We start from the raw sequence: 144,179 nt of genomic DNA on the forward strand, positions 1-144,179 counted from the left end.
AGATTAATACTAGAAATACGTTCCTGTTTCCAAATATTATAACCTCCCACTATTTACAATTTATAAATACACACATAACAGTTGTTACATTATTTATTACACACTGCTATGTGACTAAGTGGATATTTGCATATTTTGTTAAAGCATTTGTCATCAATTATAATTCCTCCTATGAAGTATCTGTAAGTAGTGAATATTTAAAATGTTTGATAACACAGCTGTTATCATAATTGCTTATAATCACATACATGTACAAATCTGATTACAAATCAATTACAGTGTAATACAGAAAAACATTTCTATACAGACAACAAAACAAACAACAAAACTTCAAACATATGAAAACACATGGGTCTTACTAGATTTTATCCGGGGCTTTCAGCTGCCTTTTGTTTTTCTCACCACTAATGAAGATAATAAATACAGTATTCTGTACATGTACAATGGTCTTATATATGCATCTACAACATATCACAACCTATTACACTGTAATATGTTGTACATGTATAATGACAGTAAAGACTATTTTTCTTCTCCTTCTTATAAGCCATTTAAAATTTCAGATTCAGATTCATTCTTTATTGTCCCCAGGGGGAAATTTGTTGTCATATCCATACTCATAACATTCAAAAGGTCAACAAACATCATCAACAAAAAACGTGTAGACATTCAACAGGATACGAAAGATAAAACAAAAAGAAAACAGACCTTTGAACATGAATTGCACAAACAGGTGACAAATACTGCTACCTACTGGATATTATTTGGAATAGTGATGGCAGATGGAATGAAACTTTTACCAAAGTGGGTCTTCCTGTATGTTATTTGTCTGGATCTCATGCCAGAAGGTAGGGGAATGAAACATTAATGTAGAGGGTGACAGGGGTCATTTGCTATGGGCTGTGCTTTGCGTTTGATGGCAGTATCAACAAGTATGGAGAATGACTTAAATACTGCTTATCAATGTGAAATGTGGAACGGGGGATAAAATAAAATGAAACCCACAAAACTTAGGTGTACTGTACCTTTTCGTGAAGCTGGTACAGCTTAAAGTACATTAAAAATGACCTTGTGAAGTTTCTCCCTGAAGGTGCAGTCGGAGATCAAGAGGAAATGGCGCAGCTGGACGGTGAACCGGTACTTTGCTGTGGACCTGAAGCAGCAGAGGCACCCTTCATTGGCCAGCAGTGGAGTGAACGGTGGGACTCAGCTATCCATCCTCAGCAAGAGCAGCTCCCAGATACGCATGTCCAGCCCTCTGGCGGAGAACGCCAACATCAGCCTCCCCACCTGAGCGCCTGATCGGCCGGAGACGACTTCAAGGTGCCGTTCCTCTTAACTACATCCAGACCGACCAGAGCAGACCAAAGTGGCCCCTCACACACCTCTTATATTTTGTAGTTTGGTCTTTGGAAAATGTATTTCTGAAAGCATTTACTGAAGATAGTCCATTCATTAGAGGTGCATAGCTGTCTTTCATACTTTAGAAAGACCTTTGACTAATTTTGGAGTTTAATTTATTTGCCTATTTGAGTGCTATAATTGACCGTAGGTTGTGGCATTTGAATTATTTTCAGTGAAGCACTTACAGTTTTACAGACATCTCAAATCACGTTCATCAATTTAAATATTTTAAATAAGAGATATTACAGAATCTCTTTCTGCCAATGTTATTTATTTACCCAGTTTTCTTGTTTTATTTATGAGTAAGCTGCTATCAAACTATAGCAGTACTGAAGGTTGTAAAAATAAACTAAATCAGTAGTTAAACATCAATTGTAGGGGTTGTATTTGGCTGTAAAGTAAATGTGCTTCAAAGTGCCATACAGGTTGTCTGAATGGATCTGATCCCATAACAGTCCAGAGGTACATATCAACCAAACCTTCGCCTTGCTTGTATAATTCATCATTTAAATCATTGTTTAAATGTTTTATCTCAAAGCTGACATTTTTCTACAATCAGCCGTGAAGTACAGAGTATGTCAAAATATCTATTTAAAAGAAAAAAAAGCAACTCATGGACTTTGTAAATAGTTTTCAGTCTCTGGATCAGAATTTCTTTTTCATTTTTTAATTTATCATTTTGACATAACGCAGTATTGTAATGACCTTTTCAAAAAAAAAAAAAAAAAGGAACTGGAGCCCAAATCTGTAGACTTCTTCCCATAACCTGAAGACCCAGAATATCAGCACGATTTACTCTGAACTATTTATTTGTATTTCATTTTAAAAAAATAAAAAAATAAAACACATATAGAGTACTAAAGGGGATGTCACATCAGGATATACAGGAAGTCATTCAGATAAAAAAAAATGATTTCTCCTCACAAACAGTAGTTTCCTCCAGTTGGTTTTCCCTATACACACTTGTCAAATAGTTTTTTTACAGACTGTGATCAAACACAGCACATGTGCCATTCAGTGGATGCTTTTATGCCAAGCTCCTCACAGTGTTATGACTTCTTAGGTGAAGTATTTTACTGTAAGCAAACCCTCAACATGCTCTCAGACATAACAGGATTCTTTGTAGTGCCATATTGAATCTGCTTTTCATCTGAAGTTGGAAATTATGAAATAAACCATTTCCTACACTCACATCCCAAAGTGCCTAGTCAGTCACAAATAGCTATCATTTTTATTTACAATGAACAGATAAACATAAATAGGTAGTTTGAGTCATTTCCTGAGAAGAATGTACAGAATGGTGTGTTTTACTGTGGATATTAAGCTGCTTTTTCCATTGTGAACTAAAAAAAGAAAAAGAAACTATTTCTCTCATTTATTGTAGATTTATCAAAATGCTTTTTTTCTTGTTTTTTAATGTGAAAAGAGTCCTGCTAAGCATTTTTCTTGTGACAGGTTTGACCAGATTTGAGTAGTAGTTTCCCATAATTGCTGCTGTCTTTATTTAGACTTTTGGTTGCAACTATCGCCTGTTAAAGATAATAGTCCATTTCGATTCAATACGAACGTGAGACACGTCAATGACTGCAAAACAGATACAATACATGTTGTAACAGTTAACACAAAACGCTTTAATGTGACAGCTCTTGACAATCGCGGAGTGTTGCTCATTTTCTCTCTTTTTCTGTCTTTTTGTTTGTGCACAAGCAAGCTAACAAACAATAATGGTTTAATAAGATGTGAAATGATGTTTATAAGGGAGGACTTATCCACAATATTTTCTCCAGATATTTATTTTTTGTACTGTCATCTGAGTGGATTTAAAGAATGTAGTATCTCAACAATGAATGGATGATATTGCTAAACAGATAAGGATGTATATTTATTTTCCATAAACCAGTGCCATGTGAAATGATTCAATGTATACATGCGTTCCTGTTTGTATCATAGCTATATGACTGATTTGTGATTTCATATCATTGACTGATGTTGACTTCTAGGTCAAAGTGCCATAAACGTTGTGCCATGAGTTGTGACATTTCTGATTTTAAAGAAAACAAAGAGACACACATAGGAAATGACTGTCCAAAGCTGCTGCCCCTAAAGAATATTTAGTATAGTTAAAAAGTGTAGATATTGATACTGATAAGAAGATGCCCATAATTGATGCACCTACTTGGCTGCTAGTAATAAAAAGATGAAATAATTTAATTTTGAAAGTTTGGGGGGGGGAGGGGGGTGCAGGGGGTTTTGGAAGGTGCAACACCTGCGACAGATAAAACACAAAGTGTGTACGAGGGTGTGATAAAACCACTCTGATGCTGCTTACGTGTTCTATCACCAGCCATCACTCTGAGTCTGAATGGGCTCAGATGGAAACGACCATGTCTCAAAGCTGTTACTGTCTGTGAAAAAAAAAAAAAAACTAAACTAAAAAAACTAAAAAGGGTGTTGAGCACTCCTTACTTCACCATGTGTCTGCAGTATATTTGTCTACCACAAGGTGGCAGCCAAGTTTTTAGTTTGCTAGCTTTATAAAGAAGGGAAACTTTTACTGGCATTGATTTGTTCTTCTTTGAGCCTTGTATTTTGGATTTAGGAGGATTTACACATAGAGTGGGACATTGGTGCACTTCTATGCCAAATGGTTAACACTGTATAGTTCTATTTTTTGGTGACTTGTCTTCAAATGAATCAGCAAACAGGTCTAAAAGTTAGATTTTCCTATATAAGGCTTGATGGGCTACAAATCTTTAAAGTTAATGATTTTGTTATTGTCCTAAATGTCCTTCCTGAAAACTGTGAAATGTTGTAATGTAAGGGAGAACTGGGAGCACTTTTTAGCACTATGACAAAATCAGGAGGTGTAACATTTTGCTTCGTTCGGCTGACCACACTTCTGTTCTCACACACACAACTCGTCTTACAGTCCGTTCAGCATTATGGCAACACACTAATCTTTGTATATGTGTCAAAGAAAAGCCTTTGACATTAATTTTCCTAAAACAGTTGCTTGACATTTTTGGAAATATTCGCTCCCTTGCTGAGTAATAGATAAGAATATCGTTACCTCTCATGTCTGTACAGTAATACTAACAGCTAACAGGTTGCTGCTGTAGCTTCATATTTATTGGTTCTCTCATCTAACTCTCAGCTAGAAAGTGAACAACAGTGTTTTCCTAAAATGTCAAACTATTCTTTTAAGATGTAACTATTCTCTGTGTGTGTGGCAAATCTCTGTGTTTAGATGCCGCTCTTTTCTTTGGCGATTGTGTCTGTTGAGCCAGTTTTATCAAGTGTTGAGTGTGTGTGTGTGTGAGTTCTATTGATTGCCAATGAATTTTTGAATGTACCGTTGTTGCTCAGCTGCTTTTAAATGTCGCCTGCTATTACTTGCCATGGTGTACAAATGATGTCTTTTCTTGATCATATATACAGTATACTGTATATGTATATTTTTGGCACACAGGTGGACCTCTTGATGAAGACCTGTAATGTTTGTGACCGTGTTTTGTACCTTTATGTTTATGTACCTGTTTTTCAGAGTGTGAATGTGCATTTCTGTGGAGAGACGCACATCTGTACTGTGTGTGTGTGTGTGCGTGTGTGTGTGAGAGCGAGAGAGAGAGAGAGAGTATGTTTGAAAATTGGAGAGAGTGTATTCTGTGTGCATGTGTATGTAATGACAAGCATTCATGAGGATATAAGTAACTTAAATGTTGAAACAAATATCTATAAATCTTCATCCAGCTTATGTTCTACCTGTGATAGTGGGTCATGTGTTCTCGTGTCCAACATTCATGTCCAAGGTTGTGTAAATTTGACTGCAAAATAAATCTATCTGTGGTACGTTGTTGAACTTGTGAAGATTGTGATTCATTTTGCTCATCCATAAAAAAACACAGCAGTTATTACTTCTCAAACCACACATTTATTACTATGCTTTTCCTTGCCAACCTTCACTAGATCCAAAACAGCAACAACAATGGAAATACAGTATATTTTATGTAAAATAAAGGGCAACATTAAATTATGATGTGTACTGACATAGACAGTCAAAGTGCTTACAGGTACTGTACAGTGCATTATTCATGGTTTGTTAAAAAATAAATAAAATAGGGATGCACCAATCTGCCTTTAACAAATTCTGATCTAATACCAAGTCAAAGCATTTGTTGATACTGGTCAGCCTTTTTAGATTTTTCTAATATTTAAACTCTGAAAAAACTGGGGAACTAATTAAGATTACTTTTAACATCATAACTGCACCTAATTTCTTAAAGCCCTTGAAAATGAAGATTCATTTTGTTAGTATTTATCTGTAACAATATGTATTCAGCCCTAGCATCAATCAAGTTTCAGAAAAAAACCTAAATTATGAATTTATTGAGATTTTAACAAAAAAATGAATCAAGACTCTAATAACTAATTTGCTTCAATCAGGACACTGTAGGTGTACTTTGATCATGTTTGACTGCCACCAATGACAACATTAACAAACAAACCCACAGCTATCATCAGATTCTGATTCAGATGTTGCTAATCTGTAATTAGCGCGTTAGTGCATTGATGCATTGGTGCATGAAAATTTGTGACATCACCTTTTTTCCAAATAAGCCCTACCTTCTTCAAACAAAGAAATCTCTCTTGTGAAGTAATCAAAACTGTTCCCACCTCAGCAGAACATTGTGTTCTTGTTGGTCCCCGTCATTAATTTCATTGAGCTGATTATGAAAATGGGTTTTCAGGGCCTATAACTATAAATTGAGACATTTGTATACCTCGTACATCTTTTAATTATATTGTTTAGAGCAAAATAAGTGGCATAGTCTCAGCAGCAGCTTTAAAAACATTGGCTCACCACAGCAAATGAACGAAGCAGAACAGAAAGACAGTATTTGATGTGAATGTGTCAGCCTATATTGTACCTGATCTGCTGGATCAATATTTATCCAATACATATCAGATCAGTGCATCCCTATCAAAACTCTACTCTGTCTTGGCCATCACCATAACCAAAACATTTATTTAGACAGTACCTTCTTCAACACCATTTGATTTGAGGCACATTCATAAAAGTACATACTGTATAAATACCCCTCACAATAACATTTTACATTGGTCATAGTAGATTTTATTATGATAATTCAATATTTTAGAATGAGCAATGTGTAAAAGACAAATAAAAAGTAAAATAGAAAAACAGAAAGACTAGTATAGCTGTATTTTACATCACAAACCTGTTGAAGGGCTCCTCAACTTGTGTTCATACAGCTGAAATTATAAGACATAATTATTTTATGTTTTCCGCTATAAATTTGGGTCGTCATCAAAACGTGGGCATCTCTCATGTGCCAGAAGTAGTGAGCAATAAGCTAATAAATTGTGTATCATAAGACACTGCCATCATTGTGTCACTTGAAATGCTCAGTCTTGTTACATGGTACCATTTTGATGCCATTTTAATATGTAAATGCTTGTCACCATGCTTTTGTCAATGCAGTGTCTCCACTAGTGTAACAAGTATGCCAAAAAATGTGGATTACTACATCTGGCAACAGCATTGAAAAAAAATGACATGAAGAAAAACAAGGTTATAAATATTCACAAGTAGACTACTGTGCTTGGCTCATTCACGCAGACAGCTCCTCAAAACAAGAAGCCTTTTAAGAGGTGACGTACTGATGTATGGCAGCTTCACACACACACACACACAAAAACACACACACACACACACACACACACAAAAAAAAACCTTAAATACACTCTCTCAGGTCCCTCTGCAGCTTGATAATTGAAAATCTCTCTCTATATAGCAGCAGGTGAATTGCTGTTAAAAAAAAAGAAAATCAATTTGCACACTCAGGCCACATCAGTTCTGCACATGTTTCCGGCGTGAACACAACGATCCCAGAAGTGTTCCCTGCAGCACAGAATAATTTGACAAGTCGAGTTCAATCCACATAATTTATCTGAGTTCAAACATTCATTGTTTCCACAGCTGTTTCCATGGAATCCCTCAACATTTGCTAATTTTTTAACACAAACAGCCTCATGTAAATACAACCATGTGAAATCATCCTCCCACAGACACAGGGCCAGCTCTGCCTCGACTGTGATGTCCTCGTGAAATGAAGCACCAATGTTCCTCCATTCATTTATATTTTTTTTACAACCATGATAAGAGAGGGAGCACAGTGATTAAGCGCTTAAATGTTATGTTGTACCCTCTGTGGTCATAGTCCTAGCAGCAGCTGACACCGACTTAATGTTTCCTCACTCACCAATGTTCATTGAGTTCATTTGTTCTCAAGGAGGGGAGCTTAAATGACTGTTATTGTCTGTAAAATCATACTGAAGAGATGTTGCCAGAAGATGGAGGCCTTCGGAGTCCGCCACTGGTTCGAATTGTGATCTGAGTGATACTTCGCTTGGCTGGGGTGAGATGATTTTGATTGTGACACCTCCACAGCCATCTCCGCAGCTCTGTTTGGACCTGTTGACAGCATGAAAGAATGTCAGAGGTTTCATCTACAGATATTTCTGAGAGGGAGAGCTGGAATAGTCTTTCTGGATTCATTAAATTCACTATAGTATTTGAAAACTGTAGTAGTGGTATTAGAAAAACAAACACTAAACACTGAGCTTCTTTTATGACCCAAACATTCATGAATACATTAGTAAAAATAGTATATATCTTCCTTCAAAACAGGTCTGTCTATGATAAATTAAATGCATGTTTGATTTTTGAATCACCACACCTCCATTCACCTACCTCTCCATTCATGAAACAGTAAAGCAGTGCCACCACAAAGCCCTGCAAAACAAGAAACTGAGGTAACTTTTTGGCAATTATTACACAATCCTCTCTTCTGGGCACACTTCCCCAGAGAGCAGTAAGATAAAAATTGTGAAATCATATTCTATTAAAAGTAGCTCTTAGATATTTTTGTCTCTTTCTTGTTCCGTTTCTTGTTATTCCTGACCGTTGAATAATGAATCTGATGTTAAGCTTTAACAACTGTGTTAAGTTCATAAAGTGACTGACTGCATATAGCCCTTACAGTCAATATGTACAGTAGCAGACAAACAATGCTTTCCTTATACAAAAGTCATAAATACATGAATATCGTCAGCATAAAGACTTTTGCGAAATTATTTTAAAGGTAGAGATTTAGGTGCTCATCATTCTCTCCATTGTCAAATCTCTGATAAAGACATAAAAAGTTATTAGTAACAACTGTGACTTTCTTGCTATGACATGTCAACATGTCTGCTTTTAAAAAGGACTATTTCAAGAGGATCCTATAATTCATCGTAAGTAACCTCTCATGACCTATCTTAACAGAGTTTGTGGATATGCACTCTTTGTTCTGTGTCCTTTCCATTGTGTTGTACCTGAAAGGATCCAAGTCCCAGCTCAATATAGAGTCTGGCTGCTACTCCGGTGTTCTCGGGTAGGAAGGCAAATACAGTGTAGTGCATCCCGAATAGAGGAATGAGGAACAGAGTGGATTTAGCCAGCCTCCTGAGAGAAACAGAGGCATAAAAGAAAGACAAAAGGTTACATGAGATCAGTCTTCTTAACTTCAAATATTCACCTTTAATTTTGGTTTACCAGGTTAATCACTGTCATTGTTTCAAATGCCACAAGATACAACATATTATTCCTCCAAGTTTAATCAAAGTTAGACCAGTGTTAAACAAATTGACCTTTGGTAGAGCGCCATCATCAGGCCAATCAGTGTGATATATTTAAATGTCAAAGACCCAGATGCATTGTGCTCAAAGCTTACGTCATATCAGATCAGTGTCTAAATATCATGTAAATGTTGCCATTTAATTGTGGCGACATTACAATAAAATCATGTTGTTTGTCCATTTCCGTTCTGCTCTATGATTGCAATAACAACAGTGAACTAATTCTCTTAATCTTCTTTTCCTTGTGTTTATTCTTTTATGCCTTGTATAAACAAACTGGGTGCAGACATAATGCTCAAGCTCTATCACAGATCAATAAACAAAAGCTGATCAAACCCTAATAGGGATGTGTGCACATTTTCTTGTTGAATAGATTTAGAGCTTCTCACTAAAGCTGGCAGACTTAGAAGAACAACAACAAAGTCATCTGAATATTCTAAATAACAACAATAATCACCCATCAGAAAAAAAATATCATCACCTTGGCTGCTTAAAGATGAAAGATTTTTTTCTAAAAACGGCTTATAATAGGATTGTGGTCATCCTTTGTCACATCTAGGATTTGTGCCTTTGTGTTAACGTCACAGCTCTGTCTGAATCAGATTGAAGTTTGTAAGACAGAGATGAAGGCTTTCAAAGTGTGGAACAATCCTGTTATGGTGATGGAGGAGACTATCTATTTCTGGTATCTGTGCTATTTTTACACAAACTCATTCTGAATTAATTCAGCTGAGCAAGAATCTGAAGCAACTAAATGTAAAAAAAGAGTTGAGATGCATTTAGGTAAAGCAGAATTTCAGGGTTGGAGTAGAATTATATATGCAGCACTTTTTACCTTTCAAAATGTTAACATCAAGCTCTGCATTTTGTCAAGGGATTTCATCAGCTTACTTTAATTTCCTTCTTCATAACCTTTACCACTTCTGACTTATTAATGTCTCACTCAGCTGTTTTACCTTAATACTGAATGCTTGCTTCATATATTTTAAAAAGTATGTGCAAGACTTTTTTATGCAAATGTTTGGACTGCACACGACTGCAAATGTCATTTACCAAAAGTTGTATTATTAATACATGTGTGTGCATTCATCGGTTACTGTGATGGTGATTGGATAACTGACCGGGCCATGGCATTCAGATGTAGTTCGCCTATCAACCCAATTAGGCCAGCCTGAGCAGGTACAATGTGGATATAAGGTGATTCAAAGATGCTTTAATAGATGTACTCATGCCAGATCATGGTTGTGAGATGTTGTTGTGGAGCTTTAAATTGTTAGTTTTTTTACCATGATTGAAACCCTCCAAATCTAAAATATATTTTTAGCACATCAGGCCAGATGACACCTTACAATAAAGCTATGACATAGGCCCACCAGCCATTAATAGGTCTATGTGTGCAATAATTTTTAGGAAAGTCTATGGGGGAGACTGATTATGACGGGGGAGGGGGGGGGGGGGTTGCTATCCTGCTGTAGTTCAAATGTTGTTGTCAAATCAGTTGTTTTCCTAATGCTGTCTTTTTGTCAATAAAATTGTTTAAATAAAAAAAAGTGCGCTAGGTCAGAGAAAGTTTTTGTATAACTTTTCTGATATAAATATTTGTAACACTAGATGAGCGAGATAATAAGTAGGGATGATGGCTGCACAACGGAGTGCGCTGTGGCATTTAGATGATACGACCTATCAAGCCTGTTGGCCCATCCACAGCAGTTTATCCTAAGTAGATATAATGTAAATAGAAATCCGGGTTAAGCTGTCAAGTATCTGCTCCTTTGCTTGGATGAATAGTGTATGACTTTCCCCTTATTACTCTCACTACCTCTCACCAATGCATTTTGTTTGATAGTTTTAAGGTTTACAGGTTTCTTTACAGGTTTTATAGAGCACTATTGCATTTGTGGAAAAAGCTATAAGTCAAGTTTTTCAAGTAAACTTAAAATTCCAATGTGTTTCAGCCCTTCCTTTTGGTATCAGCTGCTGCCATTGTTGCCAGGTAGTAAATGCTAAAGTGCTGTACCAAAGACTTAAAAGTATCATATGTTGGGGAAAAACTGTCACATGCAAGTCATCCCTCACAATCAGCTGTTACAGATACCAGCTGAGTAGTAACATCCAATCATAATCAGGTGTGAAAGTCAGCCTTTTGTAATTACACTCTGCTGATACACACTCTTACAGTATGCTGTTTGCTGCTGCTTGGCTTCGAGAGCTCCCTCAGAGTCTAACTGTGTAACCATGTCCAATTCCTTTACATTAGTGTCTGTGACTAAATTTGGTCCATGAGTGAAAACCTAAGGCTGAAATTATGCTTATCCAAGGATGGACACACTGAAGCATAAACCAGTCGATTGGTTGATTCATTTTCCTTTCCACAGGTTGGTCTGAAACGGAAACAAAAACAAGCATCTCCTGCGCACACACTCGCCTACGTACATCCCGCAGAAGCATAATTCATGTTCCGGTTCTCTTTGTTGTGTAAGTTAAGTTGTGACTCACATAAAATGTCCAGTGTCATTGTTCCCAGCCATGGCTGAAGACTTCAGCTTTTGAACCAGAATCCGGATCACATTGATGAAGATGACTATGTTGACCTGGTGGAAATACATACACAACTATGCTCAACTACCCAAATGACCCAATTACACACAGAATCATGCACTAAAAAACAACTTTAATGTGTGTTAAATTAAAAGGCATTCATGTATAAAATATTATTCATTGCTCCACAGCATTACACTCACCAGCAGCGAGGCTGTTATTGGTCCTTTAATAATCCACCAAATACCAACATTGTCTGTGTCATCCCAGCAACTGCAATTAAAACCAGATTAAATTTAATTCAGAATTTAAATAATGTTACATTCAATTCAAATTACTACTACTACTACTATTAACACTTGAGAGACACGACTACTAATGTACATTATTTAAATCAGAACAGTGAAATTATGAGAAAATATAAGATGTCTTGCTGCATATCATGTAATATATCATACCCTCTGTTATCATAGAAGAATCTGGTCAAAACCCAAAGTATGATAACTGTTGTTGGCAGCCCTAAGACATAAGAACAGAGATTAATTATTCACACTGTGCTTATCTGTCAAGTAAATTAATATGAACGGCACTGAAGCCATACACTCGCATGTTGACTGCGTTTTTTAGGAAAATGTTAGGCACATAAAAACATTGTGTATACTCAGTGTGTCACATTTTTCTGTCTCCTACACTTACTTGCATCTCCAAGCCAACAGAAGAAACAGGCACAGGATAAAAGCAGGAGAGCGTGCAAGATAGCACAAACCCAAAAGAAACTGATAAGACACGTCAGAGCAACTCTATTTAGATACTGAGTGAGCACCACTTATATACACCACAGATATACACTCCTTTATTCTTGTCAGGTTGTAAAAACACAGATGCTGAGGACAGAGATATTTATATTCATTACTAGATTTTTCTTGGCAACAAGTGCGTTTTGTGTTTGTATTTTTCATATTACTATGGTGATGACTTCATATGGGTGATATAGTATGTGTTCAAAATGGCCATTGGCAATATTCAGCCATTTGGCATCCCTGGTCTTATTTGAAAGTATTAATGTTATGTCCTGCATCTGTGTGTTCTGTCGATCTGCCCTTTGTTTCAGGGAGCTGACACAATCATTGGCCCTGTCCAATCAGTGGCAGCCCAGCAACATACAAAAAAGCCCTTCCTTCACATCCTCAGGCTTTTTCCCCAGCCAGCCGATTCTGCAGCAGCAGAGTCTCATTCACACCACAGTATTTGTTTTTCATTTTTCTTTGTTTGCATATGAAATAAACAGATTTTTTTGTTATCCACTTCAGTTTTCCTTCATTCATGTTACTTCCCAGAGCCAAGTCATAACATATGGGCAGGGTTGGGAAGGTTATTTTGTGTGATGTAATAGGTTACAGATTTCTAGTTACCCTATTTAAAATGTAATATGTAATGTATAATTTAACTTATTACATTTGATTTTTTTTTTTTTTTTGCTTTTCTAATTTTCTAACAATTTTTTTTAGCTGTTAGGGTAAGTGTATGTGATTTAAGGGAGATCATTTCTTATAAAGCAAGATTCACCTCTCATTTGAAAATGCATTCATTAGTTCATGTAGATTTTAGAATATAAACATTACAGACATTTTATGAAAAAGGTCAAACGCTGTTACAGTACATATAACTACAGCAGTTACTCATCAACACTGCACATGGGGGCTCGTCCAGGATCGAATCAGGACTCAATTTGTCATTTAATTTGTGTGAGGTCTGTCCTACTGTAAGTGGTAGTTTGGTGTGGTAACTCTTCCTGTGGAGGCTCATCAACTCATTTTCCCCCCTAAGCTTTTGCTGTATATGGTTTCCTAGTGTGATGTGGTGGTAAGTACAGTGGTCCAATTTATATTTCGGTTTTGAAGTAAACCCTGGTAAGTTAGACACCGAGTGAACCAGTTGAACTGATTTCTTCCATCAGCTCACTACTTTATTATTCTGCTGTTTTTGTTTTGAGATAATCCTGAGAGAAGACTAGTCTGTTGGGGGAATACTGCATAGTGCCTCAAGCCTGGCACGCCTCAAAGAAGACAGTTGGGACTAAGGTAGTATTTTGGATTTTTAGTGAGGGACTTGGGTTTATAATTGAAAACTTTGCGGCTTTTGAAAACATGATGGCTTTGTTCCACTGTCATTTTTATGTTGTCAGGGGAGACAGGAGCTGGCTTTAGCTGTTGTGTTGGGTGTCCAAAACTTGACAGATTAAAAGCGGCTGTGCTTTGCTAACATGCTCACAATTACCATGTTCACATGCTGATGTATGTTTACCATGTTCACCATCGTGTTAGTGTTATCTCTTGTCAATAATGCGTGTAACATGATTGATGGAAAAGTCTTTTTATGTGTCATGGCTTATGGGCTACTTCTGTTTTGTGTGCCTTTGCCTATTAATTGTGCCTGGATTTGGTGATGCTTTGGTGATGCTCTCTGGCAGTATGTGTGCTCCTGTATCTTTCACTGCACAGACCTATCACTGTGTAATAGGAGCACTGTTGTTTAGTCATATTGGACACAGTTAAACTTAGCCATGATGACTGTACTAGATCATTAGGATTCATCCTCTGCCTACACTGGATACCAAATGTAATGGTGATCCATCTAATAGATATTTCAGTCTGGACCAAAGTGGTGGACTGATTACTGACAGATTGCTAGTAGAGTTAATAAAAAGGGGAAAACGACTAACCCCCTTCACGTCCTCCCAAACTATAACTACAATCTAATCTTCTTTATGTCAACTTTCTTCTTCTTCCTTTTCTTCTTTAAGTCAACCCATCTTACTGTGCAGTGTTGCTTGTCCAATAACTGTCTAACATGTCTTCCTGGATGCTGAGGATTCAACAGTTCCTAACGAGACTGCTGCCAACTGATACAGCATATAACTATACACCCCGAGAGCCTGCTGAGATGGTCATGGGGGGGCTTTGAACATCTGTCCTGCAGTCACACTTCTGCACATCCTGCCATAGTTTCCATCTACCTTGTTATTAGAGATATTACTGCCACTTGTCACTTGGTTTTTGCCAATCCTCACCAGCGAAAAGGTTTCAGGGAGTTAAAGATGTAGCCTCCTGTCTCCCCAACATCGTATAGCTGCTGTTTCTCACCTCCACTGTTAAACAAGACTGGTACAATAGGTGACAGCTCAGCTCATAATTGCTTGCTGGAGTGAACTGTAACATTATCCAAATGTCACAGGCAAAACCTGGAAGCACTAGAGAGTACAGGTTTGAACAGCAAAAACATGCAGCAAACAAAAACACAATAAAGACAGCGGGATGGTAATGAGAAGACAATGGAAATCAGTTGACTAAGCATCACAGGATAACAAAGAGAAAACACTTAAAACAACCGTAAAAAGCTCATGGAGACAAAAGACAATGGAGAAAACAAAGGGAGAGCAAGTGCAACTGCACGTGCTGCTGAAACAAAGCTATTGTGTAAATAAATTTGCTGTTCTCACGTGTGTCATGCAGTGACTGACTTACTGTCTTGGAAATACATTTCTAATCTACATGTGAGTTTAAATATCAACAAGGAGTAGGCAAAATAGCTGGAACATGCTGCAATATAATGAAACACCACAAAAAACCAAGTTTATAAAATAAGTTCACGTTCGGTCGTAGGCTTGACGTTCTCAGATGATTCCCTTCAGTCATCCTATACTCACCCCATCCAATCAGGATGTACCACCAGAAGTATTTCCTCTGAGAAACAAAGGTCAGGGCCAGCAGGGTCTGCAGATACATGCCCTCCACCAGCAACCAAAAGTAATTGGCCAGGATGCTGAACTGGAAGAAGGCCACGGCTGACTTGCACGCTGCCTAGAGAGAACACAACAAAGCAAAGTTCCAGTGGTTCAGATATTTATTAACTTCTGTACCGGATGAGTCATTATTTAACACTAGCCTATCATATAGCACGGTAGAAGACAGAACTTGCTCTCATGTGTCAAAAAGGGAAAATAAGAATTGACTATCAAAGTACATTTGATACCATTTTAAATTCTTTTTCTCCAGACATCAAAGGAATAAATCATATTGTCGAACACTTCCTTTTCATGTTTTATTCTGTTACGCATGCACGCATGCACGCATCACCATGACATGACTCGTCTTGTATTTTAAATTAAAAACATTCAGGGAACAAGTTGGTGCAAAAATGTGTTATTCTTGTTAAGAGAAAAGAAGAAAATCAACTCTTTAAAGACCGTGTAAAGTGAAAATATATTTGTGTTCTGAGTTAGTCACATCACAGACAGATGTGTTATTAACCATCCTTCCAAATTTGAATGCTAGAAAAATTGTCTAAGTATGTAAAATTATCTTTTAAAATCATGAAAAATCAAGCACTTCTCTGTGCTGCCAAACGCTGGGGGCGTGTCTGCTGAAGGCGCTGGAAACACACCCACGAGCGGAAGGGGGCTGCCTCCGTGTAACATAGCAACAGTAGCAATGGACGCTAGCGCTAACAACAGCATTGCAGTGACCCAGCCCTACATGTTTGAGCCAGCCCATCAGAGCCAGATACTGACTCGGAGTCAGACAATGAACATGCACAATCTCGTGCCTCACAGTCTGCAACAGAATGGTAATGTATTTCTCCTATTTATGCAAGTTAGCAATATGTATTACTGACTATGGGATACTGACGCCGAGCTAGCCGCCGAGGTACGCTCCCACTGACTAGCTAAAAACGTTAGGGTTTCATGTAATGAAGAATTGTGATTGTTTTGTCTGTTCACAGATTAAACACTTGATTTTTATTACTGTTTCGTTAATTTAATTACTCCTTTTGTTTATACCTAATAAAAGGTAGTACTAGTATTTGTTTTAGAGTGTAGTGGGTGGTAAACCCAAGTAAATTCAGTTTGTCCAGCTTTGAAAGGAGGCAGTTTACTCGTTTTTTCAGATCACATTATTCAACAAATGTGGGGAAACGCATTAGGTAACTAATTAGACTACAAAAAAGTAAAATATAACACTAACCAGTTTCACTTAGTCAGTTACTTACCTGTGTCTTCTGATTAATTTGTGGATTGCTGAATGTCATCATTATAACACACAGGCTGAATAAGACAATATGCTTCAACTGATTAGGTCATTTTGCTGAACCAGGCTTCATACTGAACTGACAACTGAAATGGTTAACATTCGTCACACTGTGATTAAAAATGTACTTGTGCAGGTGCACATGTGGAGAATGCAGAACAATGCCCACAGAGGTTGAACATGTCTGCTGCAAGGAGCTGAATGCTGTATGTAAATGAAAACTGTTTTTCACAATAATAATTCAAATAATGAATACATAAGCAGCAGCATACTAGATGTCTAGCACTAAAACACCTATTACACATATTCCTATAGGTTCAGAGTAGATGTGGAGAGCTGCCTGAAGAGCCACACTGCATGACTCTTCATCCAGGCTTGGAGCCGGTCTGCCTGAACCCCTACTCCCTGCAGAATGCCCTAAACATTTATCAGGCAGACCATGGACCACTGGCGGAAAAGGAAAGATCTGGGTAACGTAGACAATATAATAATTGTTTTACTGATTTCGGATATTTATAAGTTACACTTGTGTTGATCAAATGACATGCATTTCAAAGACAGGTAAGGTTTAGTACCCGGGAATAAACTTACATCATTTATACAATCATATTATAGTTGACTAATGTATACAGTGTATTTCATTTACACTCAAAGCACATGAGTGATGCTTGACTGTATCCATTTTAATCCTTCATCTTCCTGAGCTATATATAAACTCTCATGTTGGACAGATTGCAAACAATAAATACTGGTTCATTCTGTAGCTGTTTTTCACTACATAGTAAATCAACCAACATGTACATCACCTTGATATATAGATGTATAAACTGAATGCACATGATTGGACATTTATACAAGCAATCACTAGATTATTATTATTATTATTATTATTATTATTATTATTATTTCTGAAAATGTAGCTGTGTGCTCGTGGAAATTCCTTGGAAACTGCTGTCCATTTTCTTGTCCATCCATTTAGCCAATATGATGAGGTAGACTGCAGGTTGATGAATCAAACTCATCTTCCGAGGTCCCAATCTGTAAGACATGACAAAAATGTGGAGGGAAAGGCTTTTTGTTTATTACATCAATCAAACAAATAAGTTCAGTTTGGTTTCAGATAAGTTCTTCTAAAAGACAACACATGTCAATAATGTTTTGTGAAAGACAGCTCCAGTGTCAAATTTGATTACACAGAGGACAACATACCAAAAGTAAACATACATAAAAATATAAATCAAAGTATTTTTCTACATTTTTTATTACAGGCGTGCTCGCTATCTGGCCTACAGGAGTTTTGTGTCCTGGTGCTGGGGATACCTGGGAAAGGACAACCGGGTTGTCATCCCCTCCTGTGTTGTCCTCCGCATTCATCAGGAGTACCCTGATGAAGATGGGGAATACACAGGTTTTAAACCTCCCCTTTAGATTGATTTATTATTTATTGCTTACATATATTCAGGGCCGGCCCGTGGCATAGGCAGTATAGGCAAATGCTAAGGGCGCCGTCCATCCAGGGGGCGCCACAAAGAAAAAAAATGTAACTTCCACTATTCTTAAAACTACTTGGTATCATGTCTTAATATGAAGATAATAAGCCCACATTAATTTAACTGCATAGCAAAGCCTGTTAAATAGGAATACTAATAATAATGATGACACGTTACTTTCCTAAGACGCCCCCCCCCCCACTAATTAGACTGTACCTGCTACCTGGGGGAGGATGGTCGTTTTTTAACGTGACCCCAAGGCAAGCTCGACAACAATATGTCATAACGTCCCAAACTGTCTGGTGCCCAGGGGAGGAAAAAAAGAAAAGAAGAGGAGGAAAAACGAGACAAAGACAGAGGTAACGTTACAATAAAGATGATATCATGACATCATTTGTGTGTTGCAGAACGACGATAACGACGTTAAACATTAGCATAACATGGTTTGTTGTTAAACTGTTAGTTTTAACGCCAGTTAATGTTATGGAAGAGCCTAAGTTGTTATGGAAAATAGTAATGTAACTACTCCCACCTTACTTCCCAGCAAGCACATTTTGGTTGAAAAGACGTCTAAAAGACGTGTATCTATGGTAACCGGTGAAAAGACGTTGAAAATTGTTTTTTTTTACCGGCTATATGGAGACGTTTATTCAACTTTCACATAGAAAACATATTCACCGGGAATTGCTGTATAGAAAATTCCCAGCTTATTTAGTGTGCAGACATAGTCTATATATAGTTTCATATTTATGATATTTTATTCAACATTAAATGCTTTGAAATTACGTTTTGTTTAGACGTCATTTCACCTCCTCTCATTTATAGAAAAAACGTCCAAATAATCAATACAATCTCTGTAGAGAGCTACAACTGAGCTAATTATCAACCGACATCAAACAAATGTGTGTTTTGTGACACGTTGATGTTGTAACCGTTTTTAGACGATTGAAAAGACGTTCAGACCTCATATCAACCTGTTTTTAACCGGAAATCAAACGTTGAAATTACGGTTTGTGCTCGCTGGGTTTCCTCAGGGAAATGTGTAAATATTAGATCTATTCAGCATTTTTATTAACATCTGGTGCAAAATGCTATTCCTTTTCCCTTTTATTATAGTTGTAAGCCTAGCTGTATGTTGTGTTACAGTTATTGTCTAAAGTGTGTTTATAGTGTTAAACTTTACATCAGTGTTAAAGTGCACATCATTCATGTTATAGCATAATTTAGCATTCCCACATTCTATATTATACTGCAGTTTACTACTTCTTTGCATTCTGCTAATCAGCATTTTGTTGTAATGACAATAAAATTGAATCTTATATAGTTTGCATATCAGAAAAAGTACATTGTATATTATACATGTACAGTATAGTGAACATCATGCATGTATCTCTTAGATTTTTCATTTCTATTATTTCATTTCATTTTATTCTTGAAATCATATTATGTATCATATCATATTTATTATTAGACTGGTGTCACATACTCCTCTTCTCTCTTCAGATGCGCTGTTGAGGTTTCTCAGTCCCACCCCTGCAAATCTTGGGCCACCTACAGCATCAAGCGCTCCTCCTGTTGCCTCCACCTCAGCAGCACCACCCAGCAGTGATGCAGCAGCATGTCACTTGTTTACACTTTTTATTTTGTGGGTATTTAAATCTTATACTTTATGTAAGCTATTTATATTATATTTCATATATTAATTTCATATTTTTTTGTATTTCTTTCTAATTTGTTCTAAGTATTTTGATTGGGCAATTGCTTTCTTTAAATAAAAGAATGTCCAAGATAAAGCTATTCAGTTTCTTGTGAGTATGTACACCAGCAGTGGAATTTACTTCGATGCAAGGGGGGCGCCACCTAAAATCTTGCCTAGGGCGCCACATTGGTTAGGGCCGGGTCTGCATATATTGTTATTTGTTTATAAAATGTGTCCAATATAAAATAAATGTATTATTGAGTAATCTGTGTGTGTCACAACTTACTTCTTTTACAATGGAGGCTGGTGGAGCTCTGGTCCTGAGATTGGCTGAGGCAGGAGTAGGCTTGGGCGGTATAAAGGTGTTGCAGTATACTGAGGTTGATGTTTTATTGTTTTTATTATGATTTGTTGTTTTTATTACTAATATTATATGCAAACTTTGAGTGCCACTGGACGGCTGCCTGGATGAATACATGATTTATTTCCAGTGTTCAAAAGTCACCCTGATCATATTCTGGTTTTGATAATTGCACTAACACTAACTAAATAACCTTTACTTTTGCAGTATTCAGTTCATCTTAATAGTCAGTATCAAGTGTGACAGGAGATGTAAGCAGACAGACACACACAGAGCACAAGGCCGTACAACATGCACTACACTACAGCCCTTTACACACATACACTGTGCTAACACACACACACACACACACACACACACCTCTGCATGCATTTGAGCATTATAGTAAGAGTGTCAATATATTGTTGTTATATAAGTTGTAAGTTGTTATATTATTTTCATATAGCCTTGAACTGTTGCATTGTTTAATTTGCTGAGTAGCCTATACGGGAAATGACTGTGATGATTAAAGGGAACTATGTTGCACTAATTAATAAGGGTTTTTATAAGTGATAAGAAGTGAATGCTTGCATTGTCTTAGCCAGAGTCACACCACTGTACCAAAAGAAAAACACAAGGTAACTTGAAGTAGAAAAGTACAGGGAGTGAAAAGATGACCTTGAATGTGTTTTCAGCAAGTATGAGAAAGTAGGATGTTTGTCTCTTAACAGTTGTGTTTCAGGTTGGGCTCTAAGGCGTCACAACAACGGATGGAGTCAGATATTACGAGGCGAATGAATGACACGTCTTGAGCCAATCAGAAGAGGACGCCGCCTTGCGTTACACCTATTGCTCTGTACGCTTTAAAACACTGGGTCAGGGAAGAGATAGTTAGTCAGACTTCGTGAACTGATGAACATTCTGTTGCTTGTCAGGGATACTATAAGTCAGACCCAGAGCTCTGTAATATTGCACATTCTACTGGTGTTAAAATAAAACTGATTGTTTTGAACTAAAATGCTTCTCCTTATATTTCATTAAAAGAATACGCGAGGACAAACCGACATACTCCTCAACAATACCAAGGTGCTTTCTGAGTGCTTCATACTGTTATAGTGGTTTAATTTCAAATGTTTTAGTCACCATGGAAATTAGTCGCCAGAAATGTGTAATAAATACCATACACCAAGGTAAATGTCTGGAAGCTATGAAGGCTTGAAAAAAATATATACCGCCCAAGTCTAGGCACAAGGTAAGTCACAGGAACAGTGGCTGCCAGATATGCTGGAGGAAGACACTGAGACCTGTACATGGGAAAAGAAAACAGGAATAAGGAAAAGAGACATTAGGACACACACACACACACACACACACACACAGTGGGTACCTCGGAAGCCACTTTGACGCTCATTTTAGGTGTCCCTCGGTCCATGTTTTACATTACACACAAACGTAGAACCTCAGTCTACATATAATTCCTTGTCATAGCTATATTGGTGCACATAAAATATTACCTGTCGGTTATCATTGTGTTGTCAGATGGATGACGCTCAGGGAATAAGGCCAAATTATGTCACGATTACATGCATGCTAACATTACACGGGCATGACAGGGTGCATGATTTAAAATCACTTTCAGGATTTGCACATTCAGCAAAATGCATTTAATTGCCTAAATGTACAGTATTATAACTTATAAGCACATAACGTTACTTACACTCTCTGACGGGCACATAATGCCGGTGGCGGTGATGATGGCACCTGCTGTCGGCGGGATGGGAGGATGTAAACTGGTGGGGGAGATGGTCGGTGGCGGTGATATAGGCACCTGCTGTCGGCGGGGTGGGAGGACGTAAGCCGGGGAGGGAGACGGTCGGTGGCGGGCACGTAATGCCAGTAGCACCTGCTGCCGGCGGGACGAGAGGACGTAAGCCGTGGAGGGAGACGGTCGGTGGCGGGCACGAAGCCGGGGAGGGAGACGGTCGGTGGCGGGCACGTAATGCCAGTAGCACCGGCGGGACGAGAGGACGTAAGCCGGGGAGGGAGGCGGTCGGTACGGCACCTCTAACCAGACACAACGGACTGCTCAAAAATCCCGACTTCCAGTGAAGATGCACACACGAGGAGGAGTCATGACTAGTTAGCTAGCTGAGAGCGAGCTGGAAAACGACTGAGGCTAATGCGCTGAATGTATTTATACTGCAGCAGCAGCAGGGGCGGGTTTATGATAATTACCGCCGCGTTACGTAACGCGGCGGAGATTTCAGACCCGCCTACTAAATCCTGACACAGAAATCTGGAAAGACAGTGTGTGAAGCCTAGCTCCACAATTCAAATCTAAATGGTTGAAATGCTTTTTACACCTTTTTTAGAAATACATTTATGACCTATTTAATGTGTTTAGAAGAAAATGTCTGATTTCACTTTACACGGTCTTTAATTGATCATATAAAACAAGTAATACATTAAATAGCGTAAAAGTGAAACTGCAGCCCAAAATTAAAGATTATTATCTCACTGCAGCTGTCAGAGGTGGGACATTTCTTATGTAGTTTTATTTTTTGACTACTATTAGTCACTTTGATGTTTATGTTTTGAAAGTGTATCATTGTGCTGCTCTTTTCATATGCGTGTACAAATATGTTACAAAAATTTGATGTGAATTTTTGCGACGGTGTAGTCATTGATTACATCGCCAAAGTAAGTTTTTGTGAAACTTTGTGGGCAATTTTCTTCAAAAACTAATCTAATTATTGCACAAGAGTCCAAATTATTTGCTAAACTTTTGTGTGTGGTGTTGTATTCATCGATTGGCAACTTAAGTCTGCACATCTTGTGGACTTGTGCACAAAAAAGATATTTATTTAATGCTGCCATCTGGATCTCTGGTCCTTTTACGGATGTTTGATTCACTGCTTCTATTCCTGTGCCCTTCCACAACTTCAAAAAGCAATGCCTTAGACCTTAAATACGTAATTGAACTTTTCATTCTCACAAAATTACATTACTTTGCTAATATCCTTCAACAATGCAGTCCACTCTGAAGAAAGGAAGAAAACAGATATGCTGGAAGGATTGCTGGTTGTACAGAATGAATATAAAATGTCGTTTTTACGTAGTGTCACAAAAGCTGCAATTTTCAGCACATTGTGAGATTAAAAGTTTAGTTTTTTGATTATGTATCCCAAGTACAGTATTTGAGTTTTGATTATGTATCCCAATAATGCCAGCATTGTGCAATTGACAACCAATCCAGACAAAATATATTAGAGCATGACGTCAGGTATAATCTGTGTGATCACAGAGGGTTATGGCTGTGCAAAAACAATAATCGTATGAGTACAGTTTGCATACGTACAAGGATTAAAGGTTTAGCACAAAGATTAAAAATAGGTCTTAAAGGGTGAAAATCTAGTACCTTCCACCAAAACTATAGGCCAAGCTGCATGAATGCCCCTCCCTCTACAAAACAAAAACAACAAAAAATCATACAAAAGAATAGAAAAATCACTACAAAATGAACTACATGCTGTAAAAAAAATCAACAATAATTTTTATCATTTATAATTTGTCATGTCAGTTCATTCCATTTGGTTGAACTCACATCAAAGACCTGTTATACAAGTGAAATACTGTTTGTCATTTTTTTATAATAAGAGACAAAGACTTCATCTGCAACGTCACAAAAGAAACATACCTGCTGTATTTTCTTTGTGGTGTGTAAACCATGTTCTTGCTAAAGGAAAGAATCGATCTTGGGCTGACAACTGACAAATGCCGTTCATTGGTTTGCCACGTGTCTTCCCGTCTTTCATTTCTCTTTCCTGTCTTTATCCACTGTTAACTCAATCATCATCCACAGCAGATGTAAGAATCTGCTTTATGATGGAAACATTATTGACTAATTGAGTGCTCACCGTGGACATGGAGCAGTGGTCCAGGTTCTCATCAGCAAACAGTACAGCGTCTTTAATGAAAACGGCGCTGGCTCTCAGGACGAAGGAGGAGAACAGGTTGATGTGGATGTAGTTCCTGGTGCAGCGAAACTTCCTGAACAGAGTGAGGGAAGGACGTTAACACTCACACACACATTAATAGTAAAAAAAACACAAGTCTGATTTCAATTTAATGCTAACGCTTCCAAATATGTAGTTTTTACACTGGGTCATATTAAACAAATGAGATATAACATGTTAATTTGTGAGCTTTAGTTGGACCTTTATATACTTTTGTTAGCCTTGGACTGCTTTTAGTCTTCATGTTAAGCTAAATCAACAGGCTATATACTCCATTCATTTTAATTGGACAGCTGTGAGAGTGGTATCAATTTTCATGTTTTGTAGTGTGGGTTTAAATATGTTTTTATCCAATAAGACAATCAGAGGAAGACAGATGCCTGAATTTGCATATGTGTGATTCATAAACTCCTGCAGTAGACTATAAAGGTTTCATTGGAGCTCTGTTGATCAAACAGTCATTCTCAGATACTGTTTTTTATAATCACATTACACCTGAGATTCTCACCTCTTTTTAAATCTGGCTCATCACCACTTTCATTCAAACATTCCTGTCTTGGCTCATTTCAACGCAAATCTTTAGTGATTCTAGGATGATTAGGATTCTAATTGTGCACTGTCATGACAGTGCAGGCTGTGCTGGTCTTACCTGAAAGCTATGAACACCACTATGGCTGTTATGAGGGAGATGAGCGAGGTGGCGTACCCCACAGTATAAACCTGTCTGAATGTATATAGGTAACTTGTCTGGAGATAGAAAAAGAGAGAGAGTTAAAATTAGATTGTTTGGAAAGAGAGGTGGGGCAGGAAGCTGTTAAAATGTGATAATGTCAAAGGCACCGCTGGGAAATGGCTTGATAAGTGAAATGTCAAATAAAATGTCACATACAGACCGAAATTTTGAATCTGACTGTCATCTATACAGCTTATACTTATACTGTGTCTGAATCCTTGAATAGAACTTAGTAAATGATCATCTGTTAACCTTAACTGTGCAATAATTAGAGTTTCAATTTCTGTATCAAACAATATTTAAGACTCTTACGTCTCTAATGGTTAATAATTGTCCTAGAACAAAATCTGTGTTTGTCCTTTTTCTAAGCCTGCAAATAGGTCTGGACTGAAAAGGAGGCAGCGAGGGAGGAAGAGCAGAGAGGAAGCAGAAACAATATGACTGGCAACAACAACATGACACCAAGTCTTTACCTCTGATTCAGGCTCACTGTCGTCACTGAAAGCACAGGCCTCCGCATATGGGGGATAAATTTCTGACCAGCCTTCTATAGTGCAGTTCCTGTAAACAAACCCTGACAAGGAAGCAAACACAAGAGAGATGAGGAAAAATCCAAGTTATTTTTACATCCTAGCAGTGCAAAGATTTTCAGATCATTTTGTAAATAGGAAAATTAATCTGCTATCCCCCATTAATGTGTACATTTCGTCTCAGTTTTTTCCTGTTTACATATATTTTAATATAAAGGCTGGACAATATTAAAATTCTTAAAACATTCTGGGTTTTTGGCTTTATGTGAATAAAAAAACACAACAATGTTTGGGAACATTTTGTTCAGTCTCCTCTGTTGCTTCATTTTCTTTACATCTGAACAAAAAGCTTAGAAGCTCCCTTTGCCAATTTTTAATAATGGGGATTATAAAATGTGAGTGTTTGACCCTGATAGTTCCTTGAATATTGGAAAGCATTACGGGGATACAAGGACCTTTATTGCCGTCTCACCACAGTTGCCTTTATACTTTTCAGTTCAATGCTACATCTATATGAATGTTGTGCAATGTTTGACTGTAAGTACTCATCACTGTAAACTTATATATTCATATTTCTATGTTAATATATTCATGTATAAATGTTTTTGGGGGCAACCATAGAGTATAGAATAGAACCTCAATTTAGACCTTAGTTTATTATTCCTTAAAAGGTTCCTGGTTTCTTGAGAAGGTTCCTGCAGTGGATAACGGCTTCCCATGTAAATCTGTCTCTCTACTGCTCTAATAGCAAAAGCCTTGAAAACCATTCACATAACTTTATTAATTGTCCAGAATGGAAAAAAGAAGATATATTTTATCTTACAAAGTTTAAAAAGTACAACACAGATAAATGATTGTTTCCCTTTATCTCTGACATGGCTCATGAAATTGAACCATTGCTGCTTTTAGTTGGAATTTTGTATTTCTACTAGATTTCTTATACAATATAGCCAAGGTATGTTTTTTATTTTTATTTATTTATATAGCACCTTTCAAAAACAAAGTTCACAAAGTGCTTTGACAGACAAAGCAAGCAAAAGCATTATAATAAAAAACAAGACATACAACATAGAGAGAGGTAACAAGACTGGCATTGACAGGATGAGAGCAGAGGACAATGGAATACAGTGGCAGATACTAAGAATGTAAAAATATATAAAATAAATAAGACAAAGTAAAATAAGATTAAATAAAAGACAGTAGCAATAAGCAAAATGAACAGACAAGCAGATGACATCACATAAAAGCTAGTCTGTAAAAGTGAGTTTTGAGTAGTGATTTAAAAGAAGAAACTGAACATGCAAGCCTTAATTCCTCGGGCAGGTTGTTCCAAAGTTGAGGGGCCCTGATGGCAAAAGCACGATTCCCTCTACATTTCAGCCTTGACTTTGGAACAACCAGAAAGGCCCCACCCTAGGATCTAAGGCTGCGGGCCGGCTCATAGGTAGTCAACATGTTAGTTATTTGTACATCACATTTTAACAACAATGCAATTCAAAATGCTACCCATAAACCATAAAAGGCATCAAGACAAAATTTAAAAGCAACAAAAGTAAAAAAGTGTTAAATTTGAAATAAAAATAAGCTAAAATAGAATAAGACAAATAAAACAGGGGAGAAATGACCTGCAGTTTTCTGGGAGTTTGTTCCAGATATGTGGAGCATAGTTAGTTTTGACCCTGGGGACAGGAAGCAGACCAGTCCCAGACGATCTGAGAGGTCTGGATGGTTCATAACAGCAGAAGATCAGAAAAGTATTTTGGCCCTAAAAGATTGAGTGCTTTATAAACCAACAGCAGTATTTTGATAATCAATTATTTGCCAGGAAGCCAGTGTAAAGATCTGAGAACTGGAGTGATGTGATCCATTTTCTTGGTCTTAGTGAGGACTCAAGTGGCAGTGTTGTGAATCAGCTGCAGCTGTCTGATAAAACATAACACATTTAAGGAGTAGTTAAGTCTACTGAAGATAAATGCATAGACAAGTTTTTCCAAATCCTTTTAATTCTTAATATATTCTCCAGGTGACAGAAAGCTGACTTTGCAATTGTCTTAATGTGGCTGTTAATATTCGGGTCTGGGTCCATGACTACAACAAGATTGCTAGCTTGGTTTGTGGTTTATATAATATATAATATCATGTAGCAGCTTATCTGGGCCGGTATCCTAGAAAGACCATTTGAGAATTTGACACAGCCACTACCATTCATATATCATTTCTAATATTGAAAAGTGTACTTTTTTCACTTTATCTGAAGTGTCTCATATTCTATATATTGTAGCTACATTGTTATGGAAAGTTGTCATTCCAATGCGCTTGGATTTTAGCACATTTGCACCGCTGCGATGTCATTTCCTCTCTTGGACCATTTTACTCCATTAGTGCTTTCAGTCAGAAGAAATTGATGCTTTCATGTCCTTGTACTGACATTTAGTCCTGGTTAACATCCATTTGTAAACAGCAGGTGTCAGGAGAAGGTTGTCAGCTGGACCTGTCCCTTCAGACGTGAGAGTATGAGGAAGGGTGTAGACTTAAATGTGTGTGCCATAGATAGAGCATGCAGGAATTAGCTGGACTGTTGTGTGTCTATTTGAACAAAGGCCCACAGAAATGTGCAGTGGTGGGTTTTCTGTGTTTCCTTTGAGTTGAGCAAACAGGAGCCACCACAGTCCAAATGCTACAAACTGCACCACTGAGAGCAAAGACTGTGGTTTGTTTCAGTGATCTGCAATTCAGATCTTAATGAGACATGATTCCCATCAAGGTAAGTGGAAAACAACATGAATCCTCAATGGTCCTGATCTTACCCTCCCTTATGACCCATCAAGATGACAGAGCACAAACACACTGACGTTCTTAAACTTTACAATTACTTATTACTCAACAAACATTATTTGTCATAATGGAATTACTTGTTAAAGGATATGGCTGTTGATTTTCTATTTTTCTTCTTATTGTCAACAAATCAACCAAACCAACACTTTTAACTCATCCTACTTATAAGTGTGCGTGTGCATCCAAAGCCTGATACAGCTTACTCCTTTATACTGAAGATCTCAATTGTTGTCCAAAAACTATGAAAAAGATGTCAGTGAGCGACACCGTCCCTTTGGCACAAACATTACATGACAGTTTGTTTGGAAACAGCACCAAAGACTGACAACAGTGATCACATTTTCAGTCTCTGTAGTTCCGTGTACATGAGATACAGTGTCTAAATAAACTAACCTGACTGTAATCTTCATGGCAAAAGGAACATGTCACCCAGTACAGCGGTGTGACTCACTGATATGTTTTTAATACTAATACAAATATAAGAGGTATGTTAAGAATATATATGTTGAATTTAGTTATTTAATGCTCATGTTAAAGTCTGCGTAAAGTGAGATCACTAATTTACCTCTAAACACATTATACATGTTAGGAAATGGTTACAGAAAACATGTAAAAAAGATGATAACTATGTAATACTGAATTATGGAGGTAGAGCCCTAAACTGTTTTCCATGGTCTCATTTTTCCTGATCGTCAAAAAGGACACATTGTGACATTGTGCCGTGCCAAAACAAAAAAAAGGCCCCTCCCCCACTATATAAGACTGCAAGTTATTATTACTACATTTAACATCACTGCTGCTACTGTACAGCTTACGGTTTGCTAGCTAGCTATGCTTGGACCCTGAAAATGCATCTTCCCAGGAGCCACAATTTAAATAACAGCTTGTGTCCTTTAAATTTCTAAAAAATAAGAAAAATAAAATTTGATTCGATTTTGCGAAGAGCCACATTGATGGAGGATCACCAACAGCTACCTCTGCAGTCACCATCATCATCTTTCATCAGAAACAGCTGGTGAATAAGCCGCTGTTATTGGTGAATGAGGCTGAGCCAACTGTGTGTGTAAGTTGCGTTGTGTGCCTCTAACGTCATTTTACACAATTTAATATTGCAGTAGATAAAATGATGAAATGCTCCTTTAGTTAGGCTACTGATTACATAATTGCAAAAAGCTCTCAGTTATCAGACTGTTAAATCAGTCTGCGGGGCAACTTTTTCTTTGTTCTAAGGTTCAAAATGTCAAGCTTGTTGCCAATACACAGATTGCAACAGTAGTGGTGATGTGGATTATTGGACAGAGAGAAGATTGAGGGAGAGGTATAATGGAGCTCTACAGCACAGATATATCAGGCATTGGATGTACACTCAATACTTGTAAAGAAAATTGCCAGCCTTATCCTATAAAGAGTGATTAAACACAAAAATGTAAAATGTTTGGCAAGTAAACATTTGTTCATATTAGCTCGACATGTTAATCCTCTACACCAATTACAGTTTCCTGTCCTCTCCTATTAATGTCATCATCACAATCTTTCTTGAAAGTGAAATCGTACAAAAACACTTTTCATGCATGCAAAGTTTGAATCCTGCAGACAAGAAATCACGTCATTTCGTCTGCAAGAATATATTTCTGCCAACAAACATATATGAATAATTCAGACTGTGTTCGTTCATCAGAGTGACTTTGGCCTGCATTAGCGTGGTATATTATGCAGCACAGATAATTATCCTGAGTGGTGGAGTTGCAGTGCACTTTTACATTACCATCTGTTTTTTAATTATTCTAACGATTAGATGACTGGAAGATGTTCTTTTCTGCCTTCACTATAATTGAGGTTGACATAGGAACCAACCTTGATTGCTGGAGAAATGCTGGAAGACCTCGGAGCAGGACACGTTGACCACATGCCCGACTTCAGCTCGGAGCCAACATCCGATCTCATCCCACTCTGTTTTACATCCTACAAACCAACAGAGAGAGGAGCAGTAGGGTCAGTTATTCATCTACATTTCATCAATTGAGGATAATTTCCCCCTTATAACCAGCTTCGTAAAACCACATTAGGTGATTTCTGACCACCAGGGGACATAGCGACAAACTCAAAGATACATGGGATCAGTCGGTCTCACAGTCATCAATAGAGGCTATCCCTGTGATGTAACATATGCAGCAGTTACCACCCATCCCTCGCTTTCACAACTGCAGTCAGCATCTGTTACCAACCTCTCCACAGACAACCAAATATCCTTTGAAGTCCTCGTGATTTTGATCAGGCAGACAAATCTATCTTCAAAGTACCGTCTGGCATTTTCTTGTACTTCCCCAAGCTACATACTAATGTGTCAGGAATGTTGCAGGTCACATTTCTTTGTTACGAACCACCGTTACCTTTTATGGGTCAAATATCTTTCCCATGGCCTTTAGTTTTTCAGGATATTTGTGCATCATTTCCCCATGGCAGCTTTATTCATTCACAGCAAGTTTGTTTTGCAGGAAAAATGACATGAATGTATACCATCTCTGTACCTTCATTCCCTGCAACTTTCAAGCTTTCTGTCAGCCTCATGTCATCATATTATTAGTAGCTGATTACTTCTGTGTGCCTGACATGAGCTGTCACTCAAATCAAGAAAAGAAAAAGAAAAGATAGCACAGCAACATAAAAAACACAAGAAGTCTTCCAATTCTCACAGATCTTCTGGAACCACACTTCACTGTTTATGTAAAGCTTTGTCTTTTTGTCTGTTTTCTGAAATGCGGTTGAGTTTTTAAAAGTTTTTGTTTCCTGAAATGTCCTGTTTTGCATATTGGAGCCACCCCTCGATAATCCAAAGAATATTCTTTGTGTCCTATGGGGAGTAGCCAGCTTATGCAAGTCTTTTTATTTTACAGTATTTCTAACAGCAGTATTATTCTGCATCGGCAAATATACCAAGATATGACAAGAATCCAATACTATTTATTCATCATTCAAATCTCTTGGCAATGTTTCTGACAGGCTCTATGAATTTCAAATTGACCTGCACTCCAGCAAAACGAAAAAATGAGTTCCTCACAGGATGACACACTTCCTGCTGTTACATTTGGGATGGAAATATTTCGGCACACCTCAGGCCTTCATCAACATAAATCCAACCACACCAATCACAGAAACTACGGTATATACAGGTGACCTGATTACCTAGTCACACACTTCCCCTCTGATGACCAAAAAAGGATATTTCTATTAATCACAAATTAATCAATCTAATCTAATGCTTAAAACAGCTGACAAGCTCTATCCGCTGTCCAGCAGAACTGGACTTTGCCTCGTCTTGTTTCTGTAAATGGATTACTGTGAAAGCTTTTGCTTAACGTCACACTTCCCAAGTTTTTCCATCTACTGTCCTACCCTGGGTTACTTCACACAATTCACTTACCATTGAAGACTTTAGACAGGGTGGTGGGTTGTGAACAAATAGATGGATGGAGAAACATTACTGAAAACCTATTTATCATAGTGATGAATTTACAAAATGCGCAGGTGTTGTTGACATCCAGCTGTGAGTGACGCTATAAATATATACAACAGGTTTACCTCCACGTCAGGTAAATGTCAACAGTGTTTTTTTCATTCATCCTCAAGGCTGATATGAGACCAAAAGAAATGTGAGATACATTTTAGGCAGGAAATCTCCTTTTTGAAAAAAGTTGGAACTCCTCAGGCATTGTAAGTTCCCAAGAACTTAAACTTTCTTCAAAGGGCCAGGAGTGTTTTCTCACTATAACATAACCAAGGCCTGTCTGCATGTAAATTACTCAGGGGCGGTTTTTGCTATGGGCAATGTGGGCAACCGCCCAGGGCGCAATCTACTTGGGGGCGCACGAGCGCCCTCAAAAAAAAAAAGAAAAGAAAAAGTGCGAATGATTGCACTCAATTCAGATTATGTTAATTATTAGTAGTATTTTTTATTTATTTATTTTATTTTATTCATTTGTATGATGATGGATGTGTGTAATTTACTTTGGTGTTTACATACTATATTTCATTTATTTATCTTATTTTTTGTGTGATGAAGCATTTGAGCAATTTACACTGTAGTTTTTTACATACTATATTTCATTTATTCACCTTATTTTTGTGTGGTGAAGGATTTGTGCAATTTAGGGGGGGGCGCGCCGATGGTCAGTCCGCCCAGGGCGCAAAACTAGCCAGGACCGCCTCTGAAATTACTCCTCTCAGCAGGATGTTGGTGAACCACATTCTGTGCTGAAGCTGTCATTCATTTCATGGTGTTTATTCATTCATTAATATATATATACACGGTCACCCATAAAGTTGGAATAATTGTGTTGTCAGACACATTCCTCTTTTTATTTTGTATTTATACACATCAGTAATTACCTTTGACCAGGTGCAATGAGATTGATCAATATCATTTTGAGAATATTTACACTTTATCTATCAAGAATAAATCACATTGTCACAATCATTTCATGAGAAGAAGTAAAAAATATTTTATTCCAACTTTATGGGTGACTGTGTAAATACATACATATATATATATTTTTCTTTTTTATGTGTGACATAGGGAAGCATTGATGTGAAGGGACAGAAAATGTCACTTACTATAATTTATACTTGAGATGTAATGACTTATATGCTAGAAGGTAATTTGGCTGTTGTTAAGATTTCTGTTTTAATCAGATGAAGAGTCGACAGCCACGCTAGCGGCTCTGAGAGGCTGTAGCGCTCTTTCTAAATAAACCTGAACTGTCAGACAATTAAATGTAGGAGTTTGGAACTTAGTTTTCTGATATTTAGAAGTTGTAAAAAGTGACATTAATGCCCCCACTGGATGAATTGTACTAATTTTTGAGATTCCTTCACCTTTCTACATAGTAACTTTTCTAATGCTTTAGTTTATGACCTTAATACCTGCGAAACTCATGACAATGCCATCAGCCTCAGCTGTACTGTAAACATTATACCGTACCTGCTTAACATCAGCATGTTAACACTGTAAGCATGTTAGCATGCAGACATTAGCATTCAGCTTAATGCACTATATGACATGAGCATGGCTGTAGAGTTTGTTAGTTTGTTTCTAAACATTTATTCATTGAATATTTGTATAATATATAATATATATCGCTTTATTTGACACATATAGCAGAGAGAGACAAGAAGGAAGGGGTACAGAGAAAGGGGATGACATGAAGCAAAGGGTCTGAGCTGGAATCAATCGGTAAGGACTCAGCCTAATGTTGAATATGTGTTATTTTAATGTTAGCAGCTATCCAAGTAATTTTGTGCCTAAATCTAACCAGACTTTAACCACAGTGTCATCACATCGTAAAACATACTTGTTTTTTAACTGTGATTTAAAACGGTTTTCAAGCACCGATACAGGTGGCATATTAGAAAATGCTTTTATGGGTCGTTGTGGAGTTCATGGTACACTGAGGATGAGGATGTTTTAATCTAAAGCATTATTCACTCCTTCTGTATTCCCTTATCTTGAAAACCAGCCCCTTACAATCAAGTGGTCTGGCGAATGTGAATATTTATTTCTTTTTTAAATTTATGCGTGGCACAGGGAAGCTTTGATGTGACCAAAGGGACAGAAAATGTCACTAGCTATAATTTAAATTTGAGATGTAATGACTTATATGCTAGAAGGTCATTTGGCTGTTGTTGAGATTTCTGTTTTAATCAGACAAAGAGTACACAGCAACGCTAGCGGCTCTGTGAGGCTGTAGTGCTCTTTCTAAATAAACTGAGCTGTCAGATAATTAAAAGTATGAGTTCAGAACTTGATTTTCTGATATTTAGAAGTTGTAGTAAAGTTAATGTAATAAGTGGCCAGAGGGTCTCTGACAACAACATCAGACGGGTTATGATGTGAGTTTATTTGTGTGAGCAGGGGTGTAAAGCAGAAAGGTCAACATGTTATTATTTTATGAAATATCATGAAAATATCCGACTAATATAAGATATTCCTAATTACAGACATTGGATACATTTCCATTCAGTTTTTGATGGGATACCACAGCGTTGTCAGACCATGATACATAATTATTTTTTAACAGGGATTGTAATGGTTTTGGAGAACACTGAAAAAATTAGAAAACACTGTGTTGATCTAATGCAGTATCCACTCCTTCTCCTGTGTTTCCCTATCTTGAAAAACAACCATTTGCATCCAATCATGTGGTCCGACAAAAGTGATGTCACCTCCCATGTTACCCTGGGAAACGATAATGGGAGGGGGCAGGGGTGTTCAGCTATTCACGGAGGACCTGGGAGTTGGATGATTCACGTCAGTGTCTCCTCCGCTGCTGTCAGGCTGACTTAGACTGATATTCCTGAAGCCGAGGATCCAGGAGGGGCAGAGGGATTGTGTTGAAATGCACTTTCAGATCATCTGTCATCTCACTGAATTGTTGTCTAAGGGATAGCGCTATGAATTGTGGGGCTTTCACACAGCAGGTGACACAAACACACCTCAACCATATATTTTAGAACACATTGTCTCATTTACATGATTCATTGTTAATTATTCATTCATTGATATTTTTAGTGAAACAGTGAATGCTGCAGCAGCAAACTTCCCTGCATACTTCTAATTATTATTATTCTTAGACATATTTGCTGATTTGCGTCTCATAACTTTTTATACTATTGTACGAAGATCATTATATAAGCATCATTTTTTGTACTTTTTTTTATAAAATGGATAAACAGATCTCTTCCTACACTTTTAATGGTACCAATACATTATAAATAAAACGCTTGGGATCACCTTACTGTTCCTTTGCATTAAACTGTGTGTCAAAACTTTAGACTAGTACTGTATGTCATAATTAAACCTTTACAGATGGCTGGATTGATTTTTTTCTGATGGATAGCTTTTAGCATTGTCACCACACAGCAAGAGGTTTCTGGGTTCAGAGTGTGCATGTTCTCCCTGTGTTAGTTCTCTCAGGTACTTCAGCTTCTTCTCACAAAACCAGAAATATGCAGGTTAGGTTAATTTGTGACTCTATATTGCCAATATGTCGGTCTGTAGGTGTGAATTTGAGTGAGAATGGTTGTCTGTCTCTATATATGTCAACCCTGTGATTGACTGGCAACCTGTCCACACTCCTCGCTCTAAGTCAGCTGAGATTGGCTCCAGCTCTCCCGCAACCCTCGAGAGGATAAGCAGTAAAGAAAGAAATGAATAATTTTGCTTTCTATTCTGCACAACATTATTGCATGTCCTTTATCCTATACTCTTCATGAGGATACTTCCATTTTTTCTTATAAAACAGCTTGTCATTTTTTCTATTTGATAAACAATGAACAATTTTATTAGTATGGTAAATGGACTGTACTTATATAGCGCCTTTCTAGTTTTTTATAACCACTCAAAGCACTTATTACATCTCATTCACCCATTCACACACATTCATACACTGATGGCAGGAGCTACCACGCAGGGTGCCAACCTGCCCATCAGGGGGAAGCTAACAAGTCATTCTCATTCATACAACGGGAGCAATTTAGGGTTAAGTGTTTTGCCCAAGGACACATCGACAGACTGGAGGAGCCACTCTACCTCCTGAGCCACAGCCGTATTAACAATTTACTGATGTTAAACATATAAACACATGCTTAATTTAAAGTCTGGGGTTTGGCAATTATCCCTGCAGTGCTAATCAGTGCAATATGCTTTGTATTACCAGTTGTGGCTTGCCAAAGAACTGCCAAGCGATAACAATTTGGCTTCAGTCTGCACAAGAAAAAAAAAAACTTGACAAATTGTGTTTCTGTTTGTTCCACTTTGTTGCAGAAAACAACACAAATGCTACAACATATCTTTAAATAGAGGATTACTTGTTATGGAGAACCAGAGAAGTGTGAAATTGAAATATAAGATATTAATAAATAATAAATAAATGGTCATGGGAAGCTTGTTCTCATATAGATCTTTTTGACAGCAGACATGAATGCTGAAATCTATTGCAAGCCAGAAGTCGACAGTTCTGAGTCGGTATTCCCAACTTCCAATCTAAATGTGTCCCAATGCATCTGCTCGGGAAAACATGGACACCTGCAGCAAATTGGTGTTCATATAGCAAATCTCTGAACTTCACATCTAATGAGGACATAAGTAAATTGCTGCAGTACCATTAGTGAAGAGAAACGCTGATTTGACACATTTCACTTTAAAAGAGTTGAGAGGAGTAGGCTAGTACTGCATGCTCGCAAAGACTTCTGTCAAACACAAATCAACTGTATAGAAACATAAATGGCATCTACAAAGTTGTTACAACACAACATAAAGTAAAAATGAATGAAAAGCTCAATCTGCTTCCTGTTCACTATGTGTGCCACCATATTGTTATGACATCAGGTGTTGTAGAACCTGATAATGTAATAATATCCCGATAATGTAATGAAAACCGCTCATAACACAATAAATAATTTAGAAAAAACCTAATCATCCTAATAATATAATAAAGTGCATTTCCCCAATAATGTAACAATCTCTGTGCCTATGATGTAATAAATTATTACATTAACAGGAGGTTATTACATTATTGAGTCAACCTTATTTTTGCAGAACCTAATAATGTAATAATTTCCCAACATTGTAATAACATTATTACATTTTTTATTGAGTTATGAGGTTTTCTTTATTACAGTAGATGGATCTTGCCAGAGTTTCCAAATGATAATTCCAAGTTGAATGACAATTCAATGTTCAATTGCACATTTCCTTGTCAGAGGTCTTTTTTTTACAAGTTCAATGAGTGCAATGGATTGCAACATTAGACATGCCACCACAAGAAAACCACAGGTGTCATTAATATCATGGCTATAATGACTGATTTTCATGAAGACCAATCAGTTCCAGGCCCTTGCAATTATGCATATTGTCATCTTTAATAGGCTAAGTTGAAACGCTGCGTAGGTGACGAGTGTGTGCGTGAGCAAGGGTGGTCGTGTCCACACAATGGCGGCTAAAAATAAAGATGCATTTTGTCCTCTCTGTTTTGTGTTTTAATCCACATTAAGACAGAATTAATCACCAAAAAAAAAGAACAATGCTTTGCACAGCACTCTGTCAAGTGTATCTTGTTGTAATGAGTTGTGGATAAGGCGATTAAAAGTGGCAGGGAGGTACAGGCTTGAAAATAAAGGATGTGGTTACAAAGCTTGCTGTTAACCTTCTCTTGAGGTTTAGCTGGAAAAGAAAGAGATGGAGACTTAAGGTGCAGTATATTTTTATACAGTGCCTGAAAAGCTGTGTTGAGGTAATTGGTAGCAGGGATTAAGAGATTTTTTTCTCCAAGATTTTGGTTTCCTATTCCACTGTGGTTAATGCCAGAATTAAATGTTGGCCTCCAAATTTTCAATTTGGTGACACGTATGTGGGAGGATCGTTTTTTAGGTTTACACAGATGGATCTAATCCTAATAGGAAAAGAGAGGCATCTATTCAGGGAGGAAACCTAAATAGTATTTCAGTCATGGCAGAGACAGTGGCATGTTTATGGGCACCTTTGGGTGGAACAAACAAAACCAAACAGCACTGTTATTTGTACAGCCTCGGCTCGAGCATTAATGGCCCTCTATAACAGGAGCGCATAAGTTAGACCTGATTTAATTACTGAGCTTCAGGTGTTGCTTTACAAAAATGTATCTGGCAGCTTGTAGGTTTTGATTTAGCTCATGTTGGAGTAGAGGGCAAACTGTGAGCGAGTGAAATTGTAAAACTTTAAAAGACAGAAAAATATGATGTTAAGGTGGCAACACATACTAAAATGCAGTTTGCAGTTTCCCAGAGCACCAGGTGACATCTTAATTTGCTTGTTTCAATGAGATTCTCTATGTATAATGATATAAAACAAAGAAAAACTGCAAACTTTCTCTTTTGAGAAGCTGGAACCAGTGCATGTTTGACATTTTTGCTTGAAGAGTAACTCAAAGGAAAGACTATTATCCCAGTTGCCGATTAATTTTCTGTCAGCTAAGCAGTTAATTGTTTCAGCCTCTTATAGTAGCCTGGGGTGAATGTGACAGGGTGAGCAACTGTGATAACACTACCACTTTTCTGAGTTGAGTGGATGCACACTGACTAGAAAATTGGTGTTTCACTGTCTTGTGTCCTTTATGACTCTAAATGGACAGTTTTGCATTCTTCATTAACAGCAAATATAGTACAACTTGTACACTAATCTGGCCATGCTGCAAACAATACATAATAGTAATCCCATTATTACAGTTGACACATGCCAGTCTGTGATGACAGATGTGTCAAGATGTTGCCAGTATGTGGGCTTGCATAAAGAACAATGAATGTGGGCGTTTTGATGCTGCTAGTGTGTGTTACCCTTATGTTTACAAGACAAGGCTGCTTAGTTTTGTTTCTTTACATGGGAAATATCAAAATTATGAAAAAAGATTTTGTACCTTCTCCAATAAGCGAAAATAATGAAGAAGTAGCAGATGAAGAGGATTTCATTGTTTCATTGTGGACACAGAACTTTTCGAAAGTATTATCATCTCGTGTCTAAAGTGCTACTTTAGACACAAGATGATTTTACATGTAAACTGTGTTTTGAACAGGTCAGATATTTATATCTAGGTTGTTACCTCAACATGTTGGATTGCTTTAACATATTAGATTATATTTACAAGTGCAAATGAAAGTCTTACATCCTGTCAAGTGGAGGAATATTATTCCCATAATGGGAGTTCCCACCTTCAGATGCTTTAGTTCAGATCTCTGGATATGAATCATACAGATACTGAGAGTGATGTGACAACTGTGATGAAAATATTTTATTTTAGTTTGAGATTAGGGGCACCAAAAAAAGGGGCACAATATGATCTATGTTAATTGAAACAATTCTCCTCAACCACATAACAAAGGGCATAACAAGTGCAGAGAAAACCAGTGAATTATGGGAAGTTACAGTGTTTCCAAGGGATTGATATCTTTTTGTTTGGGCGTGATCACAGGCGGACTTCTATCCATGTAACGTCATATTCCCTGGTGTGTCGAAGAGTTCACAGTTAGCATTCATTTCAAGAGGTTACTGATTTCCTTTTAAATCAGCCAATTGGCTTTCTCACCTGTTAATATTATTATATTATATATATTATTATTATAATATATATGTTAATATTTACTTATTAGCTCATAATACAGCTGATACTGCATTTCAAAGATTAAATGATTGGTTAATTAATCTAAAACATAATCCCAGATTAATTGATTTGGTTAATAATCATTCATTTCAACCCTATATAAAACCAAATGCACTGTTTATTCTGATTTTGGCACCAGATTTAGCACCAGTGTGCAGCACATCAAGTTTACTCAGTTCGTTACCAGGAATCAGTCACTGATGACTGTTATTATTTCACAAAGGTGAAATTTCAACCCTGCATGACTCTCCAACTCTGCATGATTACGTGTCACCTACACGGTTGGCATCATACTGATGGACACACAAACACACCTTCTTTGACAGTAAAATTATTCAGTAGACATTTATCCTCGTAATGAGCAGCGGATGACAACTTTGCACCAACGTGTTGTGTTGCTCCACTGTTTAGAGTCATCACAGGTAATAAAGATCAAATTAGTCTTGAAATGTTAAAGTTCATCAGTCTCACAGAGGGGAGTTGCCGGAGTACTATTAGTTCGGGGCAGTTTCTGATGAAGTGGTGATGAGCTCTGCTTCAGTGACGAACTCCGCTATGGAGACACACAGCGTGGCCCACCAGGAGACGCCAGGCTTATTAGTATATAATGAAGTCAATGAGTCAGATCGGAATGACAAGCAGGTGAGGCCTCGCCAGGAGGAAGAATAGGTGTCAGTGTGATTACAAGATCAGTATGATGACGATATGATGTTTCATGTGACATCACACCCTGTTATTTTGCTACTATATGTGCAGCTTTTACCCAACACCTCATTTAATTTCTCAAGGGCAATTTTGTTTTTATTCTTGGTAACTTTTTTGGGGGGCCATTTGGGAAAAGGGGAAATGATATCCAACACTGGCATGTTCATCACCTTTAAAATGGCTATAATACATTTTAATCGATTGATGTATCAAATCGCAATGTGTAGTGCCAGAAGCCGGATTTGTAGTGATGAACTAAATGAATTCCCTGGTGTGAGTTCACAGTTAACTGTTATGTGAAGGGGTTAATGATTTCCTCTCAGGTCAACCAAATTACTTTCTCTTCCACTGAGCATGACTCTGTTCTTAGTTTTCTTTAAATAATACTGTGCAGGAATTGTCCGTTGGCCTTTGTAAACACACAGCATTGCCCAAGCATTGCCAAAGATTGCCCCTCTTCCCTGTCCAAACTAGCAAGACAGAGAGAGAGAGCGAAGCGGTGGTCGACCGAGCTAGAGAGTGAATGAAGAGAGGGAGTGACAGTAGCGAGAGCAAAGCTGTGAATCACATAAATAAAACAGTATTTTCTTTTTTGTTTCACAGTGTTTATGTTTTAGAGCACACAAAAAAACACGCCCACACCTTTGCACAACCCTGCGGGAAGGTGCTGTGTTACCAGATTTTGTGCGAATGCAGAGCGTTATCCTGTCCGCTGTGGTCTCTTAGCCTCCCCACTCCCCTTAATCAAGCTGACACACAGACCTGTAGCTCCTTAAAGATCCATGACACAGAGACAGAGAGCAGAGCTGAGCTGAGCAGAGCTGAGCAGAGCTGAGCAGAGGAGAAAGATGTAGACAGTGGCATAACCTGAATGCTAGATACAGTCATGACCTCACAGCCTGCATGCTGTTATAGGCTGCTGGATACACACCCACTGCCCACATGTTGATGCCCAGAAGCATCTTGAACACAGCAAAATAATAACAAATTAAGAAAACAGGAAAAGAGCAGGGTCTCTGCAGATAGATACATCACCACACACTTCTAGTGGTTCATAAGTGATGTTTGAGAGGGATTACTTTTGTATGAGTCTATACATCTTTTTTGGAAAATCGTGCACAGTATACCTTTAAGATAGGCCTTCATTAACAGAGGATGCTTTACTTTAGCATAGTGTCACCTCATTTAGGATTACATTTGAATCCTATCCCATCACTCACATACTGAGTGACGAGGGAGGAGCTAGATGATGCCTTAATTTATGCATTTTGTTGACAAAATGCTTGTCACTAGTTTTTTGTCACTATCTTGCCTGGGATCAGACAAAATGATCAACTCTTTACCCTCAACAGAATCAGTGGACCTGACACAGTGGAAATCAACACTGAGAGCAGCGAGGGTGAACCAGAACAATCATGTTGCTGCTGGCTGTAAAAGCAAAGCTAGCAGCAAGTTGCTTTCCAGCACTGTAGAGCTGAAGGAAAATGCAGAGTTGGGTGATAATTATCTGTGCGCTCATCAAAAGTGACCTTTTTGAAAGTATTCGTTATCCTTTGTTGATATTAAAATATTGATTATAGCAGTTTTAATTATCTCATTGATATTTATGATTATTTCTGTGTCAGTCTGTTTTGCATCAGTGTTGATACTTGCAATAAAGAGATTTTTAGGTTGCTTCTTTTAAATATTTTTTGGACTTTCTTGACAGCTGTGACAGTTTAATTAACATGTGAGGGATCAATAAAGGTTATCTTATCTTAAAATATGACCATACATTTAAAAATATGTATTGTATTATGTCTGTTCTATAAAATATAGTATCTTATTGTCTTTTTTAAAGTATACAGTATGCATTAAGTCTGCTCTGTTGCTATTTCATTTGCAGTTCAATAAGACAGTTTGTCTTTAACCACCCACTGTTCCAACCCCAGCACACCAGTAAAGTGTGAACTTCACTGGTCCTATACAGTGAATAAAAGTACCTAACAGACTATAAAATGATAGATTAGACTTGTTTTTGTGTTTCTGGTCATTGTTGTCATATTAAAACAGAAAGCTCTATTGTAGCACTGGTATAGTGAGTTGATTAATCATTTTTGATCAACAGAATATTAAAAAAGCTGCTCAGATGTTTGGATTTGCTGCTGTTCTTTGTTATATGTGAAATAACTGAATGTTTTCAGTAATCTGGACTGTTGGTCAGGCAAAACAGGAAATCTGAAGACATAACATTGAGCCCTGAGGAATTCTGATGGACAATTTTATAGACATATCAATTAATTAAGAAAATAATTAATCTATGATGGAAACAATCACTGCAGCAGTTGCAGCCCTGCTGTCTTTTAAAAGACATCCAGAAACAATGCAGATAAAATACAGATTATGTGGTTGAAATCTAAAAAAAATATGATGGAAAGTAAATTTGTTGGTATGTTCATTTAAGTACTAAACAGAAGCGGAAGCTTTCCTTCCTCCTGTCACTTTATCACGCCTTATTGCCTTATGCATGTGCTCTGGCAGTCATGAGGGTCATGAGAAGGTCATTTCATGATATGCAAACTGGGACTGCAACTAGCGATAATTATCATTATTGATTAATCTTATTTTTCTGATTATTTTATTATTATAATGAGTTTTTTGGTCTTTAATATGTCTTTAAATGATGAAAAATGTTGCTCACTGTTTATCAAAGCCCAAAGTGACGTCCTCAAATGTCCAGTTCTGTTCCGACTTACAGTCAACAACCCAAGGATATTCAGTTTATTGTCATATGGGACTACAGGAACCAGACAAAAATCACATTTAATAAAGAGAATTTAGAAAGTTTCTTCTTATAAATGGACTCAAAGTGATTAACTCATTACCAAAATAGTTGGTGATTCATTTAATAGTTTGCAACTATACCAATCGACCAATTGCTGCAGCTGTATATGATGTTACTGTACTATAAATTTTACTGCTCAAAATGCTGCAAATATAAACCACAAAGAACTAAAAAAAATTAAATATTCCTACAGAAATTTTAACTGTCCTGGATTTTCATGTGTTGTTTTACAGTAAGTTAATGTTGTTTTGCCTTTATGTTACTTCTCAACCATCTCACCACTCCTCTCTTCCCTTATTTTAGTTTTAGCCTACATTCCTTAATAAAAACCTCTTGTGCCAGCCAAGGTTTCTTCTCTCTCTCTCTCTCTCTCTCTCTCTCTCTCTCTCTCTCTCTCTCTCTCTCTCTCTCTCTCTCTCTTCTCCCTGTTGTGGAGACATACATTTGTTCACACAGTCATGTTGTGGGGACTTGCCTCCCTTATGATGACAAAACCATACATTCATACATCATTCATTTTAGGGTGAAGACTTAATTTAAAGTGAAGGTTATGTTAAGGTTAAGATAAGTCTCTATGAAATAAATGTTAGTCAATGTAATGTCGTCCAAAGTGATGGAAACACTACTCTCTCTCTCTCTCTCTCTCTCTCTCTGTCTCTCTCTCTGTGTGTGTGTGTGTGTGCGTGTGCGTGTGCGTGCGTGTATGGTCGCACATGAACCCACCGCTTTGGTCGGTCTGGTTTTGCTCCTCGCTCGACCTCGTCTGGCTACAAATCTCCCGAGCCCTCAGGTGCAGAGCGACGATGGCGCAGTCGGGATGCATCGCTTCAGTCTGAGAAGAAGAAACAACTTAGTTATCTACAGTGAAGCAGACGCGTGCAACACCAGCTTTTCGCTTGGAGGAGTGGATGCAGCGCACTAAACAGTATATTAAACAAACATCATCATCACACCTCTTTGGATGAAGAACTTTTTTTAGCATTCGTCGTCTTGATCTATTTATCAAGAATTTAGTTTTATATGCCCCCTTTATAATCGTCATATAATCATCTCAGAAGATGCCCTATAGTCTAAAATAATAATGTGCCTCTTTATGGTGACTCACGTTTATATGTGTGCCAAAAATATAATAACGATGAGAATGATGGTCCGTTTTTCATACGCAGATGCCACATGCAACATCTGGACCGGACCAATGACCCTCTTTTTTAAAAATACATTTCTCCCTTCAGATTTAGTCTTTGATTGATATCAGAGACGGATGATGGTGATGGATGCAGGTCTTGAGCTTTGATACCCGCTAATTAGTGCCAACGGCTTAATGGGAACATTTGCTGCCCAAGTGTGTTATGTGCTCAGAGCAGAGAGAAATCGAGGGTAATAATGGCAACGGCGTCGTTATAGATATGTCACTGGGTTATAATTAAGTAGATAGAAAAAATGAAATAGCAGAAGGGAGCAACTTTTTTTATGATGTGCACTTTGAGCTGCTTTAAATCAATTCATTGACAGTCAGGATATGAAGGCTACTATATTTTTGCACACAATAAAAGACGAAGTAATAAACATTCCACTCACCATAGGTCTGCAGCACAGATTAAGAAAGAAGATTAGTATGAATTTCTCATGTCGTCCTGGCAGCATTTTAAAATACATTTCCATTGTCTTATGTGTCTTCTTCATTACCCTCATCGGATGGTGATGAGAGCGCAAATCCAGGTTATTTCCTCCTCTGTGCCTGTTTAAAGACTGACTTCTTACAGCCTCGGTTACTCTGTCAACCTAAAATAGATGAGTCCCCATTCTCCCTGCGAGCTGCAAACTTACCAGAGTTGAGAGCTCTCTCTCTCTCTCTCTCTCTCGCTCTCTCTCTCTCTCTCTTTCTCTCTCTCTCTCTGTCTTTCAGAGCAAAATCAGGTGAATGGGTGTCTCCATTCAGAGGGTTGGCAGTGGGGACGCAATAAGGCACAACAGCCAATGGTTCAATTTCAAGCCATAAAATGTGTTTTGCAAATGATGGGTGACAGAAGCCTAGGTATCAGTCCTTTATTTGTACACAGTTGATAGGCAAATAATGTGATGTTTAACAAAGGTTAGTGTGTTGCTCACTGTTACATGGCGCCTATAAATAAGACTGGGTTATCAGAATGACCCAAAAACCTCAAGTTAACTGCCAGGCAATTTGGTTTTTGTAATTTTATCAATTAGCATATAAAAATTAATTGGAACTCTTTTAGCAACTCTCATTCTAGCATAAGTCACAGTTATAAGCATTTGATAGTTTATGTTTATAATTTCAAAGAATTTGCTGCTTACATTATAATTAACTGAGGGGTTTTTTGTTGTTTTAAACATTGGACTCTGTGAACATGTCAGAAATGTTTTCACTATTCACTAAATTTCACTATCAAGTAGAGATAGAAACTGTATGTGTTTTTATTTATTTTCTTCTTCTGTGCTCAAGTTTGACCAAAAAGAAAAAGGGAAAAATTCAACTGGTTTTGGGTGCTTTAATCACATTTCTGCAAACTAACACAAATCATCTATCATACCAGTTTAGGTGTAGACGTTACATTGAACTAAATGTAACCTTAGATGTGACAGGGTACATCACAGAGGACAGTTGGAGGTCATTTTGGAGCCAACAGCAAATCTTTACCACAGTGCCCCAAAGTTGGTCAGTCTGTCCATGCCTGAATTTAATATTGGATGCACTATTTTAGTCAAACTAGAACAGTCCATTATTCTGATATAGTCACATACAGCATTACATTCATGTTTTAAGCTGTTTATCTAAATGAAACCAAGCAAAGCAAACTGCAGGATCTGAAAGTTCACAGTGTGTCAACCAGTTTAATTTCGTTATTTGTTATTTTGGGAATATGCTCTATAAAAGCACAATACCTACTGACATAGGAAGGTCCTTAGACCAGGTTCTGCTTTAATTTTGAGTCCTTGTGTTTTAGAGTGTCTCTGTATCTAAATCTAGTCGTATCACGTGATACTCTGGGTATTTGTTGAGGATGTTCTTTGTTGCTCTGTGGTCAGTAATTTACAAATGCAGTCATAACGTGTGAGTTTTCAAATGTGGAGCAGGGCAGCACTAAAAAAGCAACACCTTTTCCTGACAGAATAGGTACACAAGAACAAGAACAAGAACAAGAACACAGGATTTGATCTTGAAAAACTCCCTTCATTTAACAAAAAACATACAGGTGTTCAACTAAAGCTCCACTCAAACAGTAATTGAGTGGTAGTGTTGATGTTAATCTGTGTGATACCTTTTGTCAGTGGCTTAACCTCGTGGTAAAATATCTTGTTATCTAGGCCATTACTGCAACATTGGTTCCCATAACACTTAACCTAAAACAGTATATCACCTATTCACAAACACAGGTGAACAAAAGATGCCTGATATCACAGACACCTGCTGGCTAATGACTTATTTTTCAAACACGTTGGTTGTTCGTATTCAAACAGGGCTTTACATTATGTGTTTGACCACTGGTTTCAATTTTCTGGACCAGGGAGGCTTTTCTATAAATAGTAAGGACGTTGTATAAAGTGAAAACAGCCGGGCGTTTGATGCTCACACGAGCCAATGTATCCTAACCAAGCATGTGTTTTCACAAGCTAGAAGAATTAATTATACTGTGAGCAGCTTGGAATAAAATGTTGGCTTAAAATGTAAATATCACAACTGAAGTTGAAGTGACACTGATAAGACTCATTCCTTTACTACAGAACCAAAAAACAGCAGTGTATCTCCTTAAATGGAAGCAAAAATACATATTTTAACATTAAGAATTCTAAAACCAAGAAGTCATTTAACAAGACATCAGTAAACTGTACAATGATGCCTTTGTTTGTTTACCCACCCAGTCTGTGATTCATTTACATAATGAAAGACTAACAAAAAGTTGAAAGGAAGAGGAGAAAGATCTAGTGTGAGTTCTCACTTGCTGATCGGTTTCCTGTGGCTCCCTTGGGTCTTAATTTGGAGAGCTGTGACACCCTCCTGTTGCAAACACACTTTGTGATTTAATCCCGGAAGAACAAGTCTTACACAATGAGGATTAACATATATTATTTTAATGATTCATAATTGTGTTATGCTGCCTTTTAACAAGAGACAGTAACTGTATGAGTTGAAGTTTTGTTTTTTAACACAGTGTTGTACAGATACATGTATGTTGTAGAACCACCATTATTTAATTTTATTTTATTTCACTTTTTCAGTTTGGAATTCAACGCTAGCTACACTTGATTTCAGTGTATTTATAAGTATAAGAATTAGTATAAGATAAGTATTTTATCTTTATTCTTTAATCTTTATTTTAACATTGTGGCATTCAAAGATGTACGTTTGTATGTAAGTTTTTCTTTCTTTCTTTTTTTTTTTTTTTACCAACACCACCTAATAAAACACATTCATGAAATTCACTGAAATTGGAGTCATCTATAACAGACTTTTTTCATTATGACATTTTAATGTAAAATGTATTTTTTTGGTGTGCTCTTTCTAACAAAACATTGTAAAATACATTCATATGGTAGATTAAGGAGACTGAATGTTTTGGGGAAGTAAAGAAGTGTATTGTGTAGTGTTAATTGAGGACAGAAAAATCTCCAAACAATAATTCATTGTAATAAATTGTAACAATTGTAGATATTCAACAAAAGGCACCACATTTATCAGTCAGCGTGTACTTGATGTGCATTTTTACCACACATTGTATGTAATTCTCCTTTCTTATAATCCAGTGAACTGTGGAAAATAACATCTACCTACAGGATGAAAATAAAGTGTGTTAGCATTCTCATTCACGGTCTTCTCTTTGGTCGATATGCAGCTAAACATATGTTTTAAGATTATCTGGTTTTCCCCCCTCATCGTTATCAGCGCTACAGGAGTAATACATGGTGAAGTGCTTTGCTTTAAGAGGATTGTCACCCAGTTTTAAAAAATCCACATGGATTATTCTTTGAAGCCCAGACAGGTCAGGCTTGTAAATGTGTGCCCCCTTTTCATAAAAGCTGCAGAACAAATCATTAAATTTTGATGTCACTGAGTTGTAGAATTGAGCTCTCTTTCTAAAAATGAATAGGGCGCTGACTTTGCTGACCCATAAAAAGTGTTGTGTACCATTTCTTGCAGTGAGATCAGGTTTAAACTCTGGTTCATACCTGTTAGCAATGCTAGAATATGAGCTTCATTTAGTCTGACTACTCAGCTTAGCATCTTTGCACTACAAAGTAAGCATCCCGTCCTCATAGTCAGTGCAGCAGATGCTAATTTTATTGCCAAAAAGCTTCACAAATTCAAGGTTTCTCTCCATCTGGAAAGTGCACGCTGACTGATAAATGCGGTGTTCCCCTTTTTAGGTGGAGTCAGACAAATGCATATTTCAAAGGATTCAAGACCTTTTATCGTAACAAATAGATGTACGCTTATATTTTGCTGAGAAGGTTTTGCACTTAAGGGGCTCCTGATATGACTTGAAGAAACGTAATAGTGACATTAAAACCCCTGCAGCAATATATACTTCAGAATATAACCCAGCAGACACACATTGTATCATTCAGATATGGGACATACATAATGCAAAAATCAAGACATGCAATGAGACGTACAGTATAATATCAGAGAGAAACTAGGACAGGAATAGTCTGGGTGATGGAGGAATGAAACAGTCAATCGACAGGATTATGTTGTTGAACTCCTTCCAAGAAAACCTAGATAGATGTTTCAAAATTTTTAATGATGCTGCATGCTTACCCGCTTTTTCGTACATCATAGAGGACAAGCCTTGCTTTCAGTTTTAAAAATGCAGCACAGAATGACATCTCCACAACCTGAATGACAACTTCACAATTTGTCCTAACATGCCTCTCGCTACTTTTCCAGTTTGCCTTCACCAAAATTGTTGAGTGTGATTCTGGTTCGATTTAATGGATATGCAATGTTATTGTGGGTTCAGATCCCTCTACTGATACATGCTTTGCTTCACAGAAGTCAGATGATAAGACCGAGCCCTTTTCTTGTAATGAGGGGTTATCTCAGTTCAGCAGCCTGACTTCTCACAGCTTTCTTACATCTGATATTGGAAGCTGTCAGAAGTCAAGAGTTACTCTTCAATCTCCATTTCACAGAAAACATTTAAGAACTCATGCTGTTAATTTTGACATCTGTATCGGTCTCTTATCTATCAGTATATCTATCATATTTCTTTTGAGATTTTTATTTTGCAAAATATTTGTTTTCACTGTAAATTTTCTTTTCATACTTCTGTGAAAGATATTTGTTTCTGACGACCAATTTCAGGTCTCTTAATGAACTGAAATCTCTGGGACAAGAGGTCAAAACACAGGAAAATGTTGCATGAGACATCCACATTCATAACCAGGATGGCCGAGAGGTTAAGGCGTTGGACTTAAGATCCAATGGACAAATGTCCTCGTGGGTTCGATCCCCACTCCTGGTAGAGAGAGATACAATTGTATCAGAGCTGCTGTATTATTAGCCCTGAATAAAATCCTGCTATGAATTACAGACTTCTTACAAATGGGTGACAACTTTAAAGAGATGGTGTTGGATAGCTTTGTCCAACACATCGGTCCAAAGTCCCATAAATGTTCAGTTGGGTTGAAATCTGATGACTGTGAGACAATAACATATCATTCACATCATTTTCATACTCATCAAACCATTCAGTGACCCCTGGTGCTATGGATGGGGCGTATTGTTATCCTGCAAGAGACCACTCCTATCAGGATAGAAATGTGTCATCGTAGGATAAAGGTGATCATCCAGAACAAGTTTGTATTGATTCTTCACTCTATGAGGACAAGTGAACCCAAACCATGCCAACAAAATGCCCCCCACAGCATAATAGAGCCAGCAGATCTCCTTACTGTATAGGGGTCAAGCATTCAGACCTGTACCAGTTTTTCCTTTAATTTGTCACCCAACTGCAGCTATATTGTGTTTGTGTAACTGCAATGTTACCGATGTGTTGACCAAGGCTTATCAATATATTTGATTTATCAGATAGATGGCCATCTAACGTATAGTTGATGGTGATGTGTTGGAGTTTTTGTGTGTTTGTTTACCTTTTTAGAGATTTGACTGTTGAGACAATATGAAGTGATTCTGTTATAGATTAACGAAAAATACATTTTAGGAGAGAAATCAAAACAAAAAGAAAAAAGAAAAAAAAAACCTGCATGTTATGTAAAATCCAACCTTTTAACCAGCTACCAATTATTCATCATCTGTCAGACCTCTGAGTGTTTTGGAACAACAACAGCAACAACATCAACAATAGATTTAATAATATATTTGATTCATAGAATGATTTCAAAAGTAGAGTAGCGAAGAATAAAGAAAAAAAAATCTATTATAAAGATTAGATTAGTAGTTTTATTGTCATTATATTGAGGGTCAGACAACAATATAACGAAATTTAGATAGCACTTCCTGAGCCAAGAGAACACACTAGATGCACATTAGACCCAGCTTTAACAAGCAACGAGTTTTGAGATACATTCTGGGATACATTCTGACACATTCTGATTAAATTAAAAATAAATCCAAATGTACCAACTCTAATATATCCAATCTATTAGTACAAAATACTCCCAAGGGCTATATAGTTGCCTTGTAGGCCTATACTTTTTTCTGGAGGATTTATAATCTGTTCAAATAGGTTCGACCAGTCTGCCCTCTGCAGGACAAGGAAGGACAAATATATGGCTCCAAAATTAAACTCAATGTTTGTGAGTTTTGGGGTATGTGTTTTTTTTTTTTTTGGGGTATGTTTTTTTTTTTTTTTTTGGGGGGGGGGGGGGGGTATGTTTTGGGGTATGGTTATGTTAAGTGTGGAATATTGTTTTGAGCAGGATCATTTTAAGGTATGCAGTGACAGAGATCCGCTTGTAAACACAGAGAGTCAAAAGATAACTAACTAGTTACATTTAACGGTTTTCTGTAATTTAACTACAAAATAAATGTAAATGTTATCTGTTACCGCTACTGAGAGAAAAATGTATAGTTGAATTACAGTTACTTATGAAAATGTTGATGGTTACAAAGGGGGTTACATCTGAAGTCAGACTTTTAAGATTTTGCTCAGGAGGGTTTTCCCCTCATTTTTTAATATTTAAATTGTTACTGAATACAAATATTGCTGTTTTTAATTCTTTAAAATCAACTTTTTAAATGTGTTAAAAGTACATCATGACGTGGGCTTAAATGGTTTCACAGTGCCAATTAATCCCATGTCAGACTTTTGACTTTCTCATAAAATATATTTATTTTATATTCCAAAATCTTTCCAAATGAGAGATACATCTTTGTTTATAAGAAATGATCTCATTTATAAATCATGTCAGTATCCATGTAAAACACCTGAACTTAGATTTTGGTGAGCTTAAGGAGTACACTTACCCTAACACTGAAAACATTAGTTAAAATATTTGAAAAGTAATACAAAATAATAAATAAATAATAATGTAATAAGTTACATTACTGTATGCAATTCAAATAGTTGCATTATTTATTACATTTTAAATAGGGTAAGTAGTAATATGTAAACTATTGTATCACTTTAAATCATAGTTATGTCAGAGGATGGGCCCTTCAGCCTGTCAAAACGGTCAAAACCATGGTCAAAACGCTCCAAACGTCATGAATGGGTCCGAGTCGCTTGTACGCAAGGAATCTTGGGAAATTGAGTCTTTGGTACAAATGGATCGTACCACTCTACAAGTACGATGTAAATACGAGCAAATACGCTAATTCCTTTTAGTTTCCTGGGCCCATACATAAGCACTTGTTTTGTTGTGAGGTTTTATGCTAATACATACTCGTAAATACTTTATATACGAAGAAATTACAGATAAAGTCGAGTAAAACTAAAGACACACCCCCCGTCTGTGAGTGAAGAATAGCAGCGGTCCGTTAATGCGAGTTCTCTTCCCCGTCGGATTACAGCCGAGGCAGCACGCAAAAGGGACGGCTACCGAGCCATAAAACGTCGAATAAAGCCAAGAGTAAGTGAAATAAAGTTGTTGTTTTACGAGCTGGAGTATAAAAGAAAGTGTACTGTTTGTAAAACCTGTAAAATGTTTTGAAACTAAACATTTTTTCAGCGCCACGTGGTTAACGGAGCTACAAGTTGGTGCCGCTGTCAAAAAAAAAAACTTGATGTGTCGAGCAACAGATGAACACAACACGATGTGTTACTGTCATTATTACTTTAACTCTCCCCATTGCCTGTCAGTGAATCCCAAATGACAAAATGTTTGAGTTGAACAATTATTTTTGTCTCCTTAATTTGAAGTAACTTATTTCTTTGTCATGTGACATTTGAAGTTTGCTGTATAATGTGAAAACTTGCCCCAGATATTCATTATAGTTTGGGTTAGGTTGCATTCCTCTAACATGAAATAAATTGTAGGTTTTTTTGTTTTTTTTAAATGAAAGATTATTTATGAGGATTTTTGTATTGTCTCTTATTGTTTCTGTTGGATATTAGCTTCCTATTCCAGCTATTAAAGGTGAGTTTTGATGATGAAGCTGCTTTTCAGCTGATGCTCTCACTCATGTCCAGATCTCCTGATGAAATAATTGCAGCACCCCCAATTGCCAATCTATTAGGCACACCTGCAACAAATCCTACATCATTTAGGTCATATTGTTCTCTCTTTTGTGAAGGTGGTAGAGCTGGTTGCATGATATTTTTCTGTCAATCAGCTGATTCTTTCAGCCACAAGGAGGACAACATACTTTAATCACCAATATGTAAAACAATAAAATTTATCAGCACCACAAAACATCAGTTTCCAAAATGACTAAAAGATGAACAAAGGATTTATCAAGGTGTACCTAATAAATGGCAACTTGTTGAAACAAGTTTTGTTTTTATGATGTAGTTTCTTATTTTCAGGAAAAGATAAATGCATGTAAAAGTGACTGGGTTTTTCTTGATGTGATGTTTGCTTGACAAGACAATACAGCTGTCAGAAAAATGTCTTTTGTGAAACTTTGTAATACTTTGAATTGTTTAAATATCCCATTTCACAATAGGGAGCGTACATTATTCTCCAGCATGCCAAAACGCAGGTGAGCCAGACTGTTGCACAGGTTTGAGGTTTTTTTTGATGTTTCAAAAGAAACATCTTGTAATATTTTATGCATACAGTGTTTCCTCGTTAATTGGACACAGCTGTGGTGTGTTTGAAGAGACGGCCTTGTTCTAGTTTTGTACCACAGCTGTCATCGTCAGGGTAGAAGTTACTTGGTTTCTTTCAGGTTAAGATTGTTGTTTTAAGATGTTTATGAATCTTAAAATCAAATCAAAAGTGTTTGCACACACCTATTAGTCTGGATTTCAACTAAATACTGAGGAAACACTGCAGTCACCTAACATAAATGTTGACCATCCTCACCTGTCATTTGTTACATAAATTATGTTTTTGCATTGTTTATTTTGGTTTTGCAGTTTGAAAGTCCAATGTGAGATTGATCAATTAACTTTTATTCCAAATACTAAAAGCATATAAGGAGGTTAATTTGACTGTTCCTAATATGCAGGTAAGCTCATTCTGAGCTATTCCTCTAAAGGGAAATACACACTAATTTACATTTTCGGGACTAAATAAAGCTTTTTGATCAATCAAATGTTGCTTGACCATAAAGACCACATTGGCATCATATGTCAGCTGATTTAAGAGCTTCAGAAATGCTTTCTCTGATGCCCCTAACCAGCAACTACCTGTTGTGACGCTAACTTCACCCAAAACTAATGGCCCTAGCTTCCACCTGTTGCTTCTTTTCTCTCCTCCATAAACGTGACATAAAAGTGAGAGAAGAGACCCCTTTATAGAGAAATGGATCCCATTTGGCCAAACACAAAGCAAGGACGAGCCCCTCAGCACGCAATACCAGTTGGGTCCCCCATACAGGGTAACGCTCCTGTTCAGGAGAGGAGCATCTTCAGTGGAGACAACGTGCAGTTTGGGAAACTGCGGCGCCAAAAGCGTTGGTCCCAGTCGGAGAACCCGAGCTCTGGTGCTGAAGATGAGTGCAGCTCCTATGGCCAAAGCCCCACCTTCAGGGGCATGCAGGCAGAGTCAGTCTGGCTCAACCGCAGCTCCTTCGATCAGGCTGAAAGCAACTACCAACGGCGACTTGCCTCCAACGGACAGCTCTCATCCTCTCCGAAGAGCCCAAACACCAGAGTCTTCTCCAGACGCACCCAACATCAGCAGGATCAGTCTCACTCTGTCCCCACTGTGAAATCCTCTGGTACCCCTAACCGCCGTTACAGTAGAGGTCGCAGCCGCACCTCCTCTGAGAACGAGAAGGGGGGCAAAGGCAGCAGGGGGCCAACGCAGAGGAAGAGAGGCTTCTCTGAGACGGAAAGCAAGCCCAGATGGGTCAAGTATGACACCTCTCACACAGGGAATGGGAGAGACATGATCTGTGTTTTTGGATTATTTAATTGATTATTTTGTTGTCTGTCTGCATTTTTGTTTGGCGTTTTTCAGTTTTGCTTACTAGTGTATTTTTTTTAATTCTTTTTTCTTTTTTTTTTAAAATCATGGTCATTTCTTGACTAGTGTGATTTGTGTCAGTTTCGCATAAGTTATAATGTACAACACATAGCAATGTACAGTCTTGTTTTCCTTGTGCTTTGATAATCGTAGCATAAAGGGGAACTACAGTGCTCTGACTAACGCGGGGCTGTTGGCTGGCAGCGAGCAGCCTTTTGTTTTGATAATCCAGAGTTTGCAGACGAAGCAACTCTGTTTTCACTGAGGAATGTGTAGATGCTTATCTGCTGCAGAAACCCATCAGCAAAAATGAGGAGGGGAGGTGAAAAGCATGTACGCAGACTGTTGGCTGTGACTGTATAACCCGGTTTTTCATTGTCGCTTGTGTTTTTGAAACCACCTGTTATTGTCCTATCAGCTGTCTATATATGACAGAAACTGACTGTGTGTTACGTTTTGATTTGTCTCTCCCTATTCCACCCACTACTCCATCTGTGGCTGTGCATGTCGTAACCTGTAATATACAGCATCCTGGTCAAGTGTCTAATTAAAATCATTTCCTGTCACTGATTGTGCCAGCTATAGACCTGCTCATGGCTGTTTTTAGCAGATCATTTTGCTAACACTGATCAGTTTTGTGGGTTTGTTTTTTTTTGCATTGTCTAATTTCAACTGCATTTATCACTTTCCTTCCTTAGTACCAACATGAGCGGAGTACAGTGCCTCGCCACAGAGAACGTCTGGTTTGACAAACACCGTTACGATGAGGCTGAAAAACGCTTCTACGAGGGAGCAAATGGCCCCTCTACACAGCAGGTGAGAAAATATATTTTTAATCCAAAACGTATTCTCATCTCTTTATCTTCTTTTGATAGCTTTGCTTTTTATAAGCAGCCCAAGACTTTTTAAAATGCATATCAACCCGATCAGTGTTCCTTCTACAAACCTTTTTATTTTCAGTCCTCATCACAGTCTTTAAATGTCCAGTACTCTCATGTGTGACACCTCTTCAGCCTGTCAGCGGCTGCCTGCTGCCCTGTCAGTCACTGGCCTATTGGTTTAAGCAGTAGTTACATCACCGTCAGTCACAGTGCTCAGCAGCTGTGCGCATGTGAGTTAAGCCACTCGATTTAGAAGTGAGAGGGGTCAGGTGGTTTGGCAGCTGCCTCTGCTACTCAGATTGTGTGCAGCAGCTACGAGAGTTTCCACACAGGCCTGGGAAAGAATGGAAAGACATGTCAGTATCATCAAGTCACAAAAATCTAATCAGTTTTGTCTCACCCTTGTTTATGTCAAGTCATGCAGAAAAACTTTGTTCTGCGCAAAGATTTTTAGACATCTGCCTCTGAAATGTCTGCATATGCACAAACACAATGGTGGTTACACGTCTTTCCAGAGACACTGCTGTAGTTACCTGAAGATAATCCACAGACCACACTGTCAACACTTCTTGATTATGCTTGGCCTCCTTCTCCGGTCAAAAGTAGTTCACATTTCAGGACTCTATGGGGGAAAATGACAGCTGCACCACATGACTTTTAGGTCAGGTTATCATTGTGAGTTTGTGTACTCTTACCATCTCATGTCACATGTAACCTTTTTATTTTGCAACGTCAGTAATATTTAAGTAAACCCCAAGCTCACATTTATTTGCTTCTGACTGCTTGTCCTTTTTTAAATGTTACATTTGGCATCATCACCCATTTTCCATTGATTAACAGTGTCACTCTGAATGTTGAGTTTGTGTCATCCTGCTCTTGTCTGTTGGGCATGCTGCTTCCTGTCTGTGTCACTGCTCTCGCTTTCATCGCTGATTTACCCACACACACTTGCAGGAGACAGAAGTTAATGCCATCCTGCAGGACATTGCTAAATCCAGACAGAATATCCAGCAGTCCCTAAACGGAGTGAGTACTGTACTACAAGTGAACCACAGTCCTCAATCCCCTGAAGTGGCAGGACTGTACTCACTAGTGTTTGTGTACCAGCCCTGAAAGAGGGGAATAGCTGTTCAAACTGTAACTCTTATGAGAGTTTTAAGCTCAATTAAGTCCTAAAAACTACAATAATTAAAACAGCTAATTCTCCCTTTTGAGAGATGTTCATCCTTTTTCTGCTTGCTTACTTTCATTATCTTCATTCCACTCTGTTGCTTGTGTGTTTGTCTTTGCAGCAGCATTTTGTTTGCCAGATGAATGTGGTTGTCTTTGCACACACAAAAAAGCATTGACAGGAACACTCCATTTTTAGCCCCACAGCAGTCCCTGGTCTCATTTACACATAAAAATGATCCCAATGAGATTCCACGCATTTAAATGTGCGGGGGAACAAGAGCAGCACAGGTATTAGATCAGGAATCCGTATCAACAGACAGCCTGAGTTCAGATATCAGAAACTGTATTGGGAGAGAAAAAGTTGGATCCGTGCATCTCAAGTTTGAGATGCTGCTGCAACTTTTTTTTTTTTCTTTCTTTTTTTAATCTTGAAGTCAACATTTCTGTGTATGAATAATTTCATCCAAACCACAAAGATTGTTTTATTGCCCTCAGTAGTTTTCTCAGTGCTTGTTTTCTGCAAACAGCTGCATTGAGGGGGTTTATTTACATTCCACACATTTACTAGGCTGTAAAACCGAAGCTGTGACCTAACACAGGTGCAGGGTCTGTTAATTCTCCAAAATGTTGCACTCAAGATCTCTTTAACATAATGTTATTCAAGATGTTGAAAATAATGTATGTTTCATCCCATTTCTTATTTTTCAAATCCATTTCTAACCCATTACTGATGACTGAAGCTGTTCGTACTGTAGCATGTGTAGCATCTGACTGCCTACCTACAACCTCTACTTTTCTCTTTCATCTTGGTCTTTGTTTCCTTCCTGTCTTCCTCCTCTCACCTTCACCCCCGTACCTTAATGGGTGCAGGTGAAAACGGCCCTGCAGCAGGCCAAAGGGCGCCAGCAGAAACGGCAGCACAGAAACGTAAGTCCTCTTAAGCATGTTTGCTGCTCAGGCCCAGGAACACTGCATGGCTGAGACAGACAGCTCAGTGTGCTGCCTGTGTCTGCTGCTGCCTGACATGGAGTGTGCTACTGTAACCACACCACTAAGATGTCTCATCCTGCACCACCGCATCACCATCCTGCATTCATTTAGGCACCATAAGCCCCGTTTCCACCGCAGGAACTTTCCCAGGGAACTAGGAACCTTTTGCGGTTTCTTCACCTGTGTTTGCACCACAGGGACCAGGGTTCCCTCTGCTTGGGGGCAAGTTGAAGCTGCCTTCCTCTGCATGGGGACAGCTGCCTCAACTTGTACAGTACTCTAGTATCTATTAGGGTGGGGAATGACATTTCTCATTATTTGTTAATGTTAAAAGTAAAGTTATGCTTTGTCAGCTCCCTGAGAGGGAGCCGCGGTAGACCGAGCGAAGCCTGTGAAAGAGAGAAATAAAAGTTTAATTTTCTGACTGTTTCATGGCGTTGACGTTCTAAAGCAAAAATAACAGATGATTTATTGTCGAGACCGGCGCTCTTTTTTTTCCCAGTTTTATTTTCCTCCTCTGCGTTTGTCCTTCTCATTCATTACATCCAACTCAAACATCTGAGGCTTACAACAGTAAATGAGGAACAACAGGACAATGCATTAATACTTTTTCAAACAACACATCACTTTTTATTCGTCATGGGCTAATTTGCATAATCTTACCTGGTTCCTTTGACGCAGTGGAAACGTAAACAGGACTTCACAGTGAGGACTTTTAGTTCCTGAGATTAGCTCCTCTGGATTCAAAGTACCAGGAGCTTTTGGTTGAAACGGGGGCAAAACTGCCAGTTACCCATTCATAATGTGTCATTTATTATTGTGACTAATTTGCTGTCAGTTACAATCAAAACGCAAATTTTCCCGTATAAAATATATTCCTTCCACTTCGTTACATCTACACAGTTGACAGTTTTTTGCAGATTTGTTTTAAAGAAATAACAATTGACGCATGTTGGTGTGAGAATCGACTAAGTTGATTTTAACATCAGAATTGTGTGTGACGTTCATTCAAATCATTGTTGTGAAATAGTTTTGAGCATTTCTTGCATGGTTTTTATTTTTTAAACATCGCCATCACTTTGACCACTTTTTTATTTTTATTGCTTGCTTCTTCACTTCAGGCTTTGATTGGATCTCAACTTGGATGCTTTGTTACCATTTCGTCCCTGATCATCAACGTGACATTTACTAATTACTCTATTTATTTTCCCGCAGTCCTCTTCACATGCAGGAGGAGACCACGAGCTGACCTCTCGCATGAAGAGCTTGGAGCTGGAGAACAATACTCTGCACAAAGGTGCGTTTGTGTTTAGTTTGTACACATCCCAGAGCTTTTGCTTCCTTGTTACGGTAACACACGACTTATACTTTACTTTTCATGCTGTGTTTACATGTTAGTGGTGGAGGAGATGAGAGCAGCCCTGCAAAAACTGGAGACCAGAGTGGCTACACTGGAAAGAAGTCCTGCATCAGCAGCCGTCCCTTGTGCTAAGGTAGATAATGACACACACAGTCCACAAAAGTCTTAGACCCCTATTCAAGACACCTCAATTTTGCGTTTGTTTCCCTTATTAAAAATAATGGCATCATCAGCTTAACAAATTGAGTGAAATGTATCTTTGAGAAATAAACATGAATTTCAGAACATCTTAGTATTTGGTTTGTCCTGCTTTTATGCAAAACCTGATGACACGCTTTCCCAGCATAACTTGATGTCACAGAACATTTGGCTTTCCCAGTCTTCATGTGTGACCATAAATGTTCAGTAGGGTTGAGGTCAGGTGGTTGTAGTGTGGTCAGGCACAGTCAGGACTCTTTGGCATTCAAGTAGTATTCCTGCGCCTTAAAGATGCAAATCAGAGGCTACAGCATGATCCTAAAGAATGGAGTGGTGCTGTTCCTGGGTCAGGGTTTAGTCAATTTTTTGCAGCTGTCCAATTCCAGTAGGCAGAACATCCCCAAACTTGAATAATCCCACCAACATGTTTCACAGTTAGTTTGATACACTGTTATCATTCTTTCTCTTGTTCGTCTCCTCACATCCACTCCTCTGTTGCTGCCATAAATCTCAAACTTGGATTCATGGGAACATGCATGACAGCCTTTTTTTGACAGTACTTTTGCTGATTTGAGGCTTATGTTTTTTTATTTATTAAATTGTATAATTCTGTGATGAAGTTACTTTTCTATCTCTCAGGGAACTAAGCTTGATGTATTGATCTTCTGATGGTGTGGTCACATTTGATTTGCCTGATTGTGCTTTGGATAAACTGATCCAGTTTCTGCAAAGTGTTTTAGAGATCCCTGCACTGCCCCCCCTTTTTAGAGACAGTGAGTCTAACCATGATTTGACACTGGGAAAGCTTTAGAATAACAGTGTGACTTTTGACACAGTTCTGTTCCCACCATCACAGTGTTGCTTTGTAAGCAATAATCTGTTAGACACTTGAGGCACAGCCATATTTATAACTACTCTGTTGAGTAGATCAAATGTGGAGAAAATTATAAAGTTCAATGAAATCTGAGCTTTTGTACAAAGGAGTTAAATTGGTCAATGCCAGAGATTTTCTTAAATTTTACTGCTGAACTAGAAACAGCAGAATCTTACATTTATTTTTCATTTTACATGTCATAACTTCTTGTTTTTTTTTAAATGTTTCTGCTGTTTTTGATGATTCCCAAGTTTATGTGGTTAAATATTGAAGATTTTCAACGTGGTGTCAGACTTTTGGGTTGCACTGTATCTACTATACAAATGTCTGAAAAAGGCATTTATTTTGTTCTGTGGTGTTTTTGTTCCCATTATCTTGACCAGGCTGCTCCAGTGCAACAGGTAAACGGTGATGATGATGATGATGATGACGACGACGTAGACCTGTTCGGTAGTGATTCTGATGATGATGAGGCAGCACGCCTTAAGCAGGAGCGCCTGGATGCATATGCAGCCAAGAAGGCCAAGAAACCCACCCTGATCGCCAAGTCGTCCATCCTGCTGGACGTCAAGCCTGTACGTATTAATACCACCCACACTGTTATATAATCCAGTTCACATTAATATGCTAATTAGAGCTACAATACATCAGAAAATTGATCAGCAACTATTTTGAAATGCGTAATTGTCTTCTTTTTTTTTTACCACTACCAAACATAAATATGGTTTAAAAATATAATGGTATTCAGCTTCTCAAATGTGATTTAATGATTTACTTTGTTATACATGAGAGTAAACTTATATCTTTGGGTTTTGGACTGTTGGATGGTTAAAATAAAGACATATGAAGATGTCAACAGATTAATAGATAATGGAAACAGTTGTTAGTCGCAGTCCTAATGCTAAATCAATTGCAGTCGTACTTTGAAGGCAAACTACAGTTGTTTAAAAATGTAAGTGAAGTTACTAAAATGTCTTTGTAGATTTGAGTGAGGCCATGAATGTATTAGTCAATGATTCAGTTATTTGGCAGAAGATGAATTAAAAAGGACATGGGCGTTTTTAAATGAATTTCTATCTTAATTCTTTTAAATGATTCAGCCAAATAGATATTTTTCATTATATGCTGCTGCGTCATTGAATCTGATTGTAAACACTTGTAGAGGTTGGCTACACACTCCTGGGTTTTCATGTCTTTTTTATGGCTTTCGTTTTCATCTGTTTCCTTTAGTGGGACGATGAGACAGATATGGCGAAGCTGGAGGAGTGCGTGCGCACAGTGCAGATGGATGGGCTCCTGTGGGGAGCATCCAAACTGGTGCCAGTGGGTTACGGCATCAAGAAGCTGCAGATCAACTGCGTCGTTGAGGACGACAAAGTTGGAACTGACATTCTTGAGGAGGAGATCACCAAGTTTGAGGACTTTGTAAGTAACAATCACTTTCACCTGTGTACCTACCAGAAAGCTGATGCCATTAAAGAATCAGCTCACCCAAATGATGCAAACATTTCTCACTCATCCCTCTTGGTATCAGACTTCATATAGTTTTGATTTCATCAGCTGAGCTGTTGAGATTTGTCTCTGTCATCAACTCGGTACAATAGAGCTTAATGGAGTTTCATCTGTGGTGTTGATAGCATTTTTTAAAAACTTAAAATTTAACAGCATCTTTTCAGAGTCAGTGTCTCTGTAACTCACTGAGAAGTTGTTATTGGAACTACTTCTCACTGAAGAGACTGCCCATGTAAAATATTGAGTGTGTCGTGGTCTCTAAAGAAACTGGGGAAAAAGTAATTTTCCAGTGCAGTGAATCATCACATGCAATTTCATTCACTTCCACTACATTCAGATTGGGCCAAGAATTTCAGCAACAACTTTCCAATTAAAACCTAAACACCTCTTAATTTCACACCAATAATTTTTGTAATTTTCAAGTATTTAATAGTTAATTATTAGCACATTTTATAGAAGGATATGTAGTTTTTAACATTCGTTAAAATTTCCCTAAAATAGTTATGTAATGTAGTTGTATTTAGGAAATGTACTTATTAAATAGATTAAGAATCTAATATGTCTATACTAATACTAATTAACAATTAGACTGAAACATTTGTTCCATTTTTTTCTTTGTACCAAGTACCACCACTATACTTTAAATCTGAGAAATTAACAGTTAAATACCTGCAAATTACATTGAGGATTTCCAGAAATGTGTTTTATAAAATGAACCTAAAAAGAATCTGAAAATAAAGCATTACCTAAACATTCTGTGCTTTTGGGTATGCTTTACTTTAATAACTCAAAACACCAAACTCCTTTCAGGAAAGAAATGTGGATTTCTCCCATGAACTTAAATGTTGATTATTAGCAATAACTGTTCATCTTTGACATTAAATGTTTTATTGATACTTTATTGATAAATAGCTTCATACAATGGATCATCATATGACCCTATATGTTCTAATAAAAAATGCACTTCTAAACATGTTTTTTTTTTGTTCCCCCCCCCCCCCCCTCTGCAGGTCCAGAGTGTAGACGTTGCTGCCTTCAATAAGATCTAAGCTCCACCTCTTTACCTTCCCACCAAAGTGTTGCTGCTGCTCCGGGCTAGCACGGTTATTAAAATGCTTTGCTTTGAGCACAAACTTTTGTCTCTGTTGTTCTTTGGATGGGGTGCAGTCAGCTTCACACTTAAATAGAGCACAACTTCAAAGTAGAGCCCAATCCCACCCAAAATCCTGGATACACCGGCTGGATGAATGAAGTCTTGACTTTGTGGAGTAAAACCATTGTGTCAGAAATGTTGTAGAAAGATAGAATCCCACCCCTGAAGTCTAGATACACTCCTATCCTTTTACAGCAGGGAGCAGCGATAGTCGTACTCTGCTTGTTGTGCTGAAATGAGCAGACTGAGTAAGAGCAGTCCAGACTCCAGGATTTGGAGTTGTGTCCAAGCTTGCTGTCGCTCCCTCCTCCGCTCCTACTCATGTTTTTGTAGCAGATACCAATAGAAACGCCACCGTTACCAGTCCACTCTACCTCCCAGTAGCAGCGTCCAGCCATCCCAGCTTGACACAGCACCTGGGCCCAGCTGGTGAAGCGATCGGGGTGGTCCGGGTACGGCTGTAGCTCTGAAATTGTGGTCACACCTCTTCGACTGTCAGAGAAGCACAGATATGGGTTGGCTGTGTTGGGGTCCAGGATTATGTCGTGGTAATCTGAGAGAGAGAGAGGAGATTAATTATGTCGGATTACTCATTGATATAAAGAAGGGTGCTGCTCTTTTTACTTTACATGCTCACAGTGGTCAAGACTGAAATGTGATAGACATCTATGTTCCACTGAGGATGAATCCTTTTGACCTCAGAGATCCCCTGACTTTTCTTCTATCATCACCACAAAGTAACATTTTTCGGTTATTCAGACAAATACCTCAACATCTACATGGATTGGCACCAAACTTTGTACAGACATGCAAGGTTACCAGAAGATGTTAAACTAAACTATTTTCAGTGATCTCCTGTATTTCTGAGTCGAACTTCTCAGCAACTTTTGGATGATTTGCACAGACATTAATGTTTTCCATCTAACACTATCATGGGTCAAATGTTTAATCGGCCCAATAATTTAGTTTTAAATACCAAAGCTAAAGTGCCTCAGCTATCCTGTGTAGGAGATGCAAGGATAATGAAATTGACTTTTAGTTTAAAGTACAGCTGTGCCGAAATACAGCCTCACAGCACTGCTGACATGGCAAAAAGCAAAAATGCTGCTTTTCTTCATCTCATGGTAAACTGAACATGCACTTTGGACTGTTGATAAGGTGATAAGGCTAATTTGATTAATTTAGTCTGTCCTCTAAGATCTACAAAATTGTGATCGCCATTTTTCAAAATTTACAGACAAAACAATTTGAAAATGAAATAATTGTACTCACAGTGAAGATAATCGCCTCTCGTCTTTGGTTCTGAGTTGTAGGGTATGTTCGTATCTTTTACTGGTGGGTAGACGATGACCAACGTTACACATATGATGGTAAACTAAACTTAACTAGAAATAAACATCTTCTAAATATACATACCTTTAGTCTTTTCAGAGGTATTTTGACTGTTTGTTTCCTTCAGTGAAATCACTGGAGGTGCAGAGAGAAGACAGTGGTAGTGTATTTACACTTCATAACATCTAAAAACAAGATCATCTTCATTATCAGTTGTAAAAGAAACATACCTTTATCTGAGATCTTGTTGTAGTCTCTCTCAAGTGTTTCATCCAGAGTGTCCTTCAGATCAGCCAGAGCTCTCCTCATGCTTTTGTACATCATATATTGAAGTGTATCAGTACTCGGCATCTCCACCGTCTTTGCAGGGAAGTGAAGAGACTTGCACTTCTGCAGCGCCGACATGCAACCAAATGAGAAGACTGAGTTAAATGCAAAGCGACAAACCAGGAAGGAATCACTCTGTGAGCCTTACAATAGTCAGAAAAGTGTACATGATGTTCCCACTGCTGTTCACACCTAATATCATATTGACTGAGTCTCTCAAACTCAAGTGAGGCTTGTGTTAAATATCCCCATTCATCTTGACCTTTAAAAAAGTCAGTGCACAATAAAAGCACCAAAAGCTTCACACAAGGCACCAAAATAAAAATGAATCATAAAAGCAAAAGGAAATGGCTAAAAGGTGAATAAAAGACAACAGGATCAGAATAGTCATAAGATGTGTATATGGCCTTGAGCACTTGAATGCATCTGAGGAACTTTACAAACTCAGCAGATGTCAGTTTTTGTCTCATGGCTGAAAATAAAAATAAGTGGAAAAGCAAAGTAACAGCATCAACACTTAAATTAATAAATCCTCCGACAATCATACATACAGAGGGTGAAAAAAAAGAGCTGTGACCACATGCTCATAATACAGGAATGTCAAAAACCAGTGTATGATTATGATTGTTGGTGTATGGTTTATGCTGGTTTTGTAGTATTTTAATTTATCACTTTGCTTTATCTTATTTCATAGTAATTCTCAAGTTTACGTCACATGACAAATACACAAAAGTGGCCAAGACTGTGTCCTCTGTGGACAATTTGTATTCTTTAATGTCATACATGTAATTATTTTCTATCATATGTTTGGTTATTACCTTATTCTGTTCATGCTGATGCTTTTATATTCATCAGATTTTTTTTTTTCATTTTTGCTGAAACTCTCTCACACCTGTATGCTGTGCTTGATTTTAATTTCAGGTTAGCTTTTAATATCAGATAAAGATTAACCTCTTTGGCTAATTCTGGCTCATTGGCATGTACACATATGTTCATCAATAAGCGCTGTTCCTGACAAACTAATACATTAAACTTAGAGAGTCAAAAGATGCTAAAACAGGTACACCACTCCATCACTAGGTCTGATTTAAACCCTGCAGCTGAGTCCTGTTGCCTCTCTGTTGTTTTTTAGTTAAGACAAGTGAAAATAAGGATACAGTAAAAGCAAGTAAGATGGCTTTGTGTCTAAAATGTATACTACTTTTCATTCCTAAAATAATATAAAACACAATTGGAGAAGCCTTTTCCCAAACTACTGGCCAGGTTGGTTTTTGTTCCATACCTGAAGGAAATGAAGGTGGTCCTCAGTGTGAGAGAGCTTCTCCAGCTCAGCGTCACTCCTCCTGAGCTCAGTTATCTCCTTCTGTATTTTCTCCAGCAGCTCCTCAGCCTGACTGACAGCCGCCCTCTCCTGGACTCTGATCAGCTCCTTCACCTCACAGCTTTGTTTCTCTATGGAGCGGATCAGCTTGGAGAAAATCCTCTCACTCTCCTCCACCACTGCCTCTGTAGAGTGCTGTGGATGATAACGCTTCCTCAGGAATCGTGTGCACCCTACTTTTTGAGTCTCTGCAGTGACACCAACGTATTCAAAGCCACCTTGTTTAAAAATGCACTCACCTTGATGTACCTGACAATGTATCTAAGTTCCCTCTCTGAGTCCTTCAATTTCTGCACAGACTTCAAAGAGCTTTCCTGGAGTTTTTTCTAAGAGAATACAAAATATGAAGAGATGAATATCACACAGTGCAGTCCCTCAGGCTGCTCGTGTTTCACCATGGTTGACTTTCAAGATGGAAAGTTTTGATTTTACATTCAAAGGGACTGGATTACACAGGAAGGCCTTTGGTCTATCAGCCTTAACATTTGACACAGTAACATCTGAGCATATATGGCTGCAGGACTAGTGCATATTTCACAGTGCCTATATTCAATATCTGGAGACACCAAAGATGCAAGTAAAGGGTCTATTGCATCTCTATTCATTTTTTCTCATTACTGACAATAGAATGGATTCAAAATGATTCACTTTCCTGTTTTAAACTAGTTTTTTAAAAATATAAAACCTTTTAAAACGGGTAACATAACCCAACAGAGTCTTGATTCAATTATAAGTCAAAATTGTTCAAGCTCTACAGCTCAGTTTACAACACAGGTTTTATGTTAGAAATTATCTTATTATTATTATTTGAATGACATGTTTTTGCACATAGCTCTGATCTATCAGATTTGGCCTTTTACAACATGGAAATTCTCAAAAATCAAACAATCTCTCACCAAGGTCTGTTGTCCAATGACATGAATGCTCCTTTGTTCCCATGAGATAACCCTGATGACGTCACTATGACCACCAGAGTTACTTTCTCAGGCTTGACCTTCCTCAAGCGCCACAGAAAACGTTATGCTGAGTGTTATCATCAACTAGGTCTAGTAAACTGATGCATTCCATGTATAAAATCAGTGGAATGACCCTTTAAAATGAGGTCATACTATTAATTAATGTCTCTGTGTGTTTCAAATATGTATTTAACAACACTAAAAGGGTAACTTGTAATATAAATATGAATGTACCTTGAATATATAAATGAATGATTGATTATTACAACTGAACTGAATCCTATGAAATACTCAGACGTACCTGTTGTGCTGCTCTTTCGTCCTCTGCTACCACCACATCATGGCTCTTGTGTCTGTCTTTAACACACTGGGAACAAACACCCTGCTGGTCAGTGCGACAGTAACCTCTCAGTAACTTGTCATGTTGCGGGCAGAACTTCTCTCTCAGCTGATCGACACCTGCTGGGATTAATTTATGAGCCTTCCCATGAAAATGTTCTTCGTGGAGTCTCAAGTGAGTCCCACAGTAAGACTCTGAGCACACAAGGCAAGATTTAACCGCTTTGCTTTTTCTCCTTGTGCAGACGCTGCATTTCACATCCCCAGATTTGGTTGGTTGGTGTTGAGCTGCATCTTGAAATCCGGTCCGTTGAAACTTTTCCACCACTTCACCCAGAACGGTATTCCTACTCAGCAGAGGTCTGGGGTTGAACACCTGCCTGCATTGAGGGCAGCTGTACTGGCCTTTCTGCTTGGGCCTGTTCCAGTAGTCTTCAATGCAGTCATGACAGTAACTGTGTCCACAGGGGATCGTCACAGGGTCTGTCAAAACCTCCAGACACACCGAACAACTAAATTGGTCTTGTTCAATAGAAATAGTTGTCGCTGCCATTTCCTTCTCATGTACACCAGAAACTGCAAGGTACAAAGATGGGCGTAGCTCACAGGTGTGTAGATAATAGCTTCTCATGTTTCACCTGCTGCACCCTGAAGCCTCCAATCACAGCACACAAACCAGAAAACAGGCTGAACCAGATAAGCAAACACACCTCTATGGAACAACCTCTACCTACGTATACATGAGGGAAGATTAGAGTTCATACATCATGCTACACTGAACACAAAAGTACTGCTGTGTTTTTGTGTATGTAAAGTCAACCTGTTGTTCCACTTGAGGTCCATATTTGTCCAAAGTAAACCAGCTAGCATGCAAATAAACACCACCCTGGAGAACGACTAGTATGTACAAGTGTGTTTGCTTTTTAATGTCAGCACGTCACAAATCACAATATATTACATGTTTTTGTACAGAAATGATAGTTTGCAGAGTTCCGCCTTTTAAAAAAAAAGGAAAATAATTATAAAAGCATATCGTCATAAAAACTAAAACCATTGTGTGTTTCAAGGCAGTTCCATTGTCAATACTGAAGTGAGTTATCGTTGAGTCCTGCTTTATGCTAGTTAATACTTAATCAAGTAAGTACATTGTCAGTGTGGCACTATAAGAGTGCGTGATGCTCTCTTTCGTCCTCTTTTTGCACATACGTACAGCTGGTTGGTAAAAAACTAATACTAAAAGATGAAATATTAAATGTACAAATTCACTAGTGTCAGTGCACATCTGTGAAAGCACTTCAGAATGATAACGTTCAGCTTATGTTTGTGCATGTGAAATGTTGATCTCGATGTCCACTAGAAGTCTATTTCCTCCTGGGGTGAGCTCGCCGCTGAAGGTGCCTCTGCCTGGTTCCTGACGAGAGTTTAGAACCTGAACAGATGGAGCAGGAATTAGTTAAGAGCACTCTGACGGCAACAGAAATGATGACAGGTTTGAGGAGAGCTCACAAACATGCAGCTGACCACAAACAGCGTCAGTCATATTATTTTTCCAGTTAGATGTATTTTAACACATTTTGGTTTCGTTTCTTCTATTCTTCTATTTTGTGATTCTTTTTTAAAACTAGGAAGAAAATATGTAAATGAGGCTTTGAGGAGGAACTCATTTAAAGTTCCTTTTTCCTGTACTGTAGCTAAATGTGCATTGTGCCTGTCAAATAAACTAATATAAATACATTTAATAGGATGACAGGTTCATTTCATCACCACATTGAAAAGCTCAAGATTGCATTTTTAAATATTTCACTATATTACCAGCATTGGCAGATTGGGACATTTTTATTTAAACTGGCAGGTTAAAATTCTTCCTGGCAGGTTCTGATAATATGATCTACTTTTTGTACGACTCCTATCTGTATAAATAATAATAATAATAAATAATATAAATTGGCCCAAGTAGGATGACATTGACAAAGTAGGCTGATGTTGCGTTCATGTCACATCAGAGTTATCGTAATTATCCACTTCTTAGTAGCATTCACATCAACATTCAGGTACAATGTTTTAATCGTTACATGATAAACTCTGTAATCGTATGCTAACAGTCTTTGTGGCATGAATGTTGACGTGTGTGTGTGACTGGTTAATGTGGGAAATGTTCCCATCTCTACAATCCATCTGATTATGACGTGACAGTGGAATTGGCTTGACACAACTGGGCAGACTGGCAGACATTTTGCAGGCTGTTTAAGAAAATTTGAACACCTTGGCATCTAAACTGAAGTTTGACTGGTCTAAAATCAAAAGCTACACAAAATAAAAATAAGCTGTCATTTAGAGAAATGCGAAATAAATCGAAAATGTTTGTTACTCTCTTTCACTGAAATCATAACATTTCTGATACTGTTTGCATTTGGTTGCAATAAAATGAGCTCTACACACTGTTTTATTTATTTACTAATATTATTATTTTTTGATAAGGGTTAGGGTTAAAATTACCAAATGGTGAGAAGGCAAACGTGGGTAAAACAGGTCCTGGATTGAGGAAAGGGTTGAGAGGGCTCACAGGACTGTGGTCCAGTCCAGGTGGAGGGACAACTGCAAGCACAAAGAGAGCAAACAGCAACATTACTGCAGAGTCTCAGCTGTCTAAAGTGTCAGAAACAGCAGCTGGGCAGTGGTCATCCTCACGCTTGTGCAGAATCAGCAAACTCCACTATTGAAATCAACATGCTGTTTGGTCTTGTACACAGACTGAGTTTATCTAGATTATATCCAGATCAAGATGCCACATTTATATTTAATGTGTGTGTAAACATCACAGCCTAATATTCAATCTGAAACGCCACTTTGTTACCACTACAGCCGGACAGATCATGGATTTTTAGGAAGATACTAAGATACTAAGACATTTGAACGTTTAAAAATCTACTTCACAGCCCGAGATGGGACATGGAGAAAAAACACATCTACCTATATTCAACCTATCGTGCTCTCGGTTTAATCATTTGTACTCCCAATTTAACACCCTCACCCTCATGCCATCCTCTCATTCTGCATACTCCCTCACTGTGGAATATTTGGATTTAATAAGGCTTTATTCTGATCTTTATTTAAGATATGGACTCTTATACTTTGGGTTTTGTCAAGTAAGAATGAGACTGTGTTATCCCTTGTGATCCCTTAAACATATTCAGCTGGATAACTGATTTTTTTGCCATAAAAACTTTCATGTACTTGCAGATGTCTTCTACAGTTCATAAAACCCAGCTTCAGGCTGCTGCAGTGCTTCATAGATACGCACAGCTAATCAAACCCTGGCTGTGCCCTCTGCAGGAGGGGGACAGGCAATATAGATAAAACCAGCAAACCAAGAGCACCAATTATTTCATTAAGAGCATGAATTTGCTTTCTGAAGCCCTGTTTGGCCTCCATAGAGAACAATATATCAGCCAATAGTGTATTTTTTTTGTAGCTATTACATGAACAAACAATCTTCATATGAATCCTTTGGTTGTTTCTTTAAAATAATTGTAACCATGAGAAAGTTCAAAATCAACTTGTCAGCACTCTCTGGTGGACAAATGATGTAATGACAACACTTTTAAACTGCCTCAAACCTAATTTAGCTTTTCAGTATAAAATGTCTTCTTATTTATCAGCTGATGTATATATCAATATCTATATGTGATTAAAAGTGATTAGAGATGCATTTACTTTCATACTGAGCAATTCAAATGCATCCCTCAATACTAAAAGTGGTTTAAGGGACTGGATCTCAGAGCGTCTTCAATGCATTTTTGGGTGTTTTGCCATAAATTCAGTAAAACATATTTTATAGACGAGCATGAACTGGTTTATAGACTCACCTAGTGTTGCTTCCATTTGTGAAGTTGACGCAGTATCAGCAGGCTGTGTATTATCTAACTGAACACCGGGATGTGGAGCCCCAACAATGACTACATCTCTCACTACAAAAGTATAAAAGAAAGACAATTCACATCAACAGAGATAAGAGAGTCCGTTATGTCAGATAAAAACTCTAATAGCTACCCTTTCTTCTTTACCTTTTTCGTAGATGCTGACAAATCCTCCCTGGCAGACCTCCTGCAACAGTCCTTTAAAATCTGACACAGCTGTCATCACAGGGCCAAAGGTGAGGTTGGGGTCCATGGTGATTGAAGGCAAAGTTGACAGCACTGGTGGAGGTTGGAGCGAATGACAGCTCTAGTATGACAAACACAGACGCCATTTGTAGTTAAGTTACTGTCCCTGAAAATCTGAAAACTGCCACAAATAACCCTGAAGACTTTTGTTTCTATTTAACATGTAACAAAGACTTTCCAAAACAAGTATTTACATCAAGGAAATGGATGTGGTCTTCAGTGCGAGACAGTTTGTCGAGTTCAGCCTCATTCTTTTTCTGCTCAGCGATCTCCTTCTGTATCTTCTCCAGCAGCTGCTCGGCCTGACTGACGACCGTCTTTTCCTGGGCTCTGATCAGCTCTCTCACCTCGAACCGCTTCAGCTCAATGGAGCGAATCAGTTCAGTGAAGACGGCATCGCTCTCTTCAGATGTTGCCCGAGCAGAGCGCTAGAGGGAGACACACAACAAGGAATTTCTTAAGAAGTTCAGACAGTAAATTGAAACAACCATCTGCTACTTTGAGAGTGTGTTATAGAGTGTGGCAGTAGAGAGAGTCTGGTGATAAAATAACATGATGAACTGGTAGCAGCTTTTATACATAAGATCAAACTGGTGGATGACACTTACAGTGAGAGAAAAGATGGCATGTCTCAAATCCTGGGCATCCTTCTCTCTTTGCTGGATTCTCAGCTGAGAGCTTTGCTTCATGTCGCCGAGCTGCCTCTGAGGAAAAATGTTAAGCTTACAGTTCATTTTACTTCACTGAAATGTGACATTCATAGTTTACAGTATGTTCCTATACATGCTAAGGCCTGTGATTCAGTCATCTCAGAGGAACACGTGAGATATCAGTCAAATCTAATTTGTTGCAGCACTTAAAGTTGTGAAACAGGTTGTACATATCATAGTTAAAGCCTTCCAGCTGTTTAATACTCAGTTTTCAAACTAGATGCAACAATTAACGTTCAACCAAGTCTGCATCAGATTTATATGACCTCCTTATATGAATGTCCTGTTAGATTTGTGAAACCTTATTCTGCTTGTGAAAACTTTAAAAGTGGAGATTTCTCCAGTTCTGATTCATCCAAATTGCATTGGGTCTAAATTTTAAAAATGTATTTTTCCTCAGTGGCCAATGTAAAAAATACTCCATTACAATAAAAGTCATGAAAAATCTTATGTTAGTTAAAGTACATATGAATTATCAGTTTGATCTAGTAAAAAAAAAAGGTATTAGCAGCAAAATGTAGTTTAAGTATTACAGTAAATGTAGTGTTTTGGTCCCTCTTACTGATATATTATTATATATGACATCATTAGATTATTAATCCTAAAGCATCAGTGTTAGAGCAGCATGTTACTGTTGTAGCTGCTGGAGGTGGAGCTAGTTTACATTACTTTATATACAGGTAGCTAGTTTAGTCCAGTGTTTCTCAACTTAGGGGTCGGGCCACTCCAAAAGGTCACCAGGTAAATGTGAGGGGAGGGGTGGTGAGATGATTAATAGGAGAGGAAAAAACACAATTCAAATACAGAAATGTGTTTACAGTTTTTGGACTTTGTCTTTGAACTTTGAACTTTTAGTCAAATATTGGATCATTTGAACATTTATTGAAATGAAACCATGTGAGAAGATTAGAGGGGAAATCACTATTTGGTGCAGCTGTTAACAATTAATAGACATCTGAAATGTGACTACACGCTGGTGTTTGTAAGATGTCAAAAGACAAAAAGGTTGAATGGTTTCACTTTTAACATGTGTTGTATTTAAAAAGCTTGTTATACTACCCATGGTGTCAAATGTGCATCTGAAAAGTAACTAAAGCTGTCAAATAAATGTAGCTGAGTAGAAAGAACAACATTTCCTTCTGAATTGTAGGAGTGTAAGTATAAAGTAGCATAAAATGGATATACTCAAGCAAAGTACTACACCTGAGTAAATGCACTGTAACTTTCGACCCCTTACTGTATTTAAAGTGTTTGAGCAGCTGTCAGGCGTCCTGTCTTGACTCGATCAGACAACATGATTACCTGTTTTTGTTGTATCTCAGCCTCAGCCAGCACCGTGTCGTGTCCTTTGTGCTGGTCTGTCAGACACAGGTAACAGATGCACTGCTTGTCCGTGTGACAGTAAACCTCCAGCAACTTCCCGTGCTGAGGACAGATCGTCTCCTGGAGCTTTTTGGTGGCTGAAACCAGCTTGTGCTTCTTGAAAACAGCGGACTCGTAGTGAGGCTGGACGTGGACGTCGCAGTAGGACGCCAGACACACCAGACACGAGTTGACAGCTTTGTTTTTCCTCCCAGTGCAAACATCACACTCCACGTCGTCCGCCTCGGCAAAACTTTGGTTTGCGGGTGTTTGCGTGGCCTCCTGCAGTCCAGTCTTTTTAAATCTCTCCACTACGTCGGCCAACATGGTGTTTCTGGCGAGTGAGGGCCTCGGGTTGAAGCTCTGCCTGCACTGCGGACACACGAAGACCCCCAGGTAGTCGTCCTGGTCCCAGTAGTTCTCGATGCAATCCGAGCAGTAGCTGTGTCCGCACGGGATGGTCACCGGGTCCCGCAACACGTCCAGACATACCGAGCAGTTGAACTGGTCCTTGTCCAGCACCACACCGGCCTGAGCCATCGTCAGATAAACAGTGAGACTGGTGAGGAAGGGTGGAGAAGAGTCAGGAACCAGTGAGACCGACACAGGCTTTGTTTACAGGAAGTGAACGGAGGGGGCGCGGCTAGCTGGGAAGTCGCTTCAAAATAAAAGACATTTAAACGCTATTTAATATTTAAAGATCCAGATCTTCCAGATGTGTAAACATATAAGAAGAACATGCACAAAAACAATACTCTGCTTTCAATAATAATTTGCATATGGTATGTTTTCTCCACAAAAAAGGATATTTACCACATTCGAATCCTTACAATTCAAAATAAAAGCCATTTAAAATCCTCTAGATGTGTATGAGGGGTGGAAGTTACAAAAATTAATTGATAAAATTGGAGGTGATGACAAATCCATGTGAACCGAAAAAGAGGGGTACAAATGGATATGAAATGAAAAATAGAGTGATAAATTATCAAATGATTTGATTAATTTAAAGTCAAGTTTATTAAAACAGTCGTGACATAATGAAAACAACCATTTTCTCCGTCTAACATTCATTCATCATTCACAACACAAAATTGCAATTTATCATTTAAGAAAAGCGGCCTCAAGGATGGAAGTCAAAAAATAATAATTTAAAAATAAATGGAAGTGATTAAAATGCTTATGAATATATATGTATAATATATATATAAATTACATTGATACTATCTCTCTATATATGATATATACACTCTAAAGGCCCATTTGCTCAACGTTAAATACGGATACGGATAAGGACGGAGCCTTCTGTCCATGCTCTGCGTTCATTTCATCCGTATTTCTGCACGTTTCCATAAAGCTTACGGATAATTTGAATTTGATGCTGGGTCCACAAAAAAAGAATGTGTGCAAGTTATTCATGTTAATATTTGTAAGAAGCAGCAAATCTGCAAATAAACGCTGACTTTGACAGTTTATACGCTTTCCTCCTTGAAAGAAGCTCCAACCACACAACAAGCACTTTTATACAAGTCCTCCTTTCTCCCAAAAGAAACAAAGGATTACCTCGAGGAATAGATTGAGGAGGTATTTGAAGACCTCACAAAGACAGATAATGGAGGAGAGAAGTTGGAGAAATGTTCTAACTTTGAAGAGGACATTGAAGAGGCCCTGAGCTCTCCATGGGACACTGAGGATGAAGAGGATACTCATGAAGAGATTAACAGGGAGATTAAGGAAGGATTCATACTGGAACATTTCCAGTATGAAGAGGAAGATGTGGAGGAGGAGGAGGTTGCTGAGGATGTTGAGGAGCAGTCCATTGCCTCTGAAAAGGAAAATTTCTCCTATTCTTCCTTCAGTGAGGAATCAGAAAATCATGATTGCCTTGAGGGACATGACTGAACTATTGATCTGGAGGACAACGGAAAAGCCAAAGACAATGCAGATCAGGAACAAATAGCAAAAGCTAGGGGGTCTAGAGACGTAATTTTAACTCCTAAATTCATCATAATTGTTTGAACAAAAAAATGACTTGAAATATCAATAAGTCTCACTTAAATTTGAAACCTGAATTTTGCCCCCCTCGTTGGGACCCATAATGCTAACGCCTATTAGCATACCATTGACATCACTGTACAATTTATATTCAGTATTTGAACAAATGTTGGATTGAAACCTTAACCCTTACCCTAACCATTAACACTGCATCTAATAATCCAGTTAGCCAGGGGGCTAATCTCTAAACTAATATGCTAATATGAAGCTAATATGCACATTGCACACACACACTTCAGTGGAAAGGTCCTCACCGGGGAAATTCATACACTGCTACCGTGTGTGACGCATACACATGGACCATGTGAATTTTTCAATTGACATACATTCACTTCAAGTGATGAAATGTATGTCAATTGAAAAATAGAGTGATAAATTACCATGGTCAGACATTGACAAACAGTGAGACGGGTGAGGAAGAGTAGAGAAGAGTCAGGAACCTGGCTTTGTTTACCGGAAGTTAACGAAGGGGGCGTGGTCATCTGGGAAGTCGCTTCAAAATAAAAGCAATTTAAACGCTATTTAATATTTAAAGTCCTTGTAAAGTCAGTTCATTGAATTACTTCTAAACACATTTTACATGTTGGAAAATGTTTACAGAAAACATGTGTAAAGGCAGATATGCAGTACTGAAATGTGGAGATAGAGCCTTAAACTGTGTGTACGTGTTGTTATTTGGCGTAATACAACAGTAACGTCACATTTTGGCATTATGTGTGACCACCGTGATTGATGAGACAGGGTACAGATTCAGTGGACACAGACTGGTTGTCACAGGCTGTGTTCACTGTGCACAGGAAAAAGTGGGTATTGCTGTATATTAGCTGCTAAATAACTTGCCATAACCTGATAGACAGACAAACGCCACCAGATTAATTAGTGGTTATTCTTTTTTAAAATTCATATTTGTTGTTGTTTGTTTGCTTCTTTGTTTACAGGAAGTTAACTGAGGGGGCGTGGTCAGCTGTGAAGTCGCTTCAAAATAAAGCCATTTAAACTATATTTAATATTTAAAGATCCAGATCCTCCAGACATGTAAAAATATAAGTACATGTACAAAATAATAATAATAATAATAATAATAATAATAATAATAATAATACTGTGCTTTCAGTAATAATTTGTTTTCTCCGCAAAAAAATTATATTTACCACATTCAAATCCTACAATGGCTTTTTCTTCCTCCCTCATTTAAGTTGTAAAGTCAAATATGTTAATTTGAATTAATGAGGTAACACAATGATGATTAAGCCTATGGCTTGCTGATGAAAGCTCTTGCATTTGATTATGATTATTACAAACCTAGTGTCGGGAGACCAGGATGTAAAGAGAACTGGATACAGGAAGAGCCCCAGGCTTTGAAGATGTTTTTCCCATAGGCTTACACTGTGAAAGAAACGTCTGTAAATCAGCGGATACATTTTTCTTCGTGGCACAATTCCATCACAAAATGACGGAATTTGATCCATTCAGCCCTATTATATTTTGAAAGTTTAGAAGAGCTGCACAATTTAACCAATTTAACTTCATTCAAGTTAGCCCCAGGGATAAACTGGGAGTTAGTGGTCTTGGCCAGTGGAAGTCTCTTGTGAGCATGCTCTATGCAGTATGTTTTCAGGAAGTGGCATTTTTGGCTTCATGTGCCACTGGGCAACGTTCTTGGCAATGAATTGGATCCCGCCTCTGATGCTGTATTCAGTTCTCTTTATACATTCATGGTGGCAAAGTTCCCTTCATGCATTCATATCACAAGTGACACACTTTTCTATTGCCCAATGGTTGATCTTCCAGAGAGGGTAGGCGGCTAGATAGAAGAATACTAGTAGAGAAGTCACTCTTCTATTCACTTATGTGTGAAGCCGGCTGTAAGTAGATCCAGCTTCAGCTGCAGCACGGATTTGCAGTATCCATCCAACACATCCACTTTACTACATGACACCCCCACTTGGTTAGATTTAGGCATGAGGAGGGGGTTAAGGGTCAGATGTGTCCTGTAGTAAAGTGGGTGTGTTGTGTATGGTTAGGCTGAGTCTGTAAGTTGCTTACCCTTCTCACTGGCTGCCTGATCCATTCTGCAAATGTACAAAATGCTACAAGACACCCACTGGAGATACTTGATGCTACCCCTAACCATAATCATCTGCTCATTGCATATGCCTAAAATGGATCGGGCCTCCAGTATGGATTGGACATTCAAAAAGCAGCATACTAGTTTTTTTCTGGGCTCTGCTAGTGTGATGTCACACAGCAAATAAACAAAATATAAACCAATTAAAATGAACAAATTTGTAATTTATGTTTCAGTTGTGGTCCAATCACTACAAGAGCACACCTCACAAGCTCTGGGATGAGAGAGAGGACACGGGGAAACTTTCCTCTCTACTTTCCACGCTCTTTACTTTTGTTTATTTGATGGTGTTTCCACCTTACAACACATCATTCACTATTTTGACAATCATGCACACTAACACTACTGATTTACTGATTGCCACACTTCATACCATTTTTTGATATTTGGTTGTGAGTTAATTCAAATAAATTAGGATTTCCTTACTTTAACGTCTTGTGTCACCTCGCATTATTTGTCATGGTTTTGAGGCGACCGTGACAAGACATTTTTGCTCCTTTCAAAGTAAGTTTAGTTGGTGTTACATTGGTTGGACACCAAAAGTGAGTTGGTATTGAATCACCTATTATGTCTACCTTTTTTATCCACATACCTAATGGAGGAAACCAAACTTTGTGGACAGTCATCTCTGTGCTTTGACTCAGCTGAAAATAAATATCCGCATCTTCTTCCATGGACGCTTATTTTCTGTACAGTTAGGAGTTTTTTATATTAAAAAAAAAACATTTTATGCGCTGCAAATATAGCAATCAAAAATATATATTTTGGCTGTGTTGTGTGTTATATAGTAGTGCAACATTTCTCTCTAAAATGTTGTGGAGTAGAAGAAGCAGAATTGGAAATACTCCAATCCAGTAAAAGTATGTCACAATTAAACAGCAAATGTATTTAATTATATTCTTCTACTCCCAAAAGGCCCAACCAAGGAATGCAACAAATCACTAAGGGCCAATCTGAGAAAGACATTCTTCAAGTCAGAAAAAAAAGTGTCGTAGATATGTTTGTCTGGAGCATAGACTGTATATTGACTGTACCAGTAGCGATCTCATACAGACTGAATAGTGGAATTGAGCTGCATATAGGTAATGATGAACATCCTGGTCCATACTCAGTATAAGCCCATAAACTACAGTACATTAGTAGTTCAGGTTATTACTGTATCAAAAACATATGTAAGGCAGGCCACATCGCTGAGGTCCAATCACCCAAACATGGTTTCCAAAGCATTTTTAATTAAAATGCCTTCAAGTAATTAATACAATAAATAATGTCTGGTACATTAACACATTTCAATGATCATAAATAAGTGGAAAATAAAAGGACAATGCATATTTTCAAGCCTTAAACAGTACTTTGTTATCAGTGCATTAATAACATAAATGACATTTAAACATACATCTTTTTTTTAAATGGACTTCATTTTTCCTCCTTTCAGAATAATACATTACTTTGGTCACAAAATAAAGCTTTTATGCATTAAAGGGAAGGTTCCAGATTTCAAAAGCCTGTCTCGGTGAAAACAAGCATCATCCTAACGTTCTGTTTATTGTGCGTTGCAGGTTTTGAAAAGTTGCCAGCAACCTCTTATAATCTTTTGCTTATTATGCCTGTCAATTTGGATTCAAGCACATTCTGCTAAAATTACATGCAATTCCAGTCAAGCATCCCCCCCTTTAAATGCACAAACAAAAATAATACTGTATTGATAAATGGATCCCTCAAAATCAAATAATCCTCCTCAGATTGTTAACAGGAATTGCGTTTTTCTGCTCATTCGGGACGACTTGTGCAAAATGCTAATGGATAGATTAAAACAGCAGTCAGTACATGTTCATGAGGTCCCATTCAAGTATTTCATCACCTACATTTTTGTAAAAAGTTCATCTGTAACTGAAATTGTAACTGTCAACAATTAATTGAGAGAAACAGGCACAAAAAATTATTCTGTTTGTTTCAAAACATGCACTGATGTCATTGATGTGGAAGATTATCTTTTGGCTCTACATGCATATCTGAAGTTAGGGTTTCGCTAAATGATAATGAAGATGCCTAAAGCCAGTCTATTCACAGTCAACTACTAAATAAGCTGCAAGGATAAAGCTAGGTACTTGTGTGACTTTCTTCTGAGAAAACAACTTTCATTATGATTCCAATGCACAACTGCATTTTTAAACATGGAATATCTTACAAGTTCAAGTTTTTATAATAAGCTCTCTGAAGTATTTCTGTTCACATACAAAAATACACACAACAGGTACAGCAGGATAGACCCAAAACAAATAAGTGGAATCTTTTAAGTCAACTAAAAACTCTCTACAGTGTTTAACTGTGTGTGTGTGCTTGTATGGTTACTGTATATGTGCGTGCAATGCAAATGATATGTGGGACTACACTCATGGTACATGGTGTGGCTTCACTTGTTCTTTTCTTCCAGTCCGCTCTCTGCTCTCAGAGCCTGGCTGCTGGCTGAAATGAAGCTGATCCAGTGTTTGAGGTCTTCGGGAAACTCCGGGCACTCAATCTGCACACACAAACAAAATGAGAAGAAACGTGAAACAATTTAGATTATAAATGAATAATTGAAAGGTCCCCTTCAGACATGTTCCAACACATCTATGAAAAACTTAAACATGGGCTTTATAAAATGTTATAAAATCCTTAACTCATTCATTTAACATGAGCACAGAGAAACTTTCCTCTACAGTACATGAAAACAGCCTTCTCATGTCAAACTGGACATACATCATTCTGCACAGTGAAGCTCAAACATGCAACTGAAGCAACAAGAAGCAAAACTTTTGAGTGGAGGAGAACTTAAAGTTGTTTTTTTTAAAGGAAAACAAACCAACAATCCTAAATACCAGCTTCTCAAAGTTGGGCATTTAATGCTCTCCTTTGTCTTGTGTGAAAGTACACTTAAAATCTTTGGCTTTTGAATGTGTGTTTCTAAACAAGACATTTACAGCTGTCACCTTAGGTTTCATAAACTATTCATGGATATTTGTCAGTAGTGATTCATGAATTATAATTGGGTTAAAGTGTCTACCATGAACAGCATTGTCCCTGGCCAAGCACTTATTTTGCACGTCATTACCATCTCTCTCCCCTCACTTCTACTCATAAACATGAAAACAAAACAAATGCCATGTTAGTCAATAATAAAAAAAACAAATACTTTAATCCATCTCCTGTTATCACACCTTCCTTTTGCAGACAAACTCAATGATCGTCTCCGGGCTGCAGCGCACGACATTCTGCCTGCAGAGCATAATTGCAGAGACAAAACCATCTTTCTTGGACACAAAGCGCTGTTCCAAGTAAAAGGCCTTCTCGTCCCATCCCACCACTTTGGTCCGAATCTCAAAAGCCTCGCCGAAGGCCAAAGAGCGTCGGTAGCGAATGGTGGAGGCCCCTACCACCATCTTGGCCCCCAGTTTGTGTGAGGCCATGAACAGTCCATTTCGCATGTAATGGTGGAAGCGGGCAAAGTCACACTCCCTTAGGTATCGGGAGTTGTTCATGTGGCCCATATAGTCCAAATCGTGGGGAAGGACCATGCCATCAATACTTTGCTCTGCTAGGATGTCCCATATTCGGGGTTGGAACCATGCCTGGAAGAAAACCTGGGCCCCGCGTAGGAAGTACCACACATCCACACTGCAGAAGAGCAGGAGGAGGACTCCCAGCGCCAGCAGCAACATCTCTCTGAAACAATACAAACATTATTAAGACAACTTTAAAGTTCAATTACACACACATATATATATACACACACAAACACCTCCATGTGACTGACACAGCAGAGTTTTTATGACAGCCCACAATAACTTAATCTCAAACACACTAATGTAAAGCAGTTATTGTTTCATAAATTCATCAGCACTCTCACTATCCAACTAAAAATGCACCTTTGACCTCATCAATGACAATGCAGATGCACAGTGAAACAAGTCTGTGTTTTTTGTTTCACTCGTTAAACCGAAAATATATTGAATTAAATCAAAATACGGAAGCTGTATATTGCCACAATCATCCAGTTCAACCTTGGACGAAGCAGGAAGGTAACACCGCTGCATTCAGATGAACGGGGCGCAACCTGCTGTCACAGCCAAATCTGTTAGCTTAGCTGCTAGCCACCAGTAAGTTGGTGGCCTCGGCGTAATAAACACACTCCAGCAGCGGAAGCGTGCATCCGCTATTCCTTACAGTCAAGAGGGAAAATATAGAGAGCGTAAAATGATCTTGTCGTGACTGTAAAAACTTACTGTGCGTCCAGAAGAGAGTGCTAACATTGGATGCGATTCAACTTCAGGAAACCGGTAGAATGAATGAACACGACTTCCGGGACTGTGACGACGCTCAACGCGGTTGGTTGGCTTGTCGGCATGGTTACACGTTTCAAGATTCAGCGATTGACGTCATCATCATCAATCAGACGCTTTATTCTGTGCTTTCTGCTATTAACATGAATCCTCAAATAGCAAAAAATCATAAAAACGTGAATAAATGTAAAAGGCTATTTTAATCCTGTTAATGAAGAATTCCAGAACTGCAAATCCCTGAATTTTACATCTTTGAAATAAAAAAGAATTGCTAAGATGTGGTAAAGATTAGACATGGTAGTTATGGTGCATGTGCTTCTCAGATCCATAACATTTATGGGGTGCCCCTCGCCATGCTCCAAGGCCTTGGCAGACAGGTTACTGGGGCAATACACTTGTCAAATGCTTATGCAAGCATGACTTATGGAGAATGTAGGAAAGACACAAATCTCCTGTGGCTCTGAAGACAAAAACTTACTTGATTTTGACTCTCAGTACTGATAATCAATGTGAAAAAGGACAATAACTACTCTTTTGAATTTTAAACTATGAGGTTGATGTGGAACTTTATGGCGGTACAGCAATGTCGATCATTATATATGATGATGATTGTGCTAAAATGACATTGTTGTTTTAGCCAACCTTTGGTGGATTCAAACGGTATGGAGGACCAGGGGCATGAAAAAATATACACTATACCTTGATTTTTTAAATATACTTTATTATATCTTTGTACAAGGAGTATTCAATGTACAAAAGTAAAAGAAGCTAATTCAATACAACAATAATACATAATTAAACAGAGTTCCTTGGTAGTTGAGTGGTTACTGCACATGCCACATAATGGTGACATCCTGGGTTCAATTCCAATAAGAGACCTTCATTGTATGTCATTCCACTCGTGTACCAGATGCACAAGTTGTAAGATTTATAAGTGTCTTACCTCTGCAGTGGCTTTAATATGAACTTTATTTCTATTTAACACTACATACATTAAATCATATCTCATTAAACATCCAATATACTACTACTACCTTCCTACTTGTGGAGACCCATGCAGAATAAAAACTTTTTTTTTTTAATAAAGGTGTGCACACACAGTGGGTGGCACTGATGGCCACTTGCCTATGTGTGGGAGATGGAAGTTGTCCACACCAGGATTTGAACCCTTTTCCCCCAGGGGAAGAGACCAGTGATCATACAAATGCACCACAGGAAGATTTCTGCAGTGACTGCTCAATTCATCCCTTTCACCCTACCATCACCGAATATCAGCACCTACCACTCCCATCGCACACCTTCAGGGACATGGGTAACCTTGTTCTTCCCATTCAGCCGACTTTTTGGGATCTGCCTCATCCTGTCTTTGTTCCTCACTGTGGCAGCTGGATAGATCAGTGGTTAACATTGCTGACTTTGGCGATTGTAGGTTCAATTTCCGGTGGAGTGGACCCTTAGGTAAAGCCTGTGATGAGTGAAACCTCTGGTTAACAAGATGCACCCCAGGTGTCAAGAAACCAGGGCAACTTGATGACTGGAACGAATGTAGAACAAAATGGAAATGTTGCAATGCTACTATACAACTAACCCCAGTGAGAGGGGTAACACGCATGGGCTTGTGGGATGTATGTTGAGGGGTCAGGGCCCCTAAACTGCAGTATCAACTGCTCAAATAATTGTCTTAACTTATTTTTTAACCCATATCTCACTGATTTAGCCCGGTTGAAATATTATATCAAATATTGGCCGATAATATCGGCTGAGCGATTTGTTTTGTTTTGTTGTTTTTTTGGCTACTCAATCAAATGCCACATTTCTGTGGTGGTTGTCATTAGTTAAATCATTGTGGCATAAAACATTTTTAAACAAAATGGTACTGTCACACTCTAAATGACTGTTTTGGGGAAAAAAGCATGATAAAAGTGAAACTTTTATGCATGTAGTGTAACATAAGTCTGTTGTTTCAGTTGGGTGTTGAACCAACTATTCATTGTCAAAACAACTTTGGTTTAATTCTTGTTTATTGCATTGCATCTTTTTCTGATAGCTGTGTTTTCGCCAATATTGTCTTCATCGTTTCATAACTGCATCCATGCAATAATAAAGAGGGAAGAAGAATGTAGTAGGACTTCAAAACTGAATTGGTTTATTGCTGCCATAGTGCAAGAACATACACTTTATACAATCATATTGCTTTTCTATTGTACCAGTAAGTGAGGATTGCAAGAATATATAATTTATCCAATCATATTACTTTTCTATTGTACCGGTAAGTGAGGATTATTTTCAACCTTGCTATCGACATGGTTAGCTGGTTACTCCAGTGACATGTATTGGGATCTAAGTAAAGCTAGTTTTCAGAAGTGTAGGCACAAGTGTGTTTAAGTCAAGTAAATGTCATCACTGAAGACAGACAACAGTGGACAAAATTTTCCCTTAGATAACTTTGATACATTGGCAGGTTAATTAGTTGGCTAAACAAAAAGCCAATCTTTATAACTGCATGTGCAATGTCCAGCTTTATTTGTTCTTCTCCTCTAGTCCACTCTCTGCCCTGAGGGCCTGGCTGCTGGCGGAGATGAAGTTGACCCAGTGCTGAAGGTCCTCTGGGAACTCTGGGCACTCCACCTGCAAAAAGTAAACCATAGTATCAAAGTAAAGTACCTTTAATTGACAGAGGATTTGTATATTTTTGCTATTTGCATTTGTGACAACTGGCTTCTTTAAAAACACCCTTCCTTACCTTCCGCTTACACAGGTGCTGCATGATTTTGTCCGGGCTGCTGCGTATGACACTCTGCTTGCAGTACATGACAGCACACACCAATCCATCCTTTGTCGACACGAATCTCTGCTCCAGGAAAAAGGCTTTGTCATCCCATGTGACGATCCGACTCCTCAGCTCATAACCTTCACCGATACATAGAGCCCTGCGGTAACGGATGGTGGTAGCCCCGACCACCATGGAGGTTCCGAGGGCTCGCAGGGCCTTGAACACACCGTTACGTGTGTAGAGAGAGAAGCGGGCAAAGTCACACTCACGCAGGTAACGAGCATTGTTCATGTGGCACATGTCGATGTCGCGGGGAGTGACGCGGCCTGTCACGATCTGCTCTGCTGTGATATCCCAGACTGGAGGCTGGAACCAGGCGCGGAGGATCACCAAAGGCACCCGTAGGAAGTACCATACATCCAGACAGCAGAAGAGAGCCAGCAAGGCAGTGAGCACCCACAAAACCCACCACATCTCTCTGTGGAAAGCACAAACACAAATGCAAGAAGCAGGTTACTGTGATGTGAAAACTGGATGTAATTTAAGAAGCCAAGCTGAGGTGTGGTAGTTATGGTGGCTTGTAAGGAGTGTCCAGTAAAAACTGTTTTCAAGACATAAAACTGAATTAATTGCACAGCTTGTACTCAACTTAATGCTACCATTTTATAAGAAAATGACAAAATAATAACCTTTTGTTTAAATATTTGCTTTTCTCTTAATGCTCACTTTGCATTATTTAAGTAATTAAGCCCCAGATATGCTGCTGTAAGTAAAAATTGTTTCTCACTCTTTTCTCATTAGAAGTAAAATACCTCTTGAAACTCCCCCCCCCCCCACCCCCCCACACACACACATATATGGTACTTTATTGATGATTAAGAACCTGCTTTTCTTCCTTGTTATCCTTGAATCATACATTTCTTATAGACATTTACAGTAACTTATATCAAGGATTGAGGTTTATTAATTGTCCTTTACACTGACCAATTCTTCTCATCCTTTTTTAAGCAGGCATATTTTTCTCATTTGTATTTCATCTGACAAAAACATAATGTTGGATTTGTGTAGAGACAACAGACCCATTGTGATTTAGTTTGACTGTGTCTCAAAGTGAGGGTTATTTCCACTTTACAGGATACCTGTGAACTGATGTCACAAACGTAAAGGTGAAAACAAGTTCTGCAGGAAAGTCTGGCTTCCTCTCTCTCTCTGCAAAAACAGAATGCTGTTGAGAAAAAGTTAAAACTAAGTTAAAAATCTGTCAATGTTGGCTATAAAATACTGGATACCTGCATTTTAAAAAGCCACGCCTGCTTGTAAACAGATTTTTCATTCAATATATTATTATACACTGATCACACCCTCAAAAGCAGGTGTTATTCGCAAGGCTATGCTAACTAACCTAGAGAAAATCATAATTAGTTCACCATGACTTTGCAATAACTGCAAAAGTAATGGTCAATGGATCACTGCATTTAGTCAATAGTCTGGAAGTGGTCTTGTGTCAGAAATGTCATTCACCAGAGTTGAAAACACTGATTTCAATGTTGTTAATTTCACATTCACGTTAATGTTACCTGTTGAAACAGTAGCTTATCTTTAACATGCAAAAAACCCTAACCAGGACAAACTGGAAAAGTAGAGAAGCAAACTCACAGCTTAAACTTTAAAGGTAAATCCAGTAGACTCACCTCACTGCTGCCTTGTTTCCTCCTAAATCTGCGGAGTCGACACACTCAAAATAACGTGATTCAAGTCCAACCATACAGTCACAGTCAAAAGTTTTCACCATAAATTCAAAACACATCCGGTTACGACCTTCAACATAAAAGCCTCACCGATAAAATGTGTTCCAAACGTTCGTTAAATAGCAGCGAACAGAGGAAGAATCTACTGATATGTAGTGAAGTATTGATTTCGTATTGTGTGTGTAGGGCTGTGTTTCACACATGTACACGTTTAAGGACATTTTAATGTGAGGGAAAGAGCTCTGCATTTTATTTTGACGTCCCTGTTTCCATGGATCCCGCTCGCCTGCTCCTGGAAACGCATCCACAGAAAACCTGGACGTGACGTAGGAGCAGAATGGGCGGCAATGATTGAGTTCATAAATTGAGACTTTATTAACCAATTTTGACTCTCATTTGGTCAAAATAATCAACGTAATGACAGTAATTGTTGCGTTTTGTAGCAGGCATCACTGTAGAAAGTAAGTAACTGAGTACATTTACACTCAAGTACTGAATTTAAATACAATTTTGAGGTACTTCTACTCTACTTGAGTATTTCCATTTGATGCTACTTTATATTTCCACTCCACTATAATTCAGAGGAAAATATTGCATTTTTTTACTTTACACTACACTCTTTTAGTTACTTTTCAAATGAAGATTTGACACTATGCAAGCTTTTAAAATACAAGACATGGTTAAAAATAAAACCAGTGGTGTCCAACCTTGTTGGCTTCTGTCTTACAAAAAGCAGTGTGTTGTCAGGGTCACATTTCAGATGTCTATAAATTGTTAACAGCTCCACCAAGTACTGTTTTTCCCCTCTAAACTTATCACATGGTTTCATTTCATGTTTGTTTTTTTTAATACAAAGAAATTGAAATTAAATTTAAAAAGACAAAACTGCAGAAAAATCTACTTAAATTATCATGCTTATTTCTGGCATAACCAGGCAGGATTTATTACTTTTTAAAGCTATCACATGCCTGGAAAATGTAGGGACACGTTTGTCACCGTATTTTGAGAATGACCCTTGTATTATATATAATTGCAAATGACTGAGTTTTGGACTTAGTGCAGTCATGTATGTTTGTCACAAGATGGCGCCAAAATTCTTTTCATCAGTGAAAGTTTGCCACAGCAGCTACAATTTCAAGTCAACCTAACAAATATGCAGATTACACCTAATATGACATGAGGCGTCACACTTCCACCAGGAGGAATATAATACGTACAATCGAGTACAATCATTTTAGCATGTTAGTAATGCGACAATGATGAAATAAATACCCTTTATGTGGGTCCACCGAGTAGGTTATCCTCAAGTTTGTGTGCAATACATGAGTCTGAAAATCAACTACTGAATGGAGAGAGAGTCTTGTTCATATCTTAAAAACTAAATTCTGAAGTAAATCATCTCTCTAAACAGCTGTGTTTTCTGCATGTTAACACCTACCTCTCTTAACATGCATGACAAGGGGCCTTTGCTGCAGGTAATTCCCCTCTGTGTTTCCTGTTGGTCTCTATGCAAGCTATTTTCAAATGAAGGTAAAAAAAAAAAAGAATCCAAAAGCAGGTTATGTCACAGAACAACTTTTCTCTGTATGGGTAATGAACTGAAGGTGGCAGACATGTATATTTTTTGAGTAATCCACTCTCATAAATCACACTTTTTGTCTAACTTTGATGTGGAATAAAAAAACAAAACAAAGCATTTATTCCATAGTTTAATGAAAAGGGTATTGTTGATGTCTGGAAGGGACTTTGACAAATTGAACCAAAAAGTGTACAGTAAAGTAGTTTAAGAAGTACTGGACTACTGCGCACTTTTTGGTTCAGCAGTGTAAGTGAAATCATTTTCATCCCACATCAAATTCATATGAAAAGGGTGATTTTTTTAATGTTTGGAAGGGACTTTGATATTGGATTACTCAAAAAGTATACAGTAAAAATAGTTAATAATATTTGTGCATGTAGTTTAAGAAGTACTTAATCCACCATTATAAGTTTCGTGAACGACTTTTTGAAGACCGTAAAAGCAAGTAGTCTTACAAGTAGTGTAGTCCAGTCCAGCAGCTTTTAACAAATGTACCGTAACAGCACTGTAAAACGCGCATCAAAATCCTAGTGCGGCTGGCTCGACCCTAACAGAACGACTCGACAACTGCACACTGCAGTGATAAGTGCCTGTATTGAAGTGAGTTGCCATTTTTCTCTCTCTTAGTACACTCTCTGGGTTGATTTTCGGGCTTGCTACAAACTGAAGACAGGAGGAGATTCAGTAAGTGCACCGTTATCTTTTTTGAGTGCCATTGAACTTGAGACTCAGCTTTAATGTTGCCCTAAAACAACTTGACATTCATTTGTCTGTTTGTTTTGCGTGCTTTGGAAGGGTTGACAAGACAGCCAACTTGTTGCTGTTTTTATTTATAACTCTCCAAGGTACAACGAATAATTTTGAATTAAATTAATTAATGTCGTCTAAAAATTTAGGTTGTCAGTTTTATAAAACATGCCCAGATATCGAGCTGATGGGGGGGGGGGGGGGGCAACTGCAGGGATGAAAGATTAAATCTTGCAGAAAAATCAGTCGAGAATCACTAATACAATAACAAATGTTTGTTTGTCTAATTGTAGCCTAATTATGGTTTGCCCCGATTTGCATGAGTGCGTGAGCATGTCGTACAGTGTCTGACTGACTGACTTTATCATTACTAGAGTCAGGTATTTGAGTTCTTGTATGTCCATCTTTTGCAAAAGCTTCTGCCATGTAGGTGTCATTCATCTGCCCTTAAAAATCACTACTGCTGCAGCACTGGCTGTGGAGACAGGTTTTGATGTCATGATTTTGCTCCTTGTAGCTGAGACAAGAAGCATACATTTCATCAATCATCCATTAGAGGATTCAATTGTAACATCTATTTCATGACAAGCATTTCCAGGTGTGCCACTGTAGATAATAGCCTAAAGCAGTCTTCAGGTCTTGAATAGATCTGAAACAGGGGGAGCTTTTTTTTTTTCATTGGGAGGATATATACAGAAAGATTTTCAGCATTGCATCAAGCCTGCAGCCTTGTTTGGTTTATATTTAAAGAAAGGATTGGAAGCAATTTTGCAGAGTGAGTGACATGCTGAAGTAGCCTCATGGCTATCTTTTATCAATACATGAATCCGATTATAGCTGTCACAGACACAATGAAGAGACCTAACTACGAGCCAAACTGTAACAAGATGATAGAGGGTGGGATAGTTTCTTGGAATTGCATCAGAGGCTTCCTGCAACTTAACCCTAGGCCCCACTGCATGTTTAGGTTTCTAACCTTCAGCTCCTGCCAACCGTTAAGAAAGTTACATGGTGTATTTATATTCTAGATTAGGGATATTTTATATTAAGCTGTCCTATACTGTATCTTGCACTTGTGCAACAGTATGTGGACATTTGGCACTACTATTACAACTTATGGGGCCAAATACAGTGCTGTGGAATCAGGCAAAACATTGTGGAAGACAAAGCAACCACATGAGCTATATTAGAGCAACAGCAGAGAGACAGGTGTCTGCAGCATGACTGGTACCTGCCCATTGATCATCATCAGTGAGAATGGAGACTGAACACAGCACTTCAACAAATTTTGTGGTGTGTCTGCCCTGAGCACGATTTTGTTGTGGGTATTTTGTGCCTTGTTAATTGCAAACATCTCCAGTGTTGGGTGTGCTGTTTTCTGTATTCTGTTTTATTCAGCTTTTGATATTTTCTGCTTTACTGTGTTGTTATGCTCATTCAAATGTATGCAAATATATGGTGAGTTTGTATACTAATGTTTCTGCACTCCTGTTCTGCATGTGTTTGCTCTCCCAGGTGTTAGTCTTTGATCCTGTCAGAGTGGAAAGCGTCTAGCAGGGGACTGAGGAGGGAGCAGTGCCAACTTGGAACATGGTGCCTAATACTCACCTTCTGTTCCTGGTTCTACTCAACTCTATGGTGATTTCCTCTCTGGCAGAAAGTAAGTAAACTCATTCACTTGTCAAATCATACTAGGCTTTAACTATTGCAAAAGTAAAGCATTAAATGATTGGTTTGATTATTTTAATCCAATGTTTGTAAGATCACAGCTTTTGGCATATAACTGTGTCTTGTGTAATGTGAGTCTTGTTATTATTAAGAGACAGACACCCTTGCTCTCCTTTTGTCTTGTCCAAATAAGGTAGAAGCTCTGAGTCTTGGGGACAATAGTACATTGTCAAGAAATCTCTTTGGAGGTGCATGAGCAGTGTAAGATGCGTGTATATGTCCTTTTTCTCTTCATAAACCTGTCACACCAGCTAGTGTAGCCACTGAAATTATCCTCACCCAAATTTCTTGCCTCCTCAATCACTTTAATATGAATCTTTCTTTTTGACACAGGGATCTGACACTGTCTTTGCTTCTCAATTCACTCAGAAACAACATCCTCCACTCTTGGCCACAAACATTTTCTCCCTCTATTAGGCCTTTTATGTTTTTCCATTTCCTCAAGCTGAGCTTTGCCACGCCGTCAGTCAGAAACCAATCAATCATTAACATTAATTACAGCTGTATAACTATTTCTTGACACTCTCTCTGTAGTGCCATCTTCTGGGTTCACATTTGATCCATCTTACAGACCTATAACCATATTCAGATCCAACTCGGTGTGTCTTATTTACCACCTGTGTTTTTTTATTGTACATTGTTATATTGGTTCAAGAAAGCACAACTGAATAGATGTCCGAGAATAAGGACAGTCAGCATCATCTCTCTTTCTCAAGCAGGCAGCCACACAGTGAAATGATGTATCTCCCATGACTGAGCTGCAGGTGTGTGCAGCAATGCCTATGTGGGGTTTTCTCAATGTTGCCTTTGTGTGGAGAAAGTTATATCCAAGATAACCAGGTTTTACGAGGAAAAGTGATTGGTTCAGGCACTAACACCACCTTTACCTCTCCCCTTTTCCTTTCTCCCTCTTCCCTTGTCCCTGACTTCTCATTTTTATCAACCTGTCTCCCTCTGCGTCCTTTGCTTCATCCTCCTCAGGCTTGCCAAGTTTTGTCAAATCCCCAGAGGACCAGACAGGAGTTTCAGGCGGAGTGGCATCGTTTGTGTGCCAGGCCACCGGGGAACCCAAACCCCGAATTACCTGGATGAAGAATGGCAAGACAATCAGCAATCGACGCACAGAGGTGAGCACTCGTGCAAGTTTTAGATCTCTGAACACTCACACATGAACACAAATTTACAGATAAATACAGACAGATTCAAACACAACACACAGGACAAAACATGCATGGGCTTTAAATTGCCTCTGTAAGCGTCTCTCATTAGCACAGATGGATCCACACATGCGTTCACACTCACAGCATTCACACAAAGCACACACAATCAATTGCCCTGTTATTGAGCATCACACCACCTGTTTTCTCTCCAAGCGAGACGAGACAGGCTTCCCTTCTCTTTAATCTCCATCCGTCTTGATTTATAGTCTGCTTCATCTCTTTTCACACCCTCATTTTGACTTTAAGTATTTTAAAAATGAGTTAAATAACACTTTGCATATATGAGTATTATTTTGTATCATATTTGATACATCTGGATGTTTTTGCAGTTTGTTTTTCATAGCATAGCGTTTTTTTTAAACAAACAAAAACATATCAATACAATGTTGTTTAAATTTTTAGATGATTGAGTTTGATGATGGTTCGGGCTCCGTACTGCGGATCGAGCTACTGCGCACAGACAGAGACGGAGCCATTTATAAGTGCACAGCCACCAACAGTGCTGGCGAGATCAACACCAGTGCCAAGCTTACAGTGCATGAAGGTAAGATTTTTTTTTTCTCACTCTTTCTTTTCTTTAACCCCTCCTCTGTTTTCTGCTGCTGGTTTTGATGCTTTTAACACAATACATCCATAAGAAAATATGAATGTTTGCTTTAATAATTCATACATAAACATATGCAAGCTCTAAAGATAGTAGAGCAGATATATCTTAATGTAAACTCCACGAGGTAGGAAGGAGGAAAAAAAATAATGTAAGGAATGCATTTTTAAATAAGATAGCATACAGGTTAGCAATTCAGCAAATGTATGAAAATTATTATTATTAGTCATATTTAAACTATCATTAGGGCCTGAGCACCGAGTGGTGCGAAGGCCCTATTGAAACCGCATTTTTTAAGGATCGGACTTGTTTTTGAATTCTTTACCATGCGTGAAAACGGATGAAAGTTTGCACAGATCCAACAGGAAATCAGCCATTTTAGGTCATATCGGTGAAACGCTGTTTTGGGCGTTTCCAGCCTGCATACTTTAACAAACTCCTCCTTTACATTTGACTTCAGCTACTTCAAATTTAGTCAGTATCATCTACAGACCTTGGAGATGAATATATATTTTTAATATATTTTTTGTGGCTTTTTGCCTTTATTATACAGGTTAGTAGAGAGAGACAGGAAATGGGAGGCAGAGAGGGGGGCAATGACATGCAGGATAGGACTACTCGGTGCGGGATTTGAACCGGGGTCATCTGCAGCGAGGACTGTAGCCTCTACACATGGAGTGGGTGCTCTTCCCACTGAGCTAAACACCACCGCACCGGGTGCTGATTTTTGATGATTCGCCATGAAAATTAAAATGGTCATAACTCAGACTTCCTGTGCTTGATAAGAGTCCCGCTCTGAACAGATCCATATGTCAACTGGATCTGAGTAATAGCGCTACTACTAGCAACAGGAAGCTACATGTTTTACACTTTTGCGCCCTGTGGGTAGCACGTTGATCAGATCCATCTCAAATTTATATATCAAAGCCTCAAGACCGTAAAGATTGTATATTATAAAGTTGGTGACTCTGTCAAAAGGTGTTATATTTAGTGGTGTCATATTTAGTGACAATGGTAGATACACCTGACAAAATCATCATATTTACAGATGTTGCCGTGACGACGCCAGGGTCATATTTAGTGACAGTTGTAGATACACCTGAAATTGAAGCGCCTAAGACATAAGAGCTTGGTGATGCTACGTTCTGCAGCTCATGACCCATAAACAAATACCGTTGCTATGGCGGCACATTCTACGCCATGACTTACAATGATGTTTATGAGGTGCAAGGGATGCCTCTACAGTCACGAAACTTAGCACACAAGTCTGGAGTGGTGCCAGGTAACATCCTATATAGGTCACTTGCATGGGCGTGGCTAAATGGCTCAACAGCACCCCCTTGAAAATTCAAAATTGAAGCCCCGCCTTCCAAATTGACGTAGAGAATTTAAATCGACAAAGCACATGTATCATGTCCCGACGCACCATAAGGAGCCGTACCCTAACTCCAACAGGAAGTCTGCCATCTTGGAAAAACTCCTTAATTAATTAATTAATTAATTAATCCAAGTTCAGTCAGTGTCATCTTAAGACCTTTGTGATGAGAAGTTATTAAAATCTAAGGTCTGCATCAAATACTGACTCTGATGATTCGCCATGAAGCAGGAAGCAACTGTAACTTGTTCCAATCTGCACTAAATGTCTCATGGTTGACAAGAGTCCTTTCCTGAACACATCTACATGTATGCTGCGATATTGTCTTTTAGTCATAGCGCCACTGACTGGACACAAGAAGTCAGCCTTACATGACAAACATCATCATATTTACATGAAATTCACATGGTGTGTTCTTCATCATACACTACAACATGACTTATGATTAGTGGCTGTGTGGGTTAGTTTGTGGCCAGCTCCACATAGTGAACACAGGAAGTGATATTTCACAACTCCATGCAGTGTCAAATAAAAGCCTGCGTATGAAGACGTCTATGTGCCCTCCGACTGCGCCACAGCCAGGACATGCATGGGGGCGAGGGTCCGATCAATGCTGCTACTTAAAAATAAGTAATTGCTTATTTTGAAACCTTATAATGAACAATGACTGATAAACATTAACAAGTCAGTGATTGCCTGTATAATTATATTGAACGTGAATTTCTTAGCACGTCATTTGGCAATTCGTTCTTTATGACAAACCTAACTTAGCAAATTAGCGATGATCCGCTTTACTCTGCGGTGTGCAGGACATGATTGTGTTACCACTGTAATGCTTTAATAGTTGCAGCTCTAACTTTTACATCTATTTATTTTGTTTGTGTGAGTTGTGATTACTGTTTGGCGTGTAGCACCTGACTTGTATTTTCTCTATTTCATTCACTTCTCTGTCTTTGCCATCTCAGCTGCTTTAACACTCAGTGCCTCACACAGCAACTGAGAGCCTATTCTGTCAAAATCGTTTTGTTCCTATTCCCTGCTCTGTGTCTGTAGCTAAATAGGAAAAAAATGCCTTTGCAAATTTTCAGAGAACCAGATCCCCCATGGCTTCCCCATCATAGACATGGGTCCCCAGCTGAAGGTGGTTGAACGGACCAGAACTGCCACCATGCTGTGTGCTGCCAGTGGAAATCCAGACCCAGAGATCTCCTGGTTCAAGGACATGCTTCCCGTGGACATCAGCAGCAGCAACGGGCGCATTAAACAGCTTCGCTCAGGTACAATTTGATTTGATCTGATTTCATGTCTTCAAGAATCTACTAATAATGGAAATGTATTATTTGTTCAATCTTTGATGTATGGGTTTGTAACCTTCCAAGGTACAAACATTGAATTTTTCATCATATTAAATAATCCTTAATCCCCTGTTAAACATGCAGCCCAGCCACAATGAGGCCAGAAAATGATGCATTAGCTATGATTCAATCTTGCAAAAATCAAAAATCAATGAGGTGCACTTTGTTCACACTACCAGTCCACTTGATAAATAAGCAGTGCTGGCCTGACCTGGCTCAGATTTAAAGGTGTAATTTGGTTGTCACTTATGAAGTGTCAAATTACCGCCACTGAAATATGCATTCTAGGAATTGCATTTTCACGTTACTATGTTTATTAATATTATCAAGTGGTTTATATACATGAACATGTTTTTATGTTCATGTTTTGTATGTCTTGTTTTGTATGTCTTGTTTGTAAAGCACTTTGAACTGCATTTTTGTGTGAAAGCTGCTACACATATAAAGTTATTATCTTTTAAATGAGCTTTTTCAAGACTCCTTAAAAATAAACCATGTTTATAATCTAACCCACAGACAAACAAATAGAAACAAACATTTTTCAGCTGCCGGATCTCCTCTTTGCTTTTCAGTAGGAACGAGGAGTTGCATTTAAAACTAAGAGCCATTGTTGTCACAAGATGATCTATTTCCCTCCTCTTTGTAGCCTCAATGTAAATTGAGATGGTTGCACTTGCATACAGCATGTGCAGAAATGCACCCCGTATGGGAACTGGATGCCTAGTAAAGATTGTTAAGGTGGAAGCTTCAACTCCTTCTCATTGAAATCATCTGCTTTCCCTCGAGTGAAAGAATGGTTTCTGTTGAACAGTGGACGTCTGGGGCAAGCTAAATACATTTGGAGCTTGTTGGAACTATCAGCTGTCTGTCTCACTGTCTGTTCATCTATAGCTCCTAATACAGCCCATATTTAAGTAGACTTTTATTTACTTTGTATTTAGGAGTTAAGGTTGCCTTATGGCAGCTTCTGTGCCCCAAGAAAACTGTGACATGACCTTGTAGAAGATCCACCAGTGTTGAAGTAGTTGGAAGTAATTGAAGGGGTTTAGTGTTACAGCACTGACAAGTGCCATAGCAGTAACCTTCTACACTCCTGTGGTACTCACACTGTTTTCTCCCATGGGAAAATGGACAGATTGACAGATTGGTGACACCGGCATTAGTATACAGGTACATGTCAGTGCTGAATCAGACAACGATGAGATGAGTGTGTAGAGCAAACACCTTGGAGGAATGTGACGAAATCTTGAGGAATCTCTGCACTTGATGGACTAAAAAGAAATCTGTTTCTGTCTTGTTGCTGTGGTTTCTTGCCAAGTTACATCTCTTATTCCACAACTTTCAAGACAGCTAAATTTGTTAATCTCTACACAGGAGCCCTACTAATTGAGAACAGCGAGGAATCAGACCAGGGGAAATATGAATGTGTTGCCATGAACAGTGCTGGGACCCGTTACTCCGCCCCTGCCAATCTCTACGTACGAGGTAAAGTCAAAAGTCTCTCTCAGTTCTTGAATTAATCATGTCTGTCGTCTCAAGCATTTGTAAACCACAGATGACCATGTAACCCATTTGAACATGTCTCTTTCATTCCAAATGTTCAATGACCATCTGTTCATTTGACCATCTTTATATATACAGTATATATGTGTGTATATATAATTTATTATGCAATGTTGTTACTTCTCCACTTGAGATCAAATTTGACTGTATGTGGCCCTGAACTAAAATGAGTTTGACTCATCCTGGCTCATGTCTTCCTCTCCACTTTGTATCTCTTCATTCCCATGGCTCACCTCCATCAAATCACTTCATCCTCCTCACAGATCAGCATAAAGGTTGGTCATTTTCACTTTTAATTCCCCTTCCTCTCACCCTGGTGCAGATTTAGGTGCAATCGACTCACTTTCCCTTTCAGCCCTCCTGATGAGGACACTGATTTCCCTTCCCTGAAAAAAAAAAAAAATAATAATGTTTGTAATGTACCATGTTTCTAATGTTTAGTTTTGTCTCCTTGTTCGCATGAATCCCTGAATAGTTCTTGCATGCCTTCCAGTGCCACTCGCTCTGTTTCGTTTAGCCATGTCAAAGCATGCAAGGGGCCCCTGTGCAGTTTGCTCAAGTCATTATTATATGTCTGTGTTGTTATGTAGCTATTTATTCCTGCCAGCCGCACCCATATTGTCACTGTCAACCACATCCAGCAGAAACTATAGCTGCTTTCACCCTCAGACTTTCCATCCGCCTCTGGAGGCCCATCAGAGGTGTGTGATGGATTACTTTGGTATTCAGGTGGCAACCGGATTTGTCAGGTATTTAGGTAGCAACACCCCTGCCCCCCCACTGAGGGACATGGATATCAGAACTGACAAAGCTGTTCTTAAGGGATTATGTCTGTTTTACCGCCATGGGCACCCAGGAGACTGAAGGATGTGATAGGCACATGTTAGCCTAATGAGAAGACAGATATCCCTCCTTATACATGTGATATTACAGCAGGAGGCTCTGCAGAGTAAAAAAAACAAAACAGAACGTTGCATGACTTTTTGAAAAATGTAAAACTCACTTTTACTTGACATAACTACATAATAGAAATATATGTAAATAATGGGTTGTATGACTTTTGGCCCTTCATCCAAACATTTTCAATCTGAGCATCAGTCATCTTTAAAGTTAATGTATGATGACATTGACATTGTCCAAGACAGAACTAATGTTTTGGAAATAATTTCTTTACTATCATCTGTAAAAATATTGATTGACTGAACAGGTTCTGCTATCCTTGGGCACTTTGTCAAGGCAGTTAAATATATAGATATCCAGCGAGAAGGCAGACAGAGTGGAGACAGGGCTTATTTTGTGGTTTTGATAGAGTCCCAGAGCCCGTCTCTCCAAGCCGCTCTCAACAGGAGAGAGGTTTTGAGGGAATCGATAACAATTACCTGCCCTCTATAGTCATTTTGTTCCACAGCACCTCTCCAAACTTAACCGCACGCTATGAATTATTCACAACATTAAGTGTTCAATATACACAGGCCCCATTGACTGACTGCTCTTAGCACTGTTTAGTCTACAGAATCATGAGCATATGTTTATATTCTAAGTTTGTCATGTACTAAGCTTGTGATCCTTTCCCATATCTTTCCTCAGCTTCTGTGCATGCTTTGCTTGAGAATGTCGTCCCCATCCTTTTCCCAGGCTGCTAACACTACTATCCAGTTTGTGCATGTAAAAATCAGTCCTATTCTCGTGAACATGAGAGGAGATGTTATGGTTTATGTAAATCTTTGTAAACTTTTTAAAACCTTTTAGTAAAGATGTTTTTTGTACTTTGTTATAGGAAGGGTTAGAATCAGATTTCTTAATAGTTGGTAATTTATAAGATTATCAGTTTTTAAAATGCACTGTACCTTATAGAGCATAAAAATGAAAAGCGGTCTTTCCAAATTTAGAGTTGACTTTGGGTAGGGGAGACCGGGGTTAGTTGTAACATTAACGTTTGACTTTGACCTTTCTGTCTGTAATTTTGGAGCTCTTTCAAAATAATGCATTCAAAATTTTATGCAAACTAGTGATATGTCTGCTATTAAATGGCGTAGCTGTAATCTCAGCAACACAAACAGAAAATGCATGGTTTAGGCTCAAACACAAGGAGTGAAATAATGTTACAATTAACCCCATAGTCTGGGTTAGTTGTAACCTACTGTGGGGTGAAATGTAACATTATGAAATAAGCTGTGTCAGTGTGAGTGTTTGTCTTTGTGTGTATTACACTTTAATTTAAACATAATAAAACAAAATGTGCACCAGTTTCAACAATTGAATATGAGTGTGTTTCTGTGTGAGTGTGTTTGTGTATGCCAATTATGTTCAATATTTTCCCATATATTATATTTTACTTTGCCACCAATGTACATTTCTAACTTTCCCCTGGCTGATCCTTTACCAATTCTATCTACTAACCTCATGTGGACACAGTCCATAATATGCATCAGCAGCCCTCATCAGATATTTTGTCAATTCCTTCTCTTATTCATCAGTGAATAACTTGTTTACACTATAGTAGCCTACACATGGAAGCACTGTCACATGACATATTGTTTTGCCAATGATTGGATGGACTTTCACTGTTCTTTTTTATCATTTGATGCTCTCTTCTAAATGTTGAGTGGCACCCCCATCATTCTTTGCTTGGAGTTGGCTGTAACATTTTTTCACATGTTGTTACAACTAACTGAGACTCTTGTAACCATGAACTAGCTTTATTTACAGCTAACAACTATAACATTAGCACTAACAGCTTGCATGACACAGATAAATAATTAACATGATTTTAAGTTAAGTAAAAAACAATACTTTCTTACTTACTAAATTCTATTTTTATTTCTAAAAGTGACTGCGTCTACCGCAGGGTGCAACTTGCTCGCATATTGAACAAGGACTAAATTGTGCATAGTGAATCAAGTGATTTGTAATTTGTTCCTGAGTAGATAAATGTTAGCCAATCATGTGATGTTGGTAATAATACAGTTTTCTAATTGTTCTGTTAGCGCGAAGAGTCCCACCCAGATTCTCCATTCCACCCACCAACCAAGAGGTGATACTAGGCGGCAGCGTCAACCTGACATGTGTGGCGGTGGGCTCGCCCATGCCTTACGTCAAGTGGATGAATGGCGGGGTGGACCTGACCAAGGAAGAAGAGATGCCAATTGGACGCAACGTGCTGGAGGTCACCAACATCCAGGAGTCAGCCAACTACACCTGCGTGGCCATATCCCCTCTGGGCATGATCGAAGCCACAGCCCAGGTCACTGTCAAAGGTGAGAGCTTATGAGGTTTATGCTGATTGATACGCTGGACTAATTTGAGTCATCCACAGATTCAGATAAGAAACTTTCAAATGGCCTCCAAAACTTCTTGTGCAAACTTGCTGCCCCTGTGCAGTTTTCTTTTTGGATGTTTGTACGTTTTTTTTTTTTACAATGATGTCAATCTCAGGGCTTGTATGTGTGTGTGTTTACATTTTTGGTGAGTCCTGAGTTTCTGCTTTTAGTACAACCAAACCCTGAACAAGATTTTTTTAGGGACCAAAATGTTACAGTTAACTCTCATTAACTGAACACAGCATGAAATAGTGGCTATAAACCTGTACTCTGTATATCTAGGGTTAAGCCATGATGATGTTACATAATCAATATGTCGCCATAGCAGTGACTTAAAGTGTACATTGCTTTATTGTCTATTTCACTCTATATTACTAGGATTTACAAAATGATCATTATGCTGTATTGAAGAAGACTAGTGTTTACTGGGATAATAAATCAAGTGAGAAGTGATGTCATTTTCTCACATCACTATCATACAATGGGACTTATTTTTCAATCACTGAAGTCACCCACTGCTGGCCTTTAGGAAGAATGCAGTTTAGTGCACTTAAGCATTAGCTTCTCTTTTCACACAGGGAGGAACCTGGGGTAGCCTAAAGCAGGAGAGAGAAAAGAATGGAAGATGTATCTCCCATGACTGAGCTGCAGGTGTGTGCAGCAATGCCTGCGTGGGGTTTTCTCAATGTTGCCTTTGTGTGGAGAACGTTATATCTGAGATAACCAGAAAAAGTGATTGCTTCAGGCACTAACACCACCTTTACCTCTCCCCTTTTCCTTTCTCCCTCTTCCCCTGTCCCTGACTTCTCATTTTTATCAATCTGTCTCCCTCTGCGTCCTTTGCTTCATCCTCTTCAGGCTTGCCAAGTTTTGTCAAATCCCCAGAGGACCAGACAGGATTCTCAGGCGGAGTTGCGTCGTTTGTGTGCCAGGCCGCCGGGGAGCCCAAACCCCGAATTACCTGGATGAAGAATGGCGAGAAAGTCAGCTCTCAACACTTTGAGGTGAGCACTCATGCGTGAGTTTGAACACTCACACATGAACACAAATTTACAGATGAATACAGACAGATTCAAACACAACACACGTGATAAAACACAACACACATGGGCTTTAAATTGCCTCTGTAAGCGTCTCTCATTAGCACAGATGGATCCACACGTGTGCACACTCACAGCATTCATGCAAAGCACACACAATCAATTGCCCTGTTATTGAGCATCACACCAACTTTTTTTTCTCCAAGCGAGTCCAGACAGGCTTCCCTTCTCTTTAATCTCCATCCATCTTGATTTATATAGTCTGCTTCATCTCTTTTCACACCCTCATCCTTCCCCTTCTGTTGCTCAGCTCCACCATGTTTAAAGCAAACTATGTTATGATCACGTGCACTCAGCTACACTGTGATCCTCTCATTTCAGCTCCCCCTAAACCTACATCTCCTTCCTTTTACCCTGTAAAGCCTGAAATAATTGCCAGAAAATTCTAACTCTTTGAAACTGGAGTGTTTATTGGACCTTTTGACTTTAAGTATTTTAAAAATGAGTTAAATAACACTTTGCATATATGAGTATTATTTTGTATCATATTCGTTACACCATTTTACATTTTCAGGAGCATTCAGTCTTCTTACTTTTGGTAAAAAATGGTGCAAAAGTCATTTCAAATTACATAAATCTAACATGAATACAAAATGTACATTTTAACAAACCTGATGCTGCTTTCAAGTCCATTTTTTAAGATATTTTTGAATTGCTCATCTTGCCAACCCTTATTTGTCACTGACCCATAAATACAGGAAGTAGTTGGGTGCCGCTTCCCCCTATTCCTTAATATGGTTTGGATATAACTTCATACAGTTATGACTTCTAAACATAATGGATGATGTTTCTTTCTGCTTAGGAGGAAATTTGGGGTACATTATATAATTTTTGTTTACACTGACTAACAACAAACAGACTCAGTATCTACTTCTCAAAAAAGTCTGACTGTATTAGGACATGAAATAGCCTTTGTAACTATAAAACTAGCAAATTTGCTTTGCTCTGGCTCTCCTAGGTGATTGAGTTTGATGATGGTTCGGGCTCTGTACTGCGGATCGAGCCACTGCGCACAGACAGAGACGGAGCCATTTATGAGTGCACAGCCACCAACAGTGCTGGCGAGATCAGCACCAGTGCCAAGCTTACAGTGCTTGAAGGTAAGATTTCTTTTTGCTCACTCTCTCTTTTCTTTAACCCCTCCTCTGTTTTCTGCTGCTGGTTTTGATGCTTTTATTCCAATATATCCATAAGCAAATATGAATGTTTGCTTTAATAATTCATACATAAACATATGCAAGCTCTAAAGATTCTTGGTATTGGCAGTGTCATAGTAGAGCAGATATATCTTAATCTAAACTCCACAAGGTGAACAAAAATAATGTAAGGAATGCATTTATAAATAAGATAGCATACAGGTTAGCAATTCAGCAAATGTATTAATATTATTATTATTAGTCATATTTCAACAAACATTAGGGCCTGAGCACCGAGTGGTGCGAGGGCCCTATTGAAACCACATATTTTAAGGATCTGACTCGTTTTTGAATTCTTTACCATGCGTGAAAACAGATGAAAGTTTGCACAGATCCAACAGGAAATCAGCCATTTTGGTCATATCGGTGAAACGCTATTTTGGGCGTTTCCAGCCTCAAGACCTTAAAGATTGTATATTATAAAGTTGGTGACTCTGTCAAAAGGTGTTATATTTAGTGGTATCATATTTAGTGACAGTGGTAGATACACCTGACAAAATCATCATATTTACAGGTGTTGCCATGACGACGCCAGGGTCATATTTAGTGACAGTTGTAGATACACCTGACATTGAAGCGCCTAAGACATAAGAGCTTGGTGATGCTACGTTCTGCAGCTCATGACCCATAAACAAATACCGTTGCTATGGCGACACATTCTACGCCATGACTTACAATAATGTTTTTGAGGGGCAAGGGATGCCTCTACAGTCACGAAACTTAGCACATAAGTCTGGAGTGGTGCCAGGTTGCATGGGCGTGGCTAAATGGCTCAACAGCGCCCCCTTGAAAATTCAAAATTGAAGCCCCGCCTTCCAAATTTACGTAGAGAATTTAAATCGACAAAGCACATGTATCATGTCCAGACGCACAATAAGGAGCCATAACCTAACTCCAACAGGAAGTCTGCCATCTTGGAAAAACTCTTTAATTAATTAATTAATTAATCCAAGTTCAGTCAGTGTCATCTTAAGACCTTTGTGATGTGAAGTTATTAAAATCTAAGGTCTGCATCAAATACTGACTCTGATGATTCGCCATGAAGCAGGAAGCAACTGTAACTTTAACAGACATGTTCCAATCTGCACCAAATGTCTCATGGTTGACAAGAGTACCTTCCTGAACACATCTATGCTGCGATATTGTCTTTTAGTCATAGTGCCACCGACTGGACACAAGAAGTAAGCCTTACATGACAAACATCATCATATTTACATGAAATTCACATGGTGTGTTCTTCATCATACACTACAACATGACTTATGATTAGTGGCTGTGTGGGTTAGTTTGTGGCCAGCTCCACATAGTGAACACAGGAAGTGATATTTCACAACTCCATGCAATGTCAAATAAAAGCCTGCGTATGAAGACGCTTGAGGGTTTTTTTTCCTGTTAAAGTGGAGTTTGTACCCTTAGATAACTTTTGTCATAATTTGGCACTATATAATTATAAATATAAATTGGAATCCAGTTGTGTTGTAAGAAATATTTGCTATAATGCTGTATTTACTTCTCTTCCTCTCTCAATGAGTCACTTAGCTGTGTCTGAGTCATCTACCACATCAAATCAATGCCATAATCAATTAAAAAAATAAGTAATTGCTTATTTTGAAGCCTTATAATGAACAATGACTGATAAACATTAACAAGTCAGTGATTGCCTGTATAATCATATTGAAAGTGAATTTCTTAGCACGTCATTTGGCAATTCGTTCTTTATGACAAACCTAACTTAGAAAGTTAGTGATGATCCGCTTTACTCTGCGGTGTGCAGGACATGATTGTGTTACCACTGTAATGCTTTAATAGTTGCAGCTCTAACTTTTACTATCTATTTATTTTGTTTGTGTGAGTTGTGATTACTGTTTGGCTTGTAGCACCTGACTTGTATTTTCTCTATTTCATTCACTTCTCTGTCTTTGCCATCTTAGCTGCTTTAACACTCAATGCCTCTCACAGCAACTGAGAGCCTATTCTGTCAAAATCTTTTTGTTCCTATTCCCTGCTCTGTGTCTGTAGCTAAATAGGAAAAAAATGCCTTTGCAAATTTTCAGAGAACCAGATCCCCCATGGCTTCCCCGTCATAGACATGGGTCCCCAGCTGAAGGTGGTTGAACGGACCAGAACTGCCACCATGCTGTGTGCTGCCAGTGGAAATCCAGACCCAGAGATCTCCTGGTTCAAGGACATGCTTCCCGTGGACATCAGCAGCAGCAACGGGCGCATTAAACAGCTTCGCTCAGGTACAATTTGATTTGATCTGATTTCATGTCTTCAAGAATCTACTAATAATGGAAATGTATTATTTGTTCAATCATTGATGTATGGGTTTGTAACCTTCCAAGGTACAGAAATTGAATTTTTCATCATATTAAATAATCCTTAATCCCCTGTTAAACATGCAGCTCACCAACAATGAGGCCAGACAATGATGGATTAGCTATGATTCAATCTTGCAAAAATAAAAAATCAATGAGGTGCACTTTGTTCACAGTACCAGTCCACTTGATAAATAAGCAGTGCTGGCCTGACCTGGCTCAGATGTAAAGGTGTAATTTGGTTGTCACTTATGAAGTGTCAAATTACCGCCACTGAAATATGCATTCTAGGAAATGCATTTTTCACGTTACTTTATGTTTATTAATATTATCAAGTGGTTTCATTTTCCATCTTATATACATGAACATGTTTTTATGTTCATGTTTTGTATGTCTTGTTTGTAAAGCACTTTGAACTGCATTTTTGTGTGAAAGCTGCTACACATATGAAGTTATTATCTTTTAAATGAGACTCCTTAAAAATAAACCATGTTTATAATCTAGATAATCAGACAAACAAATAGAAACAAACATTTTTCAGCTGCAGGATCTCCTCTTTGCTTTTCAGTAGGAACGAGGAGTTGCATTTAAAACTAAGAGCCATTGTTGTCACAAGATGATCTATTTGCCTCCTCTTTGCAGCCTCAATGTAAATTGAGATGGTTGCACTTGCATACAGCATGTGCAGAAATGCACCCCGTATGGGAACTGGATGCCTAGTAAAGATTGTAGACTTTGTATTTAGGAGTTAAGGTTGCCTTATGGCAGCTTCTGTGCCCCAAGAAAACTGTGACATGACCTTGTAGAAGATCCACCAGTGTTGAAGTAGTTGGAAGTAAGTAGTTAGTGTTGCAGCACTGACAACTGCCATAGCAGTAACCTTCTATACTCCTGTGGTACTCACACTGTTTTCTCCCATGGGAAAATGGGCAGATTGACAGATTGGTGACACCGGCATTAGTATACAGGTACATGTCAGTGCTGAATCAGACAACGATGAGACGAGTGTGTAGAGCAAAGACTTTGGAGGGATGTGACGAAATCTTGAGGAACACCTCTGCACTTGATGGACTAAAAAGAAATCTGTTTCTGTCTTGTTGCTGTAGTTTCTTGCCAAGTTATATCTCTTATTCCACAACTTTCAAGACAGCTAAATTTGTTAATCTCTACACAGGAGCCCTACAAATTGAGAACAGCGAGGAATCAGACCAGGGGAAATATGAATGTGTTGCCATGAACAGTGCTGGGACCTGTTACTCCGCCCCTGCCAATCTCTACGTACGAGGTAAAGTCAAAAGTCTCTCTCAGTTCTTGAATTAATCATGTCTGTCGTCTCAAGCATTTGTAAACCACAGATGACCATGTAACCCATTTGAACATGTCTCTTTCATTCCAAATGTTGTTCAATGACCATCTGTTCATTTGACCATCTTTATATATACAGTATATATGTGTGTATATATAATTTATTATGCAATGTTGTTACTTTTCCACTTGAGATCAAATTGGACTGTATGTGGCCCTGAACTAAAATGAGTTTGACACCCCTGTCCTAGAGTCTTATTGTCACTGTTAGCAACAAGCGTAGACCCCAGGAACTTACTGCTCCCAGCCAAGAAGTAGTCCAACACATAACCCCTATTAAAAACCACAAGTTGCTGTTTTTTCTTAATTTTATGTTAGCCAATCATGTGATGTTGGTAATAATACAGTTTTCTAATTGTTCTGTTAGTGCAAAGAGTTCCACCCAGATTCTCCATTCCACCCACTAACCAAGAGGTGATACTAGGCGGCAGCGTCAGCCTGACATGTGTGGCGGTGGGCTCGCCCATGCCTCATGTCAAGTGGATGAATGGCGGGGTGGACCTGACCAAGGAAGACGAGATGCCAGTGGGACGCAACGTGCTGGAGGTCACCAACATCCAGGAGTCAGCCAACTACACCTGCGTGGCCATATCCTCTCTGGGCATGATCGAAGCCACAGCCCAGGTCACTGTCAAAGGTGAGAGCTTATGAGGTTTATGCTGATTGATACGCTGGACTAATTTGAGTCATCCACAGATTCAGATAAGAAACTTTCAAATGGCCTCCAAAACTTCTTGTGCAAACTTGCTGCCCCTGTGCAGTTTTCTTTTTGGATGTTTGTATGTTTTAGTGTTTAGTGCACTTAAGCATTAGCTTCTCTTTTCACACAGGGAGCTACCTACTTGGTACCACTTCACACAGGTAAATGTGAGACCTAATTGAACAAACCTGGGGTAGCCTAAAGCAGGAGAGAGAAAAGAATGGAAGATTACAAAAAAGTAAAATAGGAAAACACAAGTAAACAAGCAAGAACAAAAGGACATGAGAAAAAGTTGAAGAAAAATAAAATAAATGAAATTTTGCTTTGACCTAGGTGACCAGACCTAAACCATGATGTCTGGTGTCTCTTTGTCCCTGGGGCCCAGCCAGAGATGCCTTTCAAGAGCATTGTAACTGTTTTTCCATCTTTCTACCATTTGGTTTTTTATTGTGTCTCCTTTTGTTCTCCCTATATCCTAACACACAACACAAACTCACCCACCACACATACACACACCACACTTGCCAACATTTAGGTTTCAAAATACAGGAGATTTTGTAATGGGGGCAGGGATGTACAGATTCTATTTTACTCAAGTTGACAACAAATATTCTTGTTACTTCAACTGCAACAAAACCGTTGCAAGTAAAACACCAATAAGTACTTTATAAAACTACAGGTAGGTACCACAACACATATGTCAAACAGATACTGAGAAGCACCCATTTGATTTGTATCACTATGAAATCATGAGATCAACAAGAGAAATTACTAATTGGGAGCACCGCATGAGAAAAGGTTTAAAATAGGGAGACTATTGCGAAAAATTGTGGGAGTGCTGGTAGATATAACACACACACACCTACACACATGCATATTAAAACAAGAAAATCTTAACTTGTACGAGTGTTCCAAGCCTCTTGTCTTGTATATCATATGTGCTTTCATGTTAATCGCTTATCTTACGCAAACCATGAATAAAAAAAGATAATGGTACATATTGTGTTTTTAATTAGTCAGTTTAGATTTCAATTCACAGAGCCAGTGAGGTGTTGTCTTGACAACAGATGCTTTAGATGACAACAGATTATTTAGTCAGTAGACTTTAGTTTACTGTTTAATATGGAATTATATCATTATATTTTAAATCCATTAGGACAGACAAAATCACTGAAGAGTTAACTCATTTGTCAACCACTGAGCTATATAACTGTCAGTCATGATCATGAGTGATGATAAGTCTGTGTTCTTGAGCCCCCTGATAGCAGGAGACACAAGGTCAAAGATTGTGGAGAATTTGGATTTCAAGCAGTGTGCATAAAATAAGCCTCAGCCTAAGGAAGGTTCTGAGGCAAGCAGACACTGGGGGTGTGTGACATTTTCTAGTGCTGTATTCAAACGTTTCATATAATTTAAAAAAGAATTCAGAGCAATTAACATAACTGAGCCGTATTAATATTTTCTGCTGTTTATATAACCTCAGTCTACCAGTCAGCTGACAGGCTGTAAAATCAGTTTTCTACTTTACCTAAAGCATGATAGGTACAGAGGTTAAGATAATTGAAAAGATTTGAAACAAGAGAATAGGAAAGTAACTTCTCATAAATACTTTTATGATGGTGGTGTGTTTGATGGTTTTTGTGTTATTAACAACATTTAAGACAGACTAAGAATATGTCCATATTTTGAGTTATGATCAATTGTGATACCGACCAAAAAGCCTGTTTTCCATTTTAGCTCAAACTCACTTCAGTAACATGTGTGGATATAGCTTAAATGTACTGGGTGAAAAATTATGTCTTAGGCTTTTCCCACATTGCTGCTGGCCCAGGTGGGCCGGCCCATCTGGGATTTGCCAGATGCCCCAATCAGAGCCTGGTTATTGCTTATGTATTCTTCACTTTATGTATGACTTCGGAGACAGTCTGCTATATCTCAGCTGCAGCTCTGAGTAGAATCTGACAAACATAGTTATGAAGCCCAGAGCTTCTGCATCAATGTGTGAACACCAATTAACACTGTTAAACACTTGTTCACACATTTGCACATCTATGGCAGCCAGTTTATTGCTTCTTATGAATACTGTGAGAAGCAGCAGAGATGATAGTCAGGGGAAAATTACTTCTTTATGAAAACATGATGTTGTAAAAGCTGTATATAAAAGCTTTTTTTTTACCCAAAGACTGCTGGCACTTTTTAGTGTTTATAGCCACGGCGCCATTGTGCACTACACAGTCAGCTACCAGGCCTTGACTGGAGAGGACACGGAGCGACATGATATGGCGGGCATTGGTGCAGAAGCTACCAGCTATGTGCAGGAGGGCCTGGAGAAGTGGACTGAGTATCAGGTGTGGGTGAGGGCACACACTGACGTGGGCCCGGGCCCTGAGAGTGCCCCAGTGAGGATGAGAACTAAAGAGGATGGTAGGTTGACACCTCCCCTGAAGTAGAGTCCTCTCAGACTCTTCACATCTCTGTTGCTCACGGCTGACTGTCACTGTTTTCTTCAACTTCTGTTACGGTTTTTTCCTACTTCCAGCTTGTCTTCTATAACTTTAAAACTTTACATCTGTGGTAGGTTAAGGCTCATCACCCTGGGCTTACACTCAGCACCACATTCCTTTTCTTTCACTGCTTGAATGTCCTCCAGTTTTTTCCTTTTGTTCTGAAGAATAAAGGAGGAGCAGATCTCTCCCTCTCCATTCAGTCACTCTTCTCTCTTTTTTCCCCACTCATTCCTTGTTTTGTTTGCAATGTCGTAGAGAGTGGCTGCTCCTTAGAGGTTTTAAGTTTGCCGCAACACAGCTAATTCCGATACCAAAATTAAGGGCATTACAGACATCACTAGACCACATGCTGTCCTGCATAGCGTATTTTGGGGACACAGTAGACATAGAAGATCTGAATTGAGAAGAGATTATTTTGATTCATAGCCAATTCAAGTATCACATCCTTCTCCTGAGCACCCAAGTCTACAAAAAAATCATTATTTTGAAAACACAGTGAGCTGAAAGAAATCACTAGCTCAGCAATTTTGACTCTTTTCTCTCTCTCTCTCCTCTCTCTCTATCTGTCTTACTCTTGATTTTGATCTTCCCTCAATCCCTTCCTCTTCTGGATACCAGTGCCGGGAGCACCTCCCAGGAAGCTAGTGGTTGAAGCCATAAACTCAACAGCCATTCGGGTTACCTGGAAGCCACCCCTGCAGGTGAAACAGCACGGCCAAATCCGAGGATACCAGGTCATCTTCTCCCGGCTCGAAAACGGTGAACCACGAGGCCAGCCTAACATCATGGACGTGGCTTTGCCAGAGGCACAGGTACTGGGTGATACCTTACTCATGTCCAGTTTTTCTGTCTCTCTCTCACTGTCGCTGTCTTATGTTCATTTCCCATTATATTCATTCTCCATCGCTATCCTGTTCCCCTCCATTCTCTCACTTCACACTTCATTTCCTCACACATTTTCTTTTCTTGATTGCAGTAGCCCACCACACCACACCCTCTCTTCTTTTCTCCATCTTTTTTCCCCTATGACATTTGACTCTAAATTGGTACCCTGCTCCCACAGTTTTGGATTAGCTGTCATCACAAGATTCATTCTAATTCTACTGTATTAGCTATTAAATATTCTCAGTGTTACATCAGGCTAGTGCAATCAATGCACCTCTCTTTTGTTTTTTTGCAGTAAACCTGTTTATACATATATATATTATTAGAGCTATTATTTTCCTGATGTCACCCTTTGCACATTGATGCAGAAAAACCAGAAACCCCACACTCACTTTTTCCCTCTCTTTGGGAGAGACCAACTTAAGAGCTTCCTTATGGAGTAACATTTGCGCCAACATGCATTCTATTGCACCCTTGATGGCCTCCAACAAAAACATCTAATTTGAACAAGTAAGCGCTCTGTGGCTACAGGAACGCATCTGAACAAAAAGCCTTGCATGTGTCTCTGAGCAGTGTTTGCTGATAAATGCTTTGCAGCAGCATTTGCTGGTTCAGTTCCCAGGCAGTGTACATTGTGTAGAGGGTAGCTATTAACCCTCATTTGCTTTGGCAAATATCCCACTGTCTTCAGACTTATCATTGCAGTGGATGAAACACTGTTATTCTTGATGCATCGGATGTGCTACATACCAAGTTGTGATGACTAGAAGCTTGTAGTTGTCAAGCCACCCATGTACTCCCTGCCATGTCTCATTTGTGCCAAATTCAGACAAGAAACACAAAGAGATACTGCAATTTGTTCCAGTTTGGTGTCCAGGACCTCTTAAACTTCCTGGCAGAAATCTAAATCTCTCCTCTCCTATGTTTTCTTCCTCTCCTCCCCACCAACTACCCTCCGTTCTTCTTGTGGCCTCCTTTTGCACACTTCTTGCCTGAGAAGTCAGTTAAGTAATTACCAGTGCCTTGTGTGCAGATTGGTTACGCTTGATTGAGTCATCTCAACAGATTTATTTCTATGAGACAGACAGCATTGAACCAACCTGCAAGGACCTGCCCAGGCATCATGCCAACTGGTTTTAGAACAGTCCCTCCTTCTCTCAGATATAATTACATTCACAAACCCCAACAACAGGTGGAAAAAACAACGCAGATAACATGAGCAAACATGGTCACTGTTTAGATCAACCTTGTAGTAGGTGTTCTAGCTGGCTGAGAAGAGTTCATGGCTCATTCTAGAACAATACAATTTTCCTCTATCTTGGCACATCCCATAGTGTTTCTCTCAAGAATTTGTCTAACGTGTTGTGAAATCAGTTCCATATCCGCCCTTTCACCTGCATTAGATGCAGGGTAAGTCTGCCAGGAAGAAAAGAAAAATCTAAAGTTTCCACAGCTCTCAGAGAACATACCACAACCTCACCATTGACTTCAATCACATATCTAAGTTGAGTGATTGGATTGCAGATCCTGTCAAAATTGCTATCACCTCTCCCCTTCTCTTTATTCTCTTTGTATCTCTTTCTCTCTCTGTCTCTGGCCCCTTCTCTCCTCTTCACCCTCTCTCAGGGTTAGCTGCAACACTGGGAGGAGAGCTAGGAGAGCTTGCCTGTGCGTGGGTGGTTTAAGCGGAGCCAATAACCCTAATTTCACGAGCAAGGAACACATCACCAACGAGATACGTTTTAACAGATTTATTGACAGAATTTGAATGAATTGTGTATTCTTGATGCGGAACGATTCTTGATACGGTGATTCTTGATGCGGTGTGGGGAGGTCGGACGAAGGATCCGCCGCTGCGCCCGGGCAGTGACGAACCCCCAGGAACCTATGAGAGAGGAGAGAAGAACAGAAGAGAGGGCGGGGGGGAGGGAAACTCGAAAGCGAGAGTGAACGAGGGGGAAGCTGTTAGGTCTGTTTATATAGGAGCCGGAAGGGGTGTAATTGGTGTGTGTTCCCGCTCCCGAAACTGCGCTTATCAAGCTTCGATTCACGAGCAAGGAACACATCACCAACGAGATACGTTTTAACAGATTTATTGACAGAATTTGAATGAATTGTGTATTCTTGATGCGGAACGATTCTTGATACGGTGATTCTTGATGCGGTGTGGGGAGGTCGGACGAAGGATCCGCCGCTGCGCCCGGGCAGTGACGAACCCCCAAAAAACCTCCAATTATTTGAGATGTGCTCGTGCGGATCTTAGATCGTTGAGTCTGAGCAGATATAGCTGTGATACGTTAATGAGCGTTAATAGTGAGAGTCCAAGATACAAGCAAGACGGCACGGGTCGAAGTGTGATGGTGACACAGTGAATTCTGAGCATCCAAGGAAACTGAAGATGCTATATGGAATATGGAATATGAACCTCGCTTTGAGGGTCAGGGCGATGTGAGGAGTTTGGTATCCTCAGCGAATGGTGTGTAAGCAAGTGGACAGCAGATTGGCGGTAAGAGAAAGCCGTTTGGCTGGTTCTTGGCTGACGAGACCAGCGAGAAGTGACTTACTTGGGGATGGTTTATGGCTGGGCTGGGATTACCTGTGATTAGTTTGGAGAAAAACTAGTACCGCTGAGGTAGGATTTGATAGTAGGTGTTTTATGTTCATGGCAGAATGAGCATAGGTGATGTAGCAGATGACGGTGGTGAGATAGAACGAGGGGGAAATGATGTTGTGTCGGTCATGAAAGTGTTGGAACTTATTCCAAGCTGTCCAGTAGGAGGAGAGCGTAGAAGATAAGCTGTTAATATTGTAGTTTGGAATTCGAAGATCAGTAGTATTAAAGATGGATTTACAGATTGAAGTCAGTGCAGAATATGGAGGAACTGGAGTCGGCAGCGGTTTGGCGTGCAGAGCCAGTTTCTGAACTTCTGGAACATAAAATGAGAGTCAGCGATGGTATTATGGTTGCCTGGGACATAGGCCGCACGGAGGATATTGGTTAGTGATGGAGTGCCACGTGAGCGACGCATGAATGGCATGATTGAAAAGGAGTTGGAGCGACCTTGGTTAATGATTTCAACGACTGAGATTATCATAGTGTATAAGAATGGATTAACTAGACTATTCGTGTCCCCATAGAACAGCGGTGGCTACTACGGGGGTAGATTTCGAAGAGGCGGAGGAAGCGACCTGGCAATTGTCCATGAGGGGGCCATTCTGATGCTAACCATCTACCATTGTAGAAACCCCCAAAATCAGCAGAAGGAGCGGCATCAGTGTAGCTGGATGTCAAGGGAGTTAGTCAGCTGATCATCATAAAAGAAGGAGGTACCGTTCCGGCTAGAGAGGAGATGGATCCACAAGCGAAGCTCGGCGAGACAGGATTGGTTCCGTGACAAGGAAGACAGAAGCGACAGGACGATACGATAGAGCGTCGATAATGAAATAGTTATGGTGGTGAAATAGGACGACATATATATGTTACTTTGAACGTGTGACAGGGGCATTGACAATGAAATGGTAGAAGTGATGAGATAGGATGAAGTGTAGGTTACGTTAAACATGTGAAAGGGGCGTTGATAATGAAATGGTCGAAGTGACGAGAGAGAACGACAGGTAATTTACGTCAAACGTGTGAAAGGGGGTGGTCTCAGCTGGCCATTTGGCGGAGAACGATGCATTGTTCTGTCTGATGAAGTTGCGGGAGTAGCACTCGGTGCCTGATTTCCATAACTAAGCAAAGTGCTGCTGTTAGATTTAAGGAAATAGCATGGGTCGTAGGCATCCCGGTGCCTGATGTCTCTGTCTAAACAAGCGCTGTGCTGCTGTTGGATTTAAGGAAACAGCATGGGTTGTAGGCATCCCGGTGCCTGATGTCCCTGTCTAAACAAGCGCTGTGCTGCTGTTGGATTTAAGGAAACAGCATGGTCGCAGACATCCCGGTGCCTGATGTCCCTGTCTAAGCGAAGCGCTGGGGTCGTAGTGAGGAAACGCCATGGTTGCTGGTATCACTGTGCCCGATGTTCCCGTCTAAGCGGAACACTGGTTGGAGTTAGAAAACCACATGGGTCGCAGGCATCCCGGTGCCTGATGTCCCTGTCTAAATAAAGCGCTGCGGTCGTAGTGAAGAAATGGCATGGTTGCTGGTATCACTGTGTCTGATGTTCCGTCTAAGCGGTACACTGTGGCTCGAGTAAAGAAAACCGCATGGGTTGCAGGCATCCCGGTGCCTGATGTCCCTGTCTAAACGAAATGCTGTGGCTGGAATAAAGAAAACCGCATAGGTCGCAGGCATCCCGGTGCCTGATGTAGACGACTAAGCGAAGTGCTGCTGTTGGATTTAGAAAACAGCATGGTCGCAGGCATCCCGGTGCCTGATGTCCCTGTCTAAACGAAGCGCTGCGGTCGTATTGAGGAAATGGCATGGTTGCTGGTATCACTGTGACTGATGTTCCGTCTAAACAGAACACTGTGGCTGGAGTAAAGAAAACCGCATGGGTCGCAGGCATCCCGGTGCCTGATATCCCAGTCTAAACGAAATGCTGTGGCTGGAGTAAGAAACCGTATGGGTCGCAGGCATACCGGTGCCTGATGTCCCTGTCTAAACGAAATGCTGTGGCTGGAGTAAGAAACCGCATGGGTCGCAGGCATCCCGGTGCCTGATGTCCCTGTCTAAACGAAATGCTGTGGCTGGAGTAAGAAACCGCATGGGTCGCAGGCATCCCGGTGCCTGATGTCCCTGTCTAGGAGCAGCGCTGCGGTTGGAGTGAGGAGACGGCAGGGGGTTTATGACTCAGACAATATATAGAATCAATTTCAGGTTAGTTGTATTTGTGATAAATTGTGTTAGTAGCTTGCGATCCAGCTTTTAACGTGGACGATACAGAGTGATTTCGGTTAGTATTGTGATAACTGTGTTAGTAACGTGCAATACGATGCGTTTAATGGCAGATGATGCCTAAAATGACGATGACTCGATATGCTGGCAACGTGCAACCTGGTGTTTGTAATGTTCAAGCACGTGTAACGGTGTGCAATGGCAAAGTGACGTTAGAGTAGCTGCGCGAGAAGCTTCCAGCTGGTATATGGAAATATGGTATATTTAAATTAATTATGAATCTTTACTACAAAGTAGTGGCGATGGATAACGTATGATGCAGGACTGATGCCGTTGGTATAATGCCATAGACTGTATAGAAGAAATGGACGTAACAATGTGACGTCACCCACTGGTTTGTGGACTGCTGCTCGGGAGCCACTTTAATTTAATTTAAATTTATTTATATTTATTAATTAATTAATTTATTTTCCCTCTTTTTCTTTTATGACACCAAAACGATAATACTTACAAGTCTGAGTAGAATGAGTAGCACAATACTACCTGGCCCCTGCCGGGGGGCGCTGTGGCCGTGGGGCTACGGGGCTCTGTGACGTCACGCGTGCCGAACCGGGCGGTGATTGGCTTAGACGAAAACCCGGAAGGCGGGAGCGCCGGTTGCTGTTGTTGATGCTGAGTAAACGATGAAGCTTTAGTTTAATGTGGCTGAGGTTGATAGGGAATGCATCATATGCAGGAATCGTTGGCAGTTCAGTCGCTGATGTCGGGGTCCGTTTGTGGATGTAAAGGCGGCCGGACGGAGAGTGCGAGTCCGGTGTGGTGGAGAGTTATCTGGACTGTTGAAGCGGTTGAGGAGGGGAGAGTTGAAGCTGCTGCTCCAGCGGCTTTGTGCGTTGCTTCCCTGGTTTTTGCCCTCGCTAGTGGAGGAGAGGAAGCCGGAGATCTACCGGGAGTGTCACATCAGTGTGGGCTGAAGAGCCTGCAAGGCCGGCATGTGCCCCGCGCGGCGCTCGGCTGCGGTCTGCTACTGTGTGACGAGAGGAGAACCGGTTTCCCACGAATCTTCAGTCAAGTTGGACGGGTTGATCTGCAGTTCGTGATCCGTGGTGAGTTCACTCTTGGAGTAGTAATCGTAGCATTTGTTCAAGTTTTGTTGATGCGATGCGGGAAGTACGATCTGTTTCTGGGATGACCATGAAAGCTTGACTGAGACTGCCTGCACGTGAAACTCGAAAGCGAGAGTGAACGAGGGGGAAGCTGTTAGGTCTGTTTATATAGGAGCCGGAAGGGGTGTAATTGGTGTGTGTTCCCGCTCCCGAAACTGCGCTTATCAAGCTTCGATTCCCTGCTTTATTTAAACCAGAGGCCATGTTAACAGTGTGATGCTATCGACCCCTTTTCCAACCATATTTCTGTTGGGAAAGTGGCCTGAACCTGAGTGGATAACTCCGCATCACAGAGCCTGCTCCATCACTATGCACTCGCAGTAACCTCTAGGCTCATGTTTTTCATATTGTGCATCCATAAAAGTTGTGATTGAGTTTGAAGGCATTAGCCACTATTTGTGGTTCTTTACATTTTCCACACAAGTTTGCCTTCATTCAGTGCTACTTATTCAGGTTCATTTTGTCTGACCACTCATGCTTTTTGTGATGTGTCTGCATTTCTGCATGCCAGCTTGTACGAGCTAGCAAGGCGATGCTTCACTGCCTCTATGGCATTTGCATTCACCTGCCTGCAAATTATACCTCTCCGTTTCCACGAACGACGCTTATTAGCAATGATGTGTTTTCAGCTTGTGTTGGCATTCAAAATATAAATGGGAGATAATTTATTTCAAACTTAATGTATGATGTAATGTTTTTCTTCTTGCTTGTCTCTTATTGAAGACAAGCTACTCTATACTTCTGTTAGCCTAATCATAGATTTCACTTTTCCCTCTGCCTCTACACCCGAATGTTACAAAGTAATTGTATGTCACATGACTGATAAGCTAACTGAGTCATACTAAGTCAGACTTGAAAGCCACCAGAAGCTGGTTGGAAGTTGTGATTGTGTTAGGGGGTTTATCAGCAGTACACCTGCAGTATTTGCCCAGGTGTCAGTGGGTGACTATAGGGCCATCAAACATAGAAACCAGGTCAAAATTGCAGTTCATCCATCATTGTTTTTCAGTTGGAAGTCTAAGAAGACCAGGGTGACCACACTGGTGTTGGACATATGGATGATCCAAGAGCAGTCAGCGTTATTGCTGTACTCCTGAGCCTGGACTGGAGATAACACCTAAGAGGCCAGTGAAGACTCCACCACACATACTTAGACAGGATAGAAAGAAATTTTTGATGCACCGTACATTTTTATTTTTGGAAAGGAGAAACACTGTAGACAACACTTAATAAGCATAACAACATATAGAGGGCAGAAGTCTACAATGAGATAATTTGTTTTTTTAAGCACAGCCCTGAAAACAGCAATGGTCACCCTGAAACAATGGAAGGACACTGGTTCCTCAGTTTGCTTTATACATAGTTATCTTTTTGGTCAGACCACAAACAAAGTTTTGCATTTGCAAACAGAGCTAAAACACAAAAGTAAAAGCAGGTTATACTATTATGTTTGTATATGTCTCTTATAGATACTGTATTTTGTTTAAGTTTTTTTTAATAAATAAAGATGATAATGTTTTGTGTACTTTGTGTCTGTGATCTGTAAGTTACATCATGTCAGTGGACTGTATATAACAAAACTGGACACCCTCATAAAGGCAAGATGCTTATAAAACGTATCAAATATTGTGGGTATTGGGGCAGAGTTTCTCATTTTCATTAACTTCCATTTAAGCTTTTTCTGGACTGCATGTGTTCTATCTTGTTTCTCAAAGTCACTGGTTACAGCTACAGAACCGGTGCAGTGATTTACTGACGATTGACCCATTCATAGTCCACAGGCTTTTGGTCTGAATGCCAAAAGGTTTCAGAAGCAGAAGGGGAGCACTGTTGTTCAAGACCACAAGCAGGACATTTATGGTGGCCCCTTTTTTTGCATCACATTGGGCGTTTTACTGCCATGAAACCAGACATTTTATACCATCACGTCAGGACATTTTAACAGGACATTACTGATGTTGCATCTGGCATTTTATCATAATGATCACAATGATCACAAAATGTTCCAACGAGGTGTTCCTCATCCTGCCAAAATGTGTGTGCCAAATTGTGGTGCTCCAGCTCAAAGTGGTGAAAGGTGAGGGAGGATGGATGAGCCCTCTGTCCCTACTATTAGCCAGGAACAGTCAATGTTGTGGGGATGTGGGCATGGGAAGTTTAGACATATTACCAGATGGAGCAGTGATCATTTCAGCACATTTTTCTCCATAATATAACAAAAAACCAAGCTGCTAAATATTTCATTTCAGCTCAAAGAAAGAAGTTCCTTTGCACATACACTGTGCATAAGATCAAATGTAAGCTTGTCTCCATTAATATAACAAATAGCAACTCACCTGTTTTGGAATCAGCCTCATCAACAAGCAGTAGGACATGAATCAGTAAAGCCACTGTTAGACTCATGTTGTTATTGTTGATTTGGCTTTTGTCATGCCTCAGCTACAGTAACAGAGACAGGCAATGGCAGTGTATAGCATAGCATACAGCCTTGAGACATCAGCAGAGGTAACAGGACTTTGAAAGATTAATCCACAGCCTGAATGAGGAACCTGATAGGCAGCACCAGCTGCGAGTGGAGTTGATGAAAGATAGGATGATCAGATTTGTTACTAGTATAAATGGTTTCATTAAAGCAATGTGAAGAAAGGAACTATTGATGTCATGGAGAAAGGGGCACAGAGTAGACATAACTGTTTTTATGAAAACAGATTAAAGAAAATACCCAAAGGGGTATTTCCTTTGACTGCAAATATTCATCAGTGAAGAAATGCAGGTGCATAATATTTACCTGGAGTAAGAAAAACATGTAAATATCTTACTTTATTGATGGTAGTATCAAATGCATGATTGGGAATTTGGCGCAGTTACAAAATCTTAGAGGTACAGTATATTATTGAGCATAAAAAGTTCATTATTCGCCCTGAAAAAAAAATTACATTAAAAATGATCATTAATTAACCACTTAACACACGCCCCTGTTTTTTATGCTGTTAGCCTAAACGACATGCCCAAGTTGTGAGCAGCACAGATCCCACATAGTTTGAGACTCAGAGATGTGTCTGGTATCATTGGAAAGGAAACACTCTCAGGATTCTTGTAAAAGTGTCTGTGTGATTCTGTGACTTACTGACAAAGAGTGGCAGAGGTTACAATGATGGGGTTGTTTACTCGCCCATAGGTTTGCCTTTACAATGACATGTGTACAGACATTCAGGGACCTCTCAGCAGGATATAGACACAATGAGGCCACAGCCACATGTCTTGGCTTCATGCAGTCCATTTGGAGTCAAAAGACCAAAAGATGAATTTTTCTGAATTATTTTTCAACAGGTATGTCCATGTGTTTTCCTCAGGTCCTTTTTGGAGACTCCAAATGGACACTTGGTTACCAAAGCTGTATAAACACAATCAAACACCTATAACTTCACATCCCCTTTGTCTACAATCAAAATCTTGGTCTCTAATGAAAGCTGACGCCATATTATTATTATTATTATAATTATTATTATTATTATTATTATTATTACATAAAAGCATATTTTTTTGTTTGGCCATATCTATCTATCTATCTATCTGTTTATTTTGGTATAAGTCATATGTCAAGTCGAAGAAGAACCAACCGTGTACCAAAATGCCGAGTGCGTAATGATATATGGTTCAACTCTTTTACGCACAGGGCGCACGCCGGTTACGCTTGGAGTTTGTTTATGGACAGCCAAACTAATAGCTTAGTGTCATACACCGTTGGAAACCTCTGACTATTGGCTAAAAGGTTATCAACTTCATTTCACCGAATATTTCCATAGGCCAGAACAGCAGTCAATCAAAGCCATGTCGTCATTGTTGTCGGTCACATGTCCTCATTGGCTTTGGAGGCACGTGCTGCCTAATCCTAAACACCGATTGGCTTGTGTGTGGTGTCGTCAGAAGCAGAAGAGGCTCACGGTCGTAAACATCTAGTCACGTGTACTCTGAGATGGACGTGCAGGTCAGGAAATGACGTAAACGGACCGTATATGGTTTGTTATTTGTGTTTCTTATATACAGTCTATGGTTATTACGTTACGTGTTGGACTAAATACATGGACATATTGAGGAAAGTATTCCGATTTTATGGAAACGGATTTCATATTTCACAAGAATGGATACTTGGCGAGCTGTACAGAAAGTCCTGAGTCATAAGATGATCGTTGTGGATAAAGGGAAGACTTTGAAGGTATGTAGGCATTATAGCTTTTCTTACTTAGCTCAGGGGCTAGCCGAGCTAATCGCTAATACTATTACGGCTGTGAGCAACCATATAATCCGTGAGTGGTCTTGAATGAATCAGGACAATCTAAGCTTTCCAACGATGTACGGCATGAATATATATGTTTAAGGGTTGGTGTTTAAAACATTCAGAAGAACTTGTGGCTACCTCCTAACATCCATCCCGTCCCGTAGACGGACCAGCGTGCGTTAAGTGGTTAAACAAATTTACGTTACAAATGTTCCACTACAAAACTACAGACAGTAAGAGTCACTTCCTTATAAGTCATAATCAAGGTCATATCACCCAAAGATGCTTTTTAACTTTGTAATGTTAATTCTGTTTACACTCTTGTCTCTGTCTCTGAAAAGAATGCTGTAGTGGCTCTGTGACAGAGATTTTGTTGTAGTTTTTTTTTTAACAGAATAGTCGAATCAAATCAATTTTACTTATGTAGTCCAACATCACAAATGACAAATTGGAGCTTTACAGTCTGTACAGCTATACAACATCCTCTGCCCTTAGACCTTCTATACAAATAATAAAAACTCCTGGCCTTGAAAAAACCCCTTTAACAGGGGAAAAGAGTGGAAGAAACTTCAGGAAGAGCAACAGAGGAGGGATCCCTCTCAGGACATATAGACATGCAATAGATTTTGGGAATACAAATTGCACAATAGAGCATTGAACAGGATCACAAAATTATAATGAATTTGTAATGAAGAATGTGTTTTAAGAGGATGCTGAGTAGCTGCCACCAGAAAAGAAGAGGATCTGAGCCACAAGACCTCTTGCAACATCGAGACCTGGCAGGATGACAGACTACACATGCACAAAATCACACCATTCACATACAGAAGAAAGAAAATAATAAAGACAGGACCGTGCGAGAGACTGCAAACAGTGCTGATTAAGGCTGGAAAAATAACCCTTTTTTTGTAGAGCTGAGCAAAAACAGATGCGGGACAAGATTAGTAGAGCAAACTGGGGGAAAAAACAGGCAAAAATCAAACAGCAAAATAACTGAAAACCAAGAGTTAAATACACAAGGGGTGATTACAGACAGGACACAGGTGAATAAAACAAGACAGATGACTCACATGAGGAAATCAACTAAGGTGAGAAAAACACAAGAAGTAAAAATAACAGAAAACCTTTCAAAAATAAAACAGGAACTAAAACACAATCTGAAAGCTCAGGCAGGATGTGATCCTGATTCTTGATTTATCATGCTTCATAAGTGTAAAAGCTTGTGAAAAGATTTGTGACTTGATGTTAAAAGATCATCTGCAGAAAGACAAGGTCAGTCCCCACTATCAGACCTAACCCACTGAGAGATGTCACAGCCTGCTCCTTAGGTTCACCCCAAAGAACAATGTGTTCTCTCATGTATGTCGCAATGCTGTAAAGGTTGGTGACTTGATTGCTTGTATTCATTTTGTGAGAATGTTTCCAGCTTTATAAAAACTTATACAAATCTTTTTTTCACCCATTAAAATTCAAAATTTGGCATAGTGTTTAACCTTCTTACTTTAAACAAAACAACTTTAGGAATGAAGAATCTCACATATAGTACATTTTAAGTACCTTTGCCAAGGAAGGAATTCAGTTTACATCTTTGTCAGGAAAATTCCTGTCACATGCCAAAGCTGGTTATATTCTTAGCATCGCTTTATGGAAATAGAATGATTTTTAACCTAGTAACAACTCAATAAAATAATCAAAGCCCACCAAGAAAGTCACATTTATGATTAAAACCAATTTTCAAAAGCAATAATGCACAATTATGCAGGACTCACTGCAACAGTCACTCCAACTTGTCCATTCCAGTGATGCTGTACTGCCATCTACTGGGGGAAAGGTCTGATGGCATCTAGACCTCAAGGGTACAGGAGCATCCAAAGGGGAAAGAAACTCAAAAAAAGTGTGTTAATTTTTTCATGTGTATCAAACATTCAGTTAAAAGTATTGGAAAATGTATCCGTTAGACTAAAACTTACCAGATCACAGAATCAGGTCTGAGAGTAGTATGCAAACAATTTGACTTGTACAACTTGTACAGCAAGTTATCTGTCCTGTGTGTCTTCATTTGCGTTAGACTATGCGAACACTTTATAACATCTCCTGAAAGAACTGGCTATCGATCAAATTCCCTCTCAGGAAGAGAGTGAGAGCCCTTTGAGCGGAGTGTGAGAAGCTTGATCTTCTGCAAGCTCTGGTATGTCACTGGTCACAGTTTGCATCTGAACAATCATTGTAAATAGTCACTTTAAATCATGTGAATAAATAATCGTATAGTGAATAAATAATTGTTAATATTGTAAACATTGTAAATTAACAATCGTAATTATTTTAAATAATCATTGTAAATACATCATTACTATAAATGGACAAATCACAATACAAGAACCTTATGTATAGCTAATCTTAGATATTGCTTCCAACTACACAACATAATTAACTATAAAGTCTGAGTCAAATGTACTAAAAGAAGCTAATAAGCTCTTAGAGTGGGGAACCTGAAGCCAGTACCAATGGACAAAGGTCTGGTAAGCCAGTGTGCCAATACTGGCTTTTATAGGCTGGCTCCAACAGACTCCCTGACTTCAAATACTAAGTCAGTCTTTTTTCTTCTTTTTTTTTCAATGAATCTCTCTAACAAGGCCCTCTAGTAAGTGTGATGGTGATCATTTTGGAAATGATTGCACTGTTAGTAATATCTGAAGACGAAGTAGTTTTGACATCTCCCATGTGGGTGCTGATTGACAGCTGTGATTGACAGGTGGCTCACCTGCAGCTCTCCTAGGCTCTGGGACTTGCACTGAGTCAAACTATTGTTGCAATATCTGTTTAATCTCCCTTGGCTTTATAATGATACCTTCCGTGATAGTTAATGTTAACCCAAGTGTGCACTGCTCTGTGTTCCCAGTAAGCCAGCATTAGTTTTGGTCTGAGGTAGTGGGGTGTGTTTCCAGAGTGTGAAAGGCAGCACCTCACACTCCTTATCTGTAAGGCCCTGGCTTGACTGTTAACAGCTCCAATGCAAACCAATGGGCAATGTCCTGGCTTGCTATGTCCATCTTTATATACAGTCTATGATCCTGACTCAATGGAGTGTATAACAGACAAGGAGATAAAGTACTTTTAGTAAAAGCCTATTCTGCAAATAAATGTTTTCTATCCGAGCAGTGCTATGAAGGCAGGGCTTTTAGAGTGAATAACTAATGGGTTCAGTGAGCAAAACTAGTACTTGAAGAGACCTGCTAGATGGTGCTGTTGCCCCATGAAAACTCAGTGAAAATCACCACTGGCTTTTAAAAAGTCATGCCAAGCTCTGAGCTGAAATAAATAAGAATGTGATTAGAATCAGTCAAGTGTTTTTCACACAGCAGTTCCTGGAACTAAAATGAACCGTCTTGCCTTCGAATTTTAATTCTGTCCTCTCTGAAAGCTTGTCATTGTTCAAGGATGTGGGTACTGGACAGTGCTGAAATGTGTTTCAGAAAGATATCGTTGGTTTAGAGCAATTAAATCACCTATTAGCGAATAAATACTCAACAAAACAAATAAAGTTGAAACCATTGGAAAATTCTAGCTGAATCAAGGAGAACCTCATTCAAACTAATTGCAGCCTTTTGACCTGGAATATCTCTTAGAGCTTAATTGAATGATATTAGTCCAAAAATACATAAAATGAGCAGTTATATTCAGAGGTATGAATAATCCATTATTAAAACCCTCAATCAGAAGCAAATGGGATTTAGCTGGTTGGCAGGAGAGAGAAGAGTAGATATGTGTGTGTTGGGTCATACTGGGTGTGAGGTTGTGGGTGGGGGGCACTTGACAGCTATAGCATCTGACATCTTTTGATCAACATAACAAGAAGGCTGATAGTGATGATGTGAAAAATATGTTTTGTAAGCAGATTCCATTTTATTTAAATGTTTTCAAATATGCACACATATCAGCATCAAGACAGATTAGATTTGGCTAAGGGTACATATGGATTGCTTGCAACTGCCTACTCAGATGAATGTTCTCTATAGCTCCTGACAGTCAGGGGTAAATGAGATGAATATATAAGCATATACGTCGAAGTATAATAAAAAGTTAATGTTTCTGGCAAAGCCTGTAGCTTGGCAGAACATCTCCATGTCATTTCCTAGTATATCAGTGTCATGGTTTGCATGATTTGTTTTGTAATATTTTTCAGTGCATTGTGTATTTCAGCAGAAATAGCCTAAGATTAAACCCAAACTTTAAAAAAAACCCTGAATCAGCTCATGCGACATGTTGAGCAGATGGACGTTATAACCCAGAGTGTCATCAATAATTTTTTGCAGCTGGTTGGATTGTTGACTTCTGTTTCAGCAGTTTTTGAGTGTAAAATGTACTAAAACCTTATTACCCAACAGAGCTTTACTTCATGACATATAAAATTAACATTAATCAAAGTTATACAGCAATGGTGACAATCTTTCTGCAGTTGTAGAGTCACTAATTTGAATGAGTACACACTAACAGCAGTGATTTGTTAACATTTTCTCTTCACCACTTCCATACATTCCCACCTTCTCTCTCTATCAAGGACAATATTGATATGTCATTGCTCTGCCATTTCAGGGAGTGCACAGATCGGATTATGGACCATAATGAGCTAAGCCTCCCTCTTGTTATGAGGGCAATGAAAGCTATTATACAGGTTAAGGAACAGAAAGGAGAAAGGACTGACTTTCCTTGGCAACTGCTACTTCTTCTACCTTCACTTAGAATGTTCTATGTTACTGGTTTGTTTTCTCATTTAAACACATTTAATTGCACACAGAGTGATGATGGACCAAGAGCAACCATGAAAATGAGTGTCCAAATTCTGTGAGTGTGTAAAGTTATCAGAAATTCTACAATGGAACAAAAATGTAGAAATCTCAACTCTTCACTACTGAGTAAACTGAGTGTTTATTTTTATAGAGAGTAGGGTGAGAAAACATATACATATCAATATCGTGATATGATTAGCATCTTGAATATTGTATCTTAGATAGATGTTAAGACCAAGTTATATATACCATTTGGTCCAATTGAGAATTTTTTTGGAAATATTTATAAATGAGGGACTGTGTAAAATCTAGATTCAGCAACTGTACAAAGAATTACATCTTGGACTATCTGAACATGCTGCAAGAACATTGTACAGCCTCACAATTATATAAACTAACAAATTCTTTTATATGTGGTGAATCCTGTGGTGAAACTGTGATGACAAAGAGACATGAAAACAAACTTTACACAAGAGAAATTGTTAAATATTTTCGCAGATTGTGGAAAATATGTAAAGGAAGCAAGAGAGAAGTTTACACAATATAAGATTATACACACTGTACCTTTTAATGGTAAGAAAAGTCTGTGCTGGAAATTAAAACGAAAAAACAAAACAGAAGTAGGAACTTTCCGGCACTGTATATGGAAATGTAAGTTATACCATTCTGGGTTATTTTCCTAGGATTTCCTAAGTATCTGGTCTGGTGCAGCAATCCCCTTAATATTGCTGTATCTTTACTAGGGGATATATTTCAAATGATACCAAATGTATCAAAAGCAATGTTATCTGTTATTATGGTAGGTTTGGTTACAGCCTCTAGAATTATCTTGAGATTGAAAACCTGTTGTATCACTGTATCTGAAAGCCTGGATGAATGGTGGACACCGTATCTTATGAGTCTATGCTCAACAGATTGATAGGAAACATGGACAATGGGACAATCCCTTGGCAGCTCTTTTGGACCTATACAAGGACTTGAATAGGAACTGAATACACTCCCTTCCTCTCTATTACTGTATGTCACTTCAATTTATGTGATTTAGATTTATTATTTATTTTGGATTATTTAATATTCCTCTCGTCTGTGTACCATGTCTCATAATGTCTACGCTAGAACCGACAACTGTATCACCAACGCTGCATCTTTGGATATTACTGTTGTATGTAATAATAAAAATATGTTAATATCGTGTTGTCTTCTCCTAGTTTTAAAGAGTCCATTACAGTAAACTGATAATGACTGATTTTCTTAACTTACCAGAGTGTTCTAGTTGTTGTATTTCCCTTTACTCAATTTGTCATTATATCCACATTACTGATGATTGTTTATCAAAAATCTCATTGTGTAGATATCTTGTGAAAACCCCAATATTGATATTGAGGTATTTGGCCAAAAATATCGTAATATTTGATTTCGTCCATATCACCCAGCCCAGGAATAATGAATAAGTGAATGAGGGTGTGATTTTGTGAAAACTGCTAGCTGCTTTTCTTGCTGTCCCATTTATTTTCTTATGTTTTACCGTATACCTACAGCCAATTGTGAAATACTGTCTTGTAGTAAGGGCTTGTATTTCTCCTGGGTAATGTTGTATTATGAGGTTACATGCTGTAGCTGTATGTGGCAGTGAAGGATACCTAATCTAGTTGTGCTTGTTATTTCCTTATTGCTCTGGTTTTATACACCTGGGTCTCTAGTAGATGGTAATATTGTGTTTTAGTAGGGTTGTAAACATGACTTACACACCAAGTCTTTTCACATAATTATTTCCCTCTAATAACTGGCTTCATGTGAAGCTTGGCATGGTTAATTGCCAACCTTTTTATTCACACAGTTTATGGCTATTTTCTAATAATAATAGCAACAGGTGATGTAATAGCTTGGTTAACTATTCATAACTGCATGTTTATGGTTGTCATAACCTTCTTCAATGTCAATCTTATCCTTGTAGTGGTCATGGTAATAGTCCCCTGCTCAGAGCCTCCACTCCTTCACATTGAAAGGAGCTAGCTGAGTTTGTTGGGGCACCTGGTTAGGATGCCCCCTGCCTGGATGCCTCCCTTTGAAGTGTTATGGTAGTAGACCTTGATCTGACTCAACGTAGTAGACCTTGAGTCAGACCAAGAACACGCTGGAGGGCTTACATATCTCTCCTGGTCTGGGAACACCTTGGGATCCTCTGCAGGGTGCTGTCGGGAAGGGTATCTGGGTTTCTTTAGTCAGTCTGATGCCACCACGACCAGGTCATATATAACAGAAAATGTATAAAGTAGTAAACAGATAGATTTCTTTGATTAGTTGGTGTTGGGGACAGCATCTAATGTGTTTTTTAGGGGGAGAGATTTATTGTCATTCCCTGGTCTCTGCTTTAAGCTTCTGGGGAGTGACACAGCCTAGATGCCAAATCTGTGAATCCTTGTAAATATTATTATTTTTTCTTACAGGCACAATCTGTGATAAACAAAATTACAGGCTCCTATCAAAACTATAACTCAAGACTGGAACCTTAATTTCTCTGTCAGATTGATTTAAAGGCCTTCTAATACATAGACATGGGACACGTTTCTGATGTTTGTCGATGCTGTTTGTTTACATCAGTAAATTCAATATGAATCAGTTCAGCTTTGCTAATTGTATAGATAATATTGAAAGGCACAGTTTGAGACTTACTTTCATCAGTGACAAGTGAAGTGTCTCTGTATAATAGTATATATTACAGCTCATAGAGCTAACGCGTCTAAGTATAGTATTAAAAGCAGATCTCTGACTGAGTCGTCTAGACAGCTGTGTTGTTTTGGGCAAAAAGCGACAGCATTTTAATTAATCATCCACATAGTGATGCAGCAGTGTAAATACTCCAGATAACAGGAACTAAAAGGAGATGGGGGATGTAAGAGCACCCTGACACATAAACATAATTATGGCCAATTATGGCCCTTAGCAAGAGCACTTGATTAAGCTGTTTTAGTACCCTTTACTCACTAGATACTAAACTTCTGACTCATAATGCATAAGCTATATCAAAAGACTACTCTTGCTATGATCTTGGATGAATATTAACACAATTAGAATAACTGACAGATGAAGTAGACGGGGACAAGCATCAATGACACAAATGGCTCAGCCACTCAATGACAAATATGCAGTGATTTGAAGATATCTGAATTGTGATAAGGCTTGTAATTGTTTAGTTCAGGATGTCAAAAATATATTCCAAGGCAAGTTTATTTGGATAGCATCTTTCAACAAAAAGGCAATTTAAAGTGCTTTACATAAAACATAAAAAGGTATTAATACAAGAAATACAAGAAACAGATTATAAAAAGACACACAAATAGAAAAGGATTAAGATTCTACAGACATGCTAGCAGCTATGCAACACTTCAAGGCAATCTTTTGAGATATTACACAACATACAGTATGTTTACATTCAAGTGACAAAATCTTCTAGTGGCTGTAGGATGTAGAACAATTGTCTGCCAGGAAAACTCAGAGGAAACAGCATAACACTTTTAGGCAAGAGGTCAGGGTCGTTTGATGGGTCAAAAAGACTTTGAGACTGTAAGGCTGTTCTCTACGCATTTCCCAGTGACATTATATGTTTGTTTCTTCTTTATCCAAGTAGTCATTTGAACTCGAATCGTGTTTTCCCCCCAACAAAGTTATTTCTTTGCCAAAACCCAACCAAACCTCAGTGATCAGAAAACTGAACAAAATCTGATTTGCAAAAGTTTTGGAAGACATTCACAAATGATGTCCCCCTGCCAATTGCGATGTCAGATCAGAAATGGCATCTATCTGTTGTCCTGAAAGGAAAATGCAAACAACATATTTTGTCATTTAATTTGGAATTGTCAAAAAATATCCTTAATGCTGTCCAACTCATAAGTGGCCTTTCCAAACTGTTTTTTTTTTCTGCTTAACCATAAATATTTATTCCAGTATCCTGTAGAGGTGAAATGAGTATTTAGAACCTGTAACTCAGTGCCAATACCTTATTGCCATGTCAACAGAATGATATTCCCCATTGGTGGTCAACCAAACATGGTCATTCAGCGTATTGTGTTCATATAAATACAAAAAGGACATGTCTCTGGCCACATTTTCCCTCCCTACTGCTGACCCTTTTGGCCCGAGTGGCCTTTTGGGTCTGAGTCTCTTCATCGCTTCCTGACAGATGGCTTAGTGTACCAGTCATTTCCTTGTCTGTGTGGGGGCACCAGCTGTATGTACAAACTGGGCACACAGAAAACCCATACTTCTCATTCCACATGCATACTATATTTAGTTGCAAATAGTGTAAAGTCCTGCATTGCACCACAATATGAAAACCAATTTCACCCAGCATAGGCCATATACTAGTACTAACACTATGCTGCTGGTTTTCCATCAAAACAGTGCAGAAATCTGACAAAGTAAGGATGTAAAAACACAGACCAACCTAATTATTCTGTGACATTTCTCTATTTAATATTGGACATGGCTTTGGATCCATGAGAGATTTGCTTTGGTCCACAGAAAAACAAAACCTGTGTGCTTGTATGAGATATCAATTCAAAGTACTCTTGAGGAATAATCCACCTTATTGAGAACCAATGAAAATTCTTCCCAGGAGTCATTTGGAAATGATGCCCACCAGTATATTAATAGTTAGTGGTACGACAGCAGTGATAGAGACAGAAGGTTAACAGCTATTGGCCAGTTACACTCCTGGGATGCAGAATGACCAATTACTGTGATTAATAGGGGTCTAATTAAATACCCTTTCTCCCAAACATTGGCTATAATCTTTTCAGTGTAATAAAAAAAAAGTGTTTTGCTTATTTTTGCTCACATTTTATTACTCCTATGTTGTCCATATCTGTAAATCTCAATATGGGTGTATCTTTAAATGGCTCTCATAAGACATTTGAATTACTTGCACGCAGACTGATGGGAGTGTGTTTTGTGTATTTGTGCATGTGCATGGGGTTGTTGGTTCCGTGTTCCCTCATCTATCAGTAGGCTGCCCTTCTGTGATGGCCACTGAAGCTCCATTAGTACCCGTGGTCCTGATTGATGTTGCACAATACTGTCTTGGAAGGCTTGGATTGTTGTTGTGTACCAGCAACATGCTTATTACAACACCTTTACACCGCAGGAAGGGGAAATTGCAGTGCTGATGTTGTGAGGCTCAGATTTGCATTGATGGTGAGCTCAACAAAAGGTCTAAAATGATGTTTGTTTGCAAATGTTCTATGTCCCTGAGTAAGAATAATGTTTTTGAAAACAAGGCTTTTTGATAATAGGGTGTTTCTTGAATGAATTTGAAGAATAGGTTCTTTCATGTGGAATGGTTCTGAACCCTAAATGACAGACTGTACAAGCTCCCCTGATTCAGAGCTGCTAAGTGGTAACAATCTGGCGGGTGTGTCGGTTCAAATGCTGCAAACCTGCTTGATTGGAAGGATTTAAGTGGTTGTTGTTGGAGATGTGACAGTTAAAGTCCAGTCCTTTTTACTGTATGATTCCACTTAAGAGCTGTCTGCAACATAAAAGTGGATGTATTTTTTTTTTTTTTTCAAATGGAATGAATTCTGGTAACGTGAAAGCCCAGTGATCAAACAGACTCTGAATTTCAGTGTCTGCCTTAAACGCCCTTGATCACATAAATGCGACATAGTTGATGCTATTAAAATGAGAAGCTGTGTTTTCTATTTTTGTCGGTGCAGTTTATGAGATTAGACACTGATATGGTTCCCCTGATGAAAACATACTTTTTTCGATGTGATCTCTTTTCCTGCTCCCATCAGTGTTTTCAGTCTCTTTGGTGCTGTCTGTGTCAGCAAAACTGCATATCTTGGAAAGTGAACGCTTGAGTTATGTCGCTACTTTTGAATATGGCCTTTGAATTCTTGTCTGCATTCATTAGTGGGAAGCAATGGCACCATGAGTACCAGGGCCAGCTGCCAAGACATCCATGCCTCGAGACAATGAGGGAGATCGCCGTCTCTGTAGCCTGCTGATGAGTACACAGTCTCTTTGATTTTGCATTTGAAACAGAGATGTAAAGCTTGTAGCCTGCTGGACTGTCAAAAAGAAGCCAGGCTGAATCACTCAAGTTTGGATTTATTTTGTGCCAGCTTTGCTTTTGTTCCATCCACAGTGGCTCTTTATTGTCATTATCAAGGTCATAAATGAGGCAGAAATAGAACTGAAAATAATTTTAGAACTGAAATAGTTTTTTTTTAAGGATTATTGCTAAAGTGTATGTTGTTGATGATGATTAAGATGATATTTGAGATTATGTGTCTTTGCAGAGATGCGGGAAATATGAGAGAAAGGGGATGACATGCAGTAATGGCTGAGTCAGATTCAAAGTGACAGCCTTAACCAGCCGAGCTTCCCACACACAAACAATTCTGTTTTTATGGTTAAATTCCTGCTGTTTGGCAGATGGTGCAAATTTTTCCACCATTTTCTTGCCAACAGTATATGTGTAGCATTGCCATATGTACGATGACATGTGACAAAGTGCAATGATTGCTTTGCTGCATATTGAGCGGACCATTTTAGTATTCCAGCGGAGCACATTATTACACTCGTTTCCACACATTAACCTTTCCTGAGTTCTTTCCGTACCGTTGTGCTCATGTGTGCCCAGACTATGATTAATATGGCTTTGCTCTCATGTGATAAAATCTTGCCAATCTCCTTCCTTGCATACCTACAACTCCAGTCACCTTATTATTTTCGAAAAGGTTGTATGGTCACTGAGCTTATAGATTATTCCATTCCCTGCTCTACATCTTATGCACCACGTGTCCTTTTCCTCATTCAAATGTGTTTTGTCTCCACGTATGGAATATGGAAATATGTTTTAGCTTATGTGTGGATGATATTTCACTATGTCGTATAATAATTTCATCAACTTCCCACTAGGGCAGCATGTGACAATGTCCTTGGTGTGCCAGTGTTTTTTCAGCTGGTCCTTTCTGGTTAAATTATGCTTTAGTTTTCTACATGGCACAGGGAGGATTGAACCGGAGACTAAATGTGTTCTGGACTAAAAAGTGAAAATGAGGATGTCATGAATCTGATTTGTTTTTCACAGCCCTTGCTATGGACAGTATTTGCATGTTTAGTCTCCAATTTCCAGAAGATGTTGTCCTGGACATTTGGGTTAAGGAGTAGTTGTCAGCAGGTCCTACAAGGAAAGCTTTGCATTATTCTATCTTTGTGTTATTGCCCTCAGTTTACAGTTTATTAGTCTGTCTCCCCCTACCCTGTTTGTGACACTTAGCCCCATGCCATTCCTCATTCATAGTGGAGATGGAAATGATCAGTTTATAAACATATGGCTACTTTTTCTTCTTTTAAGACTTCATAGCTCAAAAGGTTTTTAGTTTGGTGTCCTTTTGAGTACTACTGTTCTCATACTTAAAGATATACTTAAACAACTACTTAACCTTCCTGTCGTCCTCCCGGGTCAAATTGACCCCATCTGTTTTGACTGTTCCTTCCTTCCTTCCTTCCTTCCTTCCTTCCTTCCTTCCTTCTCTCTTTCTTTCCTCCCCCTACCTTCCTCCCTTCCTTCTTTCCTCCTTCTTTCCTCCCTCCCTCCTACCTTCATTCCACCCTTCCTCCTTTCCTTCCTTCCTCCCTTCCTTCCTCCCTCCTTTCCTTCCTTCTTTCCTTCCTTCCTTCCTTCCCTCCTTCCTTCCTCCCTCCTTTCCAACCTTCCTTCCTTCTTCCTCCCTTCCTTCCTTGGCTCGAGGACAACAGGAGGGTTAAATATATTGAATATATGTACATTCTTAAATATGAATCATTTTCTGGTTTCTTTAACCCTCTATGATAGTAAACTGAATATTTGACTCGATCTTGGCTCTGACAAACAGTGATTAACATTTTTAACATTTTTAACATTTTACAGACAAAACTGTTGAAAAAATGGTTAATCGATAATGACAGTAATAGCTGGTCAAAGCACTACATCCAGTGCAATGGAGTGCCTTCATTTAATTGTTGTGAGACCAAAATTGAGGTTTTTGGCACTAAGGAATAAGCTATATAGAGATTTGGCTATGCAGGCGTTATTTTTTAGCAGGATGAATTCATTGTTAATTTTTGTCTTTTGTGGGATTTGTTGATTGTATTACTTTACAAGAACTTCATCCTTTAACAATCATATGAAGCTGAAATAGTTTTCAGTAAGGTGTAGATTCTAGCATTATGACATCTGTTTGTTTTTGTTCTGCTAATCTTGTTGTTTGTTTGTTTTTTAAATCATTTGTATGTAACGGTTGTACTGTTCTCTGGGTTTTATGTCTTTGGTTTAACTTTGTGAAACCTGGAATAACTCCACACACTCTGTCCAGGCCTTCAAGTCAAGATGTCATTACAATAAACATGAATAATTGACGCAACTCAGCTCTCATAAAATATTCATGGGAATTTATCAGCTACATTTGTTATTTGCACTCGACAAACATTGGACCTCTGGAATAAACTATTATTAGTAGTGAATAATGCACACATAATCTTTTATACATGACACAATCTATTATTTATTCACTGTGTTTTTCTACATGATAGCAAAAACTGCTCTCCAGGGCTGCACTCATTGATTCACATTATCACATTTCACTAATCTGAGCTGCTAGAATATATCTTGCTGTATTTAGGCATTGATTTTGGGGAAAAAAAGAGATTTGTTTCTCATTTCAGGGTTAAACAACTCAAAGACATTCTATTTTTGACCTCTACTTATAACTAAAAACTTACCAAACTTTTTTTTTCTTCCCCCAAACATCCTTTAGTGGGTTTTTATCACCTCTGGCAATGTGGTTGGTGCAAGCATGAAAACCCCTGAAGTAAAAACGCTATTAGCATTTGTTTTCAAGGAGAATCTTGACTGTCCATGACTGAAGCAACCTAAGTTCTCCCTTGAGTCAGTGACTATACTTCGACGTCAGCATATGCTCAGAGAAATTGCGCTGTGCATTAACAGGACTTAAAAGCCTTGTGTGGACCAAATGGACCTATTTACCCACAGATTCTGTTTCAATTAGCACAGATGAGACGTTGAAAGGACATCCATTAAAGCCGCTAGCATGTTTTAGACAGTGGCAGATCTGATGTATGATGGCAGGAAGAACAAGAGGAGAAAGTGATAGCTGTTGTGTCTTGTGGTACTCTGGGGAGACTACTTTGTTCCACAGTGCAGCATCTCTTCTTGAGCTTTCCAACACATCAGCTATTTCATGTTTCCTCAAAGCACTCTATTTCACTCTGTTTTCACTATTTTCAGAGCAAGGTTGTGAAAGATTTAGCATGTTCACAATCCATCTTTACTGGAGTGTACTATTTCTGTTGTTACTTAGAGACCACACTGCAGGCTAACAGAAAAAAGTGGGACATAGGTGCAGGCCTATGTCCTAATACCTAAAAAGCATCATTCTGCTTCATTACAACTTGGTTCATATTTGTAGTGTTGCTGATTGTTCCCAACAGAAACAATAACACTGTATGCATCATGTCCATTTCTGAGATCGCACATTGTGATATTGCAAAAAAAGCCAGACAGGCCAAGAAACATGAACAGTCAAATAATCAGTCTCAGGATAGACAAATTTATTCAGAAGAGAAAATAAAGACAAACAGAAGAATTATTACCTAGACTGATTGTTGTAAACAAACACAAACATGCTAGTTCAGCGTTAACCTTCCGTACCTACCAGATTTGTTTGCACACCAGAGGAGGCTCCATAATATGATGAGTAATTGGTTGAAATAAACCATTACCAAATCTAAACATAAATGATATAATATGTTTCCTCTTTTCTTCAGAAAAAAACAAACCCATTATTGAAATTCTCATTAAAATGCTTCAAGTGTGGTAATATCTATTTTCTCATGAAACAGCGAGAAGCATTTTAGATTTTCTACTTCTAAAGTGTATTTCCAGGGGGAACGAAAGAGGACAAGTTTTTATAGAGGTTCTTAAATATCTCTTGTTTAAGTGCTGTTGTAATGGTTTTTATGATGTATCTTTTTGCATTTGCTCTTCCTACATATAGAAGATTTTTATATGTATAAGTGTGTATGTATGTATGTATTTATGTATGTATGTATACATGTAGGTAAAGTTTGCCGAAACGTGTTGGTCAAACAATAAAATTGTTCTGTAGAACCTGCTCTATGCTCGAGCTTTGAGCTTTTTAGAGGTAGCTTGTTTGTCATTGTTGCTAATGATATCAGACTGGTTAACCAGCAGCAAAAAAAGTTCTGTTATGACATGGATACATGGATCTCCAAAGAAAGAAGACATCAGATAACGTGAGTCAGATACAGCTTCTCTCTCTCTCTCTCTCTCTCTCAGTGCGTCTCTTCGGTCGCAATTTCTTCTCTGATGATTATATGTCTCTCTGTGGTTGTTGTGTCAATGTATCTCCTAAACAAGGATGAAGCAAACAGATAATATCATGTGCTGTTGGCAGAGCCGGACAGTAACGGAGTACATTTACTTGAGTACAGTACTTAAGTACAATTTTTAGGGGTCTGTACTTTACTCGAGTATCATTTTTGGGGAGTACTCATGACTTTACTCAAGTACATTTGAGAGGCAAATATTGTACTCTTTACTCCACTACATTTCTATCCATAACCGTGAGTACCCGTTACTTCTACAAAAAAACCCCAAAAGAAGTTTGTCGTTTCCTTCTCAAACGTGATTGGATTGTGCAGGCACCACTGATTGGGACAGCCTATCAGCAATCACCTTCAGCCAAAGTCAACTCCATGGTCAGGTTAGATGAGAGACGAAACCATGGAGGAAACAATGGAAGAAGACGCAGCAGGTCCATCTCGGCCCGGGATGAAAATGACTTGATTTTACTTTCAATTCCTTTTACATTCTCCAAAGTTACATTAACATTTGTCATAACTCCATCTAGGACATTTTTATACATAAATGTAAGCACTGTGGCAGTAGTAATGCAATATTTAGAAAATGTACTCTTGTACTCTTGATACTCAAGTACTTTTAAAAACAAGTACTTCAGTACTTTTACTTAAGTAGACATCTGACCGTAGTACTTTTACTTGTACTGTTGGTAGTTTGGTTGGACTCTGAAGCTGTTGAAGAAAAATACTGTGAGCCATCTGGACTCACATGGAAAGAGTCTTATTCATTTGTAATTTATCCAGTGTTTAATTGAGTGGTTGTTCAGTCACCTGTTGTTATTGTGTGATTTGAGAATGAATGTGCAGGATGTCTGACTGCTTGCGTGAGACAATTTCCTGATTATTGTTTGTTTTTAAATTGGGCTGTATATTGAGTACTTTTTCATTTTAATTACTAAAAGTGACTAGATTAACAACAGTGTTAACATGTCAGCCTTGTAAGCCATGTTTTTTATGTTGTGCACATAGATAAAAGTGTGTTAGTCATGTATTTGATACATGCATTAATACAGCTCTAATCTATTATTGTATCAGATTTTAAGCTTTGTGGTACTTCTTTATTTCTGTATACTAAGAAAATACCATAAAAAATAAAACAGCTTTTTCATTTTAGTCCAGTTATCCAGGTTGAGTAAGGTATGTAGAGTCAAAACGGTTCTTCCAGCTGCTCCCAAGTCTCAGAACAACTTCCTACTTTGAAGAGTAATTATTATACTGGATGAGTTGTGTTTTACTGTCTTTATGTCTCCACACTCACATTTGCTATATCCTGGTGTTTCCCAATCAGAGCCAGCCCACTCCTAAACCCACAAAGCCCAAGCCTCAACCTACTTATTACAACTGAATGTTTTATTTTGCAGGCAAAAATTGCTCTTTGTTTTTTCCACTGTTTCCTATATTGCAAAATATGACTTTGGCTTATTTTCTTCTTCTATGCATTATGCCATATTTCTTTGACTGACTTGTTTATGATTGAAGTGTTTTCTAACAGTCCATAGTATAGAGCTGCGTTCTTTGCCAAGTAATCTGCTTCCTCATTTCCCTTCGTACCCATGTGTTCTGGTATACCCAAATAAAACCCACCTCACACCCTGCCTTGTGAATTCTGTATAATGTTTGATATAGCTCTGTCAATATATCAGGTCTGGACTTGGATTTGATTTCTCATATTGTGGTTAAACCCGCTGCTGAATCACTGAATATGACTCAGTTGTCTAGTTTATAGTCCTCTATCCACTGAAGTGCCCATAATAATGCCAACATCTCTGCTGTCAATACTGACATCTGATCTGAAATTCTGTGTCTGTTTACTCTTAAGTCAGGAATGGTTACTCCAAATGCCAATTTCACACTCTTTGGATTCTTTGATCGATCTGTATAAATCTGCAAATGTTATTCCTGTTTTTGTTGCAGATGAGAGATAACTTCCTTGAGTGTATCTTCTGATTTCTTTCTTCAGTGTCCAGTATGCTGGATGAACTTCAGGTTATGGGATTAGCCATGATGGTACAACTGACCGGAGGGGCACACATTAATATTAATAATATCAGTTTCCTCTGTCATAGATTTTAGCTTATTTCCAAAGTTTGTACTGGCTGTTCTCACTTTACTTCTGTTTTAAGAAACACAATTGAATTTCTGTCTAATCTGGGCTATCCAGCTGGGTAGCACACAGTGTTGACTGGATGGCGGTGCAGGATGACTGGATAGGTTTTGTCTGGTAACTGGGTAGGTGGTGTGCCATTTGAGTGGGGTTTTGAATTAAATAGCTCTCAATAACATCCATGGTCCCCAGACAGCATACCCTAATGATTACCCTGACTTTCTCTCTTGTGCCAACATGAGATTGACATGAATTGTTGTTTTGAGTGAAATGTCTCTTTCCAGCTATTTCCTCGGTTAATGAGAAGCGTGGTACACACATCCATGACCCCCTAATGAAGAATTGTATCAGCTTCATTTGCACTTTGTGTTTAGTGCTAATTATCCAGTTTTATTATGCTCACATGGTGAATATTATACTTGCTAACATCATGCTGCTGATCAGATGCTGATTTTGGCATTTAGCTCAAAAAAGTATAGACAAAGTGATTCATCAATTAATCAAGAACCTTTAGTTACAGCCCCAATGATGATGTGTTCCCAGATCTCTGCAGTTGGTGTGGTGACTGCAACATTATCATTACTGATAGAAATGGCGAAAAAGTTCCAAGTTAAACTACAATTATCCTGTTTTTCACACAAAAAAAAAAGGTCTGAGGACATTGCAGTGGAGCACCTGTGGTATTTTTATCACTTCTGCTCATCAAGTATAAACTATTTGTCCCCTTTTCTCAGGAGGGCATCTCGTACTCATAAATTACTGGTGTGTGTAGTGTGTGTATGTGTGTGTGTGTTTTCAGGCCAGAGAGGACCCTCTATCTGACCGTATGTGTACTCACTCAAAAGTGGGTAAATTTGCGTGTCTCTATCTGCCTGTCTGATCTGGGTAGAGGCTATTAAAAGATGTACATGCTGTGCCGATGCCCTTTTCATCATGGCAGGATCTGCTCCTAATGTCACCTTTGTCACTGTGACTGACAGCATTGAGCGAAGTGGGGAGAATGCAGCAGGGGGGTCACCTTCTCTCCAACACAGCACCACCTGTCAGAGCCAGCAGGCTCACAACTGATGATGTTTAAGATCAACTTGGGGGCACTGAATTTCACTTCAAGGATGTACGCTTCATAAATTCAATGGTGGAGCATTCATTAGCTCCATTAGGGCTAAACTGTCACAGGGTAACAGTGTCATTGACCTGAATACAGCGATTTCTGTTGGAATCATCACTCACTTAATGTCTGCAAGTTCGATCATTTCTCTTGGGTCCTACTAGACAACTTGCTCTTAGCTGATGACCCTGATCTGCTTTTTCAACATGATTTAATTTACTTTAGGTCAGTGTCCCAAATCCCCAAGTGTGAAATCGCTATTTCTACACATTCTATATGTGCTACATTACCACGCATGTGATGTCATTTTGTAGGGGTATTTCCTGGGAATAGGTGGTCCCCTGCCTCCATAGGATGCTCAGTGAAGCAGGAAATTGGAAAAGGTAGATCGCCAGATTTATAGCCCATCACCTTTATTAAGCCTTGTTTGCACAGACAGAAAAGTAAGTGTGTTCATTTCACGCTTAAAGTTACAAGTGTCAGCTGTGTCCCCACTTCCTCCTTAACTAGGGGGAGGAGGAGCTGAGATGGATCATTTTGTCATCTGCCCTTTAACAGATGGGGCAGATCACAAACATAATCTCGGCATGCCTAGCTGTTGATATACTGTTTGCATCTGAAGTGACCAATCAACAGAACCGGAGAAGAAATTGTGGCGATACACTAGTGAAAATTAGCATGAGGTCTCGATGAATCAACTTCTGGGTTTGTAGAAATGGGGCTTTTTTTTTTTTTGGAGAAATACAAAATTGCAGTGGAATAGGTATATAAAATAGAGTTCAACGTAAAAATCCATTGTTTCCTATAGGGTAGCCATGTTACTGTTCATATTATCTTTCCATGTCTAGCTGTGGAGGTTTATTTTACACAGTCTCATAAGTTGCAGACGTGATTATGTATACGCTGAAAATAGCCAGCTGCTCCCGTACTTGTGAATCACCATGGGAGTTTGAAAGCAAATGACCAGTTTCCCCTGCAGTGACCCAGCAAGTCTTAGCAAGCAGCCTGAAAAACCCACGTTTAAACAAGAATACGAGGACTCAGAATGAGCAGTTTAGGAATATGCATGTACATTTTGAACTGTGGCGGTAAAGAGAAACCTGCGCTGCTTGAGAAAAAAGTAGGTCATGCAAGAACATCTTAAGGGACTGCTGTGAAATTCTAAAAAGTCATTTGCTGGGAATTGAATTTCTAATGACACTAAATGAAAACGGAGCTGTGAAAGTGCTCCGCTCCTGCATGAGCCCCATTTTCTACAACCCCACTGAGACACTGAGGCGATACGGGAGGGTAGTAAAGGCTGGGCTTATGGAAATGAATGGCACTATGTGAAAATCACATTTCATTGTGCTTTATTAAACTTTATGGCTGCTTGATGAGGCCGTGGGCTCTTAGATATGATGTCATTAGTTTATGATACTGGGAGATGGAAGTTTTAGTTCTTCATTTTCGTATACAGTAAACATTTAACCAGGCAAGTTGACTACAGTAACAGTCTGGGGGATTTGTTTTGAGGAGGTTAAACTGTTTGTCTCACATTTGTATGTGCACCAGCCTGCAAAAACTCTCAGCAATTCTGTATTGTACAGTAGAGTCAGCAGCTTCAGTGGGCCAGTAAGGGATGCACTTAACTGTTATTGATTAAAGGATAAGGAATAACTTCTCCCGTCCAGTTATTCCCAGCAAGAAATGGTAATGGAAACCAACCTTTCAAAGCTCTCTGATCTTCAAAATCCTGCTGCTTGTGATGGATTTATTCTCTTTAGTTTTAATGAGAGCTGCAACTAAGGATTTTTTTTTCATTGTCAGTAAATATCTGATAGACTGGTCAAGCGTTTAAAGTGTCTTGTGTGTGTGTGTGGGGGGGGGTTTGTTCAACCAACTGCTCAAAAACTGAGAAAATAGCAGAGAACATACCTTTTCTTTTCTCTATAAATTACTTTTATCCTGAAACATTTACCATTAGTGTCAATTAATCAATTAGTCGATTGACAGGATATTAACAATAATTTGAATAACCAATGTAATGTTTTGTTTTGGCAGTTTTTGTTTTGAAAATATTATATTTGGCTGTTGGTCGCATAAAACTATTTTAAAGTCACCTTGGACTCTTTTAATTAAATGATTAATCTCAAAGTTCATGGATAAAAAATGTGATCATGATAATAAAGATTAGTTTCAGTCCTACTTTAATGCATTATCAAATTTATCACTGAATGTTTTTTAATCAACTTATATTTAAATTAACTAATTGTCTCAGCATGAGTTCAAGTATTTGTAAAAAGTAGAAAATGTAGTCTTGGCACAGTGACTTGGCTTTTAACTTGACCAGTTGAGCTCTACTGATCAAGAGGCAAACACATTTAGGACATTTAGGACATTTAGGACAAGATGTCTGGCACTAGCAGCCAGCTCTGTGTCTGCAGTCTCTCTGGAGGTGCTAATAATGATCGCTTGGCAGGAGGATTGTATTAATTATTGGCTTTTCCTCATATCTATTACCTTGTCTAGACTTTTATCTGTGTTTGTCTTCTCACTTTGTTCCCTGTTGCTCCCTCTTCATTGTATTTCTTCTCCTGTCCTCTTGCTGCCACGTGCAGCTGCTGTCCTGTATCAGCATCCCCACTCTGAGTTGCATAAGCATGTGAAATGCTCTTGACTGGCGAAAAGACAAATAAATAAATAAAAACGAAGTGGATTATCTGTGACTCATTCCAACATTCGTGAACACTTGAAGAATTTTCTAATTTGTTTGATTATCTTTGAAGTGACAGTCATGCACAGTAATCCTGATTTATGCTAATGTGCTGCTCCCCTTCCTCCATTCCCGAACTAAGGATGAAGATATTGGCATCTGATGGTTTGATCTTGAAATTTAATTAGAGGATAAACCCCTTGAGATGCACCATTTCATTTTCAAGGGAGTCCTCAGACACAAAACATGGAAGTTGCCAAATATTTAAACAAATGAACAAATAAATAAGCATCACAAAACAATAAACACAGTAACACCAATGAGGACATACAGTACATGTAAGGGCTCCCTCACCATTGTAAACCGCACTGTTACAAGGGTCATCTGTATAAAAAAAGAACAAGAAATAAAGTAAATGAACAGACCAAATAACGTTATGTCAAAGTACTGATGAACTAAAAATGAAGGTGAATATAATCCAAACATGACCAAGCTGATTAAAGATTAACAAGAAAAGAAGTTTTGAAGTCACGGAAAGATGTAATTGATCTGAATGAGTTTGGCAAGTGATTTCAGTCAGCTGGTGCTTTAAACTTAAAAGCAAGCCCCTTGTTTCTTTATAATTCAAGGCAGAGTAAAAAAAAAAAAAAAGAAAAAGAAAAAAAGATTGTTGAGTGTGTCTAAGTGGGTATCATGACCTGAATGGAACTTTAAGCTGTTTTAATAATGGAGGATAATTTAAATGTCTCCTTGAGTGAAGTAGTAGCCAGTAAAGTGTATCATACATGAAACTAATGCATGCAGTAAGTACATTCAGAACAAATCTACAAATATCATTGTAAACTACATTTGAAGGACAGGATAAACAATTAATTGACTGATCTGGTATTCTGAGAATAGCATTTGTTTTATTACTAATAAAATGAATATGAGGCCTAAAAAGAAAAAAAAACGACTTTAGTGGAAAGAGTCTAATAATGCTAAGTTACAGCCACCCCCTATAAAAGAAACAAGGAAAGGGAAAAAACCGAGCAGGCTTGAGAATGAAGATCATATATACACCATGTATATTTAATCATGGATCATTTGGTGAGAAGTCACAGAGAAAAGACATTGCTTCAACTTTGTGTTACCACTGATTATCACTCTCAGCATTGATGGGTACAACAATGACTATTTCATATTGGGCTGGGCTGATTGGGTTAGATGCAGAATTGGTTAATTGAGGTGAAACGGACTGAGCACCAAGTTATTTTCAATGCTGCAGTGTGTGTTGGTCAGCTGGTCTTGTTTGTTTCTGCTGATCACTGCTCTGTTGCCTTAAAATTAATCTCTTAATGCCAGTGTAGCAAGTATTCACAATATACTTCACACTCATCTCACAGAGGTAATTATTTAGTCATTAAATCAAAAACATGCTTTCAACCGCTGCCTTTTTGAAGATGAACTACAAATGAACTCTATTGTTTTCATAATGTAAACTGTGCAGATGCTGCACTGCCATCACAATTGACTTTAGTCTTACAGTATATCAACATCATGTTTTTAACTAATATTTCGAAAAATAATTTTTGACATTTGAGAATTGATTCAGAATTGTAGGAGACAAGAAATTAGATTCTTACAGGGATCAATTACTTTTTCATCCACTCCCTAACAATTATAGTGTCAATTTATTATTCAATTAATCCATATAATTGAATAATAAAAATTGGCAACTAATCAAAATTCAAAAGAATGTTTAAGACAGATCTTCTGGTTTCACCTTCTCAAATACGAAAACTAGCAAACTGAATATGTGGGAGGTTTTGGATTGTTGGTCAGACTTCATCTTTGACTGTCAGAAATGATTACAGGCTTTCTAAACCCCCCCCCCCCCCCCCCCAAAAAAAAACAAAAAAACAACCCAGAACCTTTTTACTGGCATTTTATAGATATACCATTAATGGATTAATCAACAAAGTAATTGTCATATCAATTGATAATTGCAAGCCTTATTATTATACAAAGCATTTTGTATGGAATTTTAAAGTCTTACTTGAACATGCGGACAATGAGAAAAACCATCAAAAAGAGTTTCTGGAATAAAAAAAGCTCCATCTGCTGTTTTCTAAAGAACAAACTGTAATGTCATTCAAAAACAGCTCTTCCTTTCCATTAGGGGCTATAGAAGTTAGCACATGCATATACTATATCTGGTGAGCTTTTTTAAGGGTAATGACCTTTTTTAGATTAGATGCATATAGTAAAAACTACACATATGTTTTACCACCAGTATTCTTCCTCAGCTCTATATGTCTGTTTGAGAGACAGATGGATGGACGAATGGGTGGGTGGGTGACTGTTTGAAGTTGATTTTTTTCATCTGTGAAAACACATTTGCATTTTTGTGTTCTTACAGTCTAAATGCAGATGTAGAGCTAGATAGTTTTTTTTGTTGAAATGAAAGTGATTCGTGTGTAGTTATTTATTTTATGTAGGATTGTTTTACACCATAATGAGTGTAAGAATATAATTAGTTTTCAAGCAGATGCAAATGTACTTAAAAGTAACAAGAAACGAGCATGTAAAGTGAATAGCTTTTACAATTTTGTCCCGGGGGAGAATGTGCATGCTCCAAAATCCCACTAGTTGGTTTTCTCTATACATGCAATGCAACTTCTTTCACCCTTTATCTGTTTGCATCCCTGAGACCTCATGGTGCTTCATTTTCAGAAGTCCCTTCCAAGAAACCGCCAGACCACAGCTCCAGATGACCAAATTAAGACAAAAACTACCCATAATGGTTGGTCTGCACAATTTTTATATTAG

The 144,179-nt window shown here is 38.7% G+C and overlaps 8 protein-coding genes and 1 non-coding gene across 12 annotated transcripts in view; 4 read left to right on the top strand and 5 right to left on the bottom strand.

Annotated features, from left to right (window-relative positions):
• Nucleotides 1-1,294, top strand: part of adcyap1r1a (adenylate cyclase activating polypeptide 1a (pituitary) receptor type I) — a 20,479-nt gene extending 19,185 nt beyond the window's left edge. Inside the window, exon 13 of the mRNA XM_053329354.1 lies at nt 1,091-1,294. Coding sequence (XP_053185329.1) covers nt 1,091-1,294 — 204 coding nt within the window. The remainder of the gene's footprint in view (nt 1-1,090) is intronic.
• Nucleotides 1,295-7,753: 6,459 nt separating this feature from the next.
• Nucleotides 7,754-44,744, bottom strand: ghrhra (growth hormone releasing hormone receptor a). Its single transcript, XM_053329356.1, has 13 exons — nt 44,667-44,744; nt 43,812-43,920; nt 30,228-30,335; nt 25,482-25,582; nt 24,925-25,022; nt 24,177-24,309; nt 15,350-15,503; nt 12,102-12,162; nt 11,847-11,916; nt 11,602-11,696; nt 8,803-8,932; nt 8,180-8,221; nt 7,754-7,900 (listed from the first exon to the last, which is right to left on the bottom strand). The coding sequence occupies exons 1-13, from the start codon at nt 44,742-44,744 to the stop codon at nt 7,754-7,756; spliced, it is 1,326 nt and encodes a 441-aa protein (XP_053185331.1).
• A 4,746-nt stretch (nt 44,745-49,490) lies between these two features.
• trnal-uaa (transfer RNA leucine (anticodon UAA)) lies at nt 49,491-49,573 on the top strand. The gene has a single exon. It is a non-coding gene; the product is annotated as a tRNA-Leu (tRNA).
• A 2,470-nt stretch (nt 49,574-52,043) lies between these two features.
• Nucleotides 52,044-62,768, top strand: eef1da (eukaryotic translation elongation factor 1 delta a (guanine nucleotide exchange protein)). 3 transcript variants are annotated; one of them, XM_053329357.1, is made up of 8 exons: nt 52,044-52,142; nt 55,346-55,463; nt 57,572-57,628; nt 58,907-58,988; nt 59,090-59,184; nt 60,507-60,698; nt 61,354-61,548; nt 62,646-62,768. In XM_053329357.1, exons 2-8 carry the CDS (start codon nt 55,353-55,355, stop codon nt 62,682-62,684), a joined length of 771 nt encoding a protein of 256 aa, XP_053185332.1. In that variant the 5' UTR covers nt 52,044-52,142; nt 55,346-55,352; the 3' UTR covers nt 62,685-62,768. The 3 variants fall into 3 exon arrangements, with proteins under 3 accessions (XP_053185332.1, XP_053185333.1, XP_053185334.1); XM_053329358.1 differs by lacking the exon at nt 57,572-57,628; XM_053329359.1 differs by lacking the exons at nt 55,346-55,463; nt 57,572-57,628; nt 58,907-58,988; ... (2 more) ...; nt 61,354-61,548; nt 62,646-62,768 and adding exons at nt 52,628-52,649; nt 53,179-53,214; nt 53,955-54,682 and having other exon boundaries at nt 52,072-52,142.
• Nucleotides 62,637-67,676, bottom strand: LOC128369676 (tripartite motif-containing protein 16-like protein). Its single transcript, XM_053330755.1, has 7 exons — nt 67,086-67,676; nt 66,068-66,154; nt 65,730-66,014; nt 64,351-64,510; nt 64,205-64,255; nt 64,061-64,120; nt 62,637-63,341 (listed from the first exon to the last, which is right to left on the bottom strand). The coding sequence occupies exons 1-7, from the start codon at nt 67,674-67,676 to the stop codon at nt 62,815-62,817; spliced, it is 1,761 nt and encodes a 586-aa protein (XP_053186730.1). The 3' UTR covers nt 62,637-62,814.
• Nucleotides 67,677-68,046: 370 nt separating this feature from the next.
• Nucleotides 68,047-73,917, bottom strand: ftr67 (finTRIM family, member 67). The gene is made up of 7 exons (XM_053329353.1): nt 73,299-73,917; nt 71,895-71,990; nt 71,481-71,714; nt 71,188-71,347; nt 70,990-71,091; nt 69,620-69,718; nt 68,047-68,552 (listed from the first exon to the last, which is right to left on the bottom strand). Exons 1-7 carry the CDS (start codon nt 73,896-73,898, stop codon nt 68,485-68,487), a joined length of 1,359 nt encoding a protein of 452 aa, XP_053185328.1. The 5' UTR covers nt 73,899-73,917; the 3' UTR covers nt 68,047-68,484.
• A 5,986-nt stretch (nt 73,918-79,903) lies between these two features.
• si:ch73-52e5.2 (protein THEM6) lies at nt 79,904-81,239 on the bottom strand. The gene is made up of 2 exons (XM_053330169.1): nt 80,739-81,239; nt 79,904-80,059 (listed from the first exon to the last, which is right to left on the bottom strand). Exons 1-2 carry the CDS (start codon nt 81,237-81,239, stop codon nt 79,952-79,954), a joined length of 609 nt encoding a protein of 202 aa, XP_053186144.1. The 3' UTR covers nt 79,904-79,951.
• Nucleotides 81,240-83,989: 2,750 nt separating this feature from the next.
• Nucleotides 83,990-86,357, bottom strand: LOC128368922 (protein THEM6-like). Of its 2 annotated transcripts, none has more exons than XM_053329844.1 (3): nt 86,325-86,357; nt 84,604-85,111; nt 83,990-84,488 (listed from the first exon to the last, which is right to left on the bottom strand). In XM_053329844.1, the coding sequence occupies exons 2-3, from the start codon at nt 85,105-85,107 to the stop codon at nt 84,381-84,383; spliced, it is 612 nt and encodes a 203-aa protein (XP_053185819.1). In that variant the 5' UTR covers nt 85,108-85,111; nt 86,325-86,357; the 3' UTR covers nt 83,990-84,380. The 2 variants fall into 2 exon arrangements, with proteins under 2 accessions (XP_053185819.1, XP_053185818.1); XM_053329843.1 differs by lacking the exon at nt 86,325-86,357 and adding an exon at nt 86,211-86,241.
• Nucleotides 86,358-90,297: 3,940 nt separating this feature from the next.
• LOC128369677 (receptor-type tyrosine-protein phosphatase F-like) lies at nt 90,298-106,502 on the top strand. The gene is made up of 11 exons (XM_053330756.1): nt 90,298-90,367; nt 91,417-91,562; nt 92,058-92,199; nt 94,723-94,911; nt 96,364-96,474; nt 99,540-99,809; nt 100,731-100,876; nt 101,931-102,072; nt 104,223-104,411; nt 105,661-105,771; nt 106,219-106,502. The coding sequence occupies exons 1-11, from the start codon at nt 90,298-90,300 to the stop codon at nt 106,500-106,502; spliced, it is 1,800 nt and encodes a 599-aa protein (XP_053186731.1).
• Nucleotides 106,503-144,179: the final 37,677 nt, after the last annotated feature.

The sequence above is a fragment of the Scomber japonicus genome, chromosome 12, assembly GCF_027409825.1.
Source record: "Scomber japonicus isolate fScoJap1 chromosome 12, fScoJap1.pri, whole genome shotgun sequence".
NCBI classification, from domain to species: domain Eukaryota; kingdom Metazoa; phylum Chordata; class Actinopteri; order Scombriformes; family Scombridae; genus Scomber; species Scomber japonicus.

Bases quoted from the DNA above. Each gene is read 5' to 3' on its own strand.
- ghrhra (XM_053329356.1), bottom strand. From the start codon at position 44,744: ATGTATTTTAAAATGCTGCCAGGACGACATGAGAAATTCATACTAATC. The intron at 30,336-43,811 runs GTGGGTTCATGT...GTTGGTTTGTAG, and splicing joins AAACCAGACCGACCAAAGCG to GATGTAAAACAGAGTGGGAT. The intron at 15,504-24,176 runs GTGAGCACTCAA...TGTTCTCTCTAG, and splicing joins ACCACTGCTCCATGTCCACG to GCAGCGTGCAAGTCAGCCGT.
- eef1da (XM_053329357.1), top strand. From the start codon at position 55,353: ATGAGCGGAGTACAGTGCCTCGCCACAGAGAACGTCTGGTTTGACAAA. The intron at 58,989-59,089 runs GTGCGTTTGTGT...TTTACATGTTAG, and splicing joins GAACAATACTCTGCACAAAG to TGGTGGAGGAGATGAGAGCA. The intron at 59,185-60,506 runs GTAGATAATGAC...TATCTTGACCAG, and splicing joins CAGCCGTCCCTTGTGCTAAG to GCTGCTCCAGTGCAACAGGT.
- LOC128369676 (XM_053330755.1), bottom strand. From the start codon at position 67,676: ATGGCAGCGACAACTATTTCTATTGAACAAGACCAATTTAGTTGTTCG. The intron at 66,155-67,085 runs GTACGTCTGAGT...GTATTCTCTTAG, and splicing joins ACGAAAGAGCAGCACAACAG to AAAAAACTCCAGGAAAGCTC. The intron at 66,015-66,067 runs GTGAGTGCATTT...GTCACTGCAGAG, and splicing joins ACATTGTCAGGTACATCAAG to ACTCAAAAAGTAGGGTGCAC.
- ftr67 (XM_053329353.1), bottom strand. From the start codon at position 73,898: ATGGCTCAGGCCGGTGTGGTGCTGGACAAGGACCAGTTCAACTGCTCG. The intron at 71,715-71,894 runs GTAAGTGTCATC...GTCTCCCTCTAG, and splicing joins ATGCCATCTTTTCTCTCACT to CGCTCTGCTCGGGCAACATC. The intron at 69,719-70,989 runs GTGAGTCTATAA...TTGTGCTTGCAG, and splicing joins ACAAATGGAAGCAACACTAG to TTGTCCCTCCACCTGGACTG.
- si:ch73-52e5.2 (XM_053330169.1), bottom strand. From the start codon at position 81,239: ATGTTGCTGCTGGCGCTGGGAGTCCTCCTCCTGCTCTTCTGCAGTGTG. The intron at 80,060-80,738 runs GTGTGATAACAG...TTGTGTGTGCAG, and splicing joins AGTTTGTCTGCAAAAGGAAG to ATTGAGTGCCCGGAGTTTCC.
- LOC128368922 (XM_053329843.1), bottom strand. From the start codon at position 86,239: ATGTTAAAGATAAGCTACTGTTTCAACAG. The intron at 85,112-86,210 runs GTAACATTAACG...TGCTTTCCACAG, and splicing joins ATAAGCTACTGTTTCAACAG to AGAGATGTGGTGGGTTTTGT. The intron at 84,489-84,603 runs GTAAGGAAGGGT...TACTTTTTGCAG, and splicing joins AGCACCTGTGTAAGCGGAAG to GTGGAGTGCCCAGAGTTCCC.
- LOC128369677 (XM_053330756.1), top strand. From the start codon at position 90,298: ATGGTGCCTAATACTCACCTTCTGTTCCTGGTTCTACTCAACTCTATG. The intron at 94,912-96,363 runs GTACAATTTGAT...ATCTCTACACAG, and splicing joins CATTAAACAGCTTCGCTCAG to GAGCCCTACTAATTGAGAAC. The intron at 104,412-105,660 runs GTACAATTTGAT...ATCTCTACACAG, and splicing joins CATTAAACAGCTTCGCTCAG to GAGCCCTACAAATTGAGAAC.